This window comes from Peromyscus californicus, unplaced genomic scaffold (assembly GCF_007827085.1).
Source record: "Peromyscus californicus insignis strain IS unplaced genomic scaffold, ASM782708v3 Scaffold_21__1_contigs__length_65335640, whole genome shotgun sequence".
Taxonomy (NCBI): domain Eukaryota; kingdom Metazoa; phylum Chordata; class Mammalia; order Rodentia; family Cricetidae; genus Peromyscus; species Peromyscus californicus.
The window spans coordinates 11,794,872-11,916,708 of NW_026294514.1; the positions used below are offsets into that span (position 1 = coordinate 11,794,872).

Below are 121,837 nucleotides of genomic sequence, written 5' to 3' on the forward strand. Positions count from 1 at the left end.
ATGTGGAATGACCCATGAGACAGTCTCTGGCCCTACCTGTGAGAGAGTTCACAGACTGAATTAATTGAGGCCAGAAGAGCCACCCTCAATGTGGCTGGCACCGTTCATGGGGTGGAGTCCTGGACTGAACAAAAAGAAGAAAACGAAACTGAGCTGAACTCCTCTGGGCTTCCTGACTGTAGGTGCAACGAGACCCCTTGCCTTAAGCTCTTTCCATCATGACTTCCCCAGTGTGACAGACTGTACCCCCAAACCGTGAGCCGGACCCCCTTCCTTACCCTACTTCCGCAGTATTTACTACAGCAATGGGGGGGAGGGGGTGACTAACTAACGTGGGTAATCTGACCGCAGTGAGCCTCATTCCTTTGCCAAGGCGCCCTCTCTGTCTTCTCCACAAATGCTCTATACCACACAATATCCCTTTGGCTTCTGTCAGCCAACGGCAGTTTTTCATGGTGCAGTTCCACCTCCCAGACAGTACAAATAAGATCAGGTGGATAAATGAAATAAGCGCACTGTTTCTCCTTTGTTTTATCGGCTTATTGATTTGCAGTGTCCCTTGCTTGGATCCTGCTCAGAGATCATTTTTCTTAGATGATTTTTATTTCTGTCACACTGGCTTGTTAAAGAAGATTTCTTTGCATGTAGCAAACCTCCTCTTCTTCCATCTCTCCCAGTTTCCTTGGGTGTGTGGGTATGTGTCTCAAGGCAATCGAAATTTAATTGCCTGGAATTCAGACAATTGATTACTGAAGGAATAAAAGAAAACAAGGAGAAGAACAAAGCCAGTATCTACTTCAGGGGAGTGTCACAATTAAACTGTGAACCCCATTAATTTAATTAACGATAATTGTGCCTTAGATAAAAAACGTCACAGGCTACAACACTGCCATTTCACAAAGCGACAGGTAATTCATTTATTTCACAGGTGAGACATTTACAACAAGGAACAGAAAGCTGAAGACTGAGCTACAACTAACCATTTCTCCAGGAGCTTAATCCAAGACCCTCACGTTCATCTACTGTTCCAAAGGCAAACAATGGAAACCTCACTGAGAATGGGTTAAATTCCGCCCAATCTATGATAGTGTTAGATTTCTAGGGGTGTCTGGTAAGAATTTACAACTTGAAACGCTTTTTTTTTTAACAATTTTCAAATTTCTTATACCCTTTCAATTGCTCTTTATAAAAAAAGCAACCCCTTTAAAGGGAGAGGTGTTTGTACCGCTGCCCTATTTTTGACATTTGTGATACCTCTGGCTTCCCTCTCCTTTTCTTATCATTTTAAATTTTAACGTTGTAGCTACAAAATAAAGTCTGTTGCTGAACCTATTAGTTATTTTTCCCATTGCAGACAGATACTGTTGAAAGTGACTTAAAGAAGGAGGTTTATTTGGGCTCGGGGGATACCTTTGTGATGGTTAAAAACTGGCTTCGTTTCAAACTGAGTTTCAAACTGAGTGACTGTGTAAAGAAGAAAAACCTGGGAGTGGGAAGGACCTCACTCCGAGCCTAAGGATGGTTAACCACAGGATGTCTAGGCCCTGACTCTCAGGTCAGCCCATTAGCCTGAGTCCTGACAGCCATCTCACAGTGAAAACTGATCTTGGAGCCCTCCCTCCCCCTCCCTCCATCTCCCCAAATTGCTCTCCCTTCCCATTATTATGAGATTGTTATCCTAAAATGTTAACCAGACACTCATCTGCTTCTGTAATCTTGCTTAACCGCTGCTTGCTCAGGAAAAACAAACAAAAAAAAAACATGATGATGCCTCTCATAGCAGAAAATTCTGCTATGTCTCAAAAAAAAAAAAAAAAAAAAATCGAGACAGTTGTGGTTTGTGCCTTTAAAAACTCCAGCCCATCTTCCCCTTTTGCAAAGCTCTCAGATTTGCAAAGGAGGCTATTGTTGCAACATTGATATAAAAAAAAAACTTGTTTTTTATATTTTAAATTGAAGTTTTGTCCGGTGGGGTCTTTCCTAGTGGTCTCATACTCTGCAACACATTCTTGTGTGACAACACTTTTCCTGGGGGAGACATAGCACACATTTTGACTCACCCCAGATAGGGATCCCACAAAAACCCAAAGTATGGATACCACCTAAGTCCACCTTGGTGAACTAATGAGTTTTATTGGGGTTACTTATAGAAATATGGGTGAGGGACTCCTGGCAGGAATAAAAATGACTGAAAGACAGCTTTATCACCAAATCCCACCCCAATATGAGTGACAGACAGGTCACAGAGCTGGGAACCCAGAGCACACTGTGCAGCCTGCAGGCAGCTCAATGGGTTGGAGAGTGTCCTTTCCTGGTACTTCAGTTGGTGTAAGCCTCAGCCAGGCAGTTCAGCTGGTTTCTGATTCTTGCGGGTGGCTGGAGTGGTCTCGGGGTCTTTGCAGCTTTTGTCCTCAGAGTCCTCTTTCCATTCAGCTTCACTTCGTCTTCTTGGCATCTCAACTTCCTTCTGTCTGTGAGGGACACTCAGTCAGCTTTTATTGGTTACTCTGGCAGGGAGGGGCCTAGTGAATCTGGTCAGTTTCAGGGACTTCCTGAGATTGTTATGAGTTGTTTGCCTACCCAGTGAAAGAACTCCCTGCAGGATAGAATACTTCAATCTTGAAAGAAACTGTTACACAACAAGTCTGTTCCGGCAAGAAAGGTGTGGGAGTGGCAGTATGAAGTTAAGTGGTCACATTGCAACTGAAAAATCAGAAAGTAGAGAGAAATAAATGCTGGCGCTCAGTTGCCTTCCTCTTTTCCCCCTTTTCCTTCAGTCTAGGACTGCAGTCTAGGGTATGGGTGCCAACCTCATTCAGGGTGGGTGTTCCCTCCTCAGCTAAATCTCTAAGGAAACATCTTCACAAACAGGGCCAGAGGCAGGTCTCCCAGGTGATTCCAAACCCAGTCAAGTTGACCATCAAAATTAACCATCCAAAGTGTTAATGGCCTGGGGTCACTCAGAGATTCACCATGACCATAAAGACATTTTAGTAAGAAGAGGCTTTTTATTGTAGATACTGGTATCCAATGTGGGGCCAGGACTGCACCTGGGGGCATTCCCAAGATGCAGTACCTAGCCATATAAGCCCAGGACTAATTATAAGTAAACCCCACAAGATTATGTGTATATTGCCTGAAGGGACACGAGCCCACTCAAGCATGGGGCTCTGGTAGGCCTTGCCCTTCTCCCCCATTCCCTCTGACTTGCTAAAAACCATTAGATTAGATTTCTAAAGCCAGCCACCAAGGGCTATTCCCTTATTTGGCCACTTCCTCCTCCTGAGGCTGACTACCAAAGTCCAGCAATCAAAGTATTGAAGTCCAGCAATCAGCAGCCTCCTTTGGTTCACCTAATTAACGTGCCCAATTAAAAGTAAACACCTCATCCTAACACAAGGTTTCCTCCTTTACCTTTATAAACCATCATTTGCCCGAGTGCTACATCTGTCTCCTCTCTATCCAGAGGCAGTCCTTTCTCCTCCGGGACAATACCCTTCCCCCTTTCCCTGTTCCTTTCCCCTTCTCCTTCATATCCCATCTCCTTTACCACAGCATCCTAGCCCATCCTACCACAGACCTCCCCCTTTTCTCTTCTTAAAAATTACACCTGCAGGGTCATTTGCTGCTGCTTTCTGACCGAGTCAGAAAGCAGCCACTTTAACACCGCCCCCACCCCCGATTAAAAAAAGACCTCTCTGTGAAAACAGGTGTTCGGATGTGGTTTGTGCCTAATCCTGGCTCTGGAATGGAGTTGACTAATGTTATGTTGATGGCTAACTTTATGCTCTTTTTTATGCTAGCCATTCTGACTGGGGTGAGGTGTAATCTTAATGCAGTTTGAATTTCTTTTTCCCTGATGGCTAAGGATGTTGAACTGTTTTGCACACTTACTGGCCATTTATGCTTCGTTCGTTGTTTGAAAAAGGGAGGGGGAAGCTTGTGGCATGCCTGAGCATGTATTTAGAGTGCACATGCTTGCCTGTGGAGTTGGTTCTCTCCTTCCACTGCCGTCTGGGGCCCAGGGGATCAAACTCAGGGCATTAGCCGCCCAGCAAACCTTCACCCGCTCAGCCATCTCCCTGGCTTCCTCTTTTGAGAACTGTCTATCCATTTTGTCAGTTGTTGATTGGTCCCTTTGGCTTTTATTGATGGTTAGTTTTTAAATTTTTCCTGTCTTCCAGCTATTAGCCTTCTGTGAGATATGTAGTTGGCAAAGATTTTCATCCATCCCGCAGGCAGTCTCTTCACTGGGTTTTTTCCTTCCTTGTGCGCAGCCTTTTAATGTCGGGCAATCCTTAGTATTCTTAGTATTCTTCCTAAACTGCTGGAATCCTTCTTAAAAAGTTCTTGCCTAGCCAGGCGTGGTGGCACCCGCCTTTAATCCCAGCACCTGGAGGCAGAGCCAGGCGGATCTCTGTGAGGTTGAGGCCAGCCTGGTCTACAAAGAGTTCCAGAACATCCAGGGCCGTTACACAGAGAAACCCTGTTCGAAAAACCAAAAAAAAGTTCTCGCCTATGCCTATATCCTGAAATGTTTCTTCTAATGTTGCCCTAAATGGCTCCAACTGGAGATCAAGATGTTAAAGAAACAAGCCGGACACAGAAAGGAGAAGAGCATATTTTTCTCATTTTTGTAGGCATTAGAATTCTTTATAGATACAGAAATCCATTTACACACACCTACATGACATGAAAGCATAAGACCAGGGGAAGGGAGGAAGTAAATAGGAGACGAAAAGAGAAGGGGAGGAACAGAGCGAACAGGACAGGCTCTGAATACAGTCAAAACACATGACACACCTAAATGTGTCCTCGGGAAGCCTGGCACTATGTACAGTGGATACACACCAATGAAAAAAATTGAGTGGCATTTCCGTAAAGATTTAAAGTTTCCTTCTTTATATCTAGGCTTTCTTTGTCCACTATTATTCCCAAATTCGATCAAATGGTTTTCACTGTTTCAGCTTTTTTCTTTTCATTTTGTTTTGTAAATTTTTTCAAAAGATGTTTACATATCTCCCTCTCGGCAAAAAATAAAATAAAATAAAAATGTATGTATAAAGCAAGCTGCCATTCCATAGACTCTTTAAGATGCAAAGTCATAATGTTCAAATGTCCTCAAATGATTAAAAAAATGTTAAAACATGAAGTTGGCCCCATTACCTTATGGTCAATTAAAAGACAAGGTATTTTAAAGTTTTTTTTTTAAAGATTTATTATTTTACTTTATATGTATAAATGTTTTGCCTGCATGTATGTAGGTGCACCATAATTGTATCTGGTGCCTGCAGAGGCCAGAAGAGGGTATCTGATCCACTGAAACTGGAATTATAGAGGGTTGTGAGTCACCATGTGGGTGCAAGGAACCGAACTGGGTCCTTTGCAAAAGCAACAAATGCTCATAACCTCTACTCCATCTCTCCAGCTCCCTATTTAATATGATGGAATTGAGCAAGTAATTTTACAGTTTCTCTAAATTTTTCATATATATTATTAATAATCTGTGAAAGGAACCCAACTGACTTAGAAAATAAAGAGACTTAACACGTTTTAAAATACAGTTGTGATAGTCAAAAAAGCCAGTCTTTGTGTACGCTGTTAAAAGGGAGTATCGCCGCTGCTCTTCCAAGCACAAAATGAGAAAGGCTTTTCCGTGAAGAGCCAAGAAGCGAGGGTCACCATGGGAAGGCAAAGACGCAGAAATTGGACGCAGGCAAGTAATCTCACAGTGAAGAACAACAGCACAAGCCCTGAGAAAGAGGTGCCCGTCAACCTTTCGGTCATCGGGTCGATCCGCGGCGGCGAATGCCTTTCCCACCAGAGTTGGTGGAAACACCTACCAGAGGCTCACAAACTCGGAAAGCCCTTTTCCTCGCCGCCCCGCCCCGCAGGGTGTGAGCCCCCGGCTCGCCCAGCCACGCCCACCCGGCTCTCCTCCGCGCGTCCCGCCCCTTCCGCCTCCCACTTCCGGGTGACGGCGCGCTTTTGCTCCTCCTTCTCGGAGTCCGATTGGCTGTCGCGTCGACCGCTAACCGCCGCGACGTTTAAACCCGAGCGAGTCCCGGTCTGGGTGGAAGGTGGAGCTCCCCGGGCGTGTGCCGGTCCCCGACGCTGCAGGGCCGGTAAGTCGGCGCCGGTGAGGCCGGCCGACCGGCCGGGCCGCCGCGGCGTGCGGAGCCCGAGCCCTCCTCCGCCGGTTCCCTCGGCGCCTCCCGTCCTCACCTCCGCGGCGGGCTCGCAGGGCCTGGAGAGCCAGGGCGGTAACCTCCGGTCTGCTCTTGAGACCCCTCGCTGGGCGAGGGGTCGAGCCTCCAGCTTTCAGGTCAGTGCCCCGAAGGCAGGGCAGGTCTCTAGGTCCCCGTGACCGGTCTGTACCGGGTCTGTAACGTCTGCTTGCCCTTCGAGAGCTCCGTAGGGATGCTCCCCTCCCGGGCTGGAGCCTCCGCCCAGCTCGTTTAGAACACAGAACTTAGAGCTTGGCTTGGATCTGGGACGCTGTCTAGACGAAGGATCTGATTCAGGAGAACTGGCCGTGGGATTTTGTTTTTAGATGGGGGGGAGACACGCTGGACGAGGGCTGCAGAGTAATGACGATAGCCCAGTCCCTTTCCGGGTACCTCACATCCATTAGCTCAGTACCTACGAGGGAGTTAGCCTTTATTTCCTGTAACTTAATATGCTCGGGGATTGAGACTTATAGATGTTAAGATCCTATGGATAAAATGTTCGAGCTGGGACACCCAAACAGTCCGAACCATTGCCCGCAATGTTTTGGTGTGTCTATCGTAACTCACCCTGGAACCATACCCCCAAGGGACCTGCTTCTGGCTCCTGTTAATGCCGCTTGGTGAAGTCATTGATGTGTAGGGAGGGGGTGGACTGGGCGGTTAAGGAAGACTCTAGATTCTAACACAAGCATTTGGATGCGCGATAACGCCATTTATTTAAGGGACTATGTCGATCAGCTAATTGGGGAGGAAAGTTAAGCTGAAATTTAATTTTTTTTTTTTTGGACTGGAGTATTTGAAAGACAGACTTGGTTTTTATATTTGGTTCCCTTTCAAGTGTGGTAGAGGCGACAGTTTATTGCTATGTGCTTTTATAGTCTACTGTCTATGGGATAGTAATCATGTTTGATTTTATTTTCTGGTCTGGGGTTATTTATTGCTTGTGTTCTTTTGGGTGTAGTTAACCTCTTTAGGTTGGAGTTTTCCTTCTAGTATATAGGGCTGGATTTATCTGTAGACAGATATTGCTTAAATTTGGTTTTATCATGGAATGTCTTATTTTCTCCGTCTATGGTGATTGAAAGTTTTGCTGGGTATAGTAGTCTGGGCTGGCATTCATGATCCCTTAGAGTCTGCAAGACATCTGTCCAGGTCCTTCTGTCTTTTAGAGTCTTCATTGAGAAGTCAGGTGAGATTCTAGCAGGTCTGTCTTTTTATGTTAGTTGGTCTTTTCCCCTTGCAGCTTTTAATATTCCTTCTTTGTTCTGTCTGTTTAGTGCTTTGATTGTTATGTGGCAAGGGTGCTTTCTTTTCTGGTCCAGTCTATTTGGTGTGCTGTGTGCTTCTTGTACCTGGATAGACGTGTCCTTCTTTAGATTAGGGAAATTTTCTTCTATGATTTTGTTGAAAATATTTTCTGTGCCTTTGACCTGGGTTTCCTTTTCCATCCTGTATTTCTGTTATTCTTAGATTTGGTTTTATCACAGTGTCCCAGATTCCTGGATGTTTTGTGCCAGTTTTTTAGACTTAACGTTTTCTTTGACCAAGGTATCTGTTTCTTCTATCATGTCTTCAGTGCCTAAGAGTCTCTCTTCCAACTCCTGCATTCTGTTGGTGAAGCTTGCCTCTGGTTCCTGCTCAAGTTCCTAAAATTTTAATTTCCATATTTCCATCTGTTTGGGTTGTCTTTATTGATTCTATCTCCACTTTCAAGTCTTGAATGGTTTTATTCATTTCCTTTCACTGTTCGTCTGTGTTTTCATAGATTTCTTTAAGGGATTTCTTCATTTCCTCTTTAAGGACCTCTATCATATTCATAAAGGCTGATCTAAGGTCTTTTTCTTGTATTTCATCTATGTTGGAATACCCAGGGCCTGCTGTGGTAGGGTTGCTGGATTCTGGTGAAGACATAATGTCCTGGCTGTTTTTGTGTTTTTACACTGGCATATATATAGGCCTCTGGGATTGGGAGAATTATAATAATTTTAGCTACTGATGTCTTGTGTTTGTTGGGTGGGTATTTTGTTCCTTGGTTTCTGTTTCCTCTCTGGTTCTTAGGAGAGTGTGGTGGCTGTGTGTTGCCTGGAGTCCTGATAGGTGTGGCCACTGGGGGTTCCAGGTAAAATGTGTTTCTGGGTATTGGGAGCTGACACGTAGAAATAGAGATGTGCTGGGGTGGGGTAGGGAGTCCACAGGAGGGAGGAAAGTGGGGTGTTTGGCCAGAATCTGTTTATTTCCCCGGGAATCGGGGCAGATAGTGAGGAGAGGCCACAGCAGAAGGTCTGCTGCAGAGCTGGATGAGACTAGGCTATTGGATTTGGGAGCAGAAGGAGAGGTGAAGGTCTGCAGTTAGCCTTTCCTGCTTCCTTGCTGTTTTATATTTTCCTTTGGCCACAACTTTAGAAGAATTGAGCTTTAATATTGAAACATTCCTGTGTGGGGACTTGTTCCCTGTTGCAAAAATTCCCCAAGCAGTCTTCCCAGTTATCGGCTTGACAGCTTCCAGCATCTGCTAATGCCTTCAAACATGACCATTTCAACATCGAGCAGATTCTTTTTCTGCTGAAAAGTTCTTCCATTTGTCCATATTCATTTCTGTCACAAATGTTTATCCAAGGAGCTGCTATGTGCCAGGCACTAAGAGTCAGTAAGAGTTCAGCAGCAGACAAATTTGACAGAAGTCTGCCCCCACTGAGCTTACATTTCAGTCGAAGACCGGTGATGAATTATTTTGAACTTGGAAGGCTCGTTAGGAAAGTGACATTTGAGCAAAGACCTGTGGCAGCCTTGCTCTAATCTCTGTTCCTGCCTGTGAAGATGCTTGTCATGGTACCAGGCATACCTAGATAAATGAGGATCTCATCACTGGATTCTTAAATTAAATCTGCCTGACTTTGTCATTTTCCAGCCTACAATAGGACCAGTTACAGGATGTGCAGAATTGGAGGAGGAAGATACGGATGACAGGAATCTCGGGATTCTTGTGATGAACATGAAAAGAATAGTGAGATAGTTCTGTGGCCTCGAGGCAGATAGTAGTGGAGCAGCTGAGTATCGGGGAGGTGGTGCAGGTGACAGGGTTTTATGGGTATGTGCAGGTGGGAACAGGGAGGCTGGTGGAGGGAATATAGGTTTGGAAGGTTAGTCCCATTCAAGCACATAGCTCAGCATCACCTGCACCTCAGTGAAGAGTTTTCTGATCTGTTTTCTCTGCCCAGACAGCATCAAACACTTCTCTAATATCTTGTGTGTTAGAGTCATTATTCTTGTCATATTGCATAATTATTTATCTTCCTGTTTTTGTTAGACTGTAAACCTGGAGAGCATAAATCTAGTAGACATAGGTACTCTAATCATTTCCTGTCTGTTCTTCCAGCCCTTTGCTGCTCCTTGAATTAGTCATTTCTTTTGTGCTTCCATTAAGCCCCTCTTACCTGCCTAAGGTTATGCTTTCGCATAGTAGCAGAACAGTGTCTGTCTCACGATGGATAATTCCTTCGTGACAGCAGGGACCCTATCTTGTCACCTCTCCCTAGCCCATAGTGTCCACCAGGTATATAGTTCAGGGTTGAATGGAAAAACAAAGTATTTACCTTTTTGGAATTCACTAGTTCTCTTCATTATATAAATTCCTATTTTCAGGTTTTATGCAAAGGACTTTGCAGATATTCATGTACACACTATATTTTAAGTCATCGTGGTTGCCCTTTAGAAGGTATCAGTTACCAGTTTACTTTTATTTTACTCTTATTAATCAGCATTGTAGTCCCCCACCCACCCTACCCCCATCCTTTCTTTTCCTTTCATTTTAGTGATGGAGTACCCACTGATGGAAGTTGACTCTGGAATTAAGAGACGAGTGAAAGACAGAATGACAAAGACGAAGTTGAATGTTTCTCTTGCTTCAAAAATCAGAACAAAAATATTAAGTAAGTGCCATTCATCTTGAGTTTCACTTACCTTTTACCTTTCTGAAGAATTGGTTCATTTACTATCTTATTTTAGCAAATATAGAAAACTACTAAAATGTTAATTGATACTTTTTCCATTTGATCTTTTTCCATGAAGTATGACAGAGCCGTACTTTTTCGTTTGGCTTTTAGCTCCTCTGCTAAATGGTTTTGCTAATTTACCCGTGGTGATAGCTGAATTGTAAGCAGTATGGCTGAGGTGTCCCCAAGTGGCTACCTCTTAGCCTGCAAAGACAGTGTTAACATGGCTTCTCTGGAAAAGAGCTAAACCAAGTAAAAGATTTGACTTGACGTGCTCTGGCAGGTAATGAGTAATCTATGATTTTCTATAGGCTAAAGCCACCAAGAAAGCATTATGCACTTTGGAAATGAGATTTTATGAGTCCTGGCAGTAAAATGTCAGGAAGGCAAACAAACAAACAAAACCTCACAAAAACAAAAACAAAACAACAAAAAAAAATGAAGGTAGGAAACTCCCCAGGATAGACTTTGGTTGCTCCTGCAGATTGTCTAAATGGTTTATGTCCATGTTGGCTACATTGGGGAATGTCTTCCATAGTGACCTTTTCTGCTGATGTCATACTCATGAAGTATGACAGAGCCAAGACTTCTGAGTATCTTTAAATCATGACATTCTCCTATCAGGATCTGTAGATAAATCTTGTGAATTAGCCATCCTCCCGCCATGGCCATTTCCTCCTTCATTTGTCAAGACCATTTGGAAAACAGCAGGAAAATATTATTCTTTTTAGCTTCTGGAAATCCTACCAGTTGTGGTCTGTTTCTCTTGGGTATGCCAAGGAGAGCAGAGTAAGACTACTCTGTGCCAAGATAGTCTCCTGCTATGGAGTCTTTTTCTTTTCTGATTTCCAAACTTTCTCTGAATATCTGAAAGGGTTATATTTAACAAAACATTTTTCTTTTTTAAAGATTTATTTATTCTGTCTATAGTGTTCTGTCTGCATGTATGCCTGCAGGCCAGAAGAGGGCGCCAGATCTCATTACAGATGGTTGTGAGCCATCATGTGGTTGCTGGGAGTTGAACTCAGGACCTCTGGAAGAGCAGCCAGTGCTCTTAACCTCTGAGCCATCTCTCCAACCCCAACAAAACTTACTTTAGTGAGATGTGTTAGCTCATGCCTGTAATTCCAGCACTCGAGAGACCAAGGCAGGAGGATCACAATTTTAAGGATAGCCTTTGACTGCATAGCAAGGCCCTGTCTCAAACTGTGTGTGTGTGTGTGTATGTGTGTGTGTGTGTGTGTGTGTGTGTGTGTGTGTGTGTGTGTGTTGCACTGTGGAGTAGGTAGATTATTGGCATGTAATAGAATGTAAATTCAAATTATGAAAATATAATTATGATTTAACTGTACTAAAGGGACATAATACTTTTAAGGTGAATATAACCATTAAATCCTCACGGAATTTCTTTGCTACCATTTCAGTAGTGATTTAAGTCATGTTGATATATTTCTTTTCAATAAAAAAGGTCAAGTTTAGATTGCAGTCAATTACTAGGAAAGGTATAATCTTTTGGATAGAGGTGAAGATCCCACAGGTCCTAGACAATCAGGCCTTTCATTTGAGGGTTAAGAAATGGTATTTGGGAGCATAGATGATTTTATTGAGTTGTGGAGCCAAGAAACCTCTGTAAACATTTCAGATTGGCTGCCCTAGCTCCTGTGGGTCTCCATTGAGAGCTGTTAGGTCAGCTTCCCACCCTGCTTCTAGTTGAGGTGGGAAGTGGGGCAGATGACAGTGTCACAGCTACCCTGGGACTGCTCTGTCTGCAATGCCGCCACTCTACCCAGCTGCATGCCTCAGCTTTTCATCTGCTCTCTACCTTTTCTTTCTTCAGCTTCAAACTCTGGCTCTATTTTTTTTCTCTAAAACTAGACTTGTATTGCCTTTCTTTTCCAACCGTCATTTGATATTTATAAAGTAAATTGCATTTTTTTCTGAAATTATTTTACTAAGGAATGTGAAATTTTATTAAAGAAATATAAAGTACAAGTTCAGTACTAACTTTTAAAAATATTTTTGCAGACAATTCTTCTATTTTCAAGATCTCTCTAAAGCATAACAACAGAGCATTAGCTCGGGCTCTAAGTAGAGAGAAAGAGAATTCTCGAAGAATTACTACTGAAAAGATGCTATTACAAAAAGAAGTTGAGAAACTGAATTTTGAGAATACCTTTCTTCGCCTAAAGCTAAATAACTTGGTATGGAAATTGTATTGTTTTGGCCTCTATATTAAAATAGAATCTTTTAACTATATTGCTATAGAAACGTTAAAAATGTTTTTTAAATTCCAGTTGTAGAGAATTATTGAAAGTCAATATGCCATGGAAGTCTATGCTAAAGGACAGGCACCTCTTGGTACTAGAATAGACATCATAAATCTTATTCTAAATGCATGCTGTGTGCTCTACAAACCAGTATAACACCATGATCAACATTTGATTGCTCACTGTAAGCAAATCTTGGCCCATTCATACATTTTTACATGGTGCGCATAATTTCTCTAATGAATTGAAGAGGGAATTCCTACAGTATTTCAGTTCTCCTAATCTTGCATTTCATTGGCTGCAAGAATGGAGTTTGTAGTCCTTTCTTCTTTCTTCCAACCTCCAACTACAGACAGAGCAATGAGAGCTGGTATTTAGCTAAGTTGTAACTGTAGTGTTAGGTCTAAAGTGAGTAGAAATTAATTTAAAATGGAAAAATGGCTATAATACTTTGATGATGAAGTTCATATTACTGACCAACTATGTGATATACAATTTTCCATGTGATATACAATAGTGAGAAAACAGAAAAATAAAAGAACACTTATAACTGATGTCATAAATGTTCACAGTATATCTGTGTGCATAGCTGTTTTGACTATTCATTACAGTAGCGCTTGAGCTTAGTGTGATTTCATTGAAAACAGCCATCAGGTGGGATTTCATGTCTGTAATCCCAGTAGTTTGGAAGCTGAGGCAGGAAGCTTGCCTTGAATTCAAAGCCAGTCCCTGGTATGTAGTAGTTAGTTCTAGGCCAGCCTGGGTTACAGTGTGAGACCTTGTCTCGAAAGCAACAATTTTTCAAACTGAGTCTTCTTACACTGATGCTATCCGTAAATGTCTGGTATCATTGTAACGAACTCCAGATCTTAATTAAAAGAAGTCTGTATTTTACCTACACAGAATAAGAAGCTTATAGAAATAGAATCCCTTGTGAACAATAATTTGATAACTGCGATTGAAATGAGCAGTCTCTCTGAGGTAAGTGAACTCATGTGAGTAGGGCCATTTTGTAGCTTTACTAAAGGTGGTTGAGATTAGTTCAACTGCATCTAGGTTAAGGGCTTCAACTGTGCAAAGAAATAACAGTAATCATGTATAATATCATTTTTATAATTGGTTATTGAAATTATTTCATTAGAATCCAATCTTGATTTAAAATAATAAATTAAACAGCTCTTTAGAACATAATGACCCACCAAACAGATCTAGAAACAAAACCTTAATAGAAATGTAGCATTTCAAGTTAGAAAAGAAATTTATTTTAAAATAAGACATATTAAAAATATGCCGGGCGGTGGTGGCGCACGCCTTTAATCCCAGCACTCGGGAGGCAGAGCCAGGCGGATCTCTGTGAGTTCGAGGCCAGCCTGGACTACCAAGTGAGTTCCAGGAAAGGCGCAAAGCTACACAGAGAAACCCTGTCTCGAAAAACCAAAAAAAAAAAAAAAAAAAAAAAAAAAAGAAAAAAAAAAATGTATTGGGGTGGAAAATAGAGGCAGATCCTACTGTATCTCAGTCTCTAAGATAAATTCTAGAAGATTACATAAAACAAACAACAGACAGACAGACAGAATCAGGGTAGGAACTGACATGGAGAAGTGAAGGAAACAGTTAGGTGAGATGTGGGGGAGTAGTCCCAGGAGCACTGCTTAGCTGGTGGTTGTGAATTGTGTGGCAAGCCTTGTCGTTGGTCCGTTGGTCCGTCCGTTAAAGTGTTATGTAAAAGCACTATTTCCAGAAGGGCTTGTTTCCCCTTGGTGAACTCAAAGGTAGCCGGGATTAGAAGGAAGAGTGAGAGTGGAGAGTGGGTGGGAACAGAAGCCAGAGACTGAAGGTGAGCTTGGAATCTTGCTGGCTCTTTCTTGGAATTGCTATCCAGCAGACAAGCTTGGAGTCCCCTTCCCCAGTTCCTTCTCATTGGAGTTGTTACCGACAGGAGGGCAAAGGGAAATACAGGCATGCTTTTAACTCTGGGACAGCATTTAAGAGCATAGGGTGAAGTCTCATAAAGTTTTATTCATTAGTTCGTAGATGTGGGGATGGGTGGGTGGGTGCCCACATGCCATGATGGGTTGTGGAGGTCAGAGAACAACTCGCAGGAGTTGGTTCTTTCACCGTCTTGGGAGACCTGGTATTGAACTCTGGTTATCAGATCTGTGTGTAGATGCCTGCTGAACCATCTTGCAAACCCAAAGTAAATCCTTTTTTTAAAGTCTTGCTGTACATATGGAAGTCAGGAAAAACGTTGGGTAGTTGATTCTCTCCTTCTACCTTAACATGATTCCAGGGGTTGAAGTCAGGTTATCAGCTTTCTTGGCAAGCACCTTTGTGCTGCAGTGGCTTAGGGATTGGCCTAACTAGAACAACTGGGAAAGAAGGAACAAAGGCACACAGTGAACCGCTCGGGTCAGGTGGACCATGCAGGCCGATGGAGATGGGCCACCAGCAACCCAGAAACAGCAGGAGGAGGAGGCAGGTTAGCTAGTCCAGGTAGCCGGCCTTGGAGGGGAGCAGTCTCAGACAGCCGAGGCCTGCTGTGCACACCGGGTTTAGCTAACAGTAAACTGTCCAGTTCATCCTGAGTCCGGAAAGCTGTGCCATCGTTCTCCCCTGCCCCGGGGGGCCTGGACTGAGGCGTTATCCCTCCCGTCAATAATGCACATCTCTCTGGGCTTCACCCACTGCGCCATCTCCCGGTGTTAGACACGTGGGTGTCCTTTGCTGTGAGTGCAGAGTACTTTCCTCACCTGTGTCCTTAGGTTTTCTCTTTTCTGGACTATTTTGCATCAGTATACAAAAAGCTTATTTAACTCATCTTGAAAGCAACAACAAAACCCACATCCCACTTCTCCGCTACTGTCTCAGTTTTACTTTGAGAGAGTTGGTCCCAAACTCCTTTCCCTTGAACCCCACCTCTAGGCTGCTCCATCGCTATAGCTCTTCAGGAAGGGAGCAGTGGTCCTAGTGATCCAAGGTCCCGGGGCAATGGTCGGTCCTCAGGCTGATTTAGCACTTCCAGGATACCGCACTCCACAAGATCTTCCCCCACCTCTCCGCCTGTCCTTTCAGCCTGTTCGTTGGTTTCCCTCCCCAACTGCTAAGTTTTCAGTGTCCAAGACTCAGTCCTTAGATTTCTCTTTTCTATCTATACTCATTCCCACTAAGTAATTTCACCAGTCTTTGTTTTAATTAGTAACATGTCCTGGTAACTCCCAAATGTGTGTTTCCATGCTATATAACACATATGTAGTAGACATGAAGACATTTTGTATATAGCTGTAACTATCTCTGTGTGTGTGTGTTTGTGTGTGTGTATACACATTTTTATTTCTATTTATGAAAGTTTAGAAGGTTACTTAACAAAAATACCAGGAGTGATTATCATTGGAATATTACTCTTATCTTTATACTGTACTTATTCAACTGTTAAAGGCTGAAGTAAAGGCTGGGTAGCTCAGGGGGAGAATAGTTAGCTGGCATGCACAGGGTCCTGAGGTAATCCACACGTACACAGTACAAGAATTGTTTTGTTCTGTTTCTGTTGGTGTCCTGCTATGATTTACTATTTTAATGACAAGTCTGATATGATAGACTACTTCTTACCATTTTTTTTTGTTTTATTCAAAACTAGTTCCATCAGGGCTCCTTTCTCCTGTCAGCAGGCAAGAGGAAAAGGATCAGTAAACAGTGCAAGTCCGTGCGCCTGCCGTTTGCAAGGTAATTGTTTCAAGCTTGGGTGAACACTGGACTACATGTCCCTGCCTCAGAAGATGCTAGATTGGGCTTTGAGTGCTTTTAGTTAGTTACTCACATCCTAAAACCAGAAAAACAATTTGAGATAAACAGTTTATACCATCAATTTGTTGAATTAGGCATTTTCATAGACTTCCGTTTAAACTTCAGCGTAGTTACCTGGGCTAGAGTGACCCTGGCTTAGAGCACAGACTCCATCAAACACTGTCAGTGTCCTCTTGCTCAGCCTGTAGCTGTGCTGCTCAGGTGGAAACGCCTTGTGTGTGGTGTCCTGTTGAGGCTGGGTCTTCAGGACTCTGAGGAAACTTTGTCCTCAGATGCAGATAAACTGAGTTCCTCTATAGTAGTTGCTACTTTGAATGACTTTGCTTCTGGCCTCTTTCCACTTTTAACATCATGTATACTGTACTGCCCTAACCTTTGAGGTTAACTCTCGTTTTGGCTATTCTCTTGTCTAAAGTCTCTTTTTTTGATTGATTTGGTTACAAGTCATCAAAGTACCCAGTTTCAAACCTGACATATTAAAACATAAATGTTGAGTCTGAGAGATGTGCCATGACTCAGAATGGATGGCAATGACTAGAATCTTTCCATCTGTTTTACTCAGTGTCTCTGGTATATGACTTACTAAGTCTGATGTTTTTATTTGTTTAAGTATTATAAGCTCTGTATATTACATAGTGCATATGTAGACATGAATTGCCTAAGTGTAAAGATCTTGCATATGTGTGGCTATATGCATGTGTACTATTCCTATGCGTAGCAGAAAATGAGAATGTGACTTCACGAAGCATCAGCAGTAATTATAGTTGTCCATTGGGTAGCTCGGTTAAGGGAGACTTTGCATTGTAGTAGAAACATTAAACATTAGACATTAGACACATAGAGACATTTAGGTGTGAACTCCTAGCTCTGCCACAAGAGGAAAAGAATGCTCATCTCATGTCACTGAGGTCACTTTCTATCTACTCTAGTTTATTCTGTTGATGTATCTCTTGTCTGTACTGTTACCACTTGGTGCCAGTACATTTTATTAGTGTATTTTTAAAATAATAAAATTGTATTGTCTGATGTAGCTAAATGTTTTCCTGCCTGGCCCACAGTCAGGACAAATCTCTCTCACCTGCCAGTCCCACAGCCACTCAGACCCGACCAAGTAAACACAGAGACTTATATTGCTTACAAACTGTATGGCCGTGGCAGGCTTCTTGCTAACTGTTCTTACAGCTTAAATTAATCCATTTCTATTAATCTATACCTTGCCACGTGGCTTGTGGCTTACCGGTACTTTACATCTTCCTTGTCCTGATGGCGGCTGGCAGTGTCTCTGACTCAGCCTTCCACTTCCCAGCTTTATTCTCCTCCTTGTCCCGCCTATACTTCCTGCCTGGCCACGGGCCAATCAGTGATTTATTTATTGACCAATCAGCAACACATTTGACATACAGACCATCCCACAGCAGTCTGATACCTTTATTTTTTCAAGAATACATTGGCTGTCGTGCATTTATTGTTTCAAATACATTCAAATGCAGCTGGGTGTGTTGGTGCACACCTATAATCCCAGCACTTGGGAGGGCGAGGCAGTATAATCTCTACAAGTTTGAGGCCAGCCTGGCCTACAGTGAGTTCTGGACCAGGTTGTCTCAATAAACAAACCAGAAAACCACAATCAAGTATGTTTACTTGCCATCCAGAAAATTTCATTGTATCCTTTAATGAAATTTTTTTGAAATATTATATACATATTAAAGGCAAGTTTTCACAAGTGAACGGCATTATATGACTATACCCAGACCCTGAAGAAAGAAAAAATGTTATCAGTAATCTCAGATATCCCTTTAGCTTCCTCTCTAATCATCACCCAAATGCCTACCTAAACATTCTGACCTTAAAACATCATACATTGATTTTGTATGCTTTTTGAAATTCCTCTAATGATTGAAAAACAAAAAATCAAAAAAACTTTTAAAAGGTATAACTTCTTTGGGGCTGGAGAGATGGCTCAGCAGTTAAGAGCACTGGCTGCTCCCAGGGGACCCAAGTTCAATTCCCAGCACCCACATGGCAGCTTACAACTGTCTATAACTCTAAGATCTGACACCCTCACACAGACATACATGCGGGCAAAACACCAATACACATAAAATAAAAATAAATAAAATTTTTAAAAAATATGACTTCTTTTGCTCAGCATTATATTTGTAAAAGTTATTTACATTGTAGCTGTAAGTCACCCTTAATGCTATACAGTAGTCCAGTGCATCTCCATTCTTCTGCTATTCTGCTGGTTTTCCAGTGTTGATCTGTAGGAATATGGCCACCACATACAGATTATAGATGTCTCCTGCTTGGTGAGTAAAGGGACGTTCTATTTGGTATATACCTAGTACCTACTTACCTACTTAGCTAAGGAGCAGAATTATTGGAGATGTATATATGGCTTTAGGAGAGACTACCAAATACTTTCTGGAGTAGGCTCCTAGCAGCTGTGTGTGAGCATTCCTGTCCTATAGCCTCAGTGTGTATGGTATTAAGTTCAAGTTTTCATTTTTACCTCCCTGATGACAAAGAAAGTTAAGTATTTCTTTATATGTGTTCTTTGAGTTGTATTTATTTATTTTACTTTGTGTATAACAAGTATTTTTTTTACTTTCTGGCTTGAATCTTTTCTTTTATCTCCTGGGGATATTTAAATGAACAGGTCTTCACAAAGCCTGGTTTGTGTGTGTGTGTGCATGTGCATTGTTTCTTCCCAATGTTCTGGTTAATACTTTCTGTGACCCTTTTTTGATCTTTATTGATTACAGAGTCATTATTCTATTTCCTACCAAAAGTGTATTATCTTTCCTTTCACATTTTTATTTTTAAGAATTGTTTTATTATTAGTGTGTGCATGATAAGGATAGAAAGGTGCTTGTGTGTGCCACGGCATAGATGTGGAAGCCAGAGAACAGCTTCATGGAGCTAGTTCTCCCCTTTGGTCTTCATGTGGGTCCTGGGGATCGAACTCAGGTCTCCAGCCTCGTAAGTGCTTTATGGACACGGTCATCTCACCAGCACCCCCTATCCCATCTAGATCCTCAGTCTGTGTAGAATTGGAGGTATGATGTGAGGGAAGGGACACAGTTGTTATTGTTGTTTTGGTTTTTAGTGTGGGAATCTCATTGGCTTTGTACCATTTATTGAAAACACTGTCCTTTCCTAACCTGACGGCCATTCCGTCTGTATCATAACGAGCTGACTGGATGAGGATGTAAGAGGCTGTTTCTGAATTCATTGTTCTGATATGTGGGCCTTCTCACTGCCATGCTGCCCAAATTAGTAGTTTTCACATAAGCCTTGTTTCAGTCTGGGTCTCGAATCTTATCCATTCTTTCATTTTTCAGTATTAGTATTCTTGGCCCTTTGCATTTTGGAAGTAGTTTATCAATTTTGCATACCCACCCTCCAACCCCCCAAACATAAAGGGAGAGTTCGAAATTTGACTGGGAATGTGTTCAGCTTGAGGAAAAGATATTTTATACAGTTGTTTATCTATAAGCACGATGTACTACTTGGTCTACTTAACTATTATGTATGTTCTCCGTATGTTCCGTAGTTTCCTTTCTCTCTCTCTCTCTCTCTCTCTCTCTCTCTCTCTCTCTCTCTCTCTCTCTCTCCCCCCTCCCTCCCTCCCTCCCTCCCTCCCTCTCTCTCTCTCTCTCTCTCTCTCTCTCTCTCTCTCTCTCTCTCGCTCTTTCTTTCTTTTTTTAGGTTTTTCAAGACATGGTTTCTCTGTGTAGTTTTGGTGCCTGTCCTAGATCTCGCTCTGTAGACCAGGCTGGCCTCGAACTCATAGAGATTCACCTGGCTCTGCCTCCTGAATGCTGGGATTAAAGGCGTGCGCCACCCGCCACCCAGCTTATGTTCTGTAGTTTTCTATACAAAGTTACTCCATATCCTAGGTTCTTTCCTACTTGCTTGATATTTTAATATTGTGCTAAATGAATTTCTTTGTTTTGATTATTTGGGTTAGGATCTCATGTAGCTGAGGTTGGCCTTGAATTCCTGTTCTTCCTGCCTCCACTGCTAGAATGCAGGAACTATAGACATGTACCAGGACACTTGGTGCTCTTGTTTCTGAATTTCGTGTTCTTCATGATATTAGTTTGCAAAAATGCAATTAATTTTCAGATACTGGCTTTGTTTCAATTGAACTTGTTATTCTAACATTTTGTTGGGGCTATTTCTTTGAATTTTCTATGAATATACTTTTTGTTATTTGTGAATAAGCATCATTTTCTTTCTTCTTAGCTCCCTAATTTGTAAGCCTTCTATGTTTTCCTTTTTCTTACTTTATTACAATAGTTACTTGTTCAAAGTTGGATAAAGTAATAACAGCAGGCATTCTTACTGTATTTCCATTGTTTGATATGATGTGAGCACATAGATTTTCTAGATTTTGTCAGATTAATAAAGTTCCAGGCTGAGGCAAAATATCACAAGATCAAGGCAAGCTAAAAGCTGGACAGAGTTATCTAAGCCCACAGTTGTTGTTCGTTCATTATTATTGTGGGGTGTGTGTGTATGTGTGTGTGTGTGTGTGTGTGTGTGTGTGTGTGTGTGTGTGTGTGTACCACAGAGGAGTTTGTCCAGAGGTCAGAGGACAGTTTTCACGGTCATCCCTTCCCTTCCACTGTGGGTTTGAGGGACGGAACTCAGGTCCTCAGACTTGCATGGCCGCCACTTCACCCAGTGTGCCGTCTCACTGTCCCTCAGCCTGCAGGTTTTTGTCAAAAACTTTTTGATAATGTCCCATTTCTCTTACTAAAAATAGGGATATTCAGACTTCCTATTTCTTTGTCAGGTTTTTAACTTTTCTTTAAAGAATTCTTTCATTTCTCATTTCTCAATCATCTAAAAAGTCAAATTATAATGAATCAAGTGCAGCCATTCTGCACAGTAAGACTGTCTTAGAAAAAAGCAAAACACATGAAAATCCCTTTGTTCCTAGTTGCTGAGTTTCTTCATGAGCTGTTGAGTTAACCAAGTGCTTTTCCTGTTGCTGTTTAAAAGACGACTTTTCTGTTAGCATAGTGAACTTTTAATGTTCTTCTAGTCATATAATGGAATACAGTGATTGGTTGATTATTAGTAGTAGTGGATGTATTTGTACACGATGTGTGTATGGGGGTGCAAATGCATGGCATGTCTGGAGGTCAGAGAACAACTTTGTGGAGTCTCTACTTTTGCATGGGTTTTAGGGATTGAACTCAGATCATCAGGCTTTGCATGGCTAATCTGTTTACCTGCTGGGCCGTGTCTCTCAGGGATCTGTTTTTGAATATTAAGCCATAATTGCATTCCTTTTCTGTATCACAAAATCCTTATTGTTGTTTTAAAGGTGCTTTGCATGTGTGTTATAATGAAAATAATTCATAATTTTCTTTTATTGCAGTTATATTTCAGGTTTAGGTATTTGGATTGTGCTAATTGATGAGTATTCTTTTCTGTTTTCTGGAAGTATATCATAAAGCATTATTTTTCTTTAAAAGCTTGAGAAAAGTTATCTAAGCCTATAGTTTTCATGTAGAGAAATTTTGAGAGTATCTCATTTCTTTTTAAAATATCTTTATTATCTTTAATTTTGTGTGCAAGTGCATGTGAGTGCAGATACTCAGAGACTAGAGGCAAATCCTTCTGGAGCTGAGTTATGAGTAGCCTTGAGCTGCCCAGTATGGGTGGTAGGAACAAAACTCAGGTCCTCAGGAAGAGTGAGTAGTTCATGTTCTTAATGCTAGGCTATCACTCCAGCTGGTATCCCATTTCTTTAAGAATCCCCGTTTTGTTTATCAAGTGTTTACTTTTTCTTCAAATAATTTTTACATTTTTTTCTAAATGGTCAGATTATTGGCATGTATAGTGATATCTTTTTCTTTCTACATAATTTTTGTAAAACATAGAATTTCTCATTTCATTTTCACTTGCCTTAGGGTTCCATTAACTTCAGAAAATGATGATGATGATGATGATGATGATGATGATGATGATGGTAAATGGAAAACAAAGGGTAACAACAGAATTACATCAAAGACATCACCTGATATTACCTCTTTGGTATCAAGACAATCTTTGTCCTTACAGCAGTGTACTTTGGAAGTATTACTTCCTAAGGAAGATAATCAGAATACATGTGCCTCAGGTTATTCAGAACATACTTCTAGTGTTGATGTACTTCCTAAAGGTAAGATTGTTTTGAAAACTTTATCTAGTTGTTCATCAGATTTTCTTGAGGTTAACAGTATCTAAAAAACTCATGAGTTAGTGTCTTAGTTAGGGTTTCTATAGCTGTGAAGAGACACCATGACTAAGGTAACTCTAATAAAGGAAAACATTTCATTGAGGTGGCAGCTTACAATTTCAGTGGTTTAGTCCATTTCATCATGGTGGAAAATGGCAGCATGCAGGTAGACATGGTGCTGGAGAAGTAGCTGAAAGTTCTATATCTTGCAGGCAACAGGAAGTGAACTGTGTCACTGGGCAGTTTCTTGAGCATAGGAGACCTCAAAGCCCACCCCCACAGTGACACACTTCTTCCAACAAGGCCACATACCTCCTAATAGTGAGATTTTGGGGACCGATTACATTCAAACTACCACAGTTAGGTAGGTCTCTTGTATTACTAACATGTATTTGCTAACTTCTACCATTTAAAACTACTGGTGAAGTTAGAAACTACTGTTAGTCTAAAAGTAGTCTTCAAAAATGAGCAGGACTAAGCCTTCCATTTTGTTTAGCTTGTGATTTGAAAAATACTGTTACATTGATTTGGTCTATCTGGGTGTCTAGATGGATAGAGTGACTTTTTCAAAATCATAACCAGTTAGTTTTGATTGTCAGCCTGACGTAATGTAGGGAAGAGACTCAGTGAGAGATTGTCAAGATCAAGTTTGCCTGTGGGCATGTCTCTGGAGGATTATCTTGATTGCATTGAGTTGGAAGACTTGCCCCCTGTGGGTGGCACCATTCCCTAGGTAGGAGATCCTTAACTGTTCAAGAGTGGAGAAGGCAAGGTGAGTACAAGCATGCATCATTCACTGCTCTCTTCTCTTGAGTATGGATGTGACTGTCTGCTTTAAGTTCCTACCACTTTGCCTTCCTAGCAATGATGGACTATAACCAGAATTGTGAGCCAAATAAACTCTTCCTTAAGGTGTTAGTGTCTGTGTATTTTATCAGAGCAACAGAAACGAAACTGATAGTGCTAATGAACTTGAGTAATAACTTAGTGAGAAAACATGGTGATGCATCTCATATACATGGTCTTACATATTTGTTACAGATTTTCAGACTGGAATACGGAACCCTAACTGTTAAGCCTAGAGTGTGGTATTTTTCATTTCCACAGTCATGCTGATAAAAATTAATTAGAATAATTGGAGTACTCACATGTCACATTTTACATCTGAATTCATGGAAAATGCATACTACTGAGCATTCACTCAGCCTCTGCCCCAAGATTAGAATGGAGTATATCCAACAATGGGGCCATTACTACTTCTAGAGCTAAAGGAGATCAGTAAACTCAAATAATAGCAGTAACTCCGATAAGGCTAATTTTTATCAGCATGAATTCTGAATAATATAATGATCTGAGAAGAACAGATTCTCAGAAATCCTCTCTGAAAAAGTTAAGCATGTTTTGTTTACTGTAGCTTAATACTTTCTATTTCTTTATTTTGCAGAAATCCATTATGACTCAGATCAGAGTCCTAAGAATTCTCTAAGTGAGATGAAAACTGCCCCGTCTACCAGCCTCAAAAGGGAAAAGCCATCACTTAACAATGTGACTGAGAGGAGGAAGCGTGGGTCTTCTCCTGCAGAGAATCTGTATGTGACAGATTTAGAGCACCAGCAGATTTCAGGTCCAGGATTCAGTTGGAATAATGAGATAAATGGTCGTGCTAGTGAAACCAGTAATAAAATACAAAAACATCCACAGTGTTTTCCGAACTTACCTTCTGAGTCTGCCAGCGCCCCCAGTGCAAAGCACATGGAGATAGTGCAGAACACTGATGACTTGCAGTTGCAGAAAACTGTGTACGAAAATGCTGACATGGATTTAACCGCTAGTGAAGTAAGCAAAATCATTACAGTCTCAAAAAGCAATAAAAATCAAAGTAAGAAAAAGACAGATTGTGGAAAGGAAACTTTCAGAAAAGTGAAAGATCCAAGCTCTGAAAAAAGGAGAGAAAGATCAAAGAAAAACTGTAAAGGTAGTTCAGAAATGGGTGCCGAGGAAAAGATTGAAAACAGACCAGAAAGAGGCTCTGCTGTCCTAGATGACAGAGAGGATTCAGAAGCTCCGAATTGTATTCCCAATACTGAACAGCCACCTCCGGCAAACGTGCTGAAGGAAATAACCCTCCAGAGCAGCGTGGAGCAAGAGAACACACAAACTAAAAAGAGGAAGCAAACACATACGACAGACGAGCAGGAAGAGGCATACCCTTTCTCTCAACTCCTTCAAGACAGTGAACTGGATCAGTGTCAGAACGCCCTACATTGTAATAGAGGTAAACCTTCTCGACAGACATTTGTGATTCATAAATCAGAAAAAGATAACTTATTTCCAAGCCAAAAGGATGAAGAGACCAGTTCTGGAAACCTACAGGTTGCAAATGAATTTCATATAGCTGATCTTTCCACCAAAAATAATGAAAATGTATGTGACTGTGAGACCCAGACTATGTTGGACTTGAAAAAGTATGTCAATGCTCAACAAAATCAATCAAAAATAGATAAGCCTAAGCAGAAAATAAACCGGAGGACAAAAATAATTTCTAGTATGAACCAAATATATGAGGATAGTGATAAAGATATTCATGTTCTAGAAAAGGCTAACTTTCCCCTCCAAGTGACTAAAGAGACCACCTATGGAAACATAGAAGCTTCAAAAGAATTTGAAGCACCTCCACTTTTCACAAGAAACAATGGAAACTTACGTGACTATAAGACCCAGAATATTCTAGATTTGCACAAGCAGATCACTAGTATACACCCTGCTCAGAATGAGTCCCATATTAGCAAGATCCCTAGGCAGAAGGTAAATCGCAAGACAGAAATAATCTCTGGAGTGAATCGTTTTAGTAATGACAGAGGTGTTCATTGTTCAGAAAAGGACAAGGCTTTCTTACCTCAAAAGGATAAGGACATCCCTGGAACCTTGAGAGACTTAAGTGAGTTTGAGATGCCTGCTCTTTGTGACAAAGATAGCACAAAGTTAGTTGATTATACGACTCAGACGTTCCCTAATATGCAACCTGCTTGTCACAATGATTCAAAAGTAGATAAGAAGCCCAGACCAAAGGTACATCGAAAGACAGAAGTAATTTCTAAAATCAACCAAATACATGAAAGTGATGGAGGAAGTGTACATGACCCATTAAATAAGGAGCTCTGTCAGAAGGTTAATAAACCAGAAAGTATTTCCCAAATGAACCAAGTATATGAGAATATTAATGAAGATGTGAATGCCTTTCAGAGCTATCTCAAAGATCAAAATGTTATGAATTGTTACCATGGAGAAATCAATAGTAATAAAGAGGAAAATTGTGATTCAATTCCAGATCCTTGCGAACTAGTTAAAAAACAAAGGAAAGAATTACCAGGTAGAGCAGAGAACATTTTGACAGGCGATAAGAACAAAGGCATTTTGCAGTTAACAGATTCTCCACAGAAGTCTGTCACCTTAGAATCTGGATTGCACCATGATACTAATGAAGTAGATTCTGGTCCTGGAGAACCAGCTAACCTGTCAAAAAGCCAGAAACAAAACACTGTGGGTTCACTGGAAGATGCCTTCTCTGTGGGTGTGGCCGAAGGAGGAAACCGCCCAGCCAAAAGAGATAATAAACTGACATCCAAATCAAAGAAAAGAAAGACTCCCCTAGATCTTTCTTCAGATACCCATGGGGTTTTGACAGGTGATGTGAACAAAGATATTTTGCAGTTAATAGATTCTCCACAGAAGTCTGTCACCTTAGAATCCGGATTGCACCATGATACTAATGAAGTAGATTCTGGTCCTGGAGAACCAGCTAACTTGTCAAAAAGCCAGAAACAAAGCACTGTGGGTTCACTGGAAGATGCCTTCTCTGTGGGTGTGGCCAAAGGAGGAAACCGCCCAGCCAAAAGAGATAATAAATTGACATCCAAATCAAAGAAAAGAAAGATTCCCCTAGATCTTTCTTCAGATACCCATGGAACGGTGGAAATAACACCCAACACTGACCACACAAAGTCAGTTGACTCCCAACAGACTGATAAGGAAAACTATTTGGAGAATGAAAAAATTGCCAAGAGTAAACCAGACTTTTACACAAAGGTGTTGAAACCTTTATCTCAGATACGTTCACCTAATATAAAGAATTCTTCCTTGGACAATATGTGTGAGAGTTCAGTACCGCTGAGTATTTCTTCTAGTAAAAATCTGATGATGGAAGAAAATTCTTCCCTGGAGAGTGTGTGCATCTTTCCAGTAGGTGATGGTGCTCATGGAAAGATAAAGGAGAGGTCTCATAAGAGCTGCCGCAGAACACAGAAGTCGGGAATAGGTAGGCCAGAGATTTAGAATTAGATTCTCTTCACTTAACTAGTGATGTATTTTCTATTGAAATGGGCATTTTTGCAAAAATTTTAGAACAGTATATGACTGTATGTTTAGAAAGAGAAGAAATGAAAGTTTTGTACATTGAGAAAGTAACAGATTATCTTCAGCATTTGAAATATAAAACCTGATTTAGCTTTTACTACCAAGTTATCCAATAATGGCTTTAGGCAGATAACGTCTCTCTTCATGTGTTTGAAGGGAATTGAATGTTTTAAATGCATATAATAGGGAATTGAATTTATTCTACGTAAGACAATGGCAAAGTTTGTAAGGTGGGGCTCGCTCCAGGGGCATACATTCAATGTGGTCAGAGCAGCTTTAAGACCACCTCCTTTTCCTCAGCATGCGTGCATATAAATGTAAGGTTAGCAGATGCAGTGTGTGGTAAGTCGTTTACAAAGCAGACAGGAAGCTAAGAGATAGTGCGAAATTTTGATGAGAGGAAACTGCACAGATGAAATCAAGTAGGAAGCATTTTAGACTAATGGACAAGTAAGACTTTTAGTATTAGTGTTTACTTTTGTTTAACCCTGGTTATTAAAATAATAGTGTAAATAAATCAAATCAGGAGAGGAAACCCTCTGAGAATGGCAGTCACCATTTACCATGTATACACAGACTTGAGTCTATGAACATATCTGTAAACATATACTTGATATCAGACTTTATATAAAACTACTGATCCCACTTCTTCCTGAATGTCCAGTCACAAACATTTCCTTTGTCATCAGAGATTTTATACCATTAGACATTCTTATGTAAAAGTTTTTCTACTTGGGACCAACATTTCAGTGTGTCTATAGAACACTAGAATTTTTAGCCTAAGGCTAATCTAGATAAAAGGGACCCAAGGTAGAAGAATTACAAGAGTCTGGGTGGTAGCATATGTTAAAGCAATAACTCATCTTTGTCTGCCTCAAGGTGATTTCACACACTGAGTAACCAGAGCTGTATGTGTGAATGAGTATGCAGAGTATGGTGTGGGTTTATAAAGTGTTGAATCATGAAGAGCTTTTGTGATTTTAGAGCTAAAGTATTGTAGGCCTTAGAGTCGGGGTGAGGGGCTCTCAATTGAGAAAATACCTTCTGTAGGCAAATCTGTAGGGCATTTTCTTGATTAATGATTGATGAGGGAAGGCCCAGCCCATTGTGGTCCTGGGTTCTGTAAGAAAGCAGGCTGAACAAGCCATGAGGAGCAAGCCTGTAAGCAGCTTGCCTGCCTCCAGGTTCCTGCCCTGACTTCCTTCAGTGAGTGATGGTCAACGAAGTAATCCCTGACCTACCCAAGTTGCTTATGACATCAATAAAAACCCTAAATAAGGCAATTGGTTTGTTTTACATTTTCATCCCCTTTTCCTCTCAGAATTGATTTTTTAAGTTTTAAAATTTGTTTTCTTTGATTGGTGAACTGTATTTATTTACTTCATAGTTGTTTTCATATCTTTATATTTGCATTTACAAATATTTGTGAAAACATTCTTTTTAGGTAGAGAACCATTCCAGGACTTGGTGGGTAGCAGCAGTTCTGTTCCAAGTAGCAGTGCTGACCCTGAGAGTGAGTCGGAAGTGCCGCCTGCAAAGCTGCCCAGAAGGAAAAGACAGTGCACGCCCCTCAACCTGCGGGAGCCCAACCTCGTGAGGCAAGTGTGCCAGTGCTGGTCCCTGGGCTGAGAGGGCAGTTTGCCCGGATTAGTGCTGAACCCTCCGAGTATCACCGAAACATGCGCAGTGTGACACAGTAGGAAATCACAATGAACATTTGTTCTTCTCCTTTTTCTTTTTGCTCTGGTTTTAAATTAGTTTCATTTAATTTCCATCTTACTACTGTCATTTAAAAACTTTAATTGGTAGCTATAATTTTTTAAAATTTGTTGAATACAATTTACCAACCACTGTTTTCACAGCTATTACCCACGTTTATTTCCTGCGTTGCTCCCTAGAAATCAGTGTGGTTTATTTTTCCTTTGGTCTCAAAGAGAAACAGCTGTTTTCTTAATTGTTTTTAACTGCAAACATACACTAGCAAAGAAAGACTTTTTCTCAGTTTACCTACTCCTCAGCTTCAGCAGTTACCACCACTGGGCTGTATGTGATTCAGCTGTTGTGCTTTTAAAGCAAATCTCTGATACTGAGTGATTTCATTCATAAAATACCTTTATATTTGTCTTTAAAGAAGAAGATTTTTCTGGGGTTGGAGAGATGGCTTAATCAGTAAAGTGCTTGAACAAACCTGGGGACCTGAGTTCAGATCCCCAAAAGTCCTGTACAAGTCAGGCTAGCCGCATGCACCTGTAACCCCAGTACTGGAGACGAGGAGACAGCAGGGTCCCTGAAGCTTGCTGGCCAGCAGTCTAGCCAAATCTGAGAGTTCTGGTTCAGTGAGAGACCCTAGCTCAGAGAGAATCAACTGAGGAAGACATCTTGACATTGACCTCCGGCCTCTACACACATGCGCGCGCGCACACACACACACACACACACACACACACACACACACTCGCACACTAATGAATTTCTTAACAAAGTTACCACAGTAGGATTAGGCAGGACTAGGGTTATAGCTCGGGATAGCTTGCCCTGCATGCGTGAGGCTTTAGTTCACAAAACTATCAATACATTCTTATTCTTTTCTAATAACTGATCTATTCAAATTTCCTTGATTACCATAAAAATACCCACTGATTTTACATTGTTTTGTTAAAAAAAAATCTTGTGTTTTTAAGGTTAAGTCAAGTAGCCTATCTCATAAAAATCAGTTTTTTCTCAAAATTCTCAAAAATAAATCATATTGTATACAAACATTTTCTGTAAGCTAGAGAAAATGATCACAAAATGTCCTTTGCATTATTTCCGTGTTTGCCCCTTTTATAAAACCTTGCTGATTTTGGCAGGCATTTTCAAGCAGTAGTCAGCAGGTGGCAGTACTACAGGGGAGGAGGGCGAAAGAGGAAAGAAAGGACCAAGGGCTTTTTACAGCATAGCTTTCTGGAGATGGACAATATGCCTTTTGGGGGACAGACTATATATTTCCCCATTTTAAAGTGTTTAGAACCATGGGTTTTAAATCTTCACAGATAAAGGATGCAGGGCATACACAGTTCAGTAGATAAGCCCTTGCCTGTTATATACAAGTCCCTAGAGTCAGTTCCGAACACCACCAAGAAAACCCTTTCACATGTATGTACAGCCACTACCACCATCAGCTGTAGAACAGTTCTTTACCTAAGGAAGAAGTCCTGCATCCCCGTACCTCCTAGGTGTAGATACCTTTGTTCTAGACATTTAAGAGCACGACTGTATCTAATCATTGTGACTGGCTTATTCTGTTGCACGGTGTTTTCTGGGTTCATCCATGTGGCAGATTCACTCCTTTCTATATTAACCAGCATTTTACTGCATGAATAGACCACAATTTTGCTTTATCCAGTTATCGTGATTGTACTTGACTTTTGTTTTTTCATTTCTCTTCCTGCTTGTTCCTGCTGTTATGAGTGATGTCGGTCTGAAAGCTCACGTGTAAATTTTTGCATGACCATGTTTTAATCTCTCTTTGAGCTTACACTCAGGATTGGAATTGTGTAAGGTGCTAGACTGTTTTACATGACTACCAACTCCATATTAGAATCCGTTTTTGGTTTTTTTTTTATTCTGCTTGTGATTCCAGCCTCTCTATGAAGTTGTATCTTGGCATGGTTCTGATGAACAATGTTGTTAAGTGTCTTTGCATGTACATCAGAGGCCAGTTGTGTGGCGCTGATGGCTCTTCTCTGCAGTAGAGTACCAGTCAGAGCCCTGCGTTAAGTTTAGCTTTGGTGTCTCCTTAACTTCATCACACCTGTCAGTTCCCTAGTCCTTCTTCCTCTCATGACATCTTGAGGATTACAGGTCAGTTATTTTGTAGAATATCCACAAATTGAGATTTGGGTTTTTTACTTTTTTCCCTCATGATCACACTGTGGTTATGCATTTTTTTAATGAATTTCACATGGAGGAGGCATCCTCATTACAACATATCAGGGATTCATTTTATTAGTCTGTCTCACTACCATGATGAAGGCTAACCTTGATCTCTTGGCTACTGTGGTATCCACTGGCTTTCTACAATGTGAAAGTTTTATCTTTTCCTTAAAGATTGGGGGAGATACTTTGAGTCTACACATCATGTTCCTCAAAATTTTGCTTAGTGATTTCAGTATTTATTAGTAGCTTTTGCTTGAAATCAATACCAGTGTGATGCACATGAGACCATTACTGACTTCATGTTCTACTGCCTCTGTGAGGAAATACTGTCTTTTCTTTTTTAATATTGACACAGTGATGTGAACTAATAGCCTCGTGTCATATTCTAGTTGAAAATTCATTACTGTCCATCTTTACTTCTTTATTCAAGTGATTCCAGCTTTGGTATTAGGAGCCCCTTCAGAATAGATTCTGACTTCCTTCAACAAGACTTCATACTCTTCTGACATTTCATTATTTTCTCACACCACAGATGTTCTAGGGTCATCATAATGTTTTTCCTGCCCTGGCCCTGGACTCAGATGCTTCTTCAGGAATTCTGATTTCCTTGACTGTAAAATTATGTTTAGCAACCAGAATCTGGGCTCTATGTTCATGGCTAACATTATGTAGTACTACCAGTCTATTTCTACACAGTATTATCATAAATCTAGTCACTCACAAAAAGCACCTATTTATTATTCCCCAGACTGTCGGCATGGCTTAATTCATGTTGGGCTTAGGGCTTCATAATACTACACTCAGGGTATCAGAGAAGCTGGTTCTAGAGGCTTTCCTAGCAGACACTGTTGGTGGAATTTCCTCTTCTTGATATTGTCCATAGATTGTCTTCACTTCCTTGCTACGTGAGCCGCCTCCCTCCCAACAAGGCTGCTTGTTCAAAGCCAGCTGTAGAAAGATCTATAGCGAAGCCCTCTAGCGAGATGGTGTTTTATAATGAAGTGTGCTCTCAGAAATGAGGTGATCTCTCCCCCTTGTCACTTTATTAGTTAGACACAAAGTCACTGTTCCTGCCCATAGTCAACTGGAAGGACTGAAACAAAGGCACGAGTGCCAGTAGATGGGGGTGGTAGGTGGTGTCCTTGTTGAAGTCGTCTATCATAGGGATTATAGTTGGGCCCTCTCGCAGATAGCACTAGGAAGCATATTTATGTGTATTAACCCACTGTTATGTGACAAAAGTTTTCCTGGGGTATGTGGTACACATATCTATTCACATCAGATAGGAAACCCACGACAGATGGATACCACCAAAGTCCAACTTGGTGAACCAATGAGTTGCATTGCGGTGACTTACAGGAATGTGGGTGAGGGGTTACTTACAGGAGCAGAAATGACTCAAAGACAGCTGTATCACCAATGCCCACCCCAGCATGGGTGACAGCTCACAGAGCTGGGAACCTGGAGCTCAGTGCACAGCCTGCAGGCCACTCAACAGGTTGGAGAGTGTCTCTTTTAAGTGCCTCCAGTCTAAAACTCTTCCAGGTAGCTGATCTGGTCTTAGAGTCTTCTTTGCAGCTTGGCTTAGCTAAGAGTATTCTTCAAAGCCTAGCTTACTTCCATCTGAGAGGGACTCTCAGGTTTTTTTGCTTACTCTAGTGTGGTAGTTCTCAACTTTCCTAATGCTGTGACCCTTTAAACAGTTCATTGTGTTATGGTGACCCCCAACCATAAAATTATTTTCATTGCTACTTCATAATTGTAATTTTGCTACTGTTATGAATTGCAATGTAAATATCTGTGTTGTCCAGTGGTCTTAGGTGACCCCTGTGAAAGGGCCATTTGACCCCCACCCCTAAGGGGTTGTGGGCACACAGGTTGAAAACCACTGCTCTAGTGAATCTGGTCAGTTTCAGGGACTTCCTGAAGCAATTTTGAGTTATTTACCTTCCTGTTTAAGGAACCCACAGGATGGAATGTTCTAGTCTCAGAGGAAACTGTTATACAACATCCACATAGATGTATACTTTTATATTTCTGTATGTATTGTGTGTATAATAAAACCATGATATATTAGAGTTGATCTAGTACCTCTAGTTTTAATTCAGTACCACAGGGTTCATTTTAGCATTCCCCTTTGCTTAATTTGTGATTTCTCAATCAGTGAGAAGCCTGGTTCTCATTATCTGAAAATATTTACTCGTTTGTTCAATTCTAGTACATAATTTCATAATTATTATCCCATATTCCCATTAGAACCACTTTACCACCTGGATTAATATATAATTCTTTGCCTTAGATTAGATGGTTTCATAAACCAGTGAGGTTCAGGCATACTGCTTCTCTTTGATGGTACCAGTGTGCATTCCCAGCAGCCCTCCAGTAGAGCACCCTGCAACCCTAACGGAATGTACTGTTATTTTTTTTTAATTTGTGCCAATAGCAGGTGAGAAATATTATCTTGGTACTGTTCCATTTGCATTTCTGGGGGTACTTTCCCTAGGTTTACTCTATCCTCATCTCCTATTTTTTCTCTGACCCATCTTTCTTAAACTAAAAGTGCTGCAGTGAAATCTATGTGTTGCTATGCCCCCGTCTGTCTCCTCTGTCTAGTCTTTGTTTCAGAAAGATAATTGCACTATGGTTTAATATAAAAATCATGATTATGTGTTCACCATGGATTATGGCTTTTACTGTTAAAATGCCTTCTTTTGATCTTCAGTGCTTTGCATCTTAAAAGGTCAATATTTTTAAATTATATTTGTTTCATCTTCCTGATGACTCCTGTATTCTAGTCCTCACGTGTGCGAGTGTCTACTTGAAATGGACACATCTGCAGTATTCTGTTTCCAAACCAAAACTGAAAGAAGAAAGTGACAACTGGGTTGTCTCATTCAGTATTTTTACTGAAGTATACTGTGATTTTTGTTTAAAAGTTTTTATCAAGTCCAGTTACTCAAAGTGTTAGTGTCATTGGCTCTGGAGAAGAGAAGGGATCCTGTTCTCCCGCTAGCCTTTTCTGCCTTTTCAGTTTGAAACTGTACACGTACATTTCATCCAGAAACATGCACACCTTACACCTGTGTATGCACATGCGCACACAATGTAGAGAAGAGATGTACCACCACCTGGAGCACTGTGGAGGATGGTCAGCCCTCCTTCTGAGAAAATAAGAATGGCCAGTGAAATACTGAAAGGAAAAAGTAAACTGAATGTACCTCTTAGCTAATATGAATGTAAAAAAAGACTCGGCTCAGAAAGAGGTGAGAAGGAACCCCTTTAAAGAGGTAGGTGGACCAGGAGCTGGCTTTTGCCTGAAGGTGCTTGTTTGGCTAGGGAAGCCTTATGATCCTGGGGCAGAGTGAACATCCCAGGGCTTGGCTGAAATGAAGTCTAGTGCAGATTCTTTCAATAAAGCTGAACTGTCTCAATAGAGCAGCAAACTAAAAATAAGTTCCCACTGGCCTTTTTCAGCCCTTGGAAATAACCCTGGTCCTGAACTTAGAACTAACATTCTGAGAATTTATAATAAAAACCAAACCCTTATTCCGATTTCAGCTGGAATCTGTACTCTCTGGAAAGTGTAGACTTGGAATTGAGGATGCAGTATAAGAAACCTATGAACTGTAGTTTTCCTTTTGTTGTAAGAAGCAAAGTCAGTCTTTTCTGGAGGAGGACGCCTTCGTCTCAGGCCTCATGCATTTTCCACAGCTCATATTCTGAGGGAAGTGAACAGCTAGCTCACAGGAGACAAAACAGGCAGCCATAGACCTCAGCCCACACAGGAGGGTCTGAGGTTCCAGCAGAAACAACTGTTGCAGCAGTAGAGTATGAAATGAGTGCCTGTGGTTCCAGCTGGGAGAGGCTTGAAGGTAACCAAGATGTTGAATGAAAATAGCAAGTCCCAGAAAAACCCACAGTGTTGCTTGAATCTATTTAATCTTAACAATAAAAACCCAGAGTCAGATATTAGGGTGAAAGCTGAAAGATCAGAGAAGCAGAGCCGCAGCCTTGAAACTTCTTACCTCTACAAATCTTCAGACCGAATGGGAGGCCGAGATCCTGTCTCCACCCACCTTATATTCCTGCTTCCTCCTCCCAAGTGCTGGGAGGAAAGGCGTGTGCCACCAACACCCTGGCCTCTATGGTTAACTAGTAGCTAGCTCCACACTCTGATCTCCAGGCAAGCTGTGTCTGTCAGAACACAAACAAAATATCACACAACACACGGTGTGGTTTCTTTGGGCTAAAGAGACCTACTGTAGATAGACCCAAGTACTGTTCTTAGGAGTACGATCATAGGTGCTAAAAACTACAGAAACCCAGTGCCTCCCTCCTCATCCACGTGACAGAGCTGTGCTTTAAGGGAACCGCTTACTGGAAATGATGTCTTCTCAGTACTTCACAGAAAAAAATGATTAGCTTGGAATGATTATTACTAATCTTGCTTTTTCTTTTCTCTTGCAGCAAGATGAGAAGGTGAAGTAGATATGGATCCTAGTTTTTCTGAGTTCTCAAAGCACCAAAAGAACAGAAGCATAATTAGGATCAAGACGTGAAACATGAAGAAGTATTCTGTTTTGGTTTTTACATGAAGACGTTTTCTGTTTTTTATTTTAGGGGGCTCTCATGGATTATTGCTTTGTCTATTCTTACATTGAGGTGTATGTGCACAAAATAGCCATATTTCAAATAGCAAACTTTTTTTTAAAAAAAACATTGGTCATTACATAACTTGTTAATTTAAATTTCTACCGAGTATCATTTAACTGTTAACTATTTTCCTTTTACCAAATAAAATATATCAGTAAATACTTTTGCATTGGTTACCTTGTATACCAGGATATCTTGTTTTTTGCTTTTGAGCCATTCGGTATACATGAAGATCAAAGAAGGTTTGAAATCATCTGTCCTGGCCTGTTGCCGTTTCCCCTTGGCATTCTGCTTTTCGAAATACTTGTTAGGTGTTGGCTTTTTTAACCACTTCAGCTGTATGTAATCTTACGGCTCAGGCAGTGGGAGCTGTGATGGTTAATATCTGCAGGATCTAGGATCACATAGGAGACAGGCTCTGGACATGTCGTGAGCGGCTTTCTAGACTAATGAAGGTGGGAAGAGCAGCACCAACCCACAGACTGGGGTCATACATGAATGAAGAGGGGAAAGCGAGCCGGGCACCAGCGTGGATCTTTGTTTCCTGACTGTGGGTGAGATGGGATCAGCTCCCTCATTCCTGCTGCCGTCCGTGCCTTCTCCATCATGGTGGAGTTGACCCTTTCACACTGCAAACTGAATAAGCCCTTACTCACTTAAGTTATCTTATTCAGGTATTTGTTCCTGCAACCAGAAAAGTAGCAACTACCCTAGTTTTCCAGAACTTATTTAAATTTTAGTTTTTTAAAATATATGTGTGTTTGTCGGTGCTGGGAACTAAGCTCAAGTCCTCTGGAAGAGCAGCAAATGCTTTTAACCACTGAGCCATCTCATCAGTCCCATATAGGTAAGGATGGCTGGGCTAACTTAATGGCCTGCCTTCTCTCTTCTTTAAATCATGTGGGTATATATATGCACAAGTGAGTGCAGGAGCCGGAGGAATCCAGAAGAATGCACTGGATCCCTTGGAGCTAGAGTGCTAAGAGGCTGTGAGCCATCTGACATGGATGCTAGGAACTGAACTCTGGTCTCTGTAAGAGCATGAACTGATCCATCTCTCTAGCCCATTTCCAGGCACATTTCAATTCCTTTCTTATAATTTTAAGGAATAATCCTACTTGTGCCGCAAGCCGTAGGGAGCCAAATATTGAAAACATAAGCCTATGGGGAGCATTCCTACTCAAATAATTCCAGGTAAATGTAGTGGGTAGCCATTCCAGCTTTGATCTGGAAGTTCCAACCCCCACTGAGTCTTCGGCAACTGTCACACCTACAAGGCGGGACCAAGGGAGGCACTCCAGAGAACACCGCTGGACTGCAATACACCTTCCCCAGACCCCGAGACCTACCTATCCCTTAATTTGTAAGTTACGCCATTAAATAAATCTCCTTTTAACTACGTGGAGTGGCCTTAATAATTACACCAATAGGTAAACACTTCATGCAAGTTAACCATTAGTTCACCTGGGTTAACAAGACTGGCAAGTGCTTGGCCCTTAGTTTGACTTATCCGAAGACCAGGTAACATGGACTGTTTAAACCTAGAGAAAAGTTACTGATTAATGAACTTGGGATCCTTTTCTTAGGAATAGTTAACCATTCACAATGGCATCTTTTCCTGGAAAACAGGGAGAAATAACAGATATGGTTTTAAAACATTAGGCAGCTTCATCTACAGCTAAGCTAGTATTACTCAAGCGTATGATCTCCAAAATTAATGAGTTTCAAAGTTAAAGCAAATGAAACGGAAGAGTTTTTATTTTCCTTGATTACTTTTCTTATCCAAATCGCATCTCTGTTTCCTTAAAATGTTTGCTAGTGGTGAAAATGGCATCTTCGTCTTGTTCCCAATTTCTGTGAGAATGCCTCTCCTGAAGAAAGTGGTGGTAACACCTGGAAAACCCATATTAGGATCACATTGCAGCATAAACTATTATTATTTGAGTGGGGTTTTTTGTTTTGTTTTGTTTTTTATCTCAATTGGTACTGACTTTGTCCAATGCTGCTTGGCACTGAAATTTGATTAACACCCAACCAAGAGATAAAATTCATAATTACTGTTTGCTGTAGTCTAAAGAATGAGAAGGTGTGGGGGGGGGGGCAGCGCCTGGAGTACCACAGAAGTGACTCTAGGAAGCTCCTACACATCCCTGAGGCAAGACACAGAAAGAGTGGAATTTAGAGGACTCCCCCCACCCCCATCCCAAGACAGGCTGGAAAGATGGCTCAGAAGTTAAGAGCACTGGATGCTCTTCCAGAGGTCCTGAGTTCAATTCCCAGCACCCACAGGGTGGCTCACAACCATCTGTAGTGAGATCTGGTGCCCTCTTTCCTGCAGGCAGAACACTGTATATATAATAAATAAATCTTTAAAAAAAAACCAAAAAGCTCCAAGGCTAGAGCATGAGCCCAGCTCTCTGGTTGCTGGGTGTGATGACCCTGATCAGCTGGTGTGGAGCCAGCTGGAGTAAATGATAACAGTAATAGCACGGTGGTCTAGGACTAGCATTGACATGATGAAAACACCCATGGATTTGTTGACACTGAAACCTTGTGTTTTGCTCGCTTCAAACACTTCCGGAGGCTGGAAGTTACAAGTGTGTGCCACTTGTAATCCAAACTCCACTTTTTAATACATGCCAGCCATCATCTCAGCTCTTAACTTTACACTTTGCTGTATGATATCAGGACTAAAAATATCTGTTCTTTGCTAACTGACCTCATTTTAACTCCTGTCTACAGAGGCCACCAGAGGAGAAAACAGAGGGTGAAGGGACGTCACTTGCTCCTTCCTAAAAGCCGACACCTTTTGCCGGCTTCACCCTAGTGATGGCATGTTGCACAACAGTACCCATTGGTCCAGCTGCCAGCTTGCTTCAGCACTCCCGGAATCAGCCTAATGGCCCAATCTGGAGTGGTGCACCTACATCAGAGGCCACGGCCTGCCTCTTCACAAGACGACTTCACACCCCTCTGAAATGCCCCCTCCAGAGATACTGACAAAGACTGAGCTTTTCCCTCAGAGCTTTTCCAGATACCTAGGTTTTAGTAATCCAGCCCCTTCCCTCTGCTAGCCCATTTGGTTCTTGCACATTGCTGGAAGCATGCAAAATAATACAAGCTCATAGGAAAGATTTTGACACTATCTAGAAAATTTGCATATCTATCTACTATTTGTTTCTACAATCCCACTTTTGGGAAACTATCAAAAATTCTCTTAGACAAATGTCAGGGTGCCATGGTTTGTAATAACAAATGAGCAGCAAAAACATTCCATACCACCACCATCACAACAACAAAAATCTAAACAATTGCCAATGGATGGCAGGTTATTTGAAAACCCTGTGAAATGAAAGTATCTTTTCACTAAGTTGGTGACCACGAAAGGGATAACTGGAATGGAAAAGATTTTCAGTTTGCATCTTCAGCAGAATGTGCTGCATGGATAAGAATGCCCACAGGTTTTATTGGTACTGTAATACTGATGTTCTTGTTTTTAAATAGATCTATGTACAAAATAAAGCAAATAGCTTGTTTTTTTAAATATTTATTTTAAGTGTATGAGTGGTGTGTGTGTGTGTGTGTGTGTGTGTGTGTGTGTGTGTGTGTGTGTGTGTGTTATGTGCATGCCTGGGGTCCTGGGACATCAGAAGAAGGAAATCAGGTTCCCTGGAACTGGAGTTAAGGATGACTATGGGGCTTGGGAATTGAACTCCAGTCCTCACTTAGAGTAACAAGTGCTCTTAACACTGAGCCATCTCCCCACCCCATGTCAAACAAAGTATCCCCACTCCCCCAAAAAAAGGTATGCCAGATATGGTGGCACACACCTTTAAGGAAGGGAAGGAAGGAAGGAAGGAAGGAAGGAAGGGAGGGAGGGAGGGAGGGAGGGAGGGAGGGAGGGAGGGAGAAGGAAAGTGTGTGGACATGCTTTGTGTCTACTGACGCATTTAGGGGTAAAACACTGCGTGTGAAATTTGCTTGGAGACACCCAGGAAGCCAGGAAATGTTAACCACTTAACCACTAAAGCTCCTGGAGTTGTGGAGATGTGGGTTATTCTCTTCGACGAACAAACTTGGCCAGTTTTCACAAAGAAAATGTGTAGCCCAGCACTCAGGAGACAGAGGCAGGCAGAGATCTGAGACCAGGCTGGTTTACAAAGGTGTGTGTGTGTGTGTGTGTGTGTGTGTGTGTGTGTGTGTGTGTGTGCAGGGAATAATGTGTTTGCATGAACAATATAATCTAGGAAGGCATACCAAGTGAAACGAGGTCTGAAAATTAGTTTGATCTCATTCGAGATGTGCCAAGTTTTATAATGTAAAGAGAGAGCCAAAGGGTTACCTTCTGAGCGCAGGTTTCAAGTATGCAGGTAAGTATTTCCCAAGTAAATAAGCATGGTTATTTGCTGCTAAGGACACAGGACTCTCGGGATGTGAGTCAGCAATACAACCAGCCTGACCTCCCCCTGAACAAGCGGAGAGGGTTCAAACAAACTGGAAGCCAATTCGAATAAGCAAGCGTTGGCACCAGTTAGCTACCAAAGCAATGACCCGGGACCTCCTGAGCCATCCCATCGATGCCAAAAGATTGCGGTGCGCCTCCCGCTTGGCACACTGGACAGGGGTCTGGACAGTTTTCCTGTTAGGAACTGGGCAGCACTGGTTCTTCCAGAAGTTTCTGGGCGGGCAGGCGGGCGGAGGCCTGAGGCTCAGGCAAGCCCCTCCCCTCCGCCTCAGGCAATTTATTCTCGGCTGGGGCTGGCGCTGCTCAGGACCTGCTGGGGACCTCGGGCGTCATGGATCCCCCGCAGCTGCTCTTCTTCGTGAATGGCCGGAAGGTGAGCGCCCGCGGGCTGCCCAGGAAGGGAAGGCCCCTGCACCAGTCCCTGGCCCCTTCCGATCCTGCACCCCGCTTTCCCACGACCTTGGCATGGGATGTCATGCGTCACTACCTGCACGTAGGAGACTAAGGGCGAGTTTCAGAATTGCCTGAATTCCAGGGTCTCTCCCTTCCCAACATCCCCAATCCCTGGCCTTCCCATCCATCGTAGTGGGATATGCAAGCCCACCCCCTCCTCAAACAGCAGGGAAAAGAGCTCTGTTCTTAACCCATCCAGCACCGTGAACCCAGACCTTCCCACCCTCAAAGCCCCGGCTAATAACATCTTCCAGCACATTTGAATAGACAGCCTCAGTTCTCAGCTTGTCTAGGGTGAGCAGTACCCAGTAGTGACGGGACCACAGTGATGCACGGATCCAAGCTACCCCGTTATTTCTCAGATGAAGTTGTGACTTCGTAAAGTCAAAGCAAGTTCCTGGCACAGCACAGCTTGCCAGAAACTGGCTCTAGGGACCCCTGCTGGCTGTGGAGTTCTGTTTTGTTTTATGTGTGTGTGTACTTTGGCTCAGAAGACCTTGCTGGCTGTTCCAAGCCAAGCCTGTTGCTCCTGCACAGCAAAGCCCCTGGGCATCATTAAACGCCGAGGTCTGGGCAATGACCTTGCTTGTTCAGAGTGTTCTCAGTATAAACTGATAGCGTTTTTGCGGGGGTGGTGCTCAGTGGCGGTGCTCCTCCGTTTGGATCTACTGTGGCCCCAGCCTCTGGCTGTGGACAAACAGCGCCCTGGCTGGGCCTGGCTGACCCTCAGGAAGCCAAGGAAGGTTTAGCACCAGACGCTCCCTGTGGGAGGCGGGTTCTGAGGCCGTGAGTTGGTTCACACAGCTGTGGTTTTGTAATGTGTTTTCTTGAAGAACAGGGTCTCTCAAATTATACGAGTCCCCCCGCTAAAAAGCTCATGTGTCCCTGCTTTATGGGCCTCACATGGGATAAGATGGATCCTTAATGGGCACCATTCGGGCCCCACAGGACCAGTGTGAGGGCAAGGGAGGCTCATGGGGTGAAATGGATGTCTCCCTCCTTCCTGCTTTCTTTTGCATCACAGAATAAGCACAGGAGTCTTCTGTCCTTAGTAAACAAGCAGGGATTCCCTTCCTCATCTGCCACTCACCGCTCACCCACACTGCCTCATGGAGGAGGCTCACTCCTTTACTAAGGGGGAGGGGCAATGCTACTGACTGCGTAAGGCGTGATCATGAACATTCAATCCGCGGTTTTATTAACAGCCTAACACATGCCAAACTGTGTTTGGGCTTATGGAATACAGCAAGCTATAGAAATGCTGAGGTCCCTGCTGGTGTGGAGTTGGCCCGTCCTGGGTAACAGCTAACACGCATATGAACAGAAGAGAGAGTGTGGTGTCGGACCTAAAGCAAAGTGAGATGGACAGACTCTGATGAAGGGGACACTGGAGCAGTGTCTGGGATGAAGTAACCAAGCATACATATGGGGAAAGAATATTTCAGGCAGAGAAATCCAGGTGCGAATGTCCTGGGACAGGAGATTATTTACACGCTCAGAGAATAAACTGTTGGGGCTGGAGAAGTGGCCAGGAGCCGGAGTCCAGCCTTATAGCTGATACTGGGAGTTTAGTTCCGGGAGGCCGCAGCCATATGGAGTCTGATATCTCCCTCTTTCTCCCCGCCCTGCTTCCAAACGGGAGGTTTTTTTTTTTTTTGGTTTTTTTGAGACAGGGTTTCTCTGTGTAGCTTTGCGCCTTTCCTGGAACTCACTTGGTAGCCCAGGCTGGCCTCGAACTCACAGAGATCCGCCTGGCTCTGCCTCCCGAGTGCTGGGATTAAAGGCGTGCGCCACCACCGCCCGGCTCCAAACAGGAGTTTTTAATGAGTAGGGCAGCTTTATGTTCTGTTGATTTCTAAGAATAAAGGATCCTTTCTTATCTGAAGGCTCATTCCTCTCTCTCAGGCCCCCCCCCCCCGCCCCCCGCTGGCACCGCTGGGGACCTCCAGGTGCCTTGGACCTGGTCCTGGGATCAAATGTTCTGTGATTCCATTTGTAAAGAAGACTCTAGAAATACTGGTTAAGTTTTTGAAATGATCCCCCGACCCCACAAAAACAAACAAACAAACATCGTGTCGGCTTTTCCCTCCCATTCTTGCCCCTCCCAATTTTGGTGAAGCGTGTATTTCAACACCGATCAGCAAGTGAGGGGCTGTTCGGAGAAGCATGAGAAGCCATTGGCGAGAAGGGCCCCGTCAAAAGCCAGACTTCTGGGACTCAGATCTGCCTTTGCGAGGACTCCTGGAACACCTTCGGGGTGCTCTGGTGACCTGCACAGCAGGCCTTTTGGCTTTGGCTTTTTGCTCTGCGTGAGAGGAAGGCTGAATGTAAACACAATGAAAGTTAAGAGTCCATGCATTGCCTGAGTTCAAGAGTGTGCAGGGGCTGTTTAGGGAAGACGCGCTGCCAGGAGTTTTAAGTTCTCAAACACAGGGACTCGGGTGTTAATTCACGGAAATTGGTTCCTCTCCAAGAAAGCTTGAGTCCAGGGTGGAAGAGAGGGTCATAACAAGTGTCTGGCAGGTTCAGGAATTCCCTACATGGCATGGCCAGTGCACGGGATGATCAGACTAGTGTTTTCAAGGGGTCACTTGTGCAGGCAAGGCTTGTGGGTGGCAGAGTAGAAGCCGAGAGACCTGGGAGACGGCTGTTATAATTGTGCAGGCTCCAGATGATAACGGCCCATGCTGGTGGTGGCAGCGTGGTGGAGAATCATTTTCAGACTCTCAAGGAGCAGAACTTGGTGACAGGGATTGCCGTGGGTGGAAAGAAAGAAAAAGTTAGAAATAACCCAGGTTTCAAACCTTAGATGTCCTGGCAGAGAGTCAGGCTGTGAGCTGGTTGGGGAAAAGAGGAAGAGAGTAAACTCAATGAATTAACTTGAAGTTTGTTTGAGAGCCAGACTTATCCTATGGAAGGTGTACGTGTGTACGCGCACGCGCGCATGCTCTCATGCAGCATACTCTCGCATCGCACGTTCCTCAAATAGTTTTGCTTTGTCCTGCGAGGGCCTGGATAAAGTTGCAGGGGAGGAGTCAGCTCTGGATGCGTGCCTTCTCTGCCTTCCTTCCCAGAGGGACAAAGTACCTCAACATGGAGAAAGATGGTTAAGGTTTATGAAGAGATGAAGCAAGCCATGCCTTTGTCTGTTCCGTGAATGCCAAAGGAATCTCAAATGCACAGGACATGAAAACAGAGGAGGGAACCAGCTGGGGGACCTCAGCAGGGAGGAAATGAATAACAACAAAGTAAAAATGCCACGAACCCATTACTTTATGTGCTAACTTAAAACATTCAATTCAAATTTTATTTTATGTGTATGGGTGCTTGGCTTACATATATGTCTGTGCAACACATGCATGCCCAAAACATTAATTTTTAAAATTTAAATCAAAATAGAGAAAGCAGGATTCCAGGGAACCAGGACCATCCATCATGTTTCAGTTCCTGCCCCCGAGTATCTGTCAGCCCAGTTGCTTAAGTGTGCCTAGCTGCACAGCCTTGCCTGGCTCAGCACATGCATTTGCTGCTTGGGTTTGGGTATGTGGGGACATGGCTGGTTATGGTCTACTTGGCAAACATGTCTTTTAAGTTAGCTGCATCCATCTTTCAGACACTCTGCTCTGCCAGCAGCTCCTCTCTCTGTTCTGTTTCTCTTCCTCCCCAACCCACTGCTCTGTTCTCTCCCAGTGTCCTTCTAGGGGAAGCTGGACAGAGTCACTAGTGTTCCTGTGAGTGGAAACAGCCACAGCCTTAGGGAACAGTGACAATTCCGGACAAGGAACAGTCAGGGATGGAGATTTATACTTTTATTTTGATGTTGATGTTTGCACATCACAGATGCATTTCTCTGGAACCAGCAGGGTCCTACCAGTGTGAACATAACATCACACCAGCTCTTGTTTGTGTGTGCATGACTATGTTTCTCTTGCACAGGTGGTAGAAAAGCATGTGGATCCTGAAATGATGCTGTTACCATACCTGAGGAAGAACCGTATCCTTTGCTGTGTGCTGTGAGTGTGTGTGTTTGTGCATGTTAAGTCTATGAGCCTGTGAGAGTCTGTGTTTGTGTGTGAGAATTTGTGGGAGTGGGAATCTGTGAGAACATATGTGTGTGAAATTGTGAGTGCATATATCTGGAAGTCTATAGCATGTCTTGAGTGTATATGTATATGTTCTTGCGTGTGAATTTGTGAGGGATGTAAGTGTGTGGACAAGTGTGAGTCTTGGTGTATGTGTTTGAGATGTAAGATGTTTATGTATGTCTGTGAGTGTTGTGTGCGAGAGTGGATCTGTAAGTGTTTTGTGTGTGACTTGCGAGAATGTGTGTTTGAGTGAGAGTGAGTGTGTGAATATGTGCATGCATGTAAATGCGAATGAGTGTGGATATATGCCAGAATGTGCTAGGTATGTGTATGAGCCTCTCTCTCGTGTGTGTGTGTGTGTGTGTGTGTGTGTGTGTGTGTGTGTGTGTTTGAGTATGTATTGGTGAGCCTCTGAGAGTGTGTGCAAAAGTGTTTGCAAGAGTGTTTGTGTATAAGAGTTTGTGGGAATTTGCAAGAGTTTTTAAGTGTGTGAATTTAGGCCTATGAGTATGTGTGCATGAGTGTGCCTAAATGAGTATATGTATGTGTGACTGGGTTTGTGTGTGGGAGAGCATTTTAGTGAGAGGGTCTGTGAATGTGTATATGTGAATGTGCATGTGTACAAGAGTATATGAGTTGTGTGAGAATGACTGTCCTTATGTGTGTATGTGTGGGTGTTTGAGTGTGTGTGTATGAGTGTTTGAGTATATGTGGAAATAATGTATGGATGTGTGAGATTAAGGGTAACTTTGTGATGTTTTTGAGTGTGTGAGTAGTGTGTTTGAGTGTGTGAGTATTGTGTTTGAGTGTGTGAGTGGTGTCTTTCAGTGTGTGAGTGGCGTATTTGAGTATGTGAGTGTGTGTGTGTTTGAATGAGTGTGTCAGCGTGTTCTCTTAACCTCTGTTTTAGCACTAATTCAGTGCTATAAGATGGAGAAACAAGCAAGGGGAAGTACAGAGATGGATGTTGAAAGCATTAATTAAGCATCCTCTAGAATTAACAGACAATTTTTGTACTTTATCTTCAGTGACTGACGGTTATGCCATTGGAAAAAGAAAACATAGAAGTCTCCTGAAAGTAAATGAAAAATGGGTGCACGCCTTTAATCCCTGCACTTGGGTGGCAGAGGCAGGATGAGTTCTGTGAGTTCGAGGCCAGCCTGTTCTACATAGTGAGTTCCAGGACAACCAGAGCTGTTACACAGAGAAACCCTGTCTCGAACACCAAAAAAATATAATAATAATAATGATGATGATGATGATGATGATGATAGAAGAGATTTGAGGGAACAGTTAGAAGTTTCAGCTGACAAGATACAGACAATAACTTACTGTGTTTCTAGTGTGACACAGATATTTCATAAAGTATTTATAATATAACATTTTGTGCATTTCCTCAGAGACCTACATAATGATGAAGGCAAATATACAGTGCACTCCCACCTGCAAATTCTCAAAATACTTACATGCATAGACTCTTCTTCAGTCTGGCCCTATTTTTGACAGCCTGTGTTCCGGCTTCATATAAAGGGTGGGTGCATGCCGTAACGCACAAAAGGAAGCCAGAAATTATAAGACTTAAGTAGCAGCCATTGGTGAATGAATCCACATTGAACTTTCCTAGACGTGTCTGTGATGGTGTGCTGTGGGATGTTCTGTATGGCAAATGTGTTGCTCTGATTGGTCAATAAATAAAACACTGATTGGCCATTGGCTAGGCAGGAAGTGTAGGCGGGACAAGGAGAATAAAGCTGGGAAGTGGAAGGCTGAGTCAGAGAGACACTGCCAGCCGCCACCATGACAAACAGCATGTGAAGATGCCGGTAAGCCACGAGCCACGTGGCAAGGTATAGATTTATAGAAATGGATTAATTTAAGCTGTAAGAACAGTTAGCAAGAAGCCTGCCACGGCCATACAGTTTGTAACCAATATAAGTCTCTGTGTTTACTTGGTCGGGTCTGAGCGGCTGTGGGGACTGGTGGGTGAGAGAGATTTGTCCTGACTGTGGGCCAGGCAGGAAAACTCTAGCTACAATGGTGTCACAGCCTAAGTCAGGGCTACTCTAGAAAGAAACGTTCTCTTTAACTCAATTTCCTCCAGTCCGACTCACAGGCACGAAGTACGGCTGTGGAGGAGGAGGCTGTGGGGCCTGCACAGTGATGGTGTCCCGATACAACCCCAGCACCAAGACGATCAGGTACCTCACCGCGGAGTCCAGCTATGAGTGAACTTTACTGTTCTCAACTTTATTTTCTTCCTTCAGTTGGTGAATGTGTATGGAGCATCTGCTATGTGGAAAGAACTATGCTGAGCACTGAGGATTCAGTGATAAACAAGAACATGAATAGATTGGAAAAATTACCCCTAGCAAAGAGTTTGTAGGGTTTTTTTTTTTTAACTCTTTGGGGGCTCATCACTCAACTAATACATGGAGACTTATTCTTACTTATGAATGCCCGGCCTTAGCTTGGCTTGTTTCTAGCCAGCTTTTCTAACTTAAATCACCCCATTTCTCTTTAACTATGTTTTGCCTCTGGGCTTTTTACCTTTATTTGTTCTATATCTCTTTCTTTCCTTCTTACTCAGTGGCTGGCCTCTGGCGTCCTCCTCTCCTTCTCCTTTGCTCACTCCTCTGTCCCCTTCTCTGGAGCCTAGATTTCTCCTTCTATTTATTCTCTCTGCATATCCCTCTCTCCTGCCTAGCTCTTGGCCATTCAGCTCTTTACTAGACAGGCAAAGTAACACAGCTTTACAGAGTTAAACAAATGCAACATAAAAGCATGCAGCACATCTTTGCATCGTTAGACAAATACTCCACAGCCTAAACGAATGTCACACATCTTCAACTAGTATTCCACCACAGAGTTGAAAGACTGCCTGACTCTGTGCCATCTGGGGAGGAAGGCTGCTATGAAATGACAATGGAGGATAAAGCCACGATCACACGTGTGTAGTTAGGGCCTACTCACATCTCCTTGCTCCCATACATGCGTTCTCCATCTGTAAGCCAGAGAGCTCTGCTTCAAGAAAGAATTAGATGGCATCACTCTCCTACTGAAAACCACTGTGGTTTCCTATTTTGTTTACATTCTGTATTTCTCTTCACCGCATCATTGTTTCGCATATTTATCTGTTCCTGTCTCTCTCTCCTCTTTTTCTGGGACTCCACTTTATGCACTGGTTAAGCCGCCCTCCCCATTCCCCACATTCAAGATGAGGTCTAGGATCCGAGCAGCAGCCGGGGCTATGCTGCTCTTACATTCCCTGGGAAACCTAGGAAACCTCTCCCTGCTGCCAGATGTTTAGGATCCTGGAAGTTGTCTTCCGTCTCCTCTCTTACTGTCTGCTTCAGGAGATCTTTGGCCTCCATGCTGCCTTACTGTTAGCCCCTAAAGGGTAATGATGACATTCTACTCAATGAAAGCTTAGCATTTCCTCTCAGTTCAGCCCGCCATGAGCCTCTTTGTTTCGGAGCCTGGGGAATCTCCTTCAGCTCCTTCCTCACCTCCTCTTTGAGCTACTACCCCTCCGGCCGAGCTCCCAGTGCACACTGGTGGGGCAGAGTCCGTCCGGCTTTGTGCACTAACCCATTATATCCGCCCACGTGTGACCACTAATGGTTTGCTGGCAGTCACTCTGGTTTCTTCTTTCTCTTGTTCAAGGCGGACTCTTCATTCTCTTTACATTTCAGAAACACAGCAACTAAATCTTAGGGCTGAGAACAACTGTTCATATATCTTCTCTCTTATTAAGATTTGACACTTAATAGCATTAATAGCATATAGGGTTTTTAAGCTTCTCCATGTACTCAGTATGAGATTATATATATATATATATTATTTATTTATATATACATTATATAACATTTATATATAAAATGTTTTTAATATATACATTTTAAATATATGAACATATATACAATAGTTTGAATTTTTCAGAATTTCATACAAGTATACAGTTTATTTCCATCATATTCACCCCCTCTTCTCCTCCTTTCTTCTGGGTACACCCCACTCCCAACTCCTATTCTTTTTCACAACCCGCAGAGTTCAGTCTGTGCTGCTCATGTTCTCACGGGTATGCAGTCATCTACTGGAGCATGGTTGCTCTCCACGTACCACACCTGAAGGACACTGGCTCGCCTTCCTCCAGCAGCCATCAACTGTCAACAGCTCCTGAGGAGAGGAATTTTTTAAATGTGATTTTGTAGCTTTTCTGGCTTATTCTGATTTTAAAGCAAGACGGTCTTATGATTTGTTACCTCTAAACTCTGTGGTTGGGCACATTTAGGCCAACGTTCAAATTCACCTTCACAGGGAAGCCCTGTCACTTGCTCCCTGGGATCTGCCTGGGTCTAGCCTTGGCTACTGGCCTTTTCCCACATTCCCTGTGCTTCACCCTCACAGACTTTCCTTCTGTCTCCTTCTCTTGGTAGACATCTGAGCTCAACACTTCAGGACCCACGCATGTGCTCTGTCTGCCTTTTATGTTGAACTCTTTCAGATCATCTAGATTTTAGCAGAAGCATTAATATTCTCACTCCTCCCTGATTACCCACAGAAGTTCATTCTCTTCCCCTCCATTCACTTATTCATAGTCCCCATTCATTTATCTGCAGTCCCCTCCATTCACTTATTCATAGTCCCCATTCATTTATCTGCAGTCCCCTCCATTCACTTATTCATAGTCCCCATTCATTTATTCACAATCCCCTCCATTCATTTATTTTCAGTACTTCTTACTGCCTCAATGGACTTGAGAGTTGTCTATCTCCCCTCAACTAGAATGCACACTCTGCTGCCATTGACCTGTCTCTGCTTGCTGGTGAATCCCAATGCCTGCAGCTCTGCCTGGCATATAGTTCGTCACCTAGTATTTGTATTTACTTATCAATAAGTGATATCTTTTCAATCTCTTGTTTTTAACAAATGGAAGCAAACTTCATATATTGCTTGAACATCCTAATTTATGTTAAATTTTCATGAAGGTCTTTCAAATAATAAAGTCAACGTAACGGCTTTGTGTGTTACATAGTTTTGAAGTGTCAAAACAAATAGGGAATTATTTTTAAGCATTCATCAATAAACCTTTCTTACAGGTAGTGTTTATGTCCATGACCATTTGCTTATGGTACATTGACAGAGGTGTACTTGCAGAGTTAAAGAGTGTTCATTTTAAAGTGATTTTTATGTCTTCCAAATGAACTGTCGTCTCCCAGAACTCTGAGAGAGTGCATTTACACTCTCATGAGTGGTAGGAATCCCATTTCCCTGACCGAGCCTTTTTAAATAATAGACATTATAATGTTTTGAAAACATATAGTTTTATTTGATAAAATGGTGTTTCTCATTGTTTAGTTCAAGTCTTTGCTGGTTATCATGGGCTTTGAATATTTGTCTCTTGTGTCTTTTTCCATCTGTAGTTGTGGTTAGTAACTGAGAACATTTTAAGTGTTGTTTTGAAGTGGGCATTTTTAGCAGTGGTCCTGCGGAGAGGAAGAGCTCTTCACCTGGCACTCTTTCTTCTGCTGAAGAGCAATACCAAACTCACTTCATTGCCCAACCAACCTTGGCCCAGCTCCCCCGCAGGGTGAAAGCTGCTTTAGGTTCATAGCCAGTTACATGTGATTAGAGAGCATCAGTCCTGGTTTGAAAGGGAAATAATTAAGTTGGTTGAAGCTTTCAGGAATCGGAATTCTGAGGTCTAATTTTAATTCTGCCACTGGCACTCCAGCTGCGACCCTGAATAAATCACTCTGATTCTCAGCTCTGTTTCTGTGAAATGAATATGTGCTGAGAATGAAACACAGATTCAGAGCCTGGGACATCACCCCTGACCTGTCTACGAGAGGTGCCCGGGGGGGTGTTCGGTCCCCCTTTCCACTGGATTTCATCTGTGATTCTCTTTTGCGTTCCAAAGGCATCATCCAGTCAATGCCTGCCTGACCCCCATCTGCTCTCTGCATGGTACAGCCGTCACCACGGTAGAAGGCATAGGCAGCACCACAACCAGACTTCATCCTATTCAGGTGAGGGTGCGCTGTTCCCCTAAGGGACTCTGGGAGTAGGAAGTCTGGGCCCTGCTGCTTGGTCACTGATGACAGTTCAAAGCAACGGGAGGGAGCTGAGAATAAAGCTGGGATTCTGGGGTGTATGAGTAACTCACTTCTTGGGAAGGTGCTTTTGGAAGACCAGAGGACTCCTCTTTCTTAAGGAAATGCTGCCATGACCAAAGTTTTGTTTCCTCTGGGTTCCAATTAGAGGGTACTATCCATCTTGGGTCTTCCAAACCCAGAAGGAAACACCAGCCACGTGCATCGACATATACAATTTGGGGGTTGTTGTTGTTGGAAAGTGAAAAATAACTTGATTTAAAAACTGAATTAAAAATATCCGCCCTCCCTTAAAAAAGATGTGTTGAGCTTGGACTTGCAGAGGACAGGCTCTGTCCATGGAGGCTGTAGCTTTGTTGCTCAAACCTAGACCCCTTACATCAGTGCATATGCGCATCGCCCCTCCACCCCCGCCCCACCCTACCCCCCCCGCCCCCACACACGGCCGTTGCTCCTTGTCTTGACTGAGGGTCATGGATGGGGAGTGGACAGAAAGGGTACAAGATAGGAGCCACATAGCAAAGAGCCAAACTTCACCTTCTGTAGATGTGATAAAATTTTGGGTTTAATGTTCTCAAACCCCATTAAGCAAAAGGAGGATGTTGCTGCCTGGACAGCCTATGTATGTAGGGGACTTGAGTCCACACAGGCAAGGGGCCCTTTTCATTCCCCCCGATGCTGAGCTCTCCTTGGTGCAATGCTGCCGGGAGCCGGCACCAGAATGTGCTTGTCCCTTGGAAGTCAGTCTCCAAAGAGAAAACAGTGGGGATGGGAAAAGTACAGAAGAAATAAAGGCAGGGTTTCTGTCTTGGTTGGGTCCTCGGTTCTAGTGCTTTGTAAACTCCTGCATGGTAGAGCATTAACACATCTGTGGGAAGATCAAAACACTCATGAAAGAGAGAGAGAGAGGGAGGGAGAGAGAGAGAGAGAGAGAGAGAGAGAGAGAGAGAGAGAGAGAGAGGTGGCGGTATGCCCATGTTAATACTCAAGTGTGTGTCTATCATGCTTTTTCCAGGTTTTTCAACTTGAATATAATTTGGTCATTTCTTCCAAGGCCTTCCTCCGCTGCAGTGGTTCACACCCTCACTGCACACTGAGGAGTCTTTAAAAGATATACAATTTTACCTCACCCCGACACTCTAAAAGTCACTTGATCTGGTGTGCTGCTGGGGTGGAACTGATAAGCTCCCAGGCCATTCAAAGCCTCAGAACTACTGTCTGAAGTCAAGCCGAACAGCTTATGGGGCTCAACAGTCAGACTGGCCAGCCCAAAGGAAGCCACCTGAAGTGTGGACTTTGGCGGGGGGTGGGGGTGGGGCGCTCCTTTCTAAATTCAGTGAGCACAAGAATGTCCTGGGGATGCTGCTCAGATTTTGTAGGCCTGGAAGAGAGTGCAAGGTCTGCATTTCTAACTTGTGCTTCCAGGAGAGGATTGCCAAGTGTCATGGCACACAGTGTGGATTCTGTACTCCTGGGATGGTGATGTCCATGTACACACTGCTCAGGAACTATCCAGAGCCCACTCTGGACCAGCTCACAGACGCCCTTGGTGGTAAGTATGCTTTCATTTTTAAGTGATGATGACAGTAGTAATTGGACACCTACCAGATGTCACGTGCTGAATTAAATGCTATTTGGAAATTCTTTTAAATACCATTATTACCTTCATTTCATAGATGGAGAAGCTGAGATTTAGAGAGAGTGGTTTATTAGAAATTATCCCTCCTGTATGCAGAAGCGTTCCTTTTTTTGAAGTCAACCTGCAGACCGGATCTACACATTGGGTTTGACAGATGGGTTGCTTAAGGCTCTTCCTTTCTTTCCATTCTGTTTACTTGTTTTCTACAATCATCAGAAAGCCAGGTTATTCACCCACCCTGGGAAAGATACGTCATGCCTGAGTGCTGCACTTTTATGGCTGTTTCCAGTCGGCTGGGTGTGTTACTGGAGTCCTAGGCAAGCAGCCTGACTCTGGGGAGAGCCCCCAGCAAAGCAGGTCCCAGCCCTCATCCTGGAGATCAAATGGAAAAAGTGATTAGGAGAGGCAGGAAAGGAATGGCGTTTTCAGTGGGTTGACCCTGGGGAAAGAGGGGAGACTGAGCGTCTCATAACCCCATCTTCCGGAACACCACCACGAGACCCTGGGGTTTACATAGAGGGCATGGTGCAAGAGGCAGGGGGATTGCAGAGCTGCGCGTCGGCAGTGCCTCCCCTGTGCTGTCAAGGAAGCTGCTGATGCTGGGGGTAATCTCCACCCATGTCACAAGTTTGTCTGTCAAGCCTGTGACCCTGGGATGCAGACTCAGGAGGTGATTGCTCCTTAGTCGGGCTGGCTCTTCTTGAGTGATCCATCTGCAGGGCTCTGGAGACTTCAAGGGGTCTGGACGGGACATTTGGAACTGTCCCTGTAACCCTTAAAAACTCCTGTGTTACCTTGGTGTGCTCAGCCTTGGAGGAAGAGGAATAGTGACTCTGGATGAGCACTCTAAAGGGTTTCACACTGCCACGCAGAGTCGACACAGAATCTTACTCAAGTGTGAGGCAAAGAAGACAGACAGACAGACGACAGAAATGAAGGCAAGAGGCGGCAGGTGACATGCTGGGTTCAGTTACCATCACCGACTGCAGGCCCAAGGGAAGAGTCAGCAAAAGATTCTTTAGCAAAAGCAACTTCTAAGTCCTGTTACAAATGCCGTCACCAACATAGAGCAAGCGCCGGAGGGGAGTGGCTGAGTCCAGCTGGAAGTCGGACTGAAATCTGTTAGTGATGCTTATTTTTTAATGAGTCTTTTCCATTCTGAGCTGTTCCACCAATTCAATCTCTCTCCCCGCCCCCCCCCCCCCCCCCTCTCTCTCTCTCCCTCTCTCTTCATCAACAAGGTTCTGAACACATTTTAAGCATTAATAACTTCTCAAATTCTGTGTCTGCCTGGTGAAATGCTCCCTGGCTCTATTTGTCTTTGTCTCTTTCCTCTTATTTCCCTACTCAGAAAACATGAGCCTAAAGCTTGCTTGTTTACTTCCTCTACAAAACGTCTCAGGGACACTCAGAGCGAACACAGGTAGAAAGGAGTGACCTAGCACCTAAGCTGGGTCATGTCCGATTTCCTGGAGGTCATAATGTTGCTTTATGCTGTTTGTATTATAAACACTGGCGCAGGATGGTTGAGACATGTGTGGGAAATGTATAAATAATGAAAATTTGAGGAATCCTATCACCAGAGAATTTGATCTTGTGCTGTTTTTAAAATAAGATCCCAGGAGCTGGGGAAATGGGTTCAGTCAGTGTCAGCCACGAGGACCTGAGGTTTGATCACTACCGTCCATGTAAAAGTCTGGGAGTGACAGTGTGTAACCACTGTACTGGGAGCAGGAGGGTGTATCAGATACAGGAGCATCCCAAGAACTCATTGGCCAGCCAGACTAGTAGAATTATGGAGTTCCAGTTCCAGTGAGAGACTCTGTCTCAAAAATAAGATGAAGAGCAATTGAACAAGACACCAGTGTCAACCTCTGGCCTCCACGTGTATTCTCACACACACACACACACACACACACACACACACACACACACACACACACACACACACACACACTTGTACACACACAAGCAGATGTGTACATAGAACACACACACAAAATATGACCTCAGATTGGGGGTGGAGTAAGGACACAGAACCATTGTGAGAGAAATACTGACCGGATCACTTATTGTAAATAAGTTGTGTGCTCCATTACCTCCCAAGTTCAGAAACTACCCACTTTTCCACCTTTTCTTTACTGTTTCAGAACAACTTCAATCAACTGAAACTTCTCTCTCTGTCTCTTTCTCCTTCCTCCTTTTGTTTTTCCTCTGTCAAAAACTGAGAGCTGCCAGAGTAAGTACTAATAATAAAAGGACTCTTCCTTTTTTTAAAAAAGATGAAGGAGAAGGAGAAGGAGAAGGAGATGAAGAAGAAGAAGATGAAGAAGAAGAAGAAGAAGAAGAAGAAGAAGAAGAAGAAGAAGAAGAAGAAGAAGAAGAAGAAGAAGAAGAAAATCCTTCCACTTGTAACAACATGCATGGACCATAGCAATGATGCTAAGTGAAACAAACCAGACCCAGAAGAGCAAACACTATTCTACAAAGAATCTGGAATAGTGCAATAGAAGCGGGGAATAGAATGGCGATCAAATAATGATTCCCTGGGGTTAGAGAAGGAGAAAATGAGAAATTATCGATCAAAGGTTACAAAGTTTGTTATGCAAAATGATTAAGTCCAATAAATGCAACTTGGTTCCCACAGCTATCCACACTATGTTATATAAACAGTTGCGGAGAGGGTAGATTTTTTTGTTAAATGCCTTCTTTCTGGTTGAATGATTAAATAAAAACTAAATGGCATGAGGAAACAGAGTGGTAGTTACACTCGTGGTATTGACTGTGGAGATGAATAAGGTGCACACTTATCTCCAGATACATCAATCACTAATCAGTTGATTAGATGTGTGTGGGTTTTTATGTCAGTAACATCTCAATAAAGTGGCTATTGTTTTAAGTTTAGCTCTTGATTGTAACTACAGGACAAGTTTTTGTCTTAAAATTGTTGTGTTGTTTGACCATCTGTCACAAGAAGAGGGTATAAAATGTGTTTACAGAGTAAGTGCAGATGGTTGAGATGTTAAAATATACTTCAGGACTCTTGACTAAATATACCAAGATGCTGATGTAAAAATGAAATTTCAAACACAAGATTTCAGAATTAAAACATCAAATAATGTTTTCTTCTAAGATGGGGTCCTTCATACTGTCATTCACTTGGCTTTCCCCATGCCTCTGTCCGGGGCACTTGAGTAACCTGACCGGCTCTGTCTTCTTCAGGAAATCTGTGCCGCTGCACTGGATACAGGCCCATCATCGATGCATGCAAGACCTTCTGTAAAGTAAGTAGAAAGGAATACATGGTTGAATGCATTTTCCCCAAAACAAAACAAAACAGTGTAGGAGTTGCCCATATGTTTCTGGCAACAGTCATTTTTCCTAACACAGGACCACTTCTTATCTCAAGGTCTACAGTTCCTGTGTGTCATTTCATTTTGGGCAGAGGCTTAACCTCCTTCCCAAGTAGTCAAATTGTAGCATCCCTGCAGTTTGTCATTGGCCATAAGTCATTTCTTCCAAGAAGTTGCTCTTGATCTGTTTGCCTAAGTTAGGGACCCTGCCTGGATGCGCTTGTAGCCTTCTGCTAACATGATATGCGTCTGTGAGTGATACAGCATAACACTGGTCACAGCATGGTCCAGTTGTCCCTGTGCCATTGCATGTTTTTACTGGACTGGCTGTTTGACAATGGAGACTGTCCATCTCCAGGACAGGGTCACCACACGCTAATTAGTAAGCTACTCAATCATTAATGTTAATAAGAACTAACAAAAACCTATGAAAGACGTTTCTTCTTTCTTTGTTTTTAAACTAGTATATAAAGTAAAAGGCTCTTGTGGAAGTTTAATACACACTCAGTCACGGTTGGTCCTCTCCCACAACCAGAAGATCACTTCTGTGAGGTGAACTATGAAATCAATACCTTGTAGATAAGATCAGAGCAAGACGTCAGTTCTTATTACTACTATTAGTGGGTATTTAAGATATTGTTAGTATTAATAATTAACGGGGTTAATGTGTATTGCTATATGACAAGATTATCTATTAAGAACTTTATAAATTTTTTTAAATGATCACTGGTATTCAGAATTTTTATTTATTTATTTATTTTTGGTTTTTCGAGACAGGGTTTCTCTGTGTAGCTTTGCACCTCTCCTGGATCTCACTCTGTAGACCAGGCTGGCCTCGAACTCAAGAGATCCACCTGCCTCTGCCTCCCGAGTGCTGGGATTACAGGCGTGCGCCACCGCCGCCCGGCTCAGAATTTCTTGTAAACTTAGTTTTCATTAGAGTTCGCTTGGCTATGTTGAACTATAAATGATTTTCTTTTATAACGCCTTACAATATTGGTTCTACAGGTTCTACAGTTAACCATAGAATCCCATGGAGTTCTGACTGACTTGTTCGTTTTGTTCCCCCCCCCCCCCCTTAGGCTTCTGGCTGCTGTCAAAGTAAAGAAAATGGGGTGTGCTGTTTGGATCGAGGAATAAATGGATTGGCAGAATTTCAGGAAGGTGATGAGGTCGGTGAATGGTAAAGTTGTTATAAAGTTGTTCTAGACATGAGCAGCCGCTGACCTAGTCTTCGGAGGAATCACTGGCTGCCCAGGTTGATGAATTGGACTATGTCAGCATGTTCTCTCTCCCATTTTCACTGTCTCTATATAACCTAAAACTTCCGCCCAGGAGGAAACTGGGGGTGGAGAAAGGAGGGTGAACAGGTACCGTGGTCCAGCTGGGTGAGAGGAGTACCTTCTAACTGTTCTGTAGCACAGTGGGGTGACTGTGTTTGACAATTAGTTGACTATTTCAGAATAACTAATAGAATCTTTTACATTCTCCACACAATGAAACAATTCATGTCTGAGATACTAGATGCTAAATAATAACATGATATTATCATGTCCGTGTACTGTAATGCCACTCTGCCCCACCATAGATACAATTATTGTACCAATTGAAAGCAGCAGAATCCATCTTATAAATCTGTCATATCCACTGCATCCCTCATTGTACATATCAGTCCTTTTCAAACACGGCTGTCTATAGGAGAGAAAACCCCTCATCTCTACGGTCTCTCCATTTTTAAACAGCATTTTCAGCGACCAGAAGCAAAGTGGAGTTGGAGATGGAGGAACAGGGACAGGAGAGGTGGAGACTTCAAGTCTCCCTTGAGTTCTCAGTGTCTGCTTGCTCCTCCACTGTCCCCAGACTTGGAGAGAATGTGTAGGGAGCTGATGAGTGCAGAGTTATTAGAGGTCAGGTCTGTGTCGGAGTCCTTGCCTGGCAGCTTGGATCGTGACTGGTCAGCTTCTTTTTATCTTCTGTTTGTCTGTCTGTCTTCTTCCAAAGAGATGAGGTCTTGTGGAGCTCATTCTGTCCTCAAACTTATCATACAGCTAAGCCTGGCCTTGAATTCTTGCTGTTCCTACCTTTGTCTCCCAAGTTCTACGATTATAGGCATGTGCCACCGTACCTGGATTGTCTGACCATCTTCTTTCAGTCTTATTACACACACACACACACACACACACACACACACACACACACTCACTCACACACTCACACACTCACACACTCACACACTCACACACAAATTAAAGTAGAGGTGCCTGACAATAATATAGTAGTTCACCCCTTATCTACAGTTTCCCTTCCTGCAATCTGAGTTACCTCTGCTCCAACCATATTCTGAAAATATTAAGTGGGAAATTCTAGAAATAGTTTATGTTTCAAAATACGTGCCATTATGAATAGCATGAGGAACTCTCACTGTGCTCACCCTGTCTCACGTGGAATGCGAACCAATTTGTCCAGTGTATCCACACTGTATACATTATCTGCCCATCTGTCACTAAGTAGTTGCCATGGTTATCAGATTGACTGACACAGTATTGTAGTACTTATGTTCAAATAACCATTACTTTACTTAATAATGACACCAAACACAAGCTCAGTGATGCTGTAGTTCAGATATGCCTATGAGTAGTTACAGGGCACTTTTTTTTCCAGGAAAAAAGTATGTTTAGTAGTAGAGTATGTTGCTAAAATTGCAGTAGGAATGAAGAAGAAAAATGTAGTGTGTATATGAACCTTCTAAAGTTCAAACTGCCTGTAGTTCTGGGTACCCACAGGGCTTAGATGTCCCCTGAGAATAGGGGCGCTACTGTAACTTCTGTCACTTTTTCTTTTCAAAGACAAGTCCAGACCTCTTCTCAGAAGAGGAGTTTCTGCCGCTGGACCCAACCCAGGAGTTGATCTTCCCTCCAGAGCTGATGGTAAGGAAGGCAGTTGCTCACCTAGAAGAGCTCAGGGTGAAATGTCAGCGGGGCCTTTTCACAAGCTGATGGAGCAGCCTCAGACCTCATCAGAGACATGTCACTGTGCAGCAGACAGTGGTTAGTGCAGATAGTCAGAGCTGCTTGTCAAAGTGCAGAGAACAAGTATCTGTGGGGTGCTCAGCTCAGCATGAACGGGACATCTATATTCTACCCCTACCCCCCACTCAAGGCTTAGGGACCATTGAGAAAAGAGGGTGGGGAAGGTGTCTTCTGGCCACGACAGGATCACTGCACTCATGGATTGACTCATTGCCTGCACAAGCTCAAACCACTCAGCATCAGCATGGAGAAGTGAGAGGCTCCTGAGCCCCCACCCTTAGCTGATTGAGTTAAAGGCTGCTGGGGAGGGAGGGTCAGTTTTCTTCAAGGATATGACCCCTTCTAGGTTGACCATGACCCAATGGATGGCCCCATATCCATAAGGATATGGACGGCACAAATTGTACTCAGTAGGTTGGGTGGGGGGCGGAGTGGGGGAGGACACGAAGTTGGGAGGATGGAAGGTGATACTTTGTGGAGTGAGGGGGAGGAATGGGAGGGAATATAATCAAAGTGTATTATGTATATATATGAAATTCTCAAATAATTAATCAAATTTTATAAAGAACAAACTGATGGGCAAATAGACAACACCCACCTGCCATCCTCACCTCTGAGTCCAGAAAGTGTGGGCCGAGGAAGAGGTGGAGAAGGGAGGGTAGACTACCATGGGGATGTTGGAGGATGTAAGACACAGTTGGTGATGTCTGTTAAAAGTCTTGAAGGCCCAATCAACGCGCTTCAATACAGACTGGCTTTCTCCTTCCACTTCTGCTGAAGTTCATTTTTCTGTGGGATGATTTGGCAAAAATGAGCATATTGCTCTGCTAGTGGACATCAAAATGAGTCGCCGTGAGGTGTCAGTGAGCCAATGGGAACTTCCGTTTCCAGGGGTAAACTACTGCCAAACATTCACCTTGAACTCTGACTCCTGGTAGAGCTCTGTTTTTAGGTTACAAAATTTGGTTTTTTAGAAGATATGTAAATTTCTTTTCTCTGTTTCAATAAAATCAGAGCGAGAAGAGATGGCCACTCTGTCACAAGCTCTCTCAAATCCCTGCTGCTTTTCCAACAGACGATGGCTGAGAAACAACCACCAAAGACCAGAGTGTTCGCTGGCGATAGATTGACGTGGATTTCCCCAGTGACTCTGAAGGAACTCGTGGAAGCTAAATTCAAGTATCCCCAGGCCCCCATTGTCATGGGGAACACCTCTGTGGGTATGTAGACACCCCGGGACATCTTATGAGGGGATCAAGCTTCATGTGGGTGTGTTGTCAGGGGGACAGCCAGAAAACACAGTGTGGTTCAAGAGGTCTTCCAGCATTAGACAATTGCCTGCCCTGTGCATCACTGGAGCAGAGCTTGCTAGCCCCGTGGTGAGCCAGCAGCAGGGCTAGCCTGTGCTTCACTAGAGCAGAGGCTTGTCCCAGTGTAAGCCAGCAGCAGGGCTAGCCTGTGCTTCACTGGAGCAGAGGTTTGTCCCAGTGTAAGCCAGCAGCAGGGCTAGCCTGTGCTTCCCTGGAGCAGAGGCTGGCTTGCTGGCCCTGTGGTGGCCCAGCAGCAGGGCTAGCCTGTGCTTCCCTGGAGCAGAGGCTGGCTTGCTGACCCCATTGGAAGCCAGCAGCAGGGCTAGCCTGTGCTTCCCTGGAGCAGAGGCTGGCTTGCTGGCCCCATGGTGGCCCAGCAGCAGGGTGCCAGTGTTCTGGTTTCCCATCTGGGGACCGTACTGGCTCTCATCCTGAAACTGCTCTGTCTTTCTGCTCTGGGTGGTGTCTCTGTGACGATAGCACGTTTGACTTAAAAGGCAGTTTGAGAACCTTCTCCTTTTCCACTCAGGCCTAGTGTGGCTGCCCATCTCTTTGCAGGGCCTCCAGGACCTTCTCCCAGGGAAATCTGAGTGTGCCATATCGCACAAGTTTTAGAGCTAACAATTCTAAAGAGTCCCAAAGTTTAATCGGCCACTGTCTCTGTGGCTTGCAACGAACAGCCCAATAAAAGGAAACAACGTTCATATGCCCAAACATTGGTTTAATCATAATTCAAAATGAGGAGAGCAGTTCACATCCTTTTATTCTAATCTTGTGTCTCTCCCACAATCCCTTAGGACCTGAAGTAAAGTTTAAAGGTGTCTTCCACCCCATCATAATTTCTCCTGACAGAATTGAAGAGCTGTGTGTTGTAAGCCAGGCCTGTGACGGTGAGTTCTTATGGTCCTATCGCATCAGTTGCTTAGTCTGGTGGACGGACAGGGGTGAGCTGTTTCTTCTTAGGGTCCAAGAGAAGTCTCATAACAGACTATCAGACATGTATGCAATCGACAAGAGCATTTAAATTTCTCAGGAATAAGAGTTCCAGCATGCTGGGTCAAACCATCTTACAAAGTGGAAGAATGGCGACCCCGAGAGAGGCCCACAGGCTCCTTTTCGGCAGGATTAGGACAGTTCCCCTGTGGTTAAGTGTATTTTGCAGTGATTGGGTGTAGACCCTTACTGATACAGGACTCATTTTATGATTGGCTCATGACATCTGGTCAGAACCTGTAGTTGTGGTGTCAGGGGTCTGTCTGCTGTGTCAGGGGTCTGTCTGTCTGAAAATAGCAAGAACAGTTCCTGCTCGTGGTCAGGTAGGATCCTGATTGGCTACCAGACTGGACATACATCCTGAAGGTCTGATTGAAGCCAGACAGGACTCAACATAGGATGGTGGGGTAATATGGCCCCTGGAAAAAAAATAAAAACAACAACTGGGCCCTATTAGGGTCAGTCCGGTTATAAAGGGGACGGCCACTTCATTTCTAGTTAAAATTCACAGATTCTCTTCAGACAGAGCAGAGAGGATCTGGAGAGAGTCCAGGGAGAATGCTCTAAAGTTCCGCTAGACACTGAGAAGTCAGACTTTCACTGAGAACCTTTCCTAGCTACAGTATCAGGGAGACTAACAGCTATTCAAGGGGGGCTCTGGGCTGTGAGTGCAGAACCAGAGATGAAGGAAATGTGCTGGCTGCTCTCCAGAGCACAGCAGACGGAAAGGAGCTGTGTACTGAGTAGCTATAGTCCAGCCTTTTTCATTCCTGTGAAGGGAACGCGGTTTCATGGCAGTGAGAGGCAGCAGTCATCCTAGTGTGGGTTTGGGGTAAAGCTTCTGAAATCCAATTCTTGGCGATGACATACAGTACCTCTAAGATCTTGCGGAAGTGACTGGACTGAGTCTCAGCTTTGCCATCTGTGAAGAGAACCTATTAATATCGCATGGTTTTGTTTTAATTCCTGGAGTTTTTTTTTTTTTAGGCTATCAGCATAATATGTGATAGACTCAGTATTCAAGGAATCTAACCTACGTGATCCCCAACAACAACTCCATCATTAACTCTCCCACACATCACTGCCATCACCACACCCACCTCCATCACAGTCAGTATCTCCACCATGATCATATCACTACCACAATCAGCACCATCACCACCGTCATTACCACCAATACTGATAGGCACAACAGCATGGATCCAATATAAAGATTTCCAGGCCTGTAGCTTTGGTCTAACATTTGGAGGCCATCAGTGATCACACTACATTACTTACACAAGACTTTATTTCAGGACTGACCCTCGGTGCTGGCCTCAGCCTGGATCAGGTAAAGGACATTCTGGCTGATGTGGTCCGGAAGCTCCCAGAAGAGAAGACACAGACATACCGTGCCCTCCTGAAGCACCTCAGAACTCTGGCTGGGTCCCAGATCAGGAACATGGCTGTATGTATTTGCCAAGTCAACTCTGGCATTTGTGTCTTGGGTAATTGCAACTGACAACACCTTTCTATTCTTTAAAACAAACAAAAAGAACAGCTCTCTGAAGCATCCCTTAATCCGGTAATTTAGTGCTTGTGCTCTGTAACTATGTAACAGTAGTGAAAGTAACTACTTTTTAAAGTCTTTAGGGGGCCACATTGTGAGCAGACATCTGGACTCGGATCTGAATCCCCTCCTGGCTGTGGGTAACTGTACCCTCAACTTGCTGTCCAAAGGTAAACAGCAGTTTTGCTTGGGGAGTTATGAAGCTTGATTTGTTTCTCTCGGGCTGGGGAGGCAGGAAGTCCAGTCTGGAAAACTAATAATTTCCTTTAGCTTTCTGAGGCTGAGAAGTTGGTCAGTTTGTCTTAAAGCTGTCTACCAGTCTCTCCATCTGTTTCTTCTTGAGACCTTGACCTCCCAGGGGGGCCAAACTATTTGACCTTGAGACCCGACGCTGCCGTTACAAATGTGTTTGACTGCGATTGTACCTGTCTTGGGATTCCTGGCTGCAGGTTAGGCACATCTGCTAGGTGTTTTTTCTCACCCTACATTGAACATGCTTGTGTTTAATGTCCAGATGTGAGCTGATCATTGGCAAAGACAATAAGCTCTGAGAGCCACCCAGCCCCTTTGCTGGGGACTCCCCCCGCCCCAACCAGGGTATTTGACTCCCATGCTTTGGGCTTGTGCTTCGTTTATCTTCCTTGAATGACCACAGATCTTTTTCAACTGAATATCTATTGGACCTCCTGCTGTATTTATGCAAGGTCAGCATGTGACTATTATTTTTGAAATTCAGTGCTGGAATTTTCTCTTGCTCCAATTTGTCTAATAATTATTAAGAGATTCTTATAAATTGGGTCCTCTACAACTATATGGAGGTTTCCTTTGAAAATGTGAGCTAGCTTTCTGTTGTATACTTACATTGTGAAACATCAACTCCTTATAGCATTTCAACTGCTAAGGAATCTTAAGGAGGAAGATTTAAATTGAGGGTTTCAGTTTAAGCAGCACACGGAAAAACCTCCTGCCGTGAGAAGTAAGGTTGGATGAGAGAATACACAAAAAGCTTTATATTTTTCCCCATTATATTTGGCTATGGCTTTAAACTGTTCCCGCCTCTAGTCCATTGACCGAAGGACTGAAATTCTTTAGATGCTGGTGGGGGAGGGGGGAGGGGGGATGTGGCACAACCAAATAAAATAGCACTTGATGCTGTACAAATTCACTGAAGGGATTTTTGTTGTTGTTGTTGTTCACCTCTGGAGATAATAGGATCCTGTTTATAGACAAAAAATATATGAAATGGTTGTGGGTTGACTTAATCAGATATCAAAAGGGATATTAATATCTACTCTGTTGTAGCAATGCCCTAAGCCAACCCTGCTATCGGGAAGTGGACTGTTAAGGTGCCTGTTCTTTAGGAAGCTGTAAGCAAGGAGAAAGGACACAAGGTGGGAGGAGACCTAGGCTGGAAGAAACAGTGTAAGATGCTGTCAGAGCACACCCATACACACACACACACACATACACACACTCACTCACTCACACACTCACTGCCACCCCACAACAACCAGTAGAATCATTTCCCAAGTTTGGGAAGTTTGTTCAAGAGATCGAAGGTTCCAGAGAAGGTGTCGTTTTTCTCCACAGATGGAAAACGACAGATCCTTTTAAGCGAGCAGTTTCTCCGCAAGTGCCCTGATGCCGATCTTAAACCTCAGGAAGTCTTGGTCTCAGTGAACATCCCGTGTTCCAGGAAGGTGAGGATGGCCTTTCTCTCCATTTCCCAGTGCCCCCACCAGTCTGTAGCTTGAGTGGGCTCAGGACAGGCGTGTTTGCAGAGGGGATGAAACTCACTCTAGGAACTGATAGAGGTCACTCTTCCAGCGGGGACTTGTGCCCAGTCACTGTCAACCTGCTCTGCAGTCTCCTGCCATTTCTAGATCTAGGAGACCTTCTTCCCCCTTCCTCTGCCCAAAACTCTAAAGTTGCTTTTTAACAGATTGTTAAGACATCCTTTGTCCTTTCCGACTTCCTCCCTAAGTGAGACAGTGTAGTAGAATATTATTTTAAGGTGTGCTACTTTTATTAGGTTGCATTTGTTTAACTCAGTGAACCTGTGTTACTTTGCCTGTCCCAATGGCATGTATGATTTATTTGGGAGGTGGGTGGCGGGCCCCCAAAAGAGCAAAAGAGTAAAAACCCCAAACAACAATTAAGTAACACAGCTTCACAGAGTTAAACAAATGCAACATAAACAAAAGTAACACACCTTAAAATAATATTCTAGTACAAGACAGGTCTGCCTAGATCCTGGGCCTGAAAAAAGCCAAAAAAAAAACATCCAACCAACCAACCAACCAAATAAATAAAAAAGACATTTGCAGGGGAACTTGGAGGGGAAAAGCACAGTTTGGGAAACGCTGAGGCTTGAGTTCTGGTTTCAACTGAATCTCCAAGCTTCCTCATTTGTACAGGGGGAGAATCAAGCCTGCCTCATGAGATGTGATGGTTTAAGGGGGCTGCCAGCCTAGAGAACCACACACGGAGTTTTGTATATAACAATGGAGATTTATTTTCTGGCAAGTCTGAGGCTAGAACTCTGATAAGGAGGAGTCAGTAGGGCTGGCGTCTTCCTTTGAGGCCTTGACCTTGACCATAGATGCCCGTCTTCTGCCTTTTCTTGGGCCTTTTCATGTCTCTGTCCAATTTGTTTCTTCTTAAAAAGACACCAGCCAGTTGGGATTAGGGCTCTGGCTAATAACCCCGCTTTCACCTCAGCACTTTGAACGCCTTGTCCCCAAGAACTGAAGTACTGGGGTTTAAAATTCCAGCATCCAGACTTAGGGGACACACAACGAAGCCTGTAACAGATGTGCTGATGTCGAATCATGCTTTGGCATGGAGTCGTCTCTCAGGGTAATTCTGTGTGCGCCTCTTTTCTCCAGTGGGAGTTCGTGTCAGCCTTCCGACAAGCCCAGCGCCAACAGAATGCCCTAGCGATTGTCAATTCTGGAATGAGAGTCCTTTTTAGAGAAGGCGGTGACGTCATTAAAGAGCTATCCATTTTGTATGGCGGTGTGGGTCCAACCACCATCAGTGCTAAGAACTCCTGCCAGAAACTCATCGGAAGGTAAGACTTTGTGTCCTTAGCTTCCAGGTGATGGAACAACCTGCTCTGTGGGAAGCTGCAAAGAAAAGAAGAAAAAGAGGCTTAGGATCTCAAGTGTGATGGCTGGGTGTTCCAACAAGATTTCATAATCATGTCCATGTTGCTTTCTAGCACATTCAGAAGTGAGCGTTGTATAATCTGTGTCCAGAGTGCGTGTGTATGCATGTGCGTGTGTGTCTGATGTGTGTACCTGTGTGTATGTATATGTGCGTGTGAGAGAGAGACAGAGACAGAAAGGGTGTCGGATGCCCATTCCCTGTAGTATAAATTTGCATTCTTTTGTGGGGGGAATAATTTACCCTGGTGAAAAATAGATCATGAGCTCATTGGTTGCTAACGATCTCTTTTCCTTACCTGAGTTGTTTTATCTGTAGGTAATAATAGCTAATCTTTCTTGGGAACTTACTAGATGAATTAATAGAGAACAGTGATTCAGCACATGACTATCTGGTTGGAATCTTAGTTCAGTCTCCTTAACTCCATGAACTCAGTCTATTTAATACTATGGAACCTCCTTTTCCTTATCTGTCGAAGAGAATCAAACCTACCTTATGAGTCACTGAGAGAGTCATGTAGGGGAACACACAGTGCTAACACAGAACCTGGCATACAGAGATGTCCTAGGAGTGCATGAGCACTGAGTGACTCCTGCGCTAAGGACTTGTGACGGCTGAGGATGTGGTGAGACCCAGTCCAGATGCTTGGAGAGTAGCCAACCAACCTGCACTTGGGTTGCCTGGCTGTCGACCCTGCTCTCCTGTGTCTGCCTTATCTGTCAGCCGAGCCTGTGAGATCATGAGTCCTGCGGGGCTGAGTCTCCTCCTCTGCCTCTCACAGACCCTGGAATGAAGAGATGCTGGATACAGCGTGCAGGCTGGTTTTGAATGAAGTCACCCTTCCAGGCTCCGCTCCTGGTGGGAAGGTGGAGTTCAAAAGGACCCTCATTATCAGCTTCCTCTTCAAGTTCTACCTGGAGGTGTCACAGAGTTTGAAGAGGCTGGTAAGTGGAACTAGTTGTGTGAACTGTGATGCCTGAAGCAGAGGCCCTGCTGAGGAGCTGTGGACTATAAAGGATGAAAGACCAGAATCACATCCTACTGATGGCTCTCCACTGGGCTGTCTTGTGGATGGCTGTAAGTGTGAGGAGGACTTGCAAGGAGGGCACAGACCCGCACAGGCTTTTGCTTAGCACGACTCAGTTGTTATGGTGTCTCATCTGTCTGGCTAGTGCTGAGAAAGCTTGTTAATGAGGTGAATGCATTTCCTTCCACTTGCGGAAGCTTACCTTCTTATGTTTGATTTTCTTGTCTGGGTAACCCTCATTCATAAGATGATGACAACCTCTGCAGTATTGTGAAGCGAGTCATGGGAGGGAAAAGGCTTAGCGTGAGGAACACTGGGTAGAAGTGACAGCACTTAGTAATGCCAGTGATACACAGGCATTCTTTTGCCTACTTTCCTTTATCACAGGCTGCAGGATGGTTGCCTAGAGAAGACACAACTGAGAAAAAAAAAAAGTCCTCTGAAAAACATTTTCTGCTTCAGAGGAACTTGGACCTTATTGTCCTCATTAGCCTCCTGCTGCAGTCAACCCAGTTAGACTGGAAGCCATGACTCCTTGCCCTGTATAGATATCAACCCAGTAACTTTAAATAGGAGGGAAGAGTTGGGAGAGGGGGTGAATGTGACCAAAACATATTATACAGAGCTCTCAAAGAATTAATAAAAGTTAATACATAAATAAATACAAGACAGGAAGTCCTCTCATGGAGATCTTTAAAGGTCATCTTCTCAATAAAGATGAGAATAAATAAGAACCAATAGGCTGTATCAAATTTTTAGATGAAGAACTTGAAATTATATATAAATGACATATTTCTACCAGGTAGCCAGAAGTGAAAAAATAAAGCTAATTGTAAACATTCCTAATGAACACCAAATAATACAGTTCTTTGGTGAATCAGCTGATCTATTTGAAAATGTCTGCCCTCCATTTAGCATTTTCTCTTTGAAAAGAATAGCTGTTGCTAGCTTTATTTTCTGTTAAAATCATTTAATTATTATAAAATTATAAAAAATAATCATGAAGTATATTGTTTCATGTCTCATATAAAGGAGCACACGGCCTAGTGTTCTGTTCCCAGGAGGCACCCTCCTGTGAGGTGACAGCAGCTGTCCACCTCTGTGCACTTCCCTGTGCCCGGCCAGATGCCACCAAGCAACTTCAGGGTTATTTGCAACAATGGGTGTTGGTTCTGACTTTTCCTGCTTGAGTTTTGTTCTTTCTGCTCTTTCTATTTGTCCTCTGACTTGTTTGTGTACTGGTGTGTACGCCGCAAGCCCCTTGGGAAAGCAAGTCTGTCTATCTAGACAAAGTTGAGAAAATAGTGACTGGAAAATCGCTAGCGACTGGAAAATAATCTTACGGAACAGAGATGGTGGCAGCCAGTGATATTCTAATTTCATGTGGTTTATCACATCGTGTACCTACAGGGTTCCTGTCCTGGGATTGTTTAGATTTCCAGGGCTCTGAAAGGGCAAATGCTTAATCCACTCCAGACTTCAGAGTAGAGAGGTTTGCTGGGAACGGTACCAGGCTCTTCTCCTAGAACATTCTGGAAGATTTTAAATATCTACTGTTATTTTCCTCTTCAGGACCCAGGTCACTATCCTAGCCTGGCAGAATCATATGAGAGTGCTTTAGAAGATCTTCATTCAAAACATCACTGGAGAACATTAACCCACCAGGTTAGTGTGTGTGTGTGTGTGTGTGTGTGTGTGTGTGTGTGTGTGTGTGTGTGTGTTTAAAATCAAAGACAGGCAGGGCGGTGGTGGCACATGCCTTTAATCCCAGCACTCAGGAGACAGAGGTAGGCAGATCTCTGTGAGTTCAAGACCAGCCTGGTCGACAGAGTGAGTTCCAGGACTACACAGAGAAACCCTGTCTCAAACAAACAAACAAAAAATCAAAGACAAGACTGCAGGGCCTTTGCCTGCTAGTGACATGCTGCCTTCTTCAGATTTATTGAAACCTCAAAACTAGGTGGAGAGTGTAGTTCAGTGGTCGGGTATGGACAAGGCCCGGAGTTTGATTCCTAGAAGCTCAAAATAAGAAAAAGAGCTGGGTGGTGGTGGCACACGCCTTTAATCCCAGCACTTGGGAGGCAGAGGCAGGCAGATCTCTGTGAGTTCAAGTCCAGCCTGGTCTCCAAAGCAAGTTCCAGGAAAGGCGCAAAGCTACACAGACAGAGAAACCCTGTCTCGAAAAACCAAAAAAAAAAAAAAAAAAAAAAAAAAAAAAAGAAAGAAATAAAAAGAAAAAGGGAAAAAAAAAGAAAGAAAAGAAAAAGAAAAGTAACCCAAACCAATTAGGAATCATGACTAAAAATAAACCTGGAAAATATTAAAGAAATATGCCTGTTTTTGTCTTACAGGCTTTTTTTTTTTTTTTTATACTATGGCTTCAGGCCATTGATGTAAACAAGCTGGCTGTTGCCACATGTTTTCTGCTCTGGCTTTGTGGCTCTTGAAACACAACCAAAGGCAAGTTCTGAGTAGGACCAGGGTTCATTTCAGAGGACAAGGACACACCCCTGCCCCCAGAGGCCATGGAACCTCAGCAGTCCAAGATATTGCAACAGTTGCTAGTTTATTTTGTCCCAGTATTTGGATCCTTTCCTTTCCAAGCCCCTCCTGTCCATGTGGTTTTCCGCAGATTACATTTTATTGTGAAATCAAACAAGAGGGCTAGGAGCTACTTCCCCGATGTCCTGCTGAAGGCTGCCTGTTAGAGTACAGACCTCCCATAGCTCTGTTTGTGGTTTGTTTGTTTGTTGTTTGTTTTTCGAGACAGGGTTTCCTTGTGTAGCCCTGGCTGTCCTGGAACTCATTCTGTAGACCAGGCTGGCCTCAAACTCAGAGATCCACCTGCCTCCTTCTCCCTAGCACTGGGATTAAAGGCTTCCAACACCATTGCCTGGCTTTCCCATAGCTTTCAAATGGAAGTTTCTGTCATAACATAAAAATATAACACGGAGCCATTCTGTTGGTAAACTGGATAAGATTTAATGTGTGTTTCCTTAAAATATTTGTCAAGAACCTGGACAGAGAGTTTTGTTGAGTCAGGAATGAGAAGATATTTAAAACCTCAGTGCATTGGATCTGCTGACAGATTTAGTTATAAAATTTTACATCATGCCACAGTGAACACTGAAGTTGCTGTAGGACCCTTGAGGTTTGGAGTTCAATATGTTCAAAAAATTTAAATCTGCCAAAATGCTTTGGAAGTGAGCATTTTGAAAGTTAAAAACAGCTGCCTTCTTCTCTAGTGTCTGTGAAATACCACACTCATAGTTTGTGACTTACAGAGACCTTCATAGCGCTTTGGAAATGGATTGCGTTTCAGGGGGGAACCAAATCCAAGCGATGGACAATCAGATCATCCAAAGAAAACCCAAAGTCTTCTCAGAGGTTACGCTTGAATGGATTTGTCATGCAGGGTTCTGAGACAATGTTTGGGGTGCAGTGTGTCCCCCACACTGATGAATGTTGTTTTAGTTTCCCCTGTAGTCTGTCTCTGTCTCTGTCTCTCTCTCTCTCTCTCTCTCTCTCTCTCTCTCGCTCTCTCTCGCTCTCTCTGTCTCCCTCTCTTTCTGTCTCTCTCTTTGTCTCTCTCTCTCTCTCACACACACACACACATACACACACACACACACACACACACACACACACACACACACACACACACACAAGCATCTGAGTTTCTAGAGCAATTTCAGCTCTCACAACAAATACTTCTCCCGAATCACTTACTTGCGTTGAAAGTTCACTTTCATCCCCTCACAACACACAGGTCCACAGACAGTGAGGGTTGCTTGTATCACGGTGCTTGGTGAGGTGGACCCTTGCTCTTAAGCTACTGCTGTGAGGGGAAGATGGCAATGGGGAGAGTGTATGGCAGAGCAGACTGTGAACCTCATGCCAACAAGGAAGAGGTGGGGGGGGCTCTGCAACCCCAGTGGTCTCAAACCTCTCCCTCCACCTCCTCCCAGTAGCACCCATCTGAGAACCAAGCCGAAGGGAGACCTTCTGCACCCAGACTGTCCCTGGTGGCTTCAGGAGATCACCTGGCTGGGGAGATACCCACTTTTTCCACTGTGTCTCTAGCCATGTGACAAGCAGAAGGAAGTAGCCAGGTGTACTTGCCCGCAGTCCAAGTCCATTCTTGCGGGCTGATTCTTCAATAAATCAGTTTTCACATTTGGCTATCACAGGCTTGAGAATTTCCTCTGTCTTGTGGCAGACCTAACACAGTAAAGTTTCAGAAGATTTTCTTCACAGTTGTGAAGTGTTCCATTATTTACAGTAAAAGGTGTTAGCATTAATAATAGAAAACTCCAGGAGCCTTATAGATCCCTTTGAACATGTTCGCTCCGTGTCCGAGCCTGTAAGTTACCTAGCATTTTGCTTTTCAGGATGGAAACAGGGAATCTCCAAGAGTATTTTATACAAACAAAAAAGAGATGTGGGTAATTTTTCACTCAAATAGTGTGCCAGCTGAAAGCCTCATATGATTTTTAGTGCTTTGAGGGGAGATTTTTTTCAGAGAAATCACTTTCTGCCTCTGTGGCACTTGAGAAGACATGCCTGATGATGCCTTATCATCTGTTTTTTCTTTTCTTCATCAGCTCAGGTCTCTAAGGAGAGGGAGGGGAGAGTTGTCAGAGGAACAGAGGGGTGAGTGAGATCGGTGGAACTAGTGGATGTTGGTGCCACTTCAGATCCCTGCTCGTGCCTGAATCCCCATGTGTAAATTTCGTTTCATATTGAAGAAGAGAGATTGAAATCCATGTGCTTAGACACATGGAGTTTCCATCAGAGATATTTGGAATCTACATTTTAAAAACGAAGAAAAATAAAAATGTGTCACACTTACACATTCCAAGTTGACTACCAAATTGTTCTAATAGGCTGTTTGGAATAGTGTGGATAGTGACAGTTTTCACACTCAGAAGTATTCTGTCTTAAGCATGAATTTACATAGCCACTCTCTCATGGGAGACACACATTCTGTGATTATTCCTACAGTCTCTATAGAAACATAAAACTTAATTGTCGGTTCTTTATTAAACAGACTGTAGACCCAAAGCAGCTTCCTCAAGACCCAATTGGGCGTCCCATCATGCACCTTTCTGGTATTAAGCATGCCACTGGTGAGGCCATCTACTGTGATGACATGCCTGCAGTAGACCAGGAGCTCTTCCTGGCTTTTGTAACCAGTTCAAGAGCACACGCTAAGATCATGTAAGTGTCCCTTACTCCACAGCTACGGAGATCCTCCTCAGTGTCTAACTCTGCCCTGTTAATGGAAAGCAGCGGTGTGGCGAGGGTAAAGGGAGGCTTGGTGGCACCCAGACTAGAGATGAGATGGGATTGAAGTGTAGGATTTCTCACAGATGCCCTGCATAGAGTCACTTTACTGTGCCCCAACTTCTTTCCGTGCCTGGCAGATAACTGTCAGAGCAATTAATTCTCTGATAGTCCTTATTTTCCAACTGCCAATTCTCGGTGCCTCTGGGCCTTGAGGCTGCTCTGAGAAGGTGTCTGGGGTGTTTTCCTAGGTCCGTGGACCTGTCAGAAGCTCTCAGCCTGCCAGGCGTGGTGGACATCATTACCGCAGATCATCTTCAGGATGCAAACACCTTCACAAACCCCTTCGCCGCAGAGTACCCAGAGACATTCCTGGCCACAGATGAGGTATTGCCTTTCTGCTTTCTGTTTGAACAACTTTCCCAGTTAATGGCACCTCATATTTTCATAGGGCAGTGTCTAATTTGTCATACCATAAAGAGTTCAGTATTCTTTGAACAGTAATTATGAACCACAAATATTCTAATAGATATGAATTCAAGTTTATTCATTTCCCACTTGAGTGAAGCTGATGGGTTATGTGAGCTGCTCTCAGGGCTGAAGGTGTATATGTAACTCAGCTGTTGCAGTACTTGCCTAGGGTGTAGACAATGTGAGTTATGGCCTTTAAATGTTAAGTAAACAAGAGTTCCGGGCTGCACATGGTACCTGTCCTCTGAAGTCTACCCGACACAAGCCGAGTTTTGCTTCTCTCAGCATGGGAGAGAAGACCACAGTCAATGTCAGAAGCCGATCTGTGGTGCGCTGTCCTTTCTGTGCCACAGGTACATTGCGTGGGCCATCTTGTCTGTGCCGTGGTTGCGGATTCTGAGACGCGAGCGAAACAAGCGGCCAAGCGAGTGAAGGTTGTCTACCAAGACTTGGAGCCGCCGATTCTAACTATTGAGGTATGAGGTCAAGCTGATGGTGGTTCAGGGGTCAAAGAGCGGGTGTGAGTGCCTTGTCTGTTACAGTGCTTTGGCATAGGGATAGGAAAATCTGATGCAGTAGCAGGCTTCCAGAGCACAGGGAATCCATTGGCTCAAAGTGTGAGCAGTAACAATTTCCCCAGGAACCTGTTTTTTCTGTCTCCTCTCTGTCACTCACAGCAGAGCATTCTCCCCTGTGCCCAGAGAGGGCAGCGGAAATCTTGGGTTCCCCTGTTCATGTGTGTGATGAGAGGTACATTATTGTCCCAGCGCTCCAAACACACGTCCTGAGATGAAGACTCATTTGGCCATTTTGATCCCGTGTCTGTCTCTGGATTAATGACTGACCAGATACATGGAAGAACTGTAGTCACAATTAAGATGGGGGTGGGGCAACTTTTTTTTTTTTTCTTCAGGAAATGGGCTGTCTAGGGTGTAGAGTCCTAAACAAAGATATTAGCATGGTTTGGAAGGGGGAAGGTGAGAACACTGAGTGGGCAGCTGGGACAGTGGCAACCTGTCCTGTGGCTCCGATTCATATAGTCTCTGGTGCTTCGGCAGGTCCACAGTGGGAACCGATGAGATATTCCACGAAGCATACTGTAGACACTACTTTAATATTCTTTAATGCAAATCTTAACTTTCATTGAGACATGGATCATATGATGCCTCCAGAATTTTGGCAACTAAAAAAAAGGGGGGGGAAGTGTTGCATTTCTATCCTAATTTTCATACAAAAGTTGAAAAGTTATAGAGGTCATAAGACTCGCCCCATGAAATGATAGTGTTCACCTGCATGCATTGGTTCTTGAATCTGGCCTTTGCATAAATGTTAACTAAACAAGCAAGGCTTCCAGGCTGTACACGGTACCCATGCTCTGAAGTGTGCCCCACACCAGCCAGGTTTTGCCTCTCTCAGAATGGGAGAGGGGGCCACAGCAGATCTGTCGGGCCACGTCCTTGACAGCAGACACCTTTCTGTGCCTCATTGTGGGGCTCATCTTACCTTAAAATGAAGAAACTGTTGGCCAAGATCAGTGCCTCCACTTTACCTTGAGGGGGTTTCCTGTCATGCCTTATTCCTAGGAACATGGCCCCGTGGTTCTGGAAATTTCTCTCAGTATCTTCAGATTAAAATAAAGTCATGTCAAGAGGACAAAATTGAAGAAATGATGCGTTTTCCCTGGCCAGTTTCAAATCCAAACCTCCTTTTTCCCCTTTTCATGTTCATTCACTCGTTGAGTGCTGTTCTCGCTTACTTACTTTGTAGATTCTTTCCCTGAAAATTTTGCTTTTGAGTTATAATCCCTTTTTTGAAAGAAATTATTTGAGTAGTGACTCATCAAAATTTTGTTTGTAATCTTTATCAGTGGCTAAATATCCACTCTTCCCCTTTTGGCTTCACAGCCAAATAAAAGTTGCATGTAAGCACTTTCTCCTCCTGTCTCACCCTCGATCCCTGGTGATGTACAGAAAACATCAAACATTGGCATTGCATGAAAGTTGACTCTCATTTTGATCAGGGGTCAAGCTCTCCTGAGGGCTCATGCTCCCAGTCCATGTCAGGGATCTGCCCAGCCCTCAGCACACTACAGTCCTGCGACCACTTTCCTGCCAAGGGCTATTCAGGAAATTGGCTCAAAGTTATGCAAAAAGGAATCAGCAACTGGGATTGAAAAACATTAACTTCTAAAAATGGAGTTTAGAAAACTCACCTTTGGGGCTCAAGAGATGGCTCAGCGGTTAAGAACACTTGCTGTTCTTCCAGAGGACCCAGGTTCAATTCCCAGCACCCACACAACTGCTCACAACGGTCTGTAACTCCAGTTCACAGGGATCCAACACCCTCACACAGACATACATTTAGATGAGACACTACTGCACATAAAATAAAAATAAATCTTAAAAAAAAAGAAATAAAATACATTTAAAAAAATCACCTTTAAAAAACCTGGCATATCTGAACTTTTAATTAATTTTTTAAAAAGCGTTTGAGTTGGTTTCAAGTATGAAAATATTCCGGGCAAAAGTGTCTGAAAACAAATACATCTTCGTCAGTAACTCAGGCTTCACACAGCTTATGCTTTCTAGAACTCGAAATGGAGAGACTCTACCAAAAATCTTGGAACAAGTGTGAGAAAGAAAGCGTGCCCTTCCCAGCCTCTCTCCGTCAGCAGCAGCAGATCTGTGACCCATGGCCAGTGCCCAAACAGAGCTCCGCATGCCTGTTTGGCTTGGTGCTAAGTTGAACTCACTCATGCTACCTCACTAAGTGCTTACAACAATCCAGTGAGATCAAACAACTGTTATCCCCACCAGATGAAGAAACAGTGGGGTCACCCAGGGCCACAGGGCAAACGTCCCCGCCCCCCCAAACCATAGCCCTGCCGTGCTGAAAACAAAGCCGCCTGCGTTTCCAGGAGAGGAAATGGCACGTTACAGCATCTGAAGGTGTGAGCAGAGGAGAGGTCTATACAGTTTCTGGTGGCCAGAGGGATCCAGAATGGAGAATCCCCAGCTGCTGGCAGCCTGACATTTCAGATGATCAGTAACCTATGGTAGATGATTCTGGTAGGAGAGGACATGTCAGTCATCTCGTATTGCAGCAATATGGATTCCCAGAACTAGACAAAGTACCCAACATTGGTCACGGTAGCTGCAGCCCTGACTGTGTGTACCAAGGTACATCTTAACCAGGCACCAGGAAATCCAGTGCGTACATGGGCTTGTGGTACCCAGGCAAGCCTTATGTGAACCATCCATCCAGGGCGGATGGCCCCTGGGGCTCCACTGCCCTGTGCAAATGAAATGCTCATGGTCCTGAAGGAGGAGCATGAGTCTAGCAGGCCGAGCCCATGACTCCAGTCATTAGTGGTTTTAGCTACTAGTATTTTATGGCATTTATGCCATGGAGCCCTTTACATGTCTCATTTCACGACAAGCTGTATGTGTGCCTGCCACAGAGGATGCTCAGCGAGGCCTACAGTCAGACTCCAGGATCCATGGATAGATAGTGCTGTCTGGGTCTGAGTCAGCTAAGTGGCCTTGGCTACATAAAATGGATTATTAATCCCAGAGAATCATCTGCCTAGAAAGCAACAGTCCCATCCTGGATCCCCTAGGTATTAGGTATTTTCTGAGCAGGCTCAGTGTCCTTGGATTCCCTGGGCACATTTGCATTTGTTTTTTTGGAGAGTCTCTGAAGCTTGCCTTTCAACTTAGCTTTCCAGGGCCGATGGGAGAGTGCCTGGATTCCTTCCACAGGAGGAATGCTCCAGACCCGATCATTTTCCACAGGGCCTGGGACTCCCAGAGGGCGGGCTTTCTAACCCAGGCTGCCTCTCACTTTTCTGTTCTCTTTCCAGGAAGCTATACAACACAAGTCCTTCTTTGGGCCAGAAAGGAAACTGGAGTGTGGGGATATTGATGAAGCGTTTAAAATGGTTGACCAAATTCTTGAAGGTAAAACTTTCTTTAAAATTGAGCAGCAGGGAAACTTTCTGGGCATGTCTAGTTTAGGAATTCCCTTGCCTTCTAGAAACCATCCCACAGTCTCAGTGGATGCTGCTCCTGGAGAGCAGATACCTTGCTCACACCGCCTTTCCCTGTGGTTCCGGTGTGTGTGTGTGTGTGGGGGGGGGACCTAATAGGTCAGGTAAGGAACCCAGAAACAGGGCATCTTCTCATCGACCCCCAGCCTGTCCTGGTTCTGTGGTTTCCTTCTCATTGTTGAAGGATGTTTTCACCAAATACAGAATTCCCAGTTGACTACACTAGAAAAGTTTTGACCCACTTCCTCCGGCCACCATGGCTACTGAGGAGAAAGAATAGCGTCTTCTTACAAGTGCTTTTCCCTTGCAAAGCAGGCACTGACCAAAATATCTGCCTGCTTTCAGGATAGGATTTTGTTTTGTCTTTAGTTCTTTTGAAATTCAACCATGCTGAGTCATGCCAAAGATTTCTTTGGATTTATCCAGTTTGGGGGTCACTCAGCTTCTTAAATCTGTGGGTTTATATCTTCTGCCAAGTTCGGGAAATATTCAACCACTACTTCTCAAATACTTGATTTAAGTGACACAAGCGTCAGATCCCTTTTCTTGGTCACATGGTTTATGAGAATCCATTTTTTTCTACTCTATTTATTACATTTTTTAGATTGGCATGTTTTTATTGTCATTATTGTTATTATTAATTATTATTATTATTATTATTTGGGTTTTTCAAGATACAGTTTCTCTGTGCAGCCTAACTGTCCTGGAACTCACTCTGTAGACCAGGCTGGCCTCGAACTCACAGAGATCTGCCTGCCTCTGCCTCCCGAGTGCTGGGATTGAAGGTGTGCGCCACTACCGCCCAGCTGTTTTTATTGTTCTTCTTCTTGTTCATTAATCACTTCTGCTCTTGATTCCACCCTGTTATTGAGGCCATCCATTGAACTTTTAAAACTTTTGATTTTGCATTTCTCTGTTGCAGAATTTCCTTTTGACATTTGTATATCTTTCTTCTGTTAAGATTCTACATTTTGGCCGGGCGGTGGTGGCGCACGCCTTTAATCTCAGCACTCAGGAGGCAGAGCCAGGTGGATCTCTGTGAGTTCGAGGCCAGCCTGGACTACCAAGTGAGTTCCAGGAAAGGCGCAAAGCTACACAGAGAAACCCTGTCTCGAAAAACCAAAAAAAAAAAAAAAAAAAAAATTCTACATTTTGATTATTTTCCACGGAAGCATTTTTATAATAGCCGCTTTCACATAGCAGGTGATCCAAACATTTGTGTCATTTGGTGTTTGGCCTTTTGTCGTTGAAGTTGAGATTTTTCCTGGTTCTTAGACAGATGAGTGACTTTTTATAGACTCTGGAATATTTGGAATACTAGATTACAGTAGTGGGGATCTTAGTAACGTCTCCTGTACTGGAACTGACCCGGTGCAGGTGAACAAGAGGGAGCGGGGACGGTACCTTGTCACCGCCCCGTGAGAACAAAAGTGCAGACTTCTCATTGGGATCATTGACATGGCCCAGCAAGGAGTTGGGGAGCACTAATGACAGCCTGACATGAGTGGGAGTCTGGGCTCCCCTCTGTAGATGTATCCAACCTTCCCATCAAACAATAAACACAGAACCAATGCAAAGAAGAAAGCCAAGAGGTCAGAGCCAAGAGCCAAAACCTTACCCTTCCTCCTGCAGTGGTCCTACCTCTCCGAACCAGAGCTACCCCTGTGTTAAAGTCTTTATATAGAGTTCCTGTCCTGCCTTCTCATTGGTTGTAAACCCAACCACATGACCGCCTCCTCACAGCCTGTCTGTATAGGCCTCCAGGTTTTCCATGATTGGTATTAAGATTAAAGGCATGTGTATCCAATAATGGCTGTATCCCTGAACACACAGAGACTTACCCAGCTCTGCCTACTAAGTGCTGGAATTACAAGCGTACGCTACCACTGCCCTGCTTTCCTATGGCTTGCTAATAGCTCTGACCCCCGGGCAACTTTATTTATTAACATACAAATAACATTTTAATACAAATAAAATATCACCATATTTCCCCTTTTCTATTTTAATAAAAAGGAAAAAAAAAGAAAAAGCTTATAACTAATATAAGAAAAACTATATACAAAAGGACAATAACTATATACAATATATACAAGTAATAAATACCTAAACAATGTCTAGTCCATTTGTATTTGACAAATTCAGAGAAAATAATTTCATTATCTATCCTATTTTGGTAAGTCCAAAATGTATCCTAATTAATCTTCAACTATAACTAACTAAACTTCAACTATAACTAACTAATCTTCAACTCCCTCAGAGACCCAAGAAGGAAATAATATTAGCTAACAAAAATAAAAACAGGAAGTGCACATAAGCAACCTCCAAAAAATTTGTGAGTTGACAGAAACAGACAGCTGTCTGGACAGTCACCTGAGGTTTCTCCGAAGTGCTGGGGCATCATCTTCAGCCTATAGGCCCAGCATATCCGACAGACTCATTTGTGAAGCAGGATGTACACAAGGTCAACAGTTCAACCTCACATTGAGTGAGAGTAGTCCATGTACCAGAAACACCTGAATTCCACCAGTGTCATGTCATGATTCAGGATTTCAAATTCTGGAAATTGCTGATGGTTTTCCAACTCAGCTGTCCATTCTTCCTGGCTGTGTATATATGGCTTCATCTCAGCATCCCATTCTTCTCCATATCCCTCCATCAAATGCCAGTCTACTATTGAGAGGCGTGAGCTTAGTTACTCTTCAAGAATAACTGTTTCAGCTGCTGTTCCATTGCACATCAGAGGCCATCGGCCCACTGCCTGTTCAGCTGCCTTCGAAGAAAAGGGCACTGTACCTTTTTCGAATTGCGAAGGCCACTTCAGGGATGGTGCCATATTGTCCTGGCCTCTGAAGATGCCTTTTGATAAAGCCATAACCACACTTGTTTTGGCAAGAATCAGTAATCCTTTGTTTTATGTCCTGTTTGTCCATTTTGTCCTGTTGATTCGAGGATACTTTGTTGTCCAGTGGCTAACTTTTGCCACAATGAAAGTTAACTCCATATGCAGTTTCTTCAATGCCCATATTTTCTCTGAAGTAGATTGGTACTGCCAGGAGCCGACATGTCTCATAGTCATAACAAAAAAGAAAAATTTTCTAAGTTATTAAAACATTTTAAATGCCATAGTCTGTAGATCTCTGAAGGGTTTGAAGATAACCTGTCTATCTAAAATATATCTACTCAATCTTGAAAACATACCTAATATAACTACAAGTTCTATTATAATATCTAACTACTAACTTTCATTTCTTTATATCCTAATATTTGGTAATAACATTCAAGGATCAGAAAATTGCATTACATTGTTAGATGAACGGTACAATTAGAAAAATATATATAACATTTTCTAACAATATCAATTTCAATATATATAATTTGTATACAATATAAAACAATCCAATCCAATGTAAAGTATTTACATTTTTCTTTTCTTTCTTTCTTTTTTTTTTTTAATAAGAACCTTAAATCTAATCTCCTTTGCTTAGCCTTTTTCCTAACCCTTGACAACAACTTGTAACCAACCCCCCTAATCAATGAAAATTATCCCAGACCCAAAACCCATTAAAAGACCAAAAAAACCAACCGCCCCACACCACCTCTTTGGGAATGTGGGCGTCGTATTCTTGAAATTGCTTCCTGCTGGGTATGGGCGAAGGTATCTTTATCCTGAAAGAAAAATTTTAGGTTAATTGTCAAATTCTAGGAAAGGTAAATATATCCTTCGTTATCCAGTCTGTGTATAATGCCAAAATTCAGGGTTTATCTCAAATCCTTATTCAAGTAGTCTTTGAGACTGGATCATCTCAGCTAGCTCTTCTCAAAATTGCTCTGAGCACTTTGTAGTTCAAAGCTGATCTGTAGATGATGTTTGTCAGCTTAGTGATGTTATTATTGTCCACGTGGAATTGTTGTTGTTGTGGGGCCCCATCTTCTTCCTGGAGACTTCAGTTGATGTTAGGCCTAACCGTGATTTCCTGCAAAAAACTGATAAGAGACTCGAACACAAAGACTATATATGCGACTTTTTAGAATTAGTTAGTACTCTATATGACCATTTATATCTTAACAAAGTTTAAAATGTATATATATCTATATATATTGATCTTGTAAATTTTGATATAAAATTCATACTTTAAGAAAAGTTTAAAGAATCAGAATAGAATCAAAGAGTTGAGATTCGTAATAGAATAGTCCCTTAATTAATTTGGCTTTTCTCCTGTCCCATAGCAGAAGATGGCTCTTTTCCTCTGGCATGATACAGGGAGTTTGCATTTTCCTTTTAACAACATGCTTGAGTTTAAAGAAGGAGAGAGCCATTCTCCAACTCCAAAGTCAGCTTTAAATTTTAATTGAACTGGGACTATTAGAAGTTAAATAGTGTTAAATCTTTAAAGAAAAGCAGAAACAAACATTTAGGAAGACATAAAATTTTTTTAGATAACATACCCATACGCCATTTCACTCTGTTTCTTAGGATAGATGATTTGTTCCTTTTCTTCAGTTGTCTCATTTGTCCAGTGTTCTTCAAATTCGTTAACCTTCATTCTCCTAAAAGACAAAAACAAAAACCTTTCCCCAAGGTTTTTTGGGGATGTTCCTTTTTGACAAGTTATCTGATTAAATGAAAAGGCATGTGTTACTGGTGTAAGTTAGTTTAAATTGGATGTTTACGATAGTTGATGAACTATCACCTCCTCTAATTAAGAGGTCTCTCTTGTTCAAATCGAACCTTTATCAATTTTGATGGTACCCACAGCTTATCTTCTCCTGTAGAAATAAAAGCAAAACCTCGTCCCCAACGTAACACATACCCTGGTTTCCATTCTGAGGTCAGCACATCCTTAAAGTATATAGGTTGATTTAATTCTGTAGTTTTTTCTATTATCCAATGTCTCTCTGCAGCTGTTGTTCCTTTCTCATTGGCATTGAGAAAATTCAAAGTTAATAGAGCATTATGTAGTCTATTTCTGGGGGTTTTTGTTACTCCTTTTTGTTTATTTAGCATATCCTTTAGAGTTCTGTTTGATCTTTCTATAACTGCTTGACCTGCAGGATTATGTGGTATACCTGTAACATGGTTTATATTATAATAAGCAAAAAACTGTTTCATTTTAACAGAGACATATGATGGAGCATTATCAGTTTTGATTTGTGCAGGTATACCCATAATGGCCATAACTTCTAGCAAATGAGTGATTACAGAATCAGCTTTTTCAGAACTCAAAGCAGTTGCCCATTGAAATCCTGAATAAGTATCGATAGTGTGGTGTACATATTTCAGTTTTCCAAATTCTGCAAAGTGAAACACGTCCATCTGCCAGATTTCATTCCTCTGAGTACCCTTTGGGTTACATCCTGCTGGTAATGGTGTTTGATTGTAGAAGGAACAAGTAGGACATTTCTTTACTATTTCTTTGGCTTGTTGCCAGGTTATGGAAAAATCCTTTTTTAAACCTTTACTATTTACATGATGTTTTTTATGAAATTCTGAGGCCTCCAGCACATTTCCTATCAATAATTTATCAATCTCATCATTGCCTTGTGCTAGAGGGCCTGGCAGACCAGTATGGGATCGGATGTGAGTTATATATAAAGGATGACTCCGTTTTCTGATTGTATCTTGTAATTGAATAAATAATGAAGTTAATTCTGAAGCATCGTGGATAAATTCTGCAGTCTCAATATATAATACTACTCTTTCAGCATACTGAGAGTCAGTTACTATATTGAGAGGTTCTGAAAAATCCATTAATACCAACAGAATAGCATACAATTCTGATTTTTGAACTGAATTATAAGGACTTTGAACCACTTTACTTAAATTTTCTGATTTGTAACCTGCCTTTCCTTGTTTGTTGGCATCTGTATAAAATGTACGAACTCCAGATATGGGTTTTTTCCTCACAATTTGAGGCAAGATCCAATCAGCTCTCTTTATAAGATCAATTCTATTGCTTTTGGGATATTTGCTGTTAATTTCTCCCAAAAAATTACTACAAGCTTTTTGCCAAGCTTCATTTTCTATCCATAATTTTTCAATGTCCTCCTTAGTTAAAGGTACGACAATTTCTGCTGGGTCTATTCCTGCTAATTGACGAAGTCTCAATTTTCCTTTCCAAATCAAGTCAGAGATTTTTTCCACATAAGTTTTTAATTTTTTATTTGGTTTATTTGGTAAAAATATCCATTCCAATATAATATCTTCCCTTTGCATTAATATTCCTGTTGGGGAATGCCTAGAAGGTAAAATAACCAAAATGCAATCCAGCTTTGGATCAATACGATCTACGTGCCCTTCATGTACTTTCTTTTCTACCAAGGCCAATTCTTTCTCAGCTTCAGGTGATAATTCTCTTGGACTATTTAAGTCCTTATCACCTTCTAAGGTTTTAAACAAATTATTCAGTTCATCATTTTTTACCCCAACAATAGTTCTTAGATGAGAAATGTCTCCAAATAATCTTTGAAAGTCATTAAGAGTCTGTAGTCGATCTCTCCTAATTTGCACTTTTTGAGGTCTAATTTTTTGAAGTTCTATTTTATATCCTAAATAATTAATAGAATCTCCTCTTTGTACCTTTTCTAAAGCAATTTGTAATCCCCAGCAAGGCAAAATTTTCTTTACTTTTTCAAACATTCTTTCTAAAGTATCTGCATTTGAATCAGCTAATAAAATGTCATCCATATAATGATAAATTATAGATTTAGGAAATTTTTTACGTACCACTTCTAATGGCTGTTTTACAAAATATTGGCACAAAGTTGGGCTATTCAACATTCCCTGTGGGAGAACCCTCCATTGAAATCTTTTAACCGGTTGAGAATTATTATAAGTAGGCACTGTGAAAGCAAATCTTTCTCTGTCTTTTTCTTGTAAGGGTATTGAAAAGAAACAGTCTTTTAAATCAATAACTATGAGAGGCCAGCCTTTTGGTAACAGAGTAGGTTAAGGAATTCCAGATTGTAAAGAGCCCATTGGCTGAATTACTTTGTTAATTGCTCTAAGGTCTGTTACCATTCTCCATTTACCAGATTTTTTTTTTATAACAAATACAGGAGAATTCCAAGGGCTGGTTGATTCTTCAATATGATGAGCATTTAACTGTTCTTCCACCAGCTCTTGTAAAGCCTGGAGTTTCTCTGTTGTTAAAGGCCATTGCTGAACCCATACAGGCTTGTCTGTTGACCATTTTAAAGGTAGAGCTGTTAATGTTTTTGGAAGATTATCAGTTGTTGTGCCCTGTTCTTGTATGACATGGATGGCTGGTGAGCACTCATTAGAATAATATCTTTTAATATTTCTCTCAGAAACATGTACTAATTTATGATTTGTTTCTGAGATTGGAGGGATATTAATCTGAGTATTCCACTGTTGTAACAAGTCTCGACCCCACAGGTTCATAGCTATGTTAGCCATATATGGTTTTAATTTTCCTTTCTGTCCTTCTGGACCTATACATTCAAGCCATCTTACACTTTGTTTCACTCTAGATAATGTCCCAATTCCTAAGAGTTGAATGTTTACCTCCTGAAGAGGCCAAGTTGGATGCCAAAATTCTGGTGCAATTATGGTAATGTCAGCACCTGTGTCTACCAGACCAGACAACAAAACACCATTTATTTTTATTGTTAGTTTTGGTCTTTGTTCATTAATAGAAGTTTGCCAAAAAATTTTCTTTATGTTTTTTCCTGTATTTCCTATTTTCTCTGTTTCATCATCTCGACTAACATGATTTATTCCAATAGACATTTGGTTATTTAGTTGCTTTGAGTAGGGGTTTCCTCTACAACTGCAGGAAAGGTTTGAACTGGATTTACTGTGGGGGCCTGCCTGAGGCCCCTCTGGGAGTTTCCCGAAGCTCGAGGCAGAGGGTTACCCTGTCTGTCCCTTGTTGATCTACATTCGTTGGTCCAGTGTTTTCCCTTACCACACCTTCTGCATACTCCAGAAGGAAGGGGCATTCTGTTGCCAGTGTTCCTTGAATAAACATTATTTCTAGGAATGACCTGTTTACAATCCCTTTTCAAATGTCCTTGCTTTCCACATCCAAAACATCTAACATTGCTCAAACCTTTTGAAATTGCTTTTCCTACCCACATATCATCATGGTCATAAGCCTCTACATTAACTGTATCTCTAATCCAATCTTCCAAAGGTGCAGATCTTGCCTTTAACGGCCTAATTATTCTTTTGCATGCTGCATTTGCATTCTCAAAGGCTAAAGATTCAATTATTATCTGACTAGCCTCTGAATTCGGGACCATTTTTTGTACTGCTGAAGTCAATCTTTGTAAGAAGTCTGTGAAAGATTCTTTGGGGCCCTGTATAACCTTTGTAAATGACTCAGTTTTTTTTCCTGGTTCTTCAACTCTGTCCCATGCATTCAAAGCTGCCGTTTTACATAGAAGCAGGGTTTGGACATCATATGAACATTGTGTTTGTACTGAAGCATATTGGCCTTCGCCAATAAGCTGATCCTGGCAGACTTGTATTCCGCTATCCCTCCATTGTCTTTCTATATTTTTAGCCTCATTACTGAACCACATTTTCCACTGGAGATTTTGTCCGGGTTCAAGAACAGCCTGTGCCAATTCCCGCCAGTCCTTTGGTATAATCCTATTACAAGTTGACCAGGTGTTTAACATTTGCTTTACATATGGGGAGTGCATGCCATAAGATGCTATTGCCTCCTTAAATCTTCGTAAGTCTAACATTTCAACTGGAACCCAAGTATTTTGTTCATTCTCTTCATCAGGTAGCTGCTGTACGGCTACTGGATAAATTAAGGGTGATTGTGTGAAAACTGGCTTTCTTTCTGTAACCTTACGATCCAATTTTGAAACAACTTCACTATTTATTTCTTCTGTCTGAATTTGAATTTCTCTATAATTCATTTTTACCGGTTTAACAAGTTTTTCTAAGACTGTTATCCTGGCACTTAAGTTGACGATCTTTTTGAATAGTAAAATGAGGATAAGAAAAGTAATAAACTGAATAATTCGATCAATATTAATCTTTTCATATAGTTGTTCCATTGTCAGAGTGCCTAAAATTTCAAACAAAGCCCAATTTTCTTCCAATGTACACATAAAGCCCATTTTTTTTTTTAATGTAGAAAAAAATTCTCTTTTAAATAGATATGTTAATTGACTTACCAAGTCTGGGTAGAACAGTAGAATCCCAGGGAATTTCACAGCCACCTGGTGTTCGAGGTGTGAATCCAGCGAGAGAGAGAGAGAGAGAGAGAGAGAGAGAGAGTAGCCGCTTGAGCCGAGTCAAGCCTTGGCTTTACAGGCAGGGGCCCTGTTCAGCGGGGCAGGTCTGAGTTGTTTGTAGCAGTTCCAGCTGCGGGTCAGTCAGGCCTGGGCCCAAGCTAGGCAGCCGGGCCGCGCAGGCTGGAAACCGGACCTGCCGCCAAGCCAAGCCAATCGGTTTTTAATGAATTCTTGTCACGTTGGGCGCCAAATGTAGATGTATCCAACCTTCCATCAAACAATAAACACAGAACCAATGCAAAGAAGAAAGCCAAGAGGTCAGAGCCAAGAGCCAAAACCTTACCCTTCCTCCTGCAGTGGTCCTACCTCTCCGAACCAGAGCTACACCTGTGTTAAAGTCTTTATATAGAGTTCCTGTCCTGCCTTCTCATTGGTTGTAAACCCAACCACATGACCGCCTCCTCACAGCCTGTCTGTATAGGCCTCCAGGTTTTCCATGATTGGTATTAAGATTAAAGGCATGTGTATCCAATAATGGCTGTATCCCTGAACACACAGAGACTTACCCAGCTCTGCCTACTAAGTGCTGGAATTACAAGCGTACGCTACCACTGCCCTGCTTTCCTATGGCTTGCTAATAGCTCTGACCCCCGGGCAACTTTATTTATTAACATACAAATAACATTTTAATACAAATAAAATATCACCATACCCCTCTTAACCTCTGTAGGTCGGGTGGGGCTCCAGGTCCTTCTGTGCTGTCTGGTTGGTGTTGACTGATTCTCAGCTAAAGGGATTGTATTCCTAGACTCCTCTCCTTAGGGTTCTGTGGCTTTCATGAGGCTGTTTGCTTTTCCATAGCTTCAAAATGAATTATGCAGCCAGCAGGCATCTTTTGGTGTCCTCTTGGCTGTTGAGACACAAGGAGGAAATGAGAAAGCCCTGTCTTCTCAAGCTCATAGTACCTAGTTTACGAGAACAGTTGGGAAACGGTATTGGAAAAGACGTGGCGAGGCGCTAAACCCGCTAAGTCAAGAAGACCATGAGGAGAGGAATTGAGAGAGAGGAGAGTGTGGCGAGGTCAGAATCACCCAGAAATCCTACAAAGAAGAAGCTTTCACTTGCCTTTGTAGGGGGAGTGAGGTTTTTACTTTGCCTGTGGGTGTTTTGGGATTTCTGGCTTCTGTAGAGCCAATACTGGCACACATGAGGTGCATGATGGCAGTAACTCTGAAAGTCAACTGCTGTTAGGGTGCCTTTACTTGTATGCTGAAGTCCCTACTCACTCTGATTTTTTTTTTTTTTTTTGGTTTTTCGAGACAGGGTTTCTCTGTGTAGCTTTGCGCCTTTCCTGGGACTCACGTGGTAGCCCAGGCTGGCCTCGAACTCACAGAGATCCACCTGGCTCTGCCTCCCGAGTGCTGGGATTAAAGGCGTGCGCCACCACCGCCCGGCTCACTCTGATTTTTATCTCTACCTTTCAGTGACTTCTGTCAGTCTGCAGTGTGTGTATGTGTGTGTGTGTGTGTGTGTGTGTGTGTGTGTGTGTGTGTGTGTGAGAGAGAGAGAGAGAGAGAGAGAGAGAGAGAGAGAGAGAGAGAGAGAGAGAGAAATGAATGGATTTATTTGGGGGATAATATACAAGAAATAGAAATACAATGTGGAAGACTCATACAGAGAAGGGCTGCCCTATTATCTGGGGAATGAAGGAAAAGGTCAGGGTTTGTTGGTGAAGAAAAGATTATCCGAGCTCTATCCTAAGAAAGCCCAGTGACTGTCAGCATCAGTGGAGGGACTCAGGTACATTCTGATTGGCATGTGTCAGTATTTGGTAGATAAGAATTAGAATCTGGGCTGGGCAGTGGTAGCACACGCTTGTAATCCCAGCACTCGGAGGCAGAGCCAGGCAGATGTCTGTGAGGCCAGCCTGATCTACAGAGTGAGATCCAAGACAGGCACCAAAACTATACTGAGAAACCCTGTCTCAAAAAAACAAAACAAAAAAAATTAGAATCTGGGAGTTACAATTAGGCCCTTATTACTTTGGGTTAGGCTTGGGAGATAGTTTTGGAGTACATATACACAGTTAGAAATCCTACAGTGAATGGTGTTTGTGCTTGGGAGATAGTTTTGGAGTATATATACACAGTTAGAAATCCTAGAATGAATGACTCTATTTTTCACAATTAATTGTCATACACTTCTTAGATCAGTTTGCATTTAAGGTTCAGGTGACTAGATGTATTTAGTGGGAGGAACATAATATTCCATCTCATCTTGGAACTAGAAGTCTCCTGTCACAGAATTTTGACTCTAGAAACTCAGATGTCTTTTCTTAGGGCTCTGGCTGCACACACTGACAGGCATGAGACTCCCCTTTGCAACTCCGCTTCCAACCTGAAAGCTGAATGTTGGTGTTCGTGGCCCTTCACTGTGTGTGGCTTCTCTGTGTAGAGCTCACTCGGTGGAGTTTCTGGGTCATGAGTCAACGGGAGTGGGTGGGAGAGAGTGCCTGGTTTTTCCATCAGCTTTTGACATCTAAGTATTCTCCTGACAGGTGAAATACATATAGGAGGTCAGGAACATTTTTATATGGAAACCCAAAGCATGCTGGTTGTTCCCAAAGGAGAGGATGGAGAAATTGACGTCTACGTGTCCACACAGTTTCCCACATACATACAGGTAACATGGGGTCATTAATGAGGGGACGTGGCTAAATGGTTTCTGCCAGCAAAATGTACCAAGTACAATTACAGGCAAAACAACATAGTACATACTAAGAGCCATATTAAATTGGATATTGACAGCCATATAGTTTCCTAACTTAGGAGAGGGTTTTCTATTAGAGAGAAGTCTTTGTTTGTGGATCCATAGCTTCAAAATGAATTATGCAACCAGCAGACATCTTTTGGTGTCCTCTTGGCTGTTGGGACACAAGGGGGAAATGAGAAAGCCCTGGCTTCTCAAGCTCATAGTACCTAGTTTACGAGAACAGTTGGGAAACGGTATTGGAAAAGACGTGGCGAGGCGCTAAACCCGCTAAGTCAAGAAGACCATGAGGAGAGGAATTGAGAGAGAGGAGAGTGTGGCGAGGGTCAGAATCACCCAGAAATCCTACAAAGAAGCAGCTTTCACTTGCCTTTGTAGGGGGAGTGAGTTTTGTTAGAGGGTGGAGGAGAGGCTACCCCTGGGGGTTCCACGGCACGAACACCACTCACCCATTCACCCGCCTGTCTCTTCTGAAAACATCACTTGCCTGTGTCCCATGTCCCAGGCCACTCACATGCAAGGATGGGGGATGATCCCTGTCTGAACTGGTCCAAGCATCGAGGTCAAAGTCAGGGAGCAAAGCAAAGAGATCTGGGAACAGTGGGGGTGCCCAGGAGCCAGAGGAAGAGGAGTGTGTGGATGTGAACAGCCACACAGGAAGGTGGACCACCAAGAGGGACCAGATAATTGCTGTCCCACAGCTGTTCTGTTCCATTCCCTGTGTGACAATGGGCCATTTATCTTGGGCTCCCCCTCCATCAAAACCAGTTGTTAAGACAAAACGATCTATAAATATTAGAATGGCCAAAAGAGGAACCCACATCCTGGGAAGACCAATTGGTCGGTATTCACAGTAACCCAGAAAGGACATGAAAAGCAGAGACAGGTGAATAGAGAAGCTTAGAGGGCCACGACATCTTACTGCTTCAGGAAACATCCCTCGAGGGATTAGTGTGAGAAGGATACTTCTGGCTGAGGTTCTGGCTGGCACTTTCACTGCTATAGAAAAGAACTAGTTACTATTAACAGTGGTTTGGCAATGTCATTCTAGTCTAATATCCAGGAGCATGGTTTCGGGTAATGGTAAGGTTATTGGACATTTTCCTCTCTGTCATTTATCATAACCACGTGAACCTCATGGCTTGTATATCATATTCAACATTATGGAATCCAGTTGTGTAAATGTTGTGACACTCAGGGGACAGTCTTCCTGCTAAGCTTGTGGGTATGACAGTGATACCCGTAAGCCTTGTTGAAGATGGGCCAGATTCATGAAAACTGTTATTGTTCACAGGATATAGTTGCCTCTATCTTGAAGCTCTCAGTCAACAAGGTCATGTGTCACGTACGGCGTGTCGGCGGGGCGTTTGGAGGAAAGGTGGGCAAAACCAGCATCATGGCAGCCATCACCGCGTTCGCCGCCAGCAAGTAAGTGAGAGAGATCTGTTAAATAAATGAAATCTTAATAGCAGCACTTGTAATGAGAAAGAATGCAGGCTAAGGTTATATAAGATCACACATTACCAACCAGCACACAAACAGGATGCCAGTTTATGAAACTTTTGTCTTTTGTTGTCAAGCTATGTAAGAACCAAAATAAGTATCAATTACTGAAAAATATGATGAAAGCCATTGTAAAAATATTACAATACTTGGGCTGGGTGGTGGTGGCCCACACCTTTAATCCCAGCACTCAGGACACACAGGAAGGTGGATCTCTGTGAGTTTGAGGCCAGCCTGGTCTACAGAACAAGTTCCAGGTCAGCCAGGGCTACACAGACAAACCCTGTCTTGAAAAACCAAAATAGGGGCTGGAGAGATGGCTCAGTGGTTAAGAGCACCTGCTGCTCTTCCAGAGGACCTGGGTTCAATTCCCAGCACCCACATGGCGGCTCACAGCTGTCTGTAATCCACTTGCAGGGGATCCGGCACCCTCACACAGACAAATGTACACACAAGTAAATAAATAAAATATTAACAAAAAAAATTTAAAAAAAAAAAAAGAAAAACCAAAATAAATAAATAATAAACAAGCAAAAATGAAATATTGTAATGCTTGGAAAGTCAACAGGAACAGGTCCTGAGTGGGTGGGGTTACTTGTCCCAAGTACTGAGAGTTTGAACTATAGCCTTATAGATCAGATATGTAACCCGCTTATCTCCCAAAATCAATCAGCCTTCCTTTCTCTCCCTCCCTTTCTCTCACTTTCCTCTCTCTTGAATTAAATAGATATTTTTGGGGTTAAGCTTACATTTATTTAGCTCACTGGTTTTAAAGGAGGATCTCAAAACCTCGCCATAGGAAATGCCTTTGGGGCCGCCACTCCCGGAAGGCGTAATATCGTTGCGGAATAACAGCTAGCTCACTTGCTTGCTTGTCTCCTGCTTCCTTTTTCTCTGTCTCAGACACGGCCGTGCAGTCCGCTGTATTCTGGAACGAGGAGAAGACATGCTCATAACTGGAGGCCGCCATCCCTACCTTGGGAAGTATAAGGTGAGCAGAAGAACGAGTTGGGGAAGGATTTGTGCTGCAAATGGAGCGTTCTACAAATGCAGATGGCGGCAGCGTCTGGCTGGTCTGCTGGGGGAAGAAAAAATCACATCAACAGATGTGTCTTCATCAGTGTCTACCGCTGTGGTGAAACACCATGACCAAGCAACTAGGGAGGAAAGGGTTTATTTCACCCACATTTCCACAGAAACTCAAGCAGGGCAGGATCCTGGAGGCAGGAGCCAATCAGAGGCCATGAAGGAATGGTCTGTTCTCCATGGTCTGCTCAGCTTGCTTTCTTATAGAACCCAGGACCACCAGCCCAGGATGGCATCACTCACAATGGGCTGGCATCAATCACTAATTAAGAAAATACCCTACAAGCCTGCCTACAGCCCCATCTTATAGAGACATTTTCTCAATTAAAGTTCCCTCCTCTCAGATGACTCTAACATGTGTCAAATTGACATAAAAAACCAGCCAGGACAAAATGGTGGTCTGTCTTTCTACTTCTTGTGCCTCGGTTTAATTACCACACGGTTCAGTGAGATTTCCTGTTTTGCTCAGAGATGTCAGTGTGAGAGAAAGTACCAGCTAGAATTGTGCATTGCAGAGTGAATAATTGGAAAGCCTGTGACTGCGTATGTCCATGAAAGTAGATCTGATAACCATTCTTTTCACACATAAAAGGTAAAAATAGAATAACGCCTATAACAATAGTGGTATATGAAATTGCAATTATTTGCAAATGGTTCCTCATTTTTAATATATCAAGCGTATCTTGAAGAACTGTGACCCAGAAATTCCTAGAAAAGTTTCTATAGTAGAAAATAATTATCTTTTTGCCTTTTAAAAGACTATTTTACATTTTAAATTTTTCTGACAGCTTTAACAAATAACCCAAATCTCTCAGGATCTGAGACCTTTATTATGTTGTTTCGCATTTAGGTAGCAGCTTTGTAGCCTGCCTAGATTGGGGCGGGAGAACCTGCTCCAACCATTCAGGGCCTTGTTTCTCTAATGGCACCTTTATCTTTTGGTCCTGCACTCTCTAATGTTGAAACCACTAGGTGCAGACGACTATTGAAATTCACATTGAAATGAACAAAATATAGTTAAACTAAGACAATGTTCTACAGTTGCGTTAACACAATATTTCAAGTACACAGTGGCCACCTGTCGCTGTTGACTACCATACTGCACATGTAGACACGGAATATTGCATCATCCCTGAGGGTTCTACTGGAGCCCCGTACAGGAGTCCACCACAGAGCCAGCTGCACAAGGCCATAGGCAAAGGCATACTCAGGTGGATGATATATCAAGCACCAAACCTGTATGTTGTGGGCCTGGCTTCTGTCTAGATGTCTTTGAGACTGACTTTGCCGCCTAGCTGTGGGGATAGCTAGGAAAGGGAGTCTTGTGTGCCCAGATGCCAGCCTAGGGGAGGCTAAAAGCCCCAGAATAACGGCTTTAAACTTGGCCTCACACGGAACAGTGAGACTCAGTCGATTGTTGATAAGTCACGTACCATAACTGGGTAAGTACTTATGGGAGGCTCATGTGACTGCTGCAGACAGGATGGCCTGAGAGTGTGAAGATGAGCAGGTGGCCACAGAAGGTGGGATGAATACAGACAGATAGCAGTTGAGTTGAGACATGGTTGGAGGATATGGAACAGATGAGCTCCAGAGTGTACTGTAGAAAATAGACTAGTATTTGCTGAAAACCTTAGAACCGCATGATGAAAAAGGCCACAGAACACAGCCTGGAGATTTCTAAAAGAAAAAAAAATATGGAAGCAGTGAGCATTCTGGGAAGAAAATGATGATCTTGTTTGTGTTAAGTGTTGGGGGAGAAATGAAAACAGGACATTGAAACAGAAATACCCTTCACCTAAATGTGCCTTTATTAAAAAGACCAGACCATAGTTACAGAGGCCATCACCATGGCAGTGATGTTCAGTGACAGAGAGAAGTGTGAGGACAAGAAATGAGATTAATATTTGTATAGTAATGTTGATGATTTATCTCAAGGGCACTTGCTTCGTGTTGATCATCTGCTTCTACTTCCACACATTACCTGATTAATTTCCATGTCAAAGATAGCCGGAGAGCTAACACAGTATACTATTTACTTTTCCTGGGGCTGTGATAAAACACTCTAAAATAAACTTAAAGGAATAAGGACTTATTTTGATTTGTCGTTAGAGGGTTCTGTGCATCACAGAGGCGGTCAAGGCGTCAGGAGCTGCTCACATTGCAGCACACACACAGAGTCAGGAAGAAGAAAGCCGTGAGAACTGTGCTCAGCTACTGGTCTCCTTTGATGCAGTCTAGGACCTAAGCCAAGGGGATGGTACCACCCACCGTTAGGGTTGGTCTTCCCACTTTAGTTAACCCAGTCAAGATGATCCCACCCAGGGATGTGCAGACACCTGTCTCATAGCAATTCTAGATCTATTGAACTGATAATTAACACTGACTACCACACAGTGTTTTCTAAGCCAGCTCCATATCCAAGAAACAGCTATCAAACCTCACTCCATGAAGCCTTTCCAAACTATGACTAAGCAAACTTTATATGGACTTGACCTCTTAAGCCAGTATCAACAGTCAGTTTTCCCTCCCTCCCTTCCCCACCCCCAGGCTGGATTCATGAACGATGGCAGAATCTTGGCCCTGGACGTGGAACATTATTGCAATGGAGGGCACTCTCTGGATGAGTCATCATGGGTAAGTGTATTAAAGGAAGTTTTCTTTCTCCAAAGAGTGTTACATAAAATGATTCAGCCAGGAACTATACACTCTTTACGTAACATTTACTGAAAGTATGGAGACTCTCACTGCAGAATCGCATAGAGTTACTCCCTGAAAACCACAAGTGAAGGCCAGAGACCTTGGCCAAGCTCGCGTCTGTGTTTCCTCTCCATGCTTCCCATACCTAGATGTGAGCACTAGACCAAGCTTTCCAAGCTTTGACCCTATGGATATTTTCAACTGTGTAACAGGAGCTACCCTGTGCATTGTGAGATAGTCACCAGCATCCTTGGCCTGCAGATGTCATTGGCATGCTACCTCCCAATCTTAGCAGCCAAAACTATTTCCAGACATTGCTAAGTATCCACATTTGGTAGACGGAATGATTTCTTCTGGTTGAGTATCCATGCATTAAAACAGACACCAGAACTCCTTTTAAAATTTCTACACTATTTTATTCAATAAGTCCAATGCTTGGGAGCTATAAACATGTCCAAGCCTTCTGGAAATAGTTGGAACTTGGAAAAAATGCATTTGCTTTAAAGTGTGAAAATTAAAGGTAATAAGTGAGAATAATTCAAATCCTTTCAAATTATCTTACAACAAAATATATTTAACTGGGGTGTCACCTCTTTCAGCATTTTTGCTGAGATGTGAAGAGGGGTGCTGTTTCCAGCCTGGTTTCATTGTGAGGTGTCTGCACGGTAGGACATGCACAGAAGGCTGAGGTCTTCTCACATCCATTCTGGGTTTCTCCAGGTGATAGACATGGGACTTCTGAAGATGGACAACGCTTACAAGTTTCCCAACCTACGCTGCCGGGGCTGGGTCTGCAAAACCAACCTTCCATCCAACACGGCTTTTCGTGGGTTTGGCTTCCCTCAGGCAGGGCTCATCACCGAAGCCTGTATCACAGAAGTGGCAGTCCAGTGCGGCCTGTCCCCCGAGCAGGTAACCCTCCTTGAGTCTCGCACATGAAAGATGCTGACTATCTGAGCTGGGAATGCTTGGGATGATTCGGGTTGAAGAATTAGAGAGGCCCTCCAGAGAGTAAATGATTTGCCTGAGTTTGCCCGGTCAACTAGTTAAAACAGTCAGGACCCAAGTTTAGTGGTCCTTGTCTTGCTCATGCTCCACCTTAAAAAAACTGGGAAGCACTATTTTTAAGAGTGTGATTTTCATCTGGTCAGTGAGAAGTTCCCATTAGTTGAGGTTGTATTGTCATTGTGTATTGCTATAACAAAATGTCTGCATATATATATATATATATTATATATGTGTGTGTGTGTACATACATATGTATATATGCTTACATATACATGTGTATATATGCACACATGCACACACACTTGAGGTCCGTTTCACTCAGACTTCACAAGTCTAGGGCCATGGTGCTGACATTGGCTTGGTTCTGATGACTGCACAGCAGCAGCTGACATTGTTGGATCTTACCCAGAGGGGTCACGTGGCAAGACAGGAGGTTGGAGAAAGCTTTGGCAATCAGACTCACTCTTTGCCAGTAACTCAGTCTTCTGGGAAGTAACCAGGGTCTCAAGAGAAGTGCTGAGACTCTGGAGAGGACATCACCTCCCGCCTGGCCTCACCTCTGAAGCATTCACCATCTTAACACCACTATACTGAGAAGCTCACGGCAGATGTCCCTGTCGTTGGACGAGAAACCACACCCAAACCACAGCAGGGGTGTAGCCACCATCATCGCAGGACCCCTTTCCTTGTTTCCCTAGCATCTCGGGGAAGCGGTCACAGGTCTGTCATTTCAGTCATTAGGCTGCCTCAGCCTCAGCTTCATTCATTAGCAAAGGTAATTCCCTCCCTGGTGCCTCTTCCACCCCAGGTTCTAGCGCGGAGTTAGGTAGGGAAACATGCTGAGCTGTCTCCCCCTCTTTCAGCCTCCTCTGCACTGGGGCAGGGAAGACAAAGGATGAAAAGGGGTACCCGGGAAAACACACACACACACACACACACACACACACACACACACGTACACACACGCACATGCACACACACATGCACACGTGTATACACACACATGCACACGTATACACACACACACGCATGCACATGCACACGTATACACACACACATGCACACGTATACACGCACACGCACACGTATACATACACATGCACACACACATGCACACATATACACACACATGCACACGTATACACACACACATGCACATGTATACACACACATGCACACGTATACACACACGCACACACACATGCACACGTATACACCGTACACACACACACTCATGCACGCACACACACGCACGCACACACACATGCCTCTTTGCCTCTGCTCCAGGAGGCCTGGAGAGCCCAAGCCCTCCGTTCATCTGCATTTCCCCCTCTTACCACTAAACTCTATGACTATAGGTAGGAGCCATCTTCTCTATGTCCCTCAAACTTGTAGGGTCCTTGTCCCTCTCTTCCTGGCCATCTGACCACAGCCTCTGTCCTTGTCATGTTTGGTAGCGGGAGGGGGAGGGGAATTACACAAAGACATCCCTTCCTGTCGAGAATGGTCTCTGAAATTCTACTTTCCCTCCAATGGCACATTGCGTGAAGTTCCACTTTTCCTCTCACAGGGGCCTGAGCAATTGCTAGAGGGTTTGCTCGGGGAGAGCATGTGTTTATAATGGCCCCTGTCTGCTTGGAGAAGGAGCTGGCCATAACTGTGAGGGTTTTCTCAACTAGGAATATAAGGCATTTGGTGTATTTTGCTCTTAACTGAGGGGCTTAGTTGCCAGTTCTGGGTAGACAATAACAGTCTACTCAGGGCGTCAGACATCTGGGGATAGAATCTGCTCATTTGTGCTTTCCTGTATAAGACCTGCCCAGGACTGAGCCAGTCAGCATTTCATCATGGATCCTGGAAGGAGCTCATGAGGCTTCACCCTGCCTTGAGGGACTTTTAATGGTTGCCGAATCGGCTTTCTTCAGTGTTGTAGCCACTAGTCAGTTGTGCATGCTTCAGAAAATAACCTCTTGCCCATGTCTACACAAGCAACCATTATGTATAGTTGTTCATACACACCAAAAAATGCACAGGTCAGGGAGCTTGGGAAGCAGAAAGGTTTCAGTGGGATGAGGATGGGGATGGGGGTGGGGATAGGGACAGGGTGGGTGGGTGGGGTACTAAAAATGGAAATGGGTAATGGAAACAATTAAAATGTGTTGTACACATGCATGAATCTCCCCGAGAATTTACAAAGTAATCTCATGTGTTCTTCCTCCTAGCCATCAGTTATATTTAAACAAATACCCCTGCTGGTTAGCTTTGGGAGTAAGTGGTCCTGTCTCACCACAGCATCTAAATAACCCAGGCTGCATAGCCCAGGCACCTTTCAACAGATGCCCACAAATGCAAGAACCAAGAGTCGGGAACATACCTGGGCCATACTGAGATACATGGGAATAGAGGCCAAGGATTCGTCTTATAAACTTGCACAAGAGTAGCATAGAAACAAGAGAGTCTAAGCACAGTTGATGGGTTCTGAGTGGAGGACAAGGAAGATGTCGTGCTTTGAGAATGGCTTTAGCAACACTTAGGCGGAACGTAGGTTGGCCCTTTCAGGAAGAGCAGAAGTGGCGGACAAGACTATGTCTTCTGAGCTTCCCCTCACTTCTTAATCTCCTCTCCTTTGGTAGGTTCGAACCATAAATATGTACAAGGAAATCGACACTACCCACTACAAGCAAGAGCTCAGTGCCAAGACCCTCATTGAGTGCTGGAGAGAATGCATGGCCAAGTCTTCCTACTCTCTGAGGAAAGCAGCTGTAGGGAAATTCAATGCAGAGAATTCCTGGAAGAAGAGGGGGCTGGCCATGATTCCCCTGAAGTTTCCTGTGGGTCTTGGCTCAGTAGCCATGGGACAGGTCAGTTCTTGAAACACAGGTGGGGCTGTCACCTGACAGAGGCCTGGGAACGAAGGTACTGAAGAACTGTCCCCCACGTTGGATTAGCCATAGGATAGCACTGCCCTGTGTTAAACCCCACCTAGGTTGTGCTCAGCAAAGCTTATATTACTCTGGAACACAGGAGCTTGTCTGCTTACACCCCCACTGTGGGCAGAAGCATTCTTGGTGGGAAGTGGGGGAACCATGATTTACTCCTGGCTGGTGCTAAGCAGTTGCCATAACTGCTCAGGGCCCCGAATGTTCATGTTGTCCAGTAAGAGATTCCTCCTCCAGCCCCTGTGACTTCGTGTTTCTAGACATGAAGTAGAAATGGGAAATTGTGGGGCACCGGGGGCCCTCTTGCCTTGCTAGGTAAGGGTCAACTAAACCTGGAAGAGAAAATTATTTAACTATTTAAACACAACTTTTAGGAATTGGTTCTCCTCATAACTGTTAAGAGGGAAGACTGGGAAGTATTGCTGTAGCTCCTTTAGCTGACTAGAGAAGCCTTTGCTTAGCTACTAAGCCTCACTTACTGTTTCCGCCTCTGGTTTTGAATGAAACTTGTGTGTACTCACTGGTGAAGGACTGCTGTGTTCTAGCTTGCTGTATAGTAGGGAGGGGGACTCCTTATCTAACGTGTGTGTGTGTGTGTGTGTGTGTGTGTGTGTGTGTGTGTGTGTGTGTGTGTGTGTATTGTACATACACAGAGATGCGTCACTTGACTGTTCCTCTCCTTTTGGGTGAGTCTCATCGAGGAGTAACCAGGGGTGGGTGGGGCTGTGAGACAGGCTTCCCTCGGAGCCCTATGCTGTGTGTTGAAGGAGCAGAGAAGACCGTGAGCCGTCGGCAGGAAGGTCCTTCCCTCTCTCCATCTCTATCCTTTCACCTAACTGACCCAGCTGAGCTTGGCATCATCCTGAGAACATCTGCACGCAGCTTTAAGCAGCACGCGGAGGCTCAGAGGATGGGCGCGCGCGTGGTTGCCCTGCTGTCGCTCCTCCCCCCTTGCCTGTTGGCACTGGTGGAACTGAACACGGAGAACCCAGAGCCCCACCCAGCCATCTGCACAAGATTTCCTCAGACGAGGGAGATAGTCAAGAGGCACGGTTGAGGACAAAGACAGAAGCGCAATTCTTGAGAGGGAAGGGAGGGGAAACTCCCCTTGGGAAAACGGTTGTGAGCAGTGAATTTGGGGGATAAATGTATGGCCACCCAGCTGGAAGCTAGCATAAAGATCAGCCAGGCCGTCTGTCCTTGAGCAGACAGAATCACAGAGGAGCAGTCGTGGATCCTCTTGAGTCCTGAGATGGAGGTCATGGGTCTGCATGTCAGGCTGCTGGTGGGTAATGGTGGCCATTGTGTAGTACTTCCGCCACCACAAAGCAGTCTGCTCTCATTCCTCCACCAGAACCTTCACAAAAGGTCATTTGAAAACTAATTACCAGTTACCCACTGTGCTATAAGTCTGCCTAGATTTCCTTTCAGGACTGAGAGGTGACTGAGCAGTTAGGAACCATTGTTGCTCTTGCAGAGGATGGGGTTCAATTCCCAGAACCTATGCTGTTTAGCACACAGCTGCCTGTAACTCAGCTTCAGGGCATCCAGCAATCTTCTGTGTCCTCTTAGTGGTGTGTGTGTGTGTGTGTGTGTGTGTGTGTGTGTGTGTGTGTGTGTGTGTTATATATGAATGTGTGTGTTCGTGTGTGTGGTGAGTATGCATGTATGTGTGCGTGTATGTGTGTGTGTGCATGTGAGTAGTATGTATGCGTGTTTGTGTGTGCATGTGGGTGTATCTAACACCCACAGATAAAAATAAAACAAATCTTTTAGATTTTTGTCTCACTCTACCCTCAGGCAAACCTACAAAATTTGTGTTCTCATTTCACGGTGAGAACACTGAAATTCTGGGAGTTTCAAAACCCTGCCCACTGCTCCACAGCTGGTAGAATCCAGGCCAAGACTGACCCTGGTGTCCAGGCAGCTCTGGAGATTGTCTCCCCCAAGCACCCTTAGATGGAAGTGAGGTGGGAGTCAGTTGACCTTAGGAGAGATGAGGCAAGGGCCAGGACTGCAGCTTCCTCCTCAGAGCTGTGAGGAGGTGTGGATCGCTGTGCTTCAGAGCTTCGCTTAGGGCTGTGTGGAGGGTTGGGGATCTGTCACACACAGAACACCTGCTGGAAAGCACATCCTGAAAGGCTGTGTTCTGCAGCAAAGCAAATAGAGGAGGGAACTGGGAATGAGACTCGAGCACTGCCCCCGCCACACACACACACACACAGACACACACACACACACACACAGACACACACACACACACACACACACACACACACACACACACACACACAAGCCTGGACTGGTGGGTTTGTCTGTGCTGGCTGGCCTCAATCTCATCTCGATGGTGATTCTGTCTGTCTTCTGGCAGGAGACACAGGGGGCTAGCAATCTGTTTCTCAAGATGTTGTTTACTGATGGGGGGGGGGGGGGGGTTAAGGACATGGATAGCTCCAGGAATTCCTCTCAGCCCATCCCTGGGCAGAGCAACATTTCAGGTTTATGTGCACAGACCCTTTGTTTAAAATGCAAAAAGTGTGCACGCATAGGTTGCAGGGAAGGGGAATAACTGTCTGCACACATGTTCCCATAGCTGTAGGTCAGTCAGCCAGCTTGTGAGAGGCAGAGCAAGATTTGACCTGAGCATGCCTAACTCCATATGCACGCACATCTTCATCGTCTCACAGTGCGGAAGCAGCTCTCACCCAGCTGCTCAGGGGGTCCAATGCACCTCACCTACAGGTACTTTCAGCTCTAGACTGTGAACCCTGAAGGATGCAGGTGGCATCTAGTCAACCTCTCTACCTTTCCAGGGCTTATCACAGTGGCATAGAGTAGGGCCCCAGCTGTGGCCTGGCTGAGGCATCTGAGGACTCTTGGGATGAGAGCTAACTTCTCACCAGGCCGACGAAGTTCTCTCTATATATCGGAGAGCCCATCTGGCTCAGCACTCTCCTTGGGCTGGTTTTGCAGCTGGAGTTTTGTTATCTTTTGTGAGGCTAACAGTGGGCCCTGTGATGTGTCACTTAAAGGAACCAAATTTGACATTTTTAGTGGCCGGAGGAGTTTGCAACACCACGTGGAACAAATTACTCAGCAGCCTCTGACACAGAGGCTGTCCTGGACCTGCAGGGAGTATGCTCTCACCAGCAGGGTCATGCAGTGGAGAACACATGAAACCCAGTGTAACTGTAGCTTAGCCACACATACTAAGTTCACCTATGGATCCCACCCTCGTTCACCAGAGCCAAGGAGACAAAATACAAAACATATATGAAATACGTCGAATCACTGTGCTCTCGTGAACTCATGTATCAAAGATGTCGAACACCTAGTACATCTGAGGCATTATGTCCAATATGAAGGGATGACCTAGGATCCGTCCTTGCCAGAGTACTGTGAAATGTAATAGACCAAAACCCAGAGTGACTGTTCTGTCTGGCCCCACAGTGCAGGCAGCCAGCTCTGGGCTCTTGGCAGAGAAGTCCACTCCTTATCTTTTATTTGGGAAGAAATGCTGGGAACATGAAATGGTATCTCCAAGGGTCACATAAACACAATCTGTCGCATCTCTGCAGAGTCCTTAGGTCTATTACTATGGCTTGATATTCTAAGACTGCCTGTTTGGGCACTGAGTGCCTTTGTCAAGACATCACTAGTTTTCACCTGTTGATCAGGAAAATGGAGATTGTGTTCACTGTCATAAGTGTCTTCCTTGAATAGCAGTGATTTCAGCTTGTTCACCAGGGTAACACACACTTTTGGCTGTTGATAAAGGGGCAGTTTTCCAGGTGTGGTCCACAGACCACATGTGGATGTGAAAGTCCTTCTGGTGGGCAAAGAGTTGATCTAGAAAAGCAGTCCTTTGTGTGGGTTTATCTGGTGACTGATGTGGAATTCCTGAACTTTGGCTTGTGACCAGGGCTGCTTATAAGGAATCTCAGTAATAGAGTCGTGGTAGAATTCTACGTTTATGGAGTAGAAATTACCTTATCATCAGAATGTTCTATAGATATGATCTTTACAGATCCCAGATTAAGCCAGGCACGGTGGAGGGAGGAAGGGTTTATTGTGGCTCAGGGCACAGTCCATCATAGTGGCAGGAACTCGAGACAGATGCTCACCCTGCATCCACATTCAGGAAGCAGGCAGCAGTGAGTGATGGCCCTCTGCTCACTCTCTGTAGTCGAGGACCCCCTTTGGAATGGTGCCACCCATGTGAGGGTTAATTTCCCCACTTCAAGCAACACAAACTCCTGACTCCTCGGTTAGTATGTCCCGAGATTTCTCTCCTAAGTGGTTCTAGGTCCCTTCTAGTTGGCAATTTAGATAAACAACCACAGGTAACAATGAATTAGACCCTGAGGTGAATTCAGCCCAGTAAGACTTGGAAGAAGCCACATGCTCGTCAGTGGTAAAATGCATTTACTTTGTCTAGCTGCTTCTGAGTGATGAGCTTTTAATTCTATGCTCAGCTCAGTTGCTTCTGTGTCCTCCAGAAGAACTGCACAGCCAGATGACCACTCCAGGGGTCTACAGTTCTGTGCCAAGATGGTTTAGGTCACTGGTTCTCAACCTGTGGGTCGTGACCCCTCTGAGGGTCCCATATCAGATGTCCTGCATGTCAGATATTTATATTACAATTCATAACAATAGCAAAACTACAGTTGTGAAGCAGCAATGAGATAATTTTATGGTTGGGGGGGTCACTACAACATGAGGAACTACATCAAAGGGTTGCAGCATTAGGAAGGTTGGGAACTGCTGACTTAGGGTCATTTTGCAACCAAACAATGAATGGTCTCTGTGCACCTTATTTGGATTAGCATTTTGAGGTGATCACCATGCAATACTTGCTCTGCCGTTGCCTTGGCTCTGGTTGGGCCAGGAGGAGGGGTGGAAGGTGTTTTAGTTGAGGCGACATATCCTGACACAGGTCCGCGCCTCTTCTGCTTCATCTCTTTCCATCCCCTCCTCAGGCAGCTGCCCTGGTTCACATTTATCTCGATGGCTCTGTACTGGTCACTCACGGTGGGATTGAGATGGGGCAGGGTGTCCACACTAAAATGATTCAGGTAAGAACACAAACACTGGATTCTGGTGAGTATGTCCTCACAGATGTGTTCACGAGGGAAGACTGTGGGCATATTTCTCTGTCCCAAAACAAAAGGGTAGGACGCTGTAAAACTGACAGCTTAAGCTTTAAGCTATTAGCCGAAACTGTGTAAACAAGTCAGTTTTGTCACTGGATGCTAGAAAAGCGTGTGCCAAAAGACGGGTTTGTTTTATTGTTAAAGACGACGCGTGTTTGCTTTTGGATGTACTGACAACCGAACTGTCCTTTTTTTGAGTTTTTGCTGGGTGGTGAAAAAAATGTGTAAATTCTGATGGATTGTAATGTTTCTTGCCCTTTTTTTAATCTTAAGGGCTCTGAACAATCAGTAACACAAATCAGACTTGATATCTCTAGCTAGTGTTTATTAGCAATTCTGTGTTAGGGTCCTTCGATTTTGTCTGATTTTCTTATTATAAAAATCGCTAATATGTTGCTGGTGTAATTTTGTTCATTGCCATGTTTTTCACAACCAACCTTACAAAGAATGACCACTGGTTCCTGTTGTTGCAATTTTTTTTACAATTGCCAGGTATGGTGTGCCCACCAAAATCCCAGCACCCTGGGGGCTCAGGCAGGAGGATCAAACTCAGGCCAAACTCGGCCACAGAGTGACATCCTGTCTCAAAAACAGAGCAGACAAGCAGAAGACGTTCTTAACAATCATGGCTTTTGATGGCCGCATGGGGGATGTATTTGTAATTAACTCTACCCTGGTTATTGAACTATTTAATGAATAATTCTCAAAATAAACCTAGGATCCTCTCAATGATTGTTTCCTTAAAATGACTCGCCAGGAGAGGAATTACTGGATCATGGGGTCTGAGTATTTGGAATGACTTGACACATGTTACTAAACTGTTTTCCATAAAATGTTGTTGCATTGTGCCCTCCACTAACACTCAATTTGATGAACTGTTGAAATAGTTAGATTATTTTCCAGGTGAATGAAAGTAACTCAAGTGATGTAATTTAGATTTTTTTTAATTACAGGGATTTGGGATGTGTAGGGGGGTTTTGTTTTCGTTTTTGTTTTTCATGCTGCTAGCACTTGAGAGTTCTCTAGTTCAATTTTTCAGTGAGATTTTAGTGTTTTCCTTCTTGAGCCAAAGATCTTATGATGTTGAGAGCCCATGACTCTGTCTAGATGCTTTTCTGAGCCTCTAAGGCTCAGGATGCCTGTGTTCTTGGACTAGCTGTGGACAAACTCTATCAAGCATCCTACTAATCAGAGAGAGATGACTGGGAATCAACTAAAATGATTTTCTCCAGCACTACAAGTGTGGAGGCCCCTGTTGGCCCACAGCCCCAGCACCTTCCCTTCTCTGTGGTGCACGTGTTCCTGGGACCCACGTCCTTTCTGAGAGGTGTTCTTTTCCTGCGGTGTGTCCAGGGCTGTGCACAGAAACCAGACAGCTCCTGCTAAAGTGATGGATGGCCCCTTTGCTAGAATTTTGCAAAGTATTGCGGTGAGAATAGCTTGACAGTGTTGATTTTTATTAATACAGAGATGTAAATGAAGCTTTCCCCCCGCCCCTGCACTAGCCTGAAGCCTTTGCCTGACGTTATTTCATGTGAGAAAATCAACGGAAAAGAAAGTGTGTTTGAAACTTGGAGTCCAGACTAGCTACCAGGATTTTGGAAGAGAGGGGGATTTTGTCCCTGAAGGAGTTCATGGCTCTGCTTCTTCATCCCTGTCATGTATATAAGGGCTGCACACGTGGGCTGTGCCAGCCGGGCATGTGCACAGGTCTGCAACTAACCAAAGTGTCCGAAAAGAAACTTACGTTCAAAATTCTAGGTGGTCAGCCGTGAATTAAGGATGCCGATGTCCAGCGTCCACCTGCGTGGGACAAGCACAGAAACCGTCCCCAACGCTAATGCCTCTGGAGGGTCTGTGGTGGCGGATCTCAATGGACTGGCAGTAAAGGTAAAGCCCGCTGCTAAAGCAACATCAGTCATGAACCCTTCGGGGCGAAATCCATAGCTGGAGATCAGACGCGAAGGGTCACTCGTCCCTCACGTCTCCTCAGTTCAGGGCAGGCGCACAGACCCAGCGGGCGACACAGCGAACACTCAGGGGGTTCTGGGCCCGCAGCTTCACTGGCCAGCAAAGTCCTCTTAACTCCACCCCCAGACACCCCAGTATCTCCCCGCTCTGTGTTCAGCCAGACTCCTGCCTCTTGCCAGGGCCTTTGGGTGACGCCCTCTCTCCAGCCCCTCTCACTCTGGCTTCTTGAAGCCTGACCAAATGTGCCGAGAACATTAAGGCTTTGCAACCAGTGTTTGGTGGTGTGCAACAGTCCTTCCATTAAGTGTTGACCTAGTGTAGTGTGTAAGGCCATTGCCTGTCAGACCAGCACAGGTCTGACAGGCGCGCTCCTACGAGCATCCCTGTACAAAGCCCCTCTTGTCGTCCTCTATTGCATTGACTCCCAGTGTCTCTTTGCTCCTGTGTCCCTCCGAGGTAACTGTGGGAGGACAGACACACCATGTTGTTTGGACACTGCTGTTCTCATGACATTATTGGAATTGTATCTTAAAATCACCTACAGGATGCCTGCCAGACTCTTCTAAAACGCCTCGAACCCATCATCAACAAGAATCCTCACGGAACGTGGAAGGATTGGGTGAGACTCACTGGTTCTCTGTGGTTTGCCATAGAAACTAGCGAGAGAGAGGAGAGGGGAGGGAAGTAGGCGTGGATTGTGTTTAGGGAACGGGGGATTCCAAGGCACTGTCATTGCATAATGACAGTCAAAAGGCCCCTCTGCACGTGGCACATGGAGATCCACTTGTCGTGAGAGAAGTGGTGTGCCCGGGTATGTTTCTGTTACAGACAAAGATGGCATCCACGCTACAACTCCTGCCCTGAACTGCAGTCAATGAATGTTTCATCCTGTGGGATCTAGGTGCTTTCTGGATAATAGCTGTGTGTTCTTCTCCTTTGGAGTCACTCTTCCAAAAACAAACAAACAAAAAATGCTGAAATCATTCTGTAAAGCTCAGGTAGACACTTATTTAGAGATGGGAGACCATTGGCTGGAGAGATGGCTCAGAGGTTAAGAGGACTTGTTGCTCTTCCAAAGGACCTGGGTTCAATTCTCACCACCTCCATGGCAGTTCACAACTGTCTGTAAGTCCAGTTCCAAGGGATCTTTTCCTTATGAAAAGGATCATACACCCTTTTCCAGTCTGTGCATGCACAGTCACACATGCAGGCAAAACACCCATATCCATAAGAATAAAATAACTTATAAAAAACAAATAGGAAACCAAGCGTGGGGTGTGTTCTAGACACGTCATAGACACCAGTGGACTAGAAACATTCGCCTGCTTCCTGACACGCTGGCAGTCTAGCTGGAGAAGACACGCAGTCTGTCGTCAACTAGCTAACTTTTCAAAATGGCCGATTGGTAAGCGTTAGACAACATGGAGCATACATTCACAACCCCCTGGTGTAGCTGTCTGTCATGCTGTCTGCTCTAGATGATCAGTTCTGTAATATCAAAGCACAGGTTTGGCAAAGTATGATGTAGAGTTCTGCTTGGAAAGATTCCAGGGCTGAGGTTGCTCAGCATGAGCCTGCGGGCTTAGATGCTGGTGGCTCGATTCGGTCACCTGTATCTCACCCAAAAGCTCCTGCTATATCATAAAGGCTCATTACGTAATGACTGATTATGAAATAAGCTGGGTGGCACACACCTTTAATCCCAGCACTTGGGAGGCAGAGTTAGGCTGATCTCTGAGTTCAAGGCCAGCCTGGTCTACAGAGTGAGTTCTAGGACAGCCAGGGCTACCCGGAGAAACCCTGTCTTGAAAAACCATTATTATTATTATGGAATATGAAACTTCTAAATCTGCTCTGGACATCATTGTTCTTCCCCTGCCTGGTGTGGCCTGAGTCCAGAGGGTTGAAAATGGCTGTCTGGAGAAAATTTGCATCCAGGTGTAACTCAGGACCACACCCTCCTTCGCCATCCACTGCAGACGCTGCCATTGAGCCCGCCTTCTTCCATAACGCCGCACCTTTCACCATCTCTTTTGAGTCTTTGATCTAACCTTTGTTTTCTGTTTAGTAGTCGACCGTATGTACTCGCACAAACAGGAAGCCATTGGATGTCATTGGCACAATTAGCAGAATCACTCCACTCAACTGAAACTGTTATAGATACACAATATAAAATTAAACATCCAACCATTGTGTCCCAAAATTGGCCACGTTAATAGCCTAAGTCTTTCCAGATGGCTGAATGGATCCCTTCATAAGCAGGACGTGGGTGGCCATTATAGTTCAGTTTATGAGCATAACGTATCGTGGCAGACATTTATGACAACCATGTGCATTGATCAAATGCTGCCATTACACACAGCAAGCCATGAATGCTTATGTAGATGGAGGCTGGTGACAGGAAACGTTCATTTGGGGCTTTCCTTGTTATTGCTATACAAAACTCCTGAGCAATTCTTTCAGGAATCCTCATTATATCATGTTCTGCTCTTCCCTCACAGGCGCAGACTGCTTTTGACCAGAGCATCAGTCTCTCAGCTGTTGGATACTTCAGGTAAAATTGTCCCTTCAATCAAACGTCATGGAAAACAGCAGTATGAGCTGGAGGAAGAATTTCAGTTCTATTTGCAGTTTTGGCCCCTAACCTGACTCACCCCCTTCAGTTAGAAGAAACATTTAGCTGCTAGTTCGCCCAAGGATCCAAAGACCTTTTTTTTGGAGAAAATGGTTCACACAGGTGAACTTGAATTGAGTGCTGATTCGGATCATACTGTGGCCATGATGTGGCTTTCTGGGATTTAGTGCTTGTAATCCACAGCCGTGGCTTTTTGTTGAAAATGTAATTTATCCCTAAAGGTAAGAAACATGAAAGTTAAGCCAAAAAATAAGATTGGCACCTCTGGTATTAGGAGAGAGAGAGAGAGAGAGAGAGAGAGAGAGAGAGAGAGAGAGAGAGAGAGAGAGAGAGAGAGAGACTAACTGTGGAGCCCCGAGAACCACAGCCTCTAGGAAACCATCTGTTGAATGTTTTCATGGTGAATGCCGAGACAGGGCAGGGTCTCAGCTCATGGCCTCACTTTGCCTGGGACTCCAACTGCCTATCAGGAATAGACACTGGAAGGGTTTTTCATGGCCTCCTCCAGGGTGGGAGAGAGGGAAGACAGAGGAGAGGACTTAGCAGGCTGCTGGCTTAGACTTCTTTTATTTGACATTCACCTGGTGTTCTCACCAAAGAGCGGGGGATAGAGCAAGCAGAGAGCCTGGTAGTGCCAGCAGTGGGAGCCAGCCGGCCTGATTCCTCACACAGAACTCTGAATCTTGGAGCCAGAGAGAGAAAAGGCAGGCAGATAAGCCCCTTTGAAACAGTGTTTGGCTTAAGATGCAGGTTGAACCCCCAATCTGATGACCATAGAAGAGGTATTTATTGGACACATCTGTTGGGCATGTGTTACGTGCTGGCATATCCCTGTACATATGTGAGTGGCACAGCTCCCTTTGGGCTGCTTTAATCATCATCGTCTGTGATGGCAGGATTTGATCACTTAACAGTGCTCCTCAACAATTCTGTTTCTTTTCAGGGGTTATGAGTCGGACATGAACTGGGAGAAGGGGGAAGGCCATCCCTTTGAGTATTTTGTGTATGGAGCTGCCTGCTCAGAGGTTGAGATAGATTGTCTGACTGGGAACCATAAGGTCAGTACCACCTGGGAATGTCTTCTGACTACTTGTGAGAGGCTTAAACTCCACACATGTGCCTACTGGATGGAAGTTGACTGTGTGACGGCAGCATCACGCATTTGCCCTGAGGGTGATCTCTTTGTATTACTAGGGAAAAAAAAAAATGAAACTCGTCAGTTGTCTTAGTGTTTAATGTCTTCTGTGGAAAACAATAGTCCTTCTTCTTAGGTGTTTTCTTTTTACTGGAAATAGGAAAGAAATCACTTCAAAACATCCTGATGAGGGCTTCTGTGTAGACTGTTGTCCCAAATAGCAATCCTGACCCCTTATGAGAAGTGTCTTAGTGTGATGTTCTTGAAGGACACCACAGGTATCCATAGCTTGTTAATAAGGTCCAAGGGCCACCTCAGGACAGGCAGTGGCCAGCCAGGCCCTCTCCTTGGATAGCTGAAGTGCCATCTTATACTTTTGGGGGGCAAGGTGTAGATTCACACTCATGTACACACACATACACCAGCTTCAAGGACTCAGCTTCCTTTCCTGTACCTTCAGTGGTAAAGAAAACACTCATTGGCCATTAAATAATAAACGATCGAGGATACATCAAATGAGATTGCAGTAGCCCTCACAAATGCCATGTGACTAAGCTGCTGGTGTAGTGATAATCTGCACTCAAACCTACCCAGGAGCAAACTCTAGCTTTTGATATTTCCAAATACCTTTTGTGTCTATATTCCTAGATAGTTATCATGTATAATTTTTTATTTACCATGTCTTTAATATATTTTTAAAGTATAGCCTTATTTTTGAAATGATATATACCCTTATTGAGCCTCCCTGCTAGGATATCTTACTTGTCTGGATTCCAACTCAGACTGTATCTCTTTGGGGGGACTGGGACTGAGGTAAAGGACTACCAGTCCAAGCATGACTCTTGGGTTAGAGTAGCTGTCCCACACTATGCTGAGAGTTCTCCCATGCTAACTAATTTCTGAATCCCTTTGCCCTCAAATATAAAGTTGGTGGAAACATCCCTGTCTAGATTCTCCTATGTGTTGGTCTTGTTCAGAGCTAAGAACAGTAATAATTAACCTGCTGTCGGTTCAGGGTTCTGTTCTTGTTTGTTTTAGTGGAACTGGACCTTTCTGGACCCACTTATGCTTTTGACACAGGGACCTAAGCTGCTAGACACTCATAGTTACCAAAGATAGACCTGGGACAGTGGCTCTGGGTTGTCTCACAATTACAGACACGGACTGTGTGTAAAGCCGAAGGAAGCTTTACAAAGAGAATTACAGCACAGTGGGGCATTCTGGGAAGTGAGAGGCTCTTCAGAGTAGAGGTGTTTCCAAGAGGGAAAAGGCCAGGAAACTTCCTTGGTTTTAACAAGGCCATGATGGTAGAGGCTGGAGGAAGTCTGGGTAATTGCTATGAGATGTCAGCTCTCCAGGAGTATCACAGGCTGAGTCAATGGGAGATCCTCACATACTATCAATGTCCCTCTAGCCCAGCCAGGCAGATGTTCACAGGCTGCCCACCCAGTTGGGGTGGTTGAAGGCCCCACCCACCTCTGTCCATCTCCGACACATGCTTTTTAGCTGCTGGTCTTGGCTGTCTGCTGGCTGTCACCCCTGACTGGCATGGCCGTGGCCAGCCTTACACATGTCTTGCTGGGGCTCAATTCGACTATGTTCCATTCACTTATATTTCCATGACCAGCGTGCAGCTCTACCACAACAGAGAGTTAAGTCTCCTACCTGCCACCCAGACTGTAACTGCAGCCTTCCTTGGTTACCTGATATTTAGTTCCCGACTATGGAGTGGTCTGGAATGGTCTCCTTGGTGGAGGTTTCTTGTGAGAAGCCTTCCTTACAACTTAGACTGTTATAGTCAGCTGCATTAGGCATAGGGATGTGTGGAAGGACAGAGGCTCTTCACCTATGTTCCCTAAGGACTTTAGGCAAAGGGCTGGAGAGTAGGCAGTGAGGCTGCCATCACCAGCCCCATGACCTGTCCCTCCTCTGTCTATGTAGCTTGGTTGTCTCATCCCCAAATAGAAACCCTCTTACTCAGCATCCTCAGTGTTCCAGACACTGCTGTTTTCAATCCTCCATCGTCTTTTTAACCCAGCCTCTGTTCTCACAGCAACAACAGGGGGGTCTTTTCCCTTGCTGCCTACAGAGATAGCTCTTGCATCAGGAGGTTCTTTCAAGATGCTTGTGTGTTTGAACAGTTTTAAGACATGTGCAGTATTGATAGCTCAGAGTAGGCACCACCCATAGACAAAAGGCCAGCATGTGACAGCCTACCAGAAGTTGTAGTTGTTGTTTTTGTTTTGTTTTGTTTGTTTTTTACTCTCTGGAGGTCTGCCACCCAGCTCCCAAATAAATACATGGAGACTTATTCTTACTTATGAATGCCCGGCCTTAGCTTGGTTTGTTTCTAGCCAGCTTTTCTAACTTAAATTATCCCATTTCTCTTTAACTATATTTTGCCTCTGGGCTTTTTATTTTTCTTTATTCTATATATCTTTCTTTCCTTCTTACTCCATGGCTGGCTGGCCCCTGACATCCTCCTCTCCTTCTCCTTTTCTTGCTCTTCACTCTCTACCCTAGATTTCTCCTCCTATGTATTCTCTCTGCCCTCCAGTCCTGCATACCCCTACCCTGCCTAGCTATTGGCTGTTCAGCTCTTTATTAAACCATCAAGTGTTGTAGACAGGCAAAGTAACACAGCTTCACAGAGTTAAACGCAAAATAAAAGAATGCAACACACCTTTGCATCATTAAACAAATAGCCCACAGCCTAGATGAATGTAACACACCTTAAACTAACATTCCACAGCCAGAAGTCCTCCCTGGAGGCCTGCTTCTTAGCCATGCTCATGTTGGTAAAACTGCCTGAAAAATGTCCCAGATTTTGAACCTACCTCTATATATTAGCTACCTATTGCCATCTAACAAATTGCCCCCAAATTAGCAACTGGAAATAGTAAATGCATATTGGCTCACACCACCTCTGAGGGCCAAGCATCTGGGTCAATGTAGTTTGTCTGGGTAACTCTGGTTCAGGATTTCTCACAAGGCTATGGCCAGGCACTGAGTGGGGCCTACAGTCATCGAATCTGCTTCTGAGCTCCATCACACTGTTGTTAATGAGAGGCTGTGGCCTCTCCATGGCTGTTAGCAATTGCCTCCTTCCCTTGAATGATCTCTTTGTCCACTTAGTGCCCCAAGGTCACAGCAGCTGACTCCCCAGAGATGTACAGACCCCAAAGAAGGTTGAAAACATAAACATGTGGGAGGACATCGGAAGCAGAAGCCACAGTCCTTTCTAATCTTGTTTCAGAGTGGTGTGCCACTGTTTCTGCTTGGCCTAGTGGTCACGAGGACTGGCTTTGACAGAGATTGGTAGGAGGGGCATGCCCAGGCTGTGAATATCAAATGGAGGAGTTCATTAAGCACTCTCTTGGAAGTAGGGTACCACAGCCCAGACCCGCTCTCCAGTCCCATCCAAATACAGTGACAGAGAGCCATTAGCCCATGTCTTTGAAAAGTAGAACCTTCGCTAGCATTCGACTTTAGAGCACCCCTCTTCATCTCCAGTGGAGGCCACTTGTCTCCTAGAAGAGCCATTAGGCTAAGTAGTATCAAAGAGAACTTTTCATTTAATTGTGTCTTACAATAAAGAAAGGTAATTATCTGAGCTTTTATTGAAGTCAGACATTTTGGATCATTATCTAATTTTCTGCAGAAAATTGTTAGTTGCAAGTCTGAGACCAAATAAGAAAACTTGTGCATTTTCTTTTCTTTCTTCCTTTTTCTCTTTTTCTTTTTCTTTTTCTTTTTTTTTCAAGACAGGGTTTCTCTGTATAAGAGCCCTGGCTGTCCTGGAACTTGCTTTGTAGACCAGGCTGGCCTCAAACTCACAGAGATTTGCCTGCCTCTGGGATTAAAGGCGTGCGCCGCCACCGCCCGGCTGTGTGTTCTCTTTGTTCCTTAACAATCATCAACAGAGTCTGTTAGCATGGTAGAAACCATCATTCACGCCAAAGAATCTACAGACTTGTTGGAGGACAGAGATGTTACCAGCACACAGGCAGGGCCTGCTGTCCTCTGCACTTTTAGGTGATCAGAAAGCAAGTCATAAGGGTGGGTTTGTTCTTGTCCCCACCGGCAAAATGTAAGCTGACACTTCCTGAACTCCATGGGTCAGTAAATGTCACTGAGCTGGATAGACTCCATGTATGAGCTTGGATAGGAGCCATAGAGTTTTGCAACGGGGTTCTGAGGACCAAAGATAGTGGCTTTTGTTGTTTCACTGTGTGTTGTGGTAGATTAAATTTAGTCTCTTGCATCATCCAGCTTGAAGCTAATCAAAAGCAAATAAAGGCTTTTATTTCCTTGGAAAACAAACAGTGCTTAATCTGGGGTTGAGAGTATTTGTGTGGGGGCTGGAGAGATGGTTAAGAGCACTGACTGCTCTTGCTGAGGATCCAGGTTCGGTCCCTAGTACCCACATGCTGGCCTACAACCATCTGTAACCCCAGTTTCGGGTGATATGGCATTCTTCTGGCCTCCATGAGCATCAAACATGCATGGAGGGGCCATACATACTGTCATATGAAAGGAAAAGAACCCTCAAGACCAAGTTCTCAGCACAGAGAAGATTTATTTGTCCCAGGGAATAAGAGACAAAGACAGGAGACAGAGGTGAGGGAGAAGGGGACCGGAAAAAGAGAGAAGGGGTATTTGTCCCAGAGGACAAAGGACTGTCTCTAGATAGAGGGAAGACAGACATGGCCCATACGAAAATGGCGGTTTATACATATACAAGGGGAAACCCCATGTTAGGATGAAGTATTGATTAGGGTAGCCAATGGGGGATTTTGATTGCTGGACTTCAATATTTTGACAGCTGGACCTTGGTGGTCAGCCTCGGGAGGAGGAAGTGGCCCAATAAGGGAATAGACCTTGGGGACTAGCTTTAGGAATGTAATCTAATAGTTTTTAGCAGGGCAAGGCCTGCCAGAGCCATGCCAGCCACGATCAAGCTAGTCAGAGTCTCTTCACATACATGTAGGCAAACACTCATTAGCATGAAATAAAAATAGATAAATCTTTTTTTTTTTAAAGAAATGCAGAATGGAACGGGGAACGGAACTCAGTTGGTGGAGTATTTGTCTAGGATGTCTGAGAACTTGGGTTCAATCCTTGACACCACATAAGCCAGGCATGGTGGCGTATGCCTTTAATCAATGGGGAGGTGGAGGCAGGAGAATCAGAAGCTAAAGGTCATCCTTGGCTACATATCACATTCAAAGCCAACCTGGGCTACATGAGACCCTATGCCAAAAAACAGAAGCTTTTAGATAATAAACTTAGTCACATAATAAAATTTTTGTTACTTTCTTTATCATGAAATAACATGGTAGGCCCAAAGAAAGACTTTATCTCATACCTGGCAGGAGGCATTTCTCAGCTTCTTCTCTATGAGTTATCTGCATTCATCTTTTTTTTTCTAGACTATCAGAACAGACATTGTGATGGACGTTGGCAACAGCATAAACCCAGCCCTTGACATAGGCCAGGTACGTGTAACTACTTTGTCTTGTTTCCTGTTTGTGGGGCAAAAGCTTCTGTGAGGTCTGAAGAGGAAACATCTACCTGCTAGTCACCTGAGAATCTTACCCTAGTGGGCTGGGTCTGTTGGAGGTCAGTCTGTGAAGGGTTTCATTTGCCTTATTGGAGGACTCCTCTAGAGTATCATTCCAATGGCTAAACCAAGACTAAAACCCAGTCCTCTGACTTGGGATATAGAGAAATGTTTTTAGAGGGACTCCTGGGGACACTCTGGTTCACCCTGGAAGGTCCTTTTGAACTGCAGTTCCTAGGTCAGACAAGCAGCATGCAGTTGAAATGCTCCTGGGTGTATTGCCTCATGGGTAGTAATCCCTTCTTTTCTCTCAGGTTGAAGGGGCGTTTATTCAAGGAATGGGACTCTATACGATAGAGGAGCTGAGTTACTCTCCTCAGGGTGTTCTGTATAGCCGCGGCCCAAGCCAGTACAAAATCCCTGCCATTTGTGACATCCCCACAGAGATGCACATTTCTTTTTTGCCCCCATCCGAACACTCCAACACCCTGTATTCATCTAAGGTAAGCTATGTTCGATGACTAAGTCCATGCTTACTTGATAACTGTAGGGTGGAGAGACGTTGGTCTGCTTGGTTGTTTGATGTCTTTACTGTGATTTCCAGGAGTCCTTATTAAACATTCTCATTGGAAAGTAACTTAACGGCATGGTGAAATGCTTCAAATATTCCCAACCTGCCTAACATGAACTATCAGATTACGTTTGACTTTGTATATTACAGCCGCCACCTTCATACATACAGCCTGTATGTGCTTGCTCCATCTGAAACCATTTTCTTAAGCTAGAATCCTAAGAATATTAGGATCAGTGGTTAAATGACTTTCCCAATAACAATTTACTTATGGTGTTCTGTAGGTTATATATGTGTATAATTAACAAATACTGCGTTATGTATATATACACACGCATGCCTGTATGTTCAAAGAGGAAGGGGCACTTTGTGTCATAATCTCCATGGCTCATTTTTCTCCAGGGTCTGGGAGAGTCTGGGGTCTTCCTGGGATGTTCGGTATTTTTTGCCATCCATGAGGCCGTGAGCGCGGCACGGCAGGAGAGAGGCATCTCCAGACCACTGAGGCTCGGGAGTCCACTGACTCCAGAGAAGATCCGAATGGCCTGTGAGGATAAGTTCACAAAAATGGTACGTTACACTCAAGAGAAAAAAATGGAAAGTCCGTCATTTCTGTCCCCTGGCTTTATGGCTAAGTTTCTTTAACCCACCGCTGTGGATTTTTTCCATGGAAGAAAAGCTGACAGGACCTTGTTAGGGCACACAGGAGGGATGGAATGGCTCTTGAACTTGTGGCCCTGGGTTGTATCTTTCCCTCAGCCTTGCTTGGTCTCCTGTGTGCTCGGGTCCTTATCACTCAAGGGGAACAGAAGGCTCATCCTCTCAGATTTATGTTTCCCCTGAGTCAGGCTGAGTGCAGTGGTTTTTGCCTTCACTATCTTCTGTTAATTTTTTAAAACCTAAGTCACAAGCATGTTTCTAGGTTGTAAGCATCCAAATTTGCTCTTTCCTCCCAGATTCCAAGAGATGAACCTGGATCCTACGTTCCCTGGAACATACCTGTGTGAGTCAAATGCGAACTCTGGAGGGACTGGGTCAATGCCGTTGCAGAACGCACCTCCCGGTCTCTCTGCTCCAAGACTCGAACCACAAAAGCCAGATTTTCACAGCCCGGAATCATCCACAGCATTGCTTTACATGAAGCTGATTTGGAAGTTTTGCCTCAGCATACTCCAGACATACCTATTCAATTACAAATCATACTTTAAATTGCACAAATATTAAATTGTTTCCTTTGAGGTTGTTTCATTCATTCATTCATTATTCTGTCCCTTGGATCTGTCCAGCTAAATATGACCACTTGTCTGTGGCTCGCTCTTAGTTTGTATACTCCAGCAAAGGTTATACTATCAAGTGAATGATGCTTTTATAAATAATTTCTCCCCTGTTGTGAACTGTAAGTTCATTTTTTTTCATTTGTGCCTGAGAGCCACCACCCCACTTTCCTTATCACGACAGATATGGGCCACATATCTAAAGAGTCTCTGGGACCACCGGGGTCAGGAGGAGAGAGATAAATGAACTTCATCAAAACCACAAAGGTAGCAACAGCACTCCCCCCACTCGGGAGAGTGAGGCAGGAAGGTCTAGAGTCCAAGGCCAGCCTGGGCTACATAGCAAGACCCTGTCCCAACAAAATAAGGGCTAAGGATATAATTGGTGAGAGAGTGCTTGTCTAATGTGTTCAGGACCCTTGGTTCATTTCCAGCACAGGAGAGAGAGAGAGAGAGAGAGACAGAGACAGAGACAGAGACAGAGACAGAGACAGAGAGACAGAACAGGAGAAGATATTTACAAACATATGACAAAACTCTTGGGTACAGAACACTTAAAACTTAGTAGTTAAAGAACAAATGACTCTTCAGTATTTTTTTAATGGACTGATAAAGTGAACAGACAGAGATGTTTAAATGACCAATCAGCACATAAGATGCTCAGCCTTGTTTTTCCTTGAGAAATGTACATTGAAACTGTAGTGAGACGCCATTCACATACACTGTAACAGCCATAGTTTAAATGATGGACAATGGCAGGTGTTAGCAGGACATGGACAAACTAGAGGCTCTAGCCTATCCATCCCTGGAGGGATGTACATGGCATAGTCACACGAGAACAGTCGGGCGGGTAAAAAGTTAAACTGAATTCCACATGATTGTTATAGATTTAAAACATGTTCACAGGAAAATCTACATACACTCAGAGCATTGTTCACAATACTCAAAAGGTAGGAAAATGTTCCACCAACTGATAACATTTAATTAATAAAATACAGTACAATCACAAAAGTGAATTCATTCAATCCTTCAAAGGCAGTACACTGCAGCACATGTGAATGTTGAAAGCATTATTATATAAATGAAAGAAAATACACACAAAAAATGGCATACATATCCCATCGATACAACAGGTCTCAAATTGGCAAGTTGTCAAAGATGAAGTGGATGGGTAGTTGCTAGAGTCTGAGGGAACAGAGGAGCCGGAATTGACTGCTCATAGACATGGGGTTTCCACTGATGGTGATTGGTGTATGAAAATCGACTGACTCATGTACTTTGTTCTAGTTTGCCGTCTGTTACTATTATAAATACCATGACCAAAAGCACCTTGGGAGGAGAGGGTTTATTTGACTTACACCTCCTGATCACAGTTGATTGTTAAGGGTAGTAAGGGGGCAAGAACTCAGGCTGGAACAGAGGCAGAGGCCATGGAGAGGAGCTGCTTCCTGGCTAGCTCTCCACGGTTTGCTCAGCCTGCTTTCTTAATCACCCCAGGGACACCTGCCCAGGAGTGGCACTGCCGCAGTGGGCCACGTCAATCATCAATCAAGAAAATGCCCCACAGACTTGCACACAGGCCAAACTGATGGAGGCATTTTCTCACGTGTGGTCCCCTCTTCCCAGATGATGCTAGCATCTGTCAAATTGACAAAACTAACCAACACAAACCCTAAAAGTATCAATTTATATAAGTTTGTGGATTTGGTCCCGGGCGTTTCTCAAGGCGTCTGTGGAGAGAAGCAGACCGCTTGAGCACGTTGTGAGTGGTAGCCCGGTGAGCCTTGGGACAAGGACTTGACCTCTTCATCTGAGTGAATGCAGCTCACAGAAGCGGCATGAGGGACCCTTCAGCTTGGAGGGTCTCACTGAAGGCTGCCTTGTCAGATGGTGGGAGGAGAGGGTAGCGAGGCGGGGAGAGTTCTCGGCCTTCTCCCCAGCTCCCTGGCAGCTGCCTTCCTTTCGGCCCTTCGCTGACTTCTCCTGCAGCCCCATCCCTACAAGTGTGGGCTTCCTGAGGTTGATCTTTCAGTCTCCTCACCCCACACCCTGTTCCTGGCAGTGACCACTATTACTCCATGGCTAGAAATGACTCTATGGCTGAGGCTCTGACCCTGAAAACAGTGCTCCTGTGGTGACAAGGGGGACATCCAGTCAAGGTCCTTGGATGCTGGCTGGCCTGGAACTCGTTGTATATGCCTGACAGACCCCAAACTCACGGGGATTCTTCCCACTAAGCGCTGGCATCACAAGCCCATGCCACCACTTGCTCCAAGTCTTGCTTTTGATGGTGACTTGGATGTCTCAGACTCCCAGGCCTCATGTGTCCCAAACAGATCTCCTAAGAAGTATAACTGTCTCTGAATTGCTTAGCCAGAGGCAGAGGATGAGCCCAGAACTGCCCAATTTGTGAACACATCTACACAGGCTCGATAGCCTGTCAGAACGCCTTCAGAACGGTTCTTCAGTGACCTCCCCCTGTTTCTTCCTCTGCTGTTACTGCAAGTCACCTGCATTGGTCCCTGATGGCTGCAATCATCGCCTCTCGTTTTTCTGGCATCCATTTTGGCTTCACTCCAAACTGCCCTCCACATCGAAGTCAAAGTTTTATATTCACTTGTGGATACACATCTCCATACATTCGCACACAGACACAGACACCCGGGCATATGCTCTGCTCTTGCCTAGCAACCTCCAGTGGCATCCTATTCACCTCATCAGAATCTTATCCTGGATCCCTAAGGTGCGTATGTGCACCGTGTGAGTTAGCCCTTGTCGATCGGCCCAACCTTGTCTCAGGATCCCCTAATCAGTCATGGGGAGCCTGTCCTTCATTTTAGAGCCCCTTGCCTCTTTCCTTTGCCTGGAAAATGCTCTCATTTCCGCCCCTTCTTGTGTCTGGCTGCCTGCCACTCTGCAGTGTTTCTTGTTAGGAGGCGGGTCACGAGGCATGCGAGCCCAGAGGCAGGGAGAAGGATGGAAGTAAAGGACAGCAGCGTGAAAGGGGGAAGTGGGCACGTGAGCAGGTACCCAGTCACACCTCACCCCACGTCAGCAGCCCTCCCTCGGCTCACACCTCAGCTCACACTCCACCATGCAGCAGGGTGGAATATCCCTGGTGACGGAGTCAGGAAAACAGGAAGAGACCGAGCTTGGTTCACAGGTTGGTCGGCACCAGATGTAGGTACGGATGGGATGGTAAGTCTTCGCTGCGGTCTCTCTGGCAGTTGGCAAGGGATGCGTTTTCCCAGTGGACAGAGTTAGAGAGCGCACCTGGTTATCACCTTCTCCTAGAAAATGCAAGTGTCCCATGGATAGAATAACCATGGGGTAACAGATGGTTTGGCCAGGTGTTCAGAGCATGAGAAGAGACAGGTGGGGGAGTGAAGAGAAGAGGTGCATAAACGGGTGAGAGCGAGCCCGATGTGTGAGGATTTTTTATATTACAGGTGATCTTAGTTACCTTTCTATTGCTATGATAAAACATCATGACCAAGGCAACTTATAAAAGAAAGCATTGAATTTGGGGCTCACGGTTCCAGAGGATAGTAGAGTCCATGACTATCACGGCAGAGAATACGGCAGCAGGCATAGCCTTGGAGCAGTAGCCGAGAGCTTAGATGTTGAGGCAACATCCATGGGAGGGGGGCTGACTGGGAATGCTATGGTCTTTTTAAACCTCAAAGCCCACCCCCAGTGATACATCTCCTCCAATTAGGCCACACCTCCTAATCCTTCCCACACAGTTCTGCCAACTGGAGACCAAGCACTGGAATATATGAGTGTACGGGACCACGCTCATTCAAACCACCACAATAGGTAGACACCCCCCCAAAAAGCTTCCATGATAAAAAGTAGCAAACCAGCAGCTAGACAAAATGGCATGGCCTCTCTCCTCCTCAGTTACCCCAGTGCTGGCACAGGGTGTGAGGGGTTGTGACAACCATCACCATCCCAAGCACTCACATTTACACTCAATGTCTTAAGATCTCATGAAACACTGTGTCAGAAGAGTCTGCAGAGAAGCGTGAGTGTGGAGCCCACCCACATCACTCGTGCTCTGTGCTACCAGATACTGCTTAGTCCAACAGCACTGGAATGGCCTAGCAGAGACCCAGCTGGAGTGTCGGGTAGGAAGTCCCACTTCTCAGGATGCAGGTGTGTGACATGAAAGACTATGCCATGTTCTGCCTCAAGACAATAGGCTAGCAGAAAAGAGTTGGGCATTTATAGATCATACAACTATCCTTCATATGTTTTAAAATTCCCCAAATAAGAAGGTAAAAATCCCTGACAGAAATCAAAGGACACGAAGAGAAAGAGAACTATTCATTAAATATATAGCAACTGGTCAACCTCCCGTAAGAAGAGAAATGCCAGCTGACGGTGAACTGCCCTCAGATGCTGAGGAAGGGGACAGTGTGGAAACCAGGGTGGAGCTGCAATGGGCACACTCTGTCCTATGTGACATATATGGGACGTGTCACTTAGGAAGGAGTTGCCTCCAGCAATATACTTACTTCCAAGCCAGAAATTCCAGTTCTGAGAATTTGCCCCTCAGGAATTCTGGCTCAATACCTTCTTCCCCAAGCAGTCCCCTTCCCACTACCACATGACTTATTCCAGTAACCCCCACCAAACCCCTTCTTTAAAACTGTTTTCTCCTGTTGTGGTTCCTTCTCTGGCTTCAGGACCCACACACTTCCACACAACTACATGTGTGCGGAAATCAGATGATGCAAGGGACTCCAAGAGAGAACACCGTTACACAGATGAGGGACGGGTCGACCAAAGCAGGCATGAAATGCCATAAGGAAACCCTTACTCTGTGTCCTAATTTAAAATAAAAACTAACAAGAATAAAACCAGAAACAAACGAACAACAAACAAAAACAACAACAAAAACAAAAAAACCTTGCTCAAAATGAAAGGAAGGACGACCAGGCAATGGTGGCACACACCTTGAATCCCAGCACTGAGGAGGATCTTTGTGAGTTCTAGGCCAGCCTGGTCTACAAATCCAGTTCCAGGACAGCCCGGGCTGTTACATAGAGAAACCCTGTCTCAAAAAACCAAAAATAATAAAAAAAAATAATAAAATAAATAAATAAATAAAAAACCAAAAATAAAATAAAATAAAAATAAAGAGGAGAGAGAGGAAGGAGGGTGGCAGGTACTTGGACAGGCTGCCTCTAACTATGCAAAAATCAAGCTCAATTCCCACTACAGCATATTTTTAATATCGTGTGCGCGCGCGCGCGCGCGTGTGTGTGTGTGTGTGTGTGTGTGTGTGTGTGTGTGTGTGTGTGTGTGTGCTGGTGCCCAAAGAGACCAGATGTGTCAGATACCGCGGGACTGGAGTTGCAGGAGATTGAGTGCTGCCCAACAATGCAGCTGAGCCCTCTCCAGCCCTGCAGCATATTCACAACTATTAATCTGAAACCAGCTCACAGTGTAAATCCACAGGTGACTGCCGAGCATGTTTGGTGACAACATTCACTGCGTGCTTCCCCTGGCAGCTGCTGATTTCAGGACTTTCCCTGCCTTGGCTCCTTGGATCCCTACAACAACCTGAACAAGATGCTATTATTTTGCCCAACTCACAGGTAAAACCACTGAGGCACAGGGAGCCAGGGTAACTTGAGGGGGAATAAAGCAACTTTTGAAGTCATGTGAACAGTTTAATTTCACCTTTTAGAAATTAACAAAAATATTGTTAACAACCTAACAAAAATAATGCATGTAGACATTTATATGTACTCACAAGTTCTTTCTAAAAACTTCGGCAGACCCCAAGAATCTGGCTGTAAAAT

General features: G+C 43.8%; 2 protein-coding genes across 2 annotated transcripts; both read left to right on the plus strand.

Annotated features, from left to right (window-relative positions):
- The first annotated feature begins 6,097 nt into the window (after positions 1 to 6,097).
- On the plus strand, positions 6,098 to 28,719 carry Sgo2 (shugoshin 2). The gene is made up of 9 exons (XM_052749235.1): positions 6,098 to 6,325; positions 9,873 to 9,945; positions 10,043 to 10,159; positions 12,248 to 12,423; positions 13,393 to 13,470; positions 16,124 to 16,209; positions 22,221 to 22,471; positions 23,973 to 26,843; positions 28,386 to 28,719. The coding sequence occupies exons 3-9, from the start codon at positions 10,045 to 10,047 to the stop codon at positions 28,568 to 28,570; spliced, it is 3,762 nt and encodes a 1,253-aa protein (XP_052605195.1). The 5' UTR covers positions 6,098 to 6,325; positions 9,873 to 9,945; positions 10,043 to 10,044; the 3' UTR covers positions 28,571 to 28,719.
- An 11,511-nt stretch (positions 28,720 to 40,230) lies between these two features.
- On the plus strand, positions 40,231 to 115,988 carry Aox1 (aldehyde oxidase 1). Its single transcript, XM_052749505.1, has 35 exons — positions 40,231 to 40,350; positions 44,367 to 44,424; positions 46,617 to 46,713; positions 50,436 to 50,544; positions 52,054 to 52,180; positions 55,490 to 55,551; positions 56,703 to 56,792; positions 58,467 to 58,547; positions 59,725 to 59,869; positions 60,757 to 60,849; positions 62,248 to 62,399; positions 62,578 to 62,671; positions 64,092 to 64,201; positions 65,390 to 65,574; positions 66,451 to 66,613; positions 68,269 to 68,361; positions 71,747 to 71,916; positions 72,234 to 72,369; positions 72,807 to 72,929; positions 76,316 to 76,412; positions 88,275 to 88,399; positions 89,781 to 89,914; positions 90,893 to 90,980; positions 93,626 to 93,712; positions 94,496 to 94,687; positions 97,417 to 97,644; positions 102,702 to 102,797; positions 104,637 to 104,765; positions 105,391 to 105,465; positions 107,348 to 107,400; positions 108,425 to 108,539; positions 114,049 to 114,114; positions 114,494 to 114,682; positions 115,153 to 115,320; positions 115,707 to 115,988. The coding sequence occupies exons 1-35, from the start codon at positions 40,309 to 40,311 to the stop codon at positions 115,755 to 115,757; spliced, it is 4,023 nt and encodes a 1,340-aa protein (XP_052605465.1). The 5' UTR covers positions 40,231 to 40,308; the 3' UTR covers positions 115,758 to 115,988.
- Positions 115,989 to 121,837: the final 5,849 nt, after the last annotated feature.

Coding starts and splice junctions, on each gene's coding strand:
- Sgo2 (XM_052749235.1), top strand. CDS start 10,045: ATGGAGTACCCACTGATGGAAGTTGACTCTGGAATTAAGAGACGAGTG. Junction 13,471..16,123: donor AAATGAGCAGTCTCTCTGAG/GTAAGTGAACTC, acceptor ATTCAAAACTAG/TTCCATCAGGGCTCCTTTCT. Junction 26,844..28,385: donor AACACAGAAGTCGGGAATAG/GTAGGCCAGAGA, acceptor CATTCTTTTTAG/GTAGAGAACCATTCCAGGAC.
- Aox1 (XM_052749505.1), top strand. CDS start 40,309: ATGGATCCCCCGCAGCTGCTCTTCTTCGTGAATGGCCGGAAG. Junction 90,981..93,625: donor CCTACCTTGGGAAGTATAAG/GTGAGCAGAAGA, acceptor CCCCACCCCCAG/GCTGGATTCATGAACGATGG. Junction 114,115..114,493: donor CAGCCCTTGACATAGGCCAG/GTACGTGTAACT, acceptor CTTTTCTCTCAG/GTTGAAGGGGCGTTTATTCA.